The 141,916-nt window shown below is 47.3% G+C and overlaps 9 protein-coding genes and 1 pseudogene across 12 annotated transcripts; 5 read left to right on the top strand and 5 right to left on the bottom strand.

Moving 5' to 3' along the window:
* Positions 1 to 16,060: 16,060 nt before the first annotated feature.
* On the bottom strand, positions 16,061 to 19,820 carry LOC120641222 (protein POLYCHOME-like). 2 transcript variants are annotated; one of them, XM_039917252.1, is made up of 4 exons: positions 19,655 to 19,820; positions 19,410 to 19,559; positions 18,899 to 19,177; positions 16,061 to 16,943 (listed from the first exon to the last, which is right to left on the bottom strand). In XM_039917252.1, the coding sequence occupies exons 3-4, from the start codon at positions 19,166 to 19,168 to the stop codon at positions 16,518 to 16,520; spliced, it is 696 nt and encodes a 231-aa protein (XP_039773186.1). In that variant the 5' UTR covers positions 19,169 to 19,177; positions 19,410 to 19,559; positions 19,655 to 19,820; the 3' UTR covers positions 16,061 to 16,517. The 2 variants fall into 2 exon arrangements, with proteins under 2 accessions (XP_039773186.1, XP_039773185.1); XM_039917251.1 differs by having other exon boundaries at positions 19,410 to 19,811.
* Positions 19,821 to 32,140: 12,320 nt separating this feature from the next.
* On the bottom strand, positions 32,141 to 36,185 carry LOC120641220. The gene is made up of 5 exons (XM_039917250.1): positions 35,828 to 36,185; positions 34,529 to 35,114; positions 33,817 to 34,398; positions 33,105 to 33,686; positions 32,141 to 32,978 (listed from the first exon to the last, which is right to left on the bottom strand). The coding sequence occupies exons 1-5, from the start codon at positions 36,151 to 36,153 to the stop codon at positions 32,349 to 32,351; spliced, it is 2,706 nt and encodes a 901-aa protein (XP_039773184.1). The 5' UTR covers positions 36,154 to 36,185; the 3' UTR covers positions 32,141 to 32,348.
* A 1,642-nt stretch (positions 36,186 to 37,827) lies between these two features.
* Positions 37,828 to 39,789, top strand: LOC120641219. The gene has a single exon (XM_039917249.1). It carries the CDS (start codon positions 37,938 to 37,940, stop codon positions 39,432 to 39,434), a length of 1,497 nt encoding a protein of 498 aa, XP_039773183.1. The 5' UTR covers positions 37,828 to 37,937; the 3' UTR covers positions 39,435 to 39,789.
* Positions 39,790 to 39,796: 7 nt separating this feature from the next.
* LOC120641218 (probably inactive leucine-rich repeat receptor-like protein kinase At5g06940) lies at positions 39,797 to 42,997 on the bottom strand. Its single transcript, XM_039917248.1, has 2 exons — positions 40,570 to 42,997; positions 39,797 to 40,361 (listed from the first exon to the last, which is right to left on the bottom strand). Exons 1-2 carry the CDS (start codon positions 42,800 to 42,802, stop codon positions 40,000 to 40,002), a joined length of 2,595 nt encoding a protein of 864 aa, XP_039773182.1. The 5' UTR covers positions 42,803 to 42,997; the 3' UTR covers positions 39,797 to 39,999.
* A 2,924-nt stretch (positions 42,998 to 45,921) lies between these two features.
* Positions 45,922 to 52,091, bottom strand: LOC120641217. Of its 2 annotated transcripts, XM_039917247.1 has the most exons (10): positions 51,745 to 52,091; positions 51,090 to 51,190; positions 50,595 to 50,994; positions 49,001 to 49,489; positions 48,668 to 48,922; positions 48,168 to 48,219; positions 47,270 to 47,337; positions 47,086 to 47,192; positions 46,903 to 46,990; positions 45,929 to 46,552 (listed from the first exon to the last, which is right to left on the bottom strand). In XM_039917247.1, exons 1-10 carry the CDS (start codon positions 51,868 to 51,870, stop codon positions 46,235 to 46,237), a joined length of 2,004 nt encoding a protein of 667 aa, XP_039773181.1. In that variant the 5' UTR covers positions 51,871 to 52,091; the 3' UTR covers positions 45,929 to 46,234. The 2 variants fall into 2 exon arrangements, with proteins under 2 accessions (XP_039773180.1, XP_039773181.1); XM_039917246.1 differs by having other exon boundaries at positions 45,922 to 46,552; positions 48,668 to 49,489.
* A 19,882-nt stretch (positions 52,092 to 71,973) lies between these two features.
* LOC120641216 lies at positions 71,974 to 73,307 on the top strand. The gene has a single exon (XM_039917245.1). It carries the CDS (start codon positions 72,295 to 72,297, stop codon positions 72,565 to 72,567), a length of 273 nt encoding a protein of 90 aa, XP_039773179.1. The 5' UTR covers positions 71,974 to 72,294; the 3' UTR covers positions 72,568 to 73,307.
* An 11,415-nt stretch (positions 73,308 to 84,722) lies between these two features.
* LOC120641215 (glycerophosphodiester phosphodiesterase GDPDL3-like) lies at positions 84,723 to 90,786 on the bottom strand. Of its 2 annotated transcripts, none has more exons than XM_039917243.1 (9): positions 90,432 to 90,786; positions 89,672 to 89,965; positions 89,330 to 89,445; positions 88,742 to 89,240; positions 87,868 to 87,906; positions 86,475 to 86,783; positions 86,116 to 86,255; positions 85,402 to 85,885; positions 84,723 to 85,273 (listed from the first exon to the last, which is right to left on the bottom strand). In XM_039917243.1, the coding sequence occupies exons 1-9, from the start codon at positions 90,529 to 90,531 to the stop codon at positions 84,990 to 84,992; spliced, it is 2,265 nt and encodes a 754-aa protein (XP_039773177.1). In that variant the 5' UTR covers positions 90,532 to 90,786; the 3' UTR covers positions 84,723 to 84,989. The 2 variants fall into 2 exon arrangements, with proteins under 2 accessions (XP_039773177.1, XP_039773178.1); XM_039917244.1 differs by having other exon boundaries at positions 84,830 to 85,273; positions 86,475 to 86,762; positions 90,432 to 90,785.
* Positions 90,787 to 93,491: 2,705 nt separating this feature from the next.
* Positions 93,492 to 98,623, top strand: LOC120640187 (glycerophosphodiester phosphodiesterase GDPDL4-like). Its single transcript, XM_039916051.1, has 9 exons — positions 93,492 to 93,591; positions 94,000 to 94,296; positions 94,698 to 94,810; positions 94,909 to 95,410; positions 96,942 to 96,980; positions 97,067 to 97,360; positions 97,515 to 97,654; positions 97,752 to 98,238; positions 98,355 to 98,623. Exons 1-9 carry the CDS (start codon positions 93,492 to 93,494, stop codon positions 98,621 to 98,623), a joined length of 2,241 nt encoding a protein of 746 aa, XP_039771985.1.
* Positions 98,624 to 127,568: 28,945 nt separating this feature from the next.
* Positions 127,569 to 129,058, top strand: LOC120643057 (annotated as a pseudogene).
* Positions 129,059 to 129,335: 277 nt separating this feature from the next.
* LOC120640186 (fasciclin-like arabinogalactan protein 7) lies at positions 129,336 to 132,341 on the top strand. The gene is made up of 2 exons (XM_039916050.1): positions 129,336 to 129,674; positions 132,000 to 132,341. Exons 1-2 carry the CDS (start codon positions 129,336 to 129,338, stop codon positions 132,339 to 132,341), a joined length of 681 nt encoding a protein of 226 aa, XP_039771984.1.
* The last annotated feature ends 9,575 nt before the right edge of the window (positions 132,342 to 141,916 follow it).

The raw sequence follows: 141,916 nt of genomic DNA, 5'->3' as shown, positions 1-141,916 counted from the left end.
GTGTCCTACCAGAGGACTAGAGTGTCTTTTAGAACAGAACTGTTAGGTACGAACCCCGTCGGGTTGCCCAAGACGTAAATGCCCAAAAAGCACTCAAGTATGAACCATAAAAACTGCTCGATAGCTGCTCAAGCCGAGCAAGGCTTTCGAGATGGGGTACTGGTCCTGTGAGCGAGAGCCAAGTAGTCGATATATGAAAAATCAACTTTGTTTGGATTTGTCGAAATTACGATAGTTGTAAAGTGACAGACTCAGACTCTTAAGACCTACCCCTTGCTCGTTAGACGTGAGCAATGGTTTACATGACTGGATAAAATTTATTCGAAGAAGGAACTTAGTCGATATAATGGTCGACTAAATTCGAGGTAGAACTAGTCGATGCAGAGGTCGACTAGATTTATCGGTGGTGTCTCCTTCAGGAGAAGTGGCCCAAGGGCCTTGCGGAGTGAGTCACACTGGAAGATCGTGTGAGAGCTCTTTGGGTGGATAAAGCACTTGCATAGCAGTACTTTGTTGATCCTGTTTCTGCTCTTAGGCGATTCACCTTGATGTTGGGTGCGTGGTTTACCCTGAGGGCGGGTACTGATGATTGCCGGCTTGTGCTTCTTGAAGGGAGCGGAAGCCCTTGGCGGAATGCGGTAGTTGGAAGAAGGGCTATATGCCTCGACTTCCTCCAGTTCCTTTCTCCTTGAGATGATGATGTTGCACGCGTCACGCCCAACGTTGTTCACACTGCAGAGGTCGCAATTGGAGTAGTCGTAGTTGTCGCCTTGCTGTTCTTGTAGGGTGTTAGCAAGGCGTTGACTCCTGAACGCCCTTTTCTGGTTGAGGTGGTGACAACGTTCGTAGAGGTCTTCTGCTGGATTCTGCTCGTCTAGTTGGACGGTGACGGTCACCGCTAGAGGAAGAGGGGGAGCAGGTGGATCCTTATTGGTGGTAGCTTGGGCTTCTGTGATTGTAGGAGTAGTAGTTTCCATATTGTCGGAAAGGTACTCATCGAAATCATCAGAATTGTAGTCGTCAAGGTTAAGACGCTGTGTGGGATCACCCTCAGGTTCTTCGGCGATACGAATGGTGAGGATTTCATGGCAAAGATCTTGAATTTCTTGGTCTTGTTTGCCTGAGGACGGGTCTAGAGGAGTGCTCTGTTGGTAGGGCAGATCCGCTGGCTGTGAGCCGGAGGCGTTGGGATCTTGTGCTTTCCTGAGATGCACTGTCCGTCCTTGCGGCATTGCATATATAATCAGGTTAGGGAGGGAGTCCTGATCGGACTTGAGGTTCTTAGCTGAGTTGGACTCGACTTGTTTACTATACTGGATTAGGTCGTCCAGTTGTTCCTCTGGGTCGGAGGAGTACTCGGATTCGGAGTCGGTTAGCCGACCGATTTTTGAGTATTTATGCTTTGGGTGAGCGAGAAGCGGTATGCCCAACTCTACATGGAGGGCGTTCTCGTTCATCCATTGTAGCCATGATTGAGTACGAGTTAGCCCCTCAGACTCCTTAATCCAGGGTTTATCATAGATTGAGTCGCTGGATTGTTCTGGGGCCTTGACTTTTCCTTTTTTAAGCTTGGCCAGTTCCCAAAGAGCATCGGCATGCTCGGTTGGTTTGGCCATGGAGTCCATAAATAGCTCGATATTGTCTGACCACTCTTCAAGGTTGTCAAATGGTTCAAAGTTCTCGAGACCATTCATGAAACGATCAAAGTCTTGATCGAACTTGGACTCGACTGGTTTCGGAGTCTGAGTGTGAGCAGGTTTCGGTGAAGGGCTCTAAGGTATCCTGGAGATAGACGGTCCCATCCGAACAAGCCGGGGGTTTGTCTCACCAGCTCCCCCACAGATTCCTCCTCCCGATTTCTGCTCTTTGTCTTGCAGAGTGATTTCAGCCACCTTAATGCACTTAGCAAGCTTTGAATTTATCCGATCAATCCCTGAGAGCATGTCGCCCGACCTCTTCTGCGGTGGGTTTAGTGCGTTAGGGTTCTGCTGTAGCGCAGATGGGCTAAGAGTGGTTTCTGCAAGTTTGATGCAGCCCTCTATCGATCGTGAAACTTCATCCACTCCGGCAGTAGTTCTGAGTTTTTGATCTTAGGGCGTTTCATTGTCTTTAGATGAGCCAGGTATTTTCCAAGAGTTTTGGAAAAGTAAGGCTTTTCGGAATAAGAATTTGTGTCGAACTCGACCAAACCAAAAGTTCGGTTTTGAGTTGTCACGTTTCCTGGGTTGTCCGAGTCGAGTTTGGGTGGAGCTCTTTTCTCGTCGAGATCCGCAGACTCGCGGATGCCGGCGAGTTGGGAGCGGGTTTTCGATTTAGGCGAGTTAGGCGTGACAAGGCGGCTGGAAAAGCCTCCCATTCCATCAGCCGTGCAAGCCCAGTAACCGAAAACGAAAGTCGTGCCTTCTGACACGCTGTTGGCGTTGCTTGATCCGGCCATCGAATTCGTTGGTGAACTCGCCGAATCCCCTACCTGGCGCGCCAGCTGTCGGTGTTTACCGCCAAACCTACTCAGGGATACCCTTAGCAGTAGGGTTTGTAGGTAGGGATCGACTGCTTTGGAACTCAATGGTACAAGGAACACAAAGATTCGGGCCGCGAATTTGCATAATACCCTACGTCCAGTGTGGTTTGTATTGCCTTAGGTGTTGATGATTGTTTGGAGGGGGTCCCTGCCCGCCCTTATATATCCGGGGGGACAGGGTTACATGGAAAGTCCTAGCCGAGTACAGTTGGAGTCCTACTACAACACAATCGGGTAGTTTTCTTTGTACGGCAGCTAGTTCTAAGCCTATTCGAGTAGTTACAAAAGAGGTTAGGTACATCCATGAGCTATCCCTTACTCTAAAACATTCTATGTCTATAAGCAGTCCCACTGCCCCGGGTCTGACATGTTGCTTGTTGGACCAACTGGTTTGCCACAGAAGATGAATTTCTTGAGCCACATGTTGAGGAAGGCAGTATGCTCTCTGACAGATACTAAACCGGTGTTCATATTATTGCTGATGTACCCTTTCCATCCGCCGATGCTTTTTTTCGATCTTAAACGAAGCTTTCTCTAATAGATGGAAGGATCTATCAGAGGTGTGAATGTTTAAGCCAGTAAGCATCACGACATCCATCAGAGTCGGTGTCATTGGCCCATGGTTGAACACGAAAGCATTCATGGCATCAGACCAAAATTAAGAAGCCGATATGAGCATCGGCTCATTCCTAATCATCTCCGATAAAAATAAATTTAGGCATTGGCCGATGTCATAATGTTTCCATTTAGTTCTCTGAACGTTGGCTACCCTGCGGAACCAATTTCTCCATCTAGGGGTAACACTCGGCCAAGATCTAAAGGCTTGAGACCAAACCAGGTTCATATCGGAAGATTTCAGAGGGATTCTGTTGGTTTCTAGGTTGATCATGCTAGTTGGATCTGGGTTTCCCATGGGGCCTAGGCAGATCATGCTGGGTTGATTCTCTATCGGAATGATTGCATTACTCCTAAGGTTCTGAAAATAAAAGGCAGAAGTAAGAAATGCGACTAAAGGAATTGGAAAGGGAATGGGGAGTAAAGATGCAGATGAGGAAAAAGGACGTACCTCTGGGATCTCGGAGATGGACGCCATTGTCGGAAGAGTGGTTCTTGGACTTGGATCCTTGAAACCCTAGGAGGCTGCGATGGCGGCGGCGGAGCAAATGTGTTCTTGAGCGAAGGAGAAAGCAGAGATGCTACAGAGAAGACGCCAGCAGAGAGGAAGACGGAGATATTTATAACCTTTGCCCAAGGGCAAGATGGGAATTAGGTGTGCCATCTGTTTGGAAGATGAAGGTCTATTTGAATGTTGGCGATAATGATTAACGTTAATTTCGGAACAAAATAAATTATTCTGAAACTAGGGGGCATGTGTTGACATCATTTTTTGACACGTGTCAAGGAAGGTGATTCTTGTGAAGGGAAGATGGCCGATTTAGAAGAAACCGAAAGATGCACAGAGTCAGAATCGGCCGATGGAATCCGTCCGATGGACCAGAAGAATATACTGTGAAGTTGCTGATTTGTCCGTTCTGCTGCTCGGCCGATGGAGACTTGCCGATGAAGTCAAAGAAGGAGAAGAGGTCCGGACTCTATGAGAATCTTGATGATTCGGTTGTAGTATTTAAAGTAGTTTATCTTTAGTTAGTCTTTTCTTTTAAGTCAAGAAATATTTGACGTAATCGGGTAGGACTCGGTAGCGCTAGGCTATAAATATCAGTTGTAAGGGACCGGAAAAATTTGATACACATCCAATACAACAACAATAAAAAAAGTGCAAAGGAATTGTAAATTGTTGTTGTATTGGATATGTATCAAGTTTTTCTGGTCCCTTACAATTGATATTTATAGCCTAGTGCTACCGAGTCCTAGCCGATTACGGCAAACATTACTTGACTATAAAGAAAAAGATTTACTAAAGATAAACTACTTTAAATATTACAACCGAATCGTCAAGATTTTCTTAGAGTCCGGATCCTCTTCTCCTTCCCCGACTTCATCGGAAACTCCCCATCGACTGAGCACCAGAGCGGGCGAATCAGCATCTTCAAGGCATATTCCTCTGGTCCATCGGACGATTCCAACCCTGTTCATCTTTTGGTTTCTTCCAAATCGGACGCCTTCTCTTCATCAAAATCACCCTTCTTGACACGTGTCAAAAAACGGTGTCAACATGTGCCCCCCCCCCCCAGTTTCGGAGTAATAGACCAATTGCTCCGAAATTATCATTAATCATTATCGGCTTGGTTCAAATAAATCCTCATCTTCCAAATAGCGTATCAAATTCCCATTTTTTCCCTTAGGCAAAGGTTATAAATATCTCTGTCTTCCTTTCCGCTGGCACATTTCCTGTAGCATCTTTACCTCCCTTCTTGCTCAAGAACAAATCTGTTCCGCCGCCGCCATCGCAGCCGAACCACCCTCCTAGGGTTTCAAGGATTCAAGCTCAAGAACCATCCCTCCAGCAATGGTGTCCATCTCCGAGATCCCAGAGGTACATTTCCCTTTCCGATCTACATTTTTGCCTTCTACTCTCCTTCCGATTTCTTCAATCGCACTCTTATCTCCGCCTTTATTTTCATAATCTTAGGGGTAATGTAATCATCCCGCTAGAGAATCAACCCGGCATTATTTGCTTAGGTCCAATGGGAAATCCAAACCCAACCAGCATAATTAATCTATAAACTAATAGGATCCCTCTGAAGTCTTCTGATATGAATCTAGATTGGTCTCAGGCCTTTAGATCTTGGCTGAGCGTCACCCCTCGATGGAGGAATTGGTTCCGCGGGATAGCCAATGTTCAGAGAACCAATTGGGAAAAATACGACATTAGTCAATGCCTAAATCTGTCTTTATCGGAGATGATTAGGAATGAGCCGATGCTCATATTAGCTTCTTACTTTTGGTCCGATGCCATCAATGCATTTATATTCAATCATGGGCCGATGACACCTACTCTAATGGATGTCGTAATGCTTACTGGCCTGAATGTCCATGCCCCTGATAGATCCTTCCATCTGCTAGAAAAAACTTCCTTTAAAATTGAAACAAAGAGTATCGGCAGATGGAAAGGGTATATCGTCAAGAACATAAACGCCGGATCTGTGTCTGTCAGAGATCACATCGCCTTTCTCAATATGTGGCTTGAGAAATTTATCTTCTGTGGCAAAGCAGTCGGCCCAACAAACAATAATATCAAACTGGCAGAAATTCTGGCCACTGGCAACTTTGTCCCTCTTGGCAAACATCTTTTGGGGTTAGTTTACCATCTACTCCATCAAGTATCAGTTAGACTCAGAAAGAACCAGCCGATCACTAACTTGGGAGGTCCTTGGTGGTTCATCCAGCTGTGGCTGCATATGTATATGCACAAAACCATGGTGGTTGAGTTGTCAGAGATGGAGTTCCCATCAGAGAGCTTCTTTGAAGAAGAAGAAACAATCACTCGCCGATGCACATCATTCGGTGAAGCAGTCATCATGATTGCTAATGACCCCAACACCCTCGGCATTACCGACTTCTTCAAGAGCTTCTACAATGGCTTTCTAGAAACTTCCACTATCTGGTTTGCATATCAAGATGAGAAGGTTATTTATGAAAATCCTTTCAAATTCCAACTTGATTCCTGGAAAACTGATGAAGAAGCTACCAAGATCATAAAGGAGATAATCTCCCCAAGAATTCTGCCAGCCAATTTCACATTTGGCAATGAAATTCCTAGTTATGAGTTCTATAATCCATCAGTAGCAGCCAGACAATTGAGATTCGGCCAAGTGCCCCCATCTCCCTTCTTTGTTGGCAAAGTCCAATTCAGAGGAGTTCTCAACAGTGCCCTCTCCTATGGTCGGCTGAAAGACCTGGAGCTTGATGTAGACATGGCACTTCTGGCCGATTGGCATATCACTCCCTTTGTCACCACTTCTTTCATTCAATGGTGGTCTGAATGGCAAGAGCACATATTCTGCAGGACTGTCAACCTCTACTGTCTCGCTCTGAAAATTACCAGGCAGCCGATAACGAGGTACAAAGCCAAATCCACTTCTCATACTACATTATAACGCTCTTTACTTGTATCTAACAATCTTCTGCATAGGGTGATGGTACCGATCCTCCAACCATCAGCAGAAGCGGTCAGCCGATCTACTATGCATTGCCAGCCAATAAGCCCAATATCGGCTATGATGCTCCAACTCTGACAGATGTGGCTACCAGGAAGAAACGCAAGCTACCAATCACCAAGGTAACAAGTCGCAAGAAGAAGAAATCCCCAGGCCAATCTTTGGCAGCAGCAGCAGCATCTCTGGCAAATCTTCCTTCTCCACCTTCAGAAGGTAACATCCTGAGCCCCTCTTGTGATCTTACTTTGTCTGAACACTGATCATATCTTTGTTTTGTAATCAAGACACCCCCGAACACCAATCTAGATGAGAAAAAGAAGATTTTCAGAGCACACCTCCTCCTCCATCACCCACGATTCCGGTATGATTCTGCCTATTCAGCAAGTACTTAAATTCTCCCATGATCTTGAATTCGGCATTATTTCCTTTTGTTTTTTTCAGGTACAACATTCACCTTTGGCTCCCATAAAACCTAGAGCAGACTCTCCGCTGAAACAGGTATGATCTCAAACTTTGTTCACAAATTCACCCTGCATATTTCTGACAATTATCCTTCAGCTTGCCGACCATGCATTATCTGAATTATCTGGCCAGCCAAACGTCGCAATTCCGAGTTCTTCATCACAACCCTCCATTCCCGTTGGCTCCAATTTAGAGGAAATACACTTGAAGCAAGTAAGTGTTCTTCCTCTGGCCGGTTTCAACATTCCTTTGTTTCTATCGGCCATCCTAATTCCATCTCCCTTTCAGGCACAAGATTCTCCAGACAATAGTCTGTTTTCTTTTCAAATCGGAGCTACCTCTCAGGAAAAAGGAGAAGAAGCAACATCGGCCGATTCAATCGTACTATCAGATGAAATCAAGGCCAAACTCCAACAATCCCTCCAGTTTCTGAACCAAGACATCGGCCAATGAGTCAAGAATGCACAGCCGATCCGTGCCATCTTGGAAGAATTGGAGGGCAAGCTTCCAGAATCAATTGAAGATGCACTGACTCTTGCAGCCTTCATCGAAAGTCATCATGCACAATTCCACAAGGCTCAAAAACAACTCGCCGATCGTCTTCAGCAGGAGGAAATCATCAAACAAAGGGACGATTTCAAAGCTTTAGCAGAATCGGCTGTTGGCGAAATCAAATCTCTGAATGACACCCAAGCCAGCATTATGAGAAACAAGGCCGCGCTGGAAACTGAACGTGATCATCTTCTGAAAGAGCTCAACCGGGTAAACCAAGCAATAGATATTGCAGTTCATGATCTTTCCCAAATTCCAACGGCCATTGCCAAACTCGAGGAAGATAAGCAGAAACATGCTCGTCAAGCATATCAACTTCACAAGAGCTTGCGGCCGATTTCTGGCTCATCAGCAGATAACAATCAAGTGATTTAGAACATTGATCAAATTCACCTGCGTGAGATAAAAGTAATCCGGGAAGCCCTAGGATTACTGTAAGATCATTCCAAACACTGTAATTTTCAAAACTGGCAAACAACTTGATATTGTCCAGAAACTTGTTTTTATGATTTATTGCTCTAAGGACGACTCATACCATGTCGGCCATGTTACAACCGATGCACCCAAACTGCAAATCGATTTTTACATATTTTTTGCACTAAAGGCAATACCTCCTAGCATTGGCTATAACTTAAGAAATTCAGCCGATACTACAATCGACCATACCCTTCATTGATCAAGACTCATCCGAAGAATCTCCCGCCTTTGCTAACGTGACATCATAATCAGCCATCCGAAAGAAATCTTTCTCCCATGTTTGACCAGAAAGACAATTCATCCGATCATAACTCACTATATGGGCTTCAGTCGATGCCACGCTGAATGACGAATCGGCCGATACTATTTCAACAGTATCGTCAACCCACTGAATCAAACATTAATGCATAGTAGATGGAATGCAATAATTGGCATGTATCCAATCTCGACCCAGCAGCAAACTGTATGAACCTTTACCATTAATAACGAAAAAAGTAGTAGGAAGGGTCTTACTGCCAATTGTGAGATCAAAGCATAATGCCCCCAAAGCAGGAGATACAACTCCTTCGAAGTCCTTGAGCATCATATCAGTCTTTGTTAGATCATCCTGGCTCTTCCCAAGTTTGCGTAGCATAACATAGGGCATTATATTCATAGTTGCACCTCCATCAACCAACATCTTTGTAACCGGCTTGCCATCAACAAATCCTTTTAAGAATAGTGCCTTAAGATGTTGTCTCTTCTCATCTTCCGGCTTTTCAAATGTTGCTGGCAGTGGTTCCAAATTCAACTGAGCCATAGCTTCTTCTAATTCCGGCTCACGACTTTCATCACATGGTACCATAAATTCCTTTGGCATTATGAAAACCATGTTAATTGGTGCAGTCGATGACCCAGAATCTTGATCCTCATCGGCTCTCGATTTAGCACGCCAAACTTGTGATTTGACTCCTTTCCTGCTCATAGTCTGTTTTTGCTCATCCTCTATGATCTCTAGTTGACGTAGCCTCTGAACGTGTCGCTTCTGAGACCTGGTCAAACCTCCTGAACACCATTGAGATTGACCCGTACGATCCGGTTCACGTTCTGGATCTCTCCGCATTGACTGATCATCTTGCACCCTGTTATCGGCCATCTGTTCTAGTCGATCGTGTGAGGGCACTCTTCTTCCAGCATGATCACGTAGCATTGCCCTGCCCCCCCAGTCGATCATGCACCAATACCTTTTTTTCCTAGCCGATCATGCACGGGAGTGTGCTCACGTCGATAGGGTTCATCAACACGATGCGGTCTCTTATATGATCGGCTACCTTGACCATTGCATTCGAGACAATCATATGCAGATTGCAATGTCAACCCTTCTTCCCAGCAGTAGACAAAGAAAGGACACCTCCAATGATCTTTCTCACGATATTCTTTCTCTTCTTTGTGCTGCTGCCTTTCACGATCACGCTGAAACTTGTTCAATAGCATTTGAGACGTGACACATCTATGTGGCGCCAATGAACGCCCAGCATCCTCTTGTAAACCCTTCCCTTTGACCTCATCGGCCGCTATCTGTGCTTTGGGATCAACAGCTCCAGATTTCTTGGTCAATGATGATGTCAGAATCTTGGCTTGAGAAGGACCTTCGTCTCTAGCCACATCAACCATATTTGTAGCGAAAGGATGCCCATCAATCTTCATCGTTTTCTTGGGAGTCTCAAATTTCAACCTCCCTTGCTCGAAAGCCATTTGAATTTGGTGCCAGAAGACCTTGCATTCATTTGTATCATGCGACGTAGCATTGTGCCACTTGCAATACTTCATGTTCTTGAGCTCGTCCTCCGACGGGATCTTGTGATATGGCTTCAGTTTGATCAACACTTTCGATAATAACAAGTCGAAGATATTGTTAGCCTTGGTGATATCAAACCCATATGGCTCAGGCTCTTTCTTCCCAAATGGACACGTCACCGGCTTCTTACTGTTTTGAATCCACTCAGCCGATGTGACCATTTCTTGCTCCTCTTCAGACTCATTATTAGCAGAATATTCTACATAGTTTATCTTCTTCTGAAAAGGTTTCTCTTGGACTCGTAGGATCGAGTTTCTCCTGTCATCCGACTTGCGATCTGGCTAATGCTTTCAAACTCCTGCGACGCATATTTGTCTTTAATGTGTGGCAAAAGCCCATTAAATGCTGCATCGGCTAATTGCTGATCGGACAGAACCAGACTGTAGCATCGGTACTTGACATCTCTGAACCTTTGGATGAAAGCAGCAACCGATTCATTGTTCCTCTATCTCAAACCGGTCAAATCGGTCAACTTTAATTCAGTAACTCCAGAGAAGAAGAACTAATGAAATTATCTTTCTAGATCGGCCCAATATAATATGGAGTTTGCTAGCAAAGTGGTGAACCAAGCAAAGGCTGATCCAGACAAAGACAAGGAGAACAAACGGACTCTGAGTGCATCATGATTGCCCGCTTCTCCCAACTGCAGAAGGAACCTGTTAACATGTTCCATTGTAGACACTTCTCCCTGCCCCGAGAACTTTGTGAAGTCGGGCATCTTGTACTTGTGTGGGAGAGGAATCTGATTATAAGCCGAAGGATAAGGAGTCTTGTACATGACAGATTGTTGCTTCGGCCTTAAGGCAAACTGCTCCCTCATCACTTCAGCTATCTTTGCATTCCAATCAACTTGCTGATCAACTGCTAGTATTCGCTGAGGAGAAGCCATGCTCGTTGTATTCGTCATCATTGCAAGTTACTGAGTTATATGATTCATCGGCTGTTCAGCCGACTGCATCTGATGTGTTTGTTGAGCCACCTGATTGGGTGTCTGCTGAGTCATCGTCGGCTGTGGAGCCGATGAACTAGCCGGTTGCTGACCAGTAGTATTCATGTATGGCACATTGACATATCGCAATTGTCCAGTCGCCTGATCATGGAAAACCTAGTTGACTCCTTTCTGTTGAGGGGATTGTGAAAGCAGAATCTCTGTAGGAGACTGGAGTTGGAGCATGATTGCGAGACGCTGCTGCAGAGTCATCGGAGGTGGCGCTGATGCATTGGATTGTGCAGCCATCTGTGGACTCCATGTGCTCTGTGCATTCGGGTGTGCTGCCGATGTATTCTGTTGAGATCCCATCGGCTGGGTAGCCGATGGATCAGGTTGAGAGGTCATCGGCTAAGAAGCCGATGCATTAAATTGTGCCTTGACTGGTGCGGTAAAGAAATCTGGATGCATACCATATCCAGTCATCGGATTCCATCCTTTACGAAAGACGGATGCAGACCCATCTTGCACAGATGTGGTGATAGGCGGAGTAGTTGAGTAGACAGGATATGTTGTAGCCGCAGATGCTGCAGTAGTAACTTGTGGCAGTGTTTGACTGTTACTTGCTCCTGCCTGGCTATTTGGAGCCGACAAGGCTGCTGCCATAGACACTTCTATAGGAATATATTGCATCTGATCTGGCAGTATATAGCAAGGACCCATACACCCTGGAAAAGTGCCTTCAGCAAAAGTCTTGACTACTGCGTTGTGTGCCATGTTGCCCATAACTGTTGCACTCTTGATGAAAGCCTGTGCTACAGCTTGACCAACCGCGTCAATCATCTTGTTTTCACGTTGAGCCTCCGTCAATGGCTGGAAAGATGGAAGATTAAACTTCTTGATCACCTCGCTAGACCTAGAGATGTTGTACGACTTGAGGCATTCACATTTAAACTTCTCCACAAGCTCTTCATATTCCTTCTTTTGTTCTCCATTGAGCTTGTCTTCAGGAACAGGGACATAGTTTTCCCCATTGACCTCAGATTTATCAGTAATATCCACCATGTTGAAGCTTTCGGTCCCACCGAGCGTGCCAAAAGATGTGTTGATCCAAAAATCAAAACACTGGAATGCGATGGCAAGTGTTCGCCAAGCTCCGGAAAGTCAACCAAGCGTGCCAGTCAATTTGACCTGAAATTGACAAGGGAGAAAACAAAGTCAAATTCGAGAGCGTATCGGCTGGGATTCCGAATATCTCTCACACAGGCGTATCGGCAAGCTCTGCCGATACAGTAGGCGACAAAAAGATTAAATGCGAGCGTATGATAAACGAACGCGTCGGCAGGATCAGCCGATACACTAAACGACAAAACCGGCTTGAGATAGCCGATTGTACGTATATAACAAAATCTAAGCTACGAATGTGCAACTTAGATTATGTAAACTAAAAACAAATCCAAAAACAAATCTAAACCTAAAGCCGATCTAATATGTTTTTAGCGGATAGATCTGATAATGGCCAAAAAGCATAGAAAAATCTATAAATCTAGCCAATATCAATAATTTGTGAATAAATCTAGACAAGATGACAGCGACACGCCCAGAAGTCAAAGCCTAGATCAACTCGATAACTTTTGAATAGATTTGAACGAAGCCACAGCGATGCGCCCGGTAGCTAAAGCTCAAATATACTCGGTAAAATGAAAACTCACCAGCAAACCAAGTCGCTCGAATGTGAGGCATCCTTGATCAACTTGAAAAAACTCGTCGAAAAAGAAAAGAAAAAGGCGAAGTCGCCGAAAAAGTGCAAAGGAATTGTAAATTGTTGTTGTATTGGATGTGTATCAAGTTTTTCCGGTCCCTTACAACTGATATTTATAGCCTAGTGCTATCGAATCCTAGCCGATTACGGCAAACATTACTTGACTATAAAGAAAAAGATTTACTAAAAATAAACTACTTTAAATATTACAACCGAATCGTCAAGATTTTCGTAGAGTCCGGATCCTCTTCTCCTTCCCCGACTTCATCGGCGACTCCCCATCGGCTGAGCACTAGAGCGGGTGAATCAGCATCTTCAAGGCATATTCCACTAGTCCATCGGATGGGCTCCATCGGCCGATTCCAACCCTGTTCATCTTTTAGTTTCTTCCAAATCGGCCACCTTCTCTTCATCGAAATCACCCATCTTGACACGTGTCAAAAAATGGTGTCAACGAAATGATCATGGAATTTTTGTTCTAATTCGTTCCAAGATTGGACCGAATTTGGAGGCAATGAAGCAAACCAAGAAAAAGCCGTCCCAGTTAAGGATAACGAAAACAATTGTACTCGCAAAGAATTACTAGAACTAGCCTCACCGAGCTAAGCCACATATTGACTAATATGTTCCCAAGTTGACCGATTATCATCCCCGCTAAACTTAATAAAATTGGGAACCCTCCACCCCGAAGGATAAGGGACTAAATCAAAAGCATCAGGATACAGTCGCTGATATAAGCGGCTTTTACTAAGAGCTAACCCTACTTGACTCAGCTGGCTTCTAAAAAGTTGGCTCAGATCTTCTTTTATTTTAATTAGATCAGCCTTATAATTCTCAGCGTTTGATGTTTGAGCACCAGAACTTAGACGATTCACTGCTGGAGCAGTATCACTCATCGTCTGTATGGCATTGTGAGGGCTATTTTTAGTCAAATCGTCCCAAACATATTGTGGCATAGCGGGTGGAAAAGGTGGCTCGCCAATGATTTGGTGGTATATGGCGGAACAAAGCCCTCCAATTCATCAGTTCCGCCAGCAGCAGCCGAACTTGGAATTGGCGCGAGTGAGGGAGCGGACGTTGAGGCCAGCATTATAGCGCCGGTCTGACCGGTCTGAGAGACCGGTCTGACCGGACCTGCCGCCGAGGCAACGGTCTGACTGGTCGATGCGACCGGCCTGACCGGTTCGGCCGTGGTTGGCCGAACGGTGCCTGGTGGTGATGACTGCCCAGCGAAATAATTCGGTGGCATACCATACTGCACATTAACATTAGAAGCAGGCGCTGCCGAATTCTGAGCAATATCCTTAGTGGAGTAAGATGTATCTATAGATTTGCCCTTTTCCATCTTATCATGCATGTCAAACAAAAGATTTTGCGTGACAGTTTGTGACTTCTCAAATTTATCCACAAATTCCCTCAAGAAGTGAACAAGAGGGTCTTTAGGAGTACTTACATCGGTCGTAAGAGAAGTCGACGTAGTAGTGGAAGGAGCAGGCGGTGTAGCAGATTGGGTCCCCGGCATGACGAACTTTTCCTTCTCGATCACACCTTGCCGGGTCTTCCCGTAACATGCAAGCATCTTCACCCTGTTCTCCTCGTTTTGCCGCTTCAAATCGGCTTCGAACTTCAGGCGCTGCTCCTCAGATAGATCTTCATAAGTGATGTTTTTAGCATTCAACGAATCTACCTTGGACGCATCTCCTAATTCACCGGTCATTGTAACCGATGCAGATTGCTTCTTCTTCCCCAGCGGAGTCGCCAAAAAGTATGTTGACGCTAATCTGGTCAACACACCGGTGCGCTAGTACGTGCGGATCGCAACGATCAATCACCAGCGGGCTTCAGACGGCGACCAGTCAGACCGGCTGCTCCAACCGGTCAGACCGGTTGAAGACAGAAACATGCGAAAACCTAGAACCTCGAGCTCGGGAGGGACCCCGTCGGAGCTTGAAGATCTAGGGTTGCCTTGAGGTCAGCAGGCCACTCAAGACGCCCTTGAACGCTGTAGAGATGAGCAAAGAATAGCAAAGGGGTTGGAAAAGATTAGGGTTTGAGATATTGAGTAAAGAGAATAGTTTTGATTTGATTGTGGTTAGAAAACCCTCAATCGGCTGCAGCCTTTATATTTATAGGCCGGGGAGGACGTACCCCTTCAAAATCGGGTTACAATAGGACTCTCAACATGAAACCCTAACCCTACTCAGATTACAGGCCCAGACCGGTCTGACCGGTCGGCCTCGGTTATTGCCAATTTTGGCCTCCAACACAATTTTATCCTTTTAGGGAAAGCCATAGTTTTATACAGAGCACGATGATGCTTTCCTTGAATCTTTTTTTCAGGTTTTCTCTGAAAACGTGGGAAAGAAGTCCGAACCACAGGTTACAGTTTGCCTGCAGGGTGTGAATTGGACAAGGGTCGCCTTCAAACCTGACCTTGCCAAGTTCAACATGACCCATCTAGATGATCATGTGGCAGCCCTCATGAGGAAAAAAAATGTGCAGGTTTTGCGTTTAGGCCCCGTTTAGTTCTCAAAATTTTTCCTACAGTACCCGTCACATCGAATCTTTCGACACATGCATAAAGCATTAAATGTAGTTGAAAAAAATAACTAATTACACAGTCTAACTGATTAGTACGAGATGAATCTTTTAAGCCCAATTAGTTCATAATTGGACATTATTTGTCAAATAACAACGAAACGTGCTACAGTACTTTTCGCCAACTTTTTGCGAACTAAACGGGGCCTTAATGCCGACGGTTGCAGTTCCTGGACTTGCCACACTATGTCAATCAGTATCTCTGAACCGCTTGCATGTCCGCTTCCAGGGACAGAAAATAAACAATCCAGAGGTTATATGATAGTTTCAGACAAACATCAGTTTACAAATTACAAATACCAGTTTAAGTGTGATATCTAGCCATTACAAATTGTGCTTGGAATCATTCAAACCTACTTGCTTTTTTTTTTGCCTTAGCCGTTATGCAGCTTTTTTGTGATTAAAATCTGTTTCTACGACTACTTGACAAAATAAAGAGGTTGCATAAAAGCTTTGTAAATTACATGGATGTAACAGGAAGGCTGCACAAGAACACACGGCTAGATCAAAGTGACCTGGGCTGCTATGGTTTCTTATCAGGTGCACAACAGCCACAGCCAGGGAGAATTGCTCAGTATTCTTCAGTCCTCGCTTGTGGCATTGAGTTCAGGAGGGCTACCAGCCTACCACCGACTGCAGGAAAAACAGAAAATAAAAGAAGGCCAAAGGGGAAAAAATGAAAAGAATCGGATTAATGTCAAAGGGGAAAAAACATAATAACGGGATCTTAACTGGGAACCAAGTGTTTGTAGAATTGTTATGGGTCTTAGCCTCTTGGGCCTGAAGAACATGGATATAGAAACCATGGTTATAGAAAGATTTGACACTGCTATATTTTTCATGGTACTTACACAACATAAACTCCATACAAGCAGCCACAGCAGAAAACATTCAGACACTACGGGGAGGGGCTATGGTAATATTGCAGAACAGACGAAAACTCAAGATTCATCTGTTCAACCACCCACTGGGATACACAGAAAAGTAAACATAATTATACAACAGTAGCATGGACCACATGACACCTCACACTAGCAGCTGCAAACCCTAGAATCTCAAACAAAGAGCCAATAGACACATTTTCTTTGGTCCTCTGAGAAGAAAACCAGGAAGGCTCCTTGGCACCATGTTGGAAGAAGAGCAGCAGTGACAGCATATTGGCAGGTTAAACTAGCAGCTATGGAAGCAGCAGACAAGGGGAAGGAGGAGAAGCCTGAGGTGGACTTTCACCTCTCCCCCCACCATGGATTACAGCAGCCAATTCATCGCATGGACATCAGATTGCGCCTCCGGTTGGCCTTCCTTGAGGCCTGAGCAGCCTTTGGTGTTCGCTTCAGGTTTCTCCTCACCAACTTCTCTATCTTCTCTATTGAGCTGGACAGTTTCTTCTCAACAATGCCAGCAAGGGCAGGATCCATTGGTTTGGATGGAGTCTCCAATGAGCTTTCCACTGGTGAGGAATGCACCCTGAGATTGTCACCAGCCAAGGTAGTTGCAGGGCTTGCTACAGTTTCTCTTTCAGTTGAGCCAGAACCAGAGGCAACTGCCAGGGAAGCATCAGCGCTGTGAGGTGCGTTCTGCTCTGCTTGTCCTGGAGTAGTAGTCATGTTTACAGATTGCGGAGACTGCTCAGGCCTTTGACTTTGCTGCTGTGCAGCAGCAATCCTTAAACGGCTTCTCTGAATAGCCTGCAAGAAAAGTCATAGTAAGAATAGGGTGGCAGACAGGCAGCTATCAATTCAAAGGGTAAAGACATATGCTGAATGCATAGTTCAGCATCTTGTAATGAACTAATGATGTAGGAATAAATGCTTTAAAAATAAACCGGAATATTGAGAAATAGTAACAGCAGCTAAGTGAATAATTGAACTTTCTTGTTCAGTGTTGACACATAGATAAACTCGATGCAAAAAAGGTAAGTGTAGCAGAGGAATCTCTACACACAGATGACATATTTACCTAAAATGCAGATCCACCAACAAACATACTAGTATACTCGCACTGATTGTACATAACATGGTGGACATGAGCACAAACATTAAAAGATTACCTATCCAACTAGCAAATAGACATTCAGAATGTAGTTGAAGTCCAGCTTATTATGTCGGCAATATTTCATAAACATTTTAACTTTGGCCATATAATTGTACATTTCACAGTAATAAGATAGGAGGCAGAAGATTGTGAAGTATAGCTTGTACTTCATTTTGAACGTTGCCAGTTTAGTCAGCTTATTGAGTCAAAGTTTCTCGCTAGATATCCAAAAAGAAATTGAGGACACCACAAAGTAGGAAACTGTACTGCAGATTATCATTTCTCATTCAATAATTGCTACTGACAGTACTATATGGTTTTACAATTTACAACATAAAAAAACAAAGTAATGTTTTCAAAAGGAAGAATGCAACATCCAGGACCAGAAAGTCCCTAAATCAGACTGCGTCAAGCATAATAACTCTGAATTATGAAACCACTAGCATCCTTTTTACTCTATATATCTGGCACTAAACATCGGTGGTGGCTCTGGAACTCTGGATATGTAGAAGTTAGCAGGGGACTAATATGATAAAATTCAAAAGTAACCGGAGCACAACTAGCTAGTAAAAGCACAGTTGAAATCCCGCAGCTCATTTTGGTGACAATTGTACTTTGACTAGAATCGGTAGACAACAGGTCGACTACAATTGCAGATCTTGGCAAAATTTGCCGTGGGACACCATTAAAAGATGGAGTTTGCTGGAGACCACTAAAAAAGTGTATATATGCTGGAAGACATCGTTAAATCGAATCCATTTGCTGAAAGACACGGCTAGTAATATTGTAATTGATTGGCACAGAAAATGACAATCGTACCCCAGCTGCCATATCTTCTCCCACTGGTCATCCGTTGGCTCTCCACCTCCTCCTTGTTCTTCACCGCTCTTGCCCTTCGTCGCTTCCTCCTCGGCCCTGGCGCCATTGCCGTAGCCTCCTCCTGACCGACGCTTGCCCCAGACTCCACCGGCGGCACGGCGTCGGCCGGGATGTTACCGGCCCGGCTCTTGAAACTCATGCAGCAGCATCGACGATGAGTCGGATGAGCATGCGCCACTCAATTCCACCGCCCCCTCCGCTCCCCAAAAGAGGCCATTCCAAGGCCCTCTGCCATGGCGCCACACCCCAAGCGATGGTGCTGCCTTGCTGCTGGGGCTGGGACAGCACCACGGCCTCCAATGCCATGCCTCCAAATCCATAGGTAACCTCTCGAGGAACCGCACCATGCAGGGCACACAAGAATCCGAGGAAAGCTAGATCCTTCCGGCGGGCTGGCTGGGGAATTGATTGGAGCTGTCTGAGCGGGCCGACGAGGCTGCTGCAGGGAGCGGGCAATGGTTTTGCTGGGGAGGAAGGAACCGTGGAAGAAGATAAGGCTGTGGGGGGCATAATTGTCATTTTTTGTTAGCTCTGCAATTAAATTGATTACAATACTGGTGGCAGTATCTTTCAGCAAATGGATGAGATTTAACGGTGTCTTCCAACATACATGTAATTTTTTAGTGGTCTGGGGCAAACTGCGCCTTTTAACGGTGTCTCAGGACAAATTTTGCCAATCTTCAAACAGTTCAATTTTTCACATCACAGCAAATGGGATACTGTCCATTACCCTTGCAATTGCCGTGATGTCACGGAGCGGCGTCCTGGGATACCATTCGGGAAGCGGGCTCCTCCTCTTCATCGGCGTGGCCCAAACCGGCAGCAGGTTCTCCTTGTTCCTCGAAGGCGAAATATACCGCCGCGCCAGCGGCTTACGGATGCCCCTCGCCGCCAGTGCTCCCGGCGAGGCCACCCTCCTGATGAAGAACCCTCCGCCCCCAATCCCGCCGGAGAGGTCGGCGAGAGCCGCCCTCCTGCCGTCCCTGGACTCGTCAGGCATCTCGGGGCCCTGCAAGGCGCACACAGCGGGGGGGAGAGACATATTGGTGAGTTCAGAAGCAAGTAAATGCATCAAACGAATGGAGAAGGGGGGCGACGGCGAGTCGCGGCCGCTGGGACGAGGATGCGGGCGGAGGCGGAGGCGCGGCGGCGGGTGGTGGACCGAGGCCGGCAACAGCGATGAGGTCGGGAGGCCGCGGGATGGGAGTAAGAGACGGGCGCTTGTGACGGCGCGGACTGACCTGACGGCGGCCGGTGGGCGACCGAAGCCCCCGCGCGGCGGCGCCGCTCCCTCCCTCCGGCGACCACGGCAGCAGCCCCAAAATCTGCTGGTAGCAACGCGTTCCTCACTTGCCTGGCCCAAATCCCTGCTCCTGCTCCGGCGGCTGATCCTAGAGCTCCACCATTGCGAGAAAAAGAACCCTTAATCGCATCAGAACACCAAGAAATGGGTAGGAAAGGGGGCGGAAATCCCGAAATTTCTCACAGTTTGCTCTGTCTGGAATCCAATCTGGGCGCCTGGTGGAAGAATGGTTCAGCCCGCGGCGGCGGCGGCTCTAGTTCATAAGGGGAAGAAAGCCGAATCGAAACTGGGAGGTGGGCGGGACGCTGAAATTTTTCGAGCCGGAGCTCGAAATTTTCGAGGCACACGCGGGTTGGCGGCCCTGAGTGTTTTCGATTTGAAATTTTGAAACGCTGGCATTTTGCGCCGGCACTGGCTGCACATGCACCACGTGCACCTGGGCCCCACCCTCTCTCTCTGTGAGACGAACCCCGTGGCTCTGTGCCAAAACGAAAACGAATTTTCTATTAACAAATTTGGCGTAAGTTTTGTTCGAGCTGGAGCATGTGAGCACCCTTTGTTTCAAAATATTTATTGTCTTAGTTTAATACTAAGCCAAACTTTATAATACCAAATAAATATATTATCAGGATATATATATATATATATATATCACAATTGATTTAATGAAACTGATGTTGTAGACGTTGGTATGTTTTCTTAATAAACTCTGACAGAATTAGAGGAGTTTTAATTACATCAAAACTATTGTTTTATGTTTTGAAGGAAACGAAACACTATTCAACATTATGTTGCATTATCGGAGACATAAAAAATATAGAGTAAATCACACCCATTATACCAACTTGCATGGTTAGACCACTTCGGTCCAACAAATTGCAAAACATGTAAATGGACCTGTAAACTTGTTAAATGTGTGTGTAAAAAACTAATGTTTAAAGTTAAAATAGTAATACGAATACTCATGCTACTTTTTAACGTATATTTGATGTTTATATAACGAAGGAATATTATTATAATGTTTTCTTCAAACCTTTTTTATCTTTTGACCAATAATCATTCCCTCTTATCCAAATTATGAGTATTTTTATTTTTATCCTAAGCTAAATTTTTGGAACTTTAGCAAAGTTTATAGAAAATTATATAAATTTTCTCAATACAAAACAAATGCACTACCAATACATAATCCATGGTGGATTTAATGACACTGTTTGATGGTACCGTTTTCTATAAATTTGGTCAAAGTTATACAAGTTCAACTTAGTACAAATCTAAAGCAACCAATAATCTGTGGTGGCATGAGTAGTAATAAATTTTTCATGTGATGCTAATTTTATGGTGTTGCGATATTAAATATAAGAGTCAAATGTGATAATAAAAAGAAAGGAGCAAGCTGTAAGTTACATAATTCTTTTTTTGTGGGTAAATTACATAATTCTTTTCAGGGAGTGCTAACATAATTTAGCATGACTTTCACTGTCATTGACTCATTAGATAAATATATTTCATGAGTGTTAAACTAAATAACTTGTATTCTCATTGCATATGTGCGTAAGGCACGGATGGTATCTACTCCTTTCGTCCCAAAAAGACAAATCATCTTGTCATATTTAGAAAGTGCATTGCATGCAAGAATCAATTAGTGGCAAATATGGATAATAAATAGAGGTAAATATGATAATTTTACATTCTTGTTAATCTGTCCTAGAATTTCTACGATGACTTGTTTTTTAGAACGAAGGGAGTAATCCTGTACATCTCAAACATTTGACAAACTTATTTAGTAGAGATTTTTTATCAAACAATTCTTTTCCTAGCTGTCAATAAAAACCTAGTTTCCATAGTTTTTTTTAAGTAGGCGCAGTGTATTTTACTGTGACACTGTGCAGCACTCCAAATTTTCCCCTTCTCACCGGGTCCTACTTCGGCAAAGAAGAACAAGATGTATGTGGAACCACCAAATGCCCTAAATGAGACTGGATCCCTGAGCACATGCTAATTGAGAACACATCTGATTGTAGCAAAGAAAAAAGCTTAGACAAATATATGATTAGGAGTGGTTTGTAATCAGAAGCATAAAGACTGCATTCATCCTCCAATCCTGTGCCACTTTTTGACTACGCATCGCACTAGCATTTTGCACATTATTTAATTACTAGGAGGATGTGGATCTTGCCTTTGAGGAAAGTTTACAAAACTACATTAGATTCCAGGCAACGTCGTGTCACAACGCCCGATGAAGCCAAGAAGGGCAGTGACAGCAAAAAGTCAGGTCGACTGTTCCCCATTGCAAGTCCCTTGCGGCCTTGTACTGTTCCTCTAGTCGCGTTTGTGCATGCGATCTGCTTGCCCCTCTGTACTGTACTACTGTTCATAGTCGCGTTTCGTTCATGCGATCAGGAGGCAGGAACAGAGTTGAACTCGGAATTGGAGAATTGGGATTAGGTCAGGCCAAATGTGGCTGTTGGGACGCTCCTGGAATCAGAATTGGAATTCAACCCCGTTTCCAGCTGAATTGGGTTACACCTGGGTCTGGGAGATGGCCTCCACGATCAAGACCCATGGTCCTCTGATTTGCAACACGCGATTCAACCTAGCAACCTAGCGAGTTCGTCAATCGTGACCAACGTCGGTCGGACTTTGCCGTCAACCGTCGCCGGCGCCGGACTCCGACGGCGAGGGTAGGAACGGCCGTGCTCAAGCAATTGCTGCTCCTTGTCCTACGTTGATAGGCTGCTAGCATTTTTACAGTCCCACATGGTCTACCGCCTCCTGATGCTTCTCATTGTTGAATTTTAATTCCCTGAAGTTGGCAACCAGACAGTCCAAAGGAATTGATGTGATCTCATCTCCATTACCACAATTCTTTTGATAGCCAAACAAATCAATTCATTAGAACGCATCTTCTGTGTTCCATCTGAATCTGAATTGGTTCTTTTCCATTACCACTTATATATCCTTCTCGAAGCCTTCTGGGTCTTCTTTCGATCCACGTACCTTCAGGGAGATATCTTGCCGATAACACATGAAAAAACCGCAATAGCAAATTGCATAAAAGGATCAGAAAGCTCACACCTTGATCCAAGCTCCCAAAGCTCCGATCCCCTGAGGTGAGGTCAAGCTTCCTTGGTCAGTGAATCGAAAACCGGCTTCTCCATGAACACGTCAGGGGATCCCATAAATGCCTCTTAACTTCATGCTCTTCGAAATGGAAGTCCCTTGCTACATACTAAATCCATAACACGAGCTGCTATCTGGCTTGACAGTTGACGCATCATAATTCAGCTGTTGCAAATTTGTTCAGGAAGCTGACCTGCAAGCTGCAACACAAGAGTTATGAAACTGTGTAAGATGCAACTGTAAACACATCATATTCATTACTCATAAGATGCTACTTGCTCATAAATCTAGCCAACATTTATCTGCTGGAAATTAAAATTCCTTCACTTTGAGTCACACACACCTCCCACTGATTCTTCTCTGTCCCTAGAAGCAGTGCTAGGCTGCTAGCTTGCTTCGGCGGGGTTTGTGTGTGTTCAGATGGTTTGGGCTACTACCTATCATGTGTGCAAGACGTGCATTGTGTGCATGAGCGGTGTGTGTTCAAAGTACGTGTCTTCAATGTATTTCAAAAAAGAGTGAAACAGAACAAACACGCAAAACAAACTTTCCTCCATCCACATGTACTTTCATATTATCAGCTAAAAATGCTAGATTGAAGTTGCATAGAAACCAAACATGCCGATAGCCATATAATTTTGCTTCATTTATAAGCTCATCCTCTGTTCCGGTTGCATGAAAAACGCCGAATTCTTCGGTGGATGGCAAAATCAAAACAACTGAACATTATTAGCACCGTGATTTGCAGTGCTAGTGCCCCTCAATGGCTGCTGATCTTGTCGTTCAAGAAGAACCAGCAGAGTGGTCGTCGTTCCGGACCCGGTGGTGCTTCGGCGTCAAAGGGATGCGGCGTGGATATTCAGGTGGCCATGTCGAACACCATGGGCTGAAACCCCGACCGCTCGTCGATCCAGTACACGCAGTTGGGCCTCACCCCTGAGGCGTCCTGTGGCCGCAGCACCAAGGGTTTGTTCTTGCCGAGGAACACCGAGCGGCCTTCCAGATCGGCCACCGCGTCCCAGCACGGCCGGCGCTCGGGGTCGTACTTGAGCACGACGATCTCGTCCTTCGCCATGCTGAACCGGCCGCCACCCGGCGTCATGGCAGAGAAGGCGATGGTGGTGTTCCGCCACGCCTGGTGCAGGCCGCCGCCGGAGAGGAAGATGCTCTTGGCGCCCGTGAGGAGCTTGGACGCGGTGTCGTAGGGCGGGGCGAAGAGGCCGCCGCCGCCGGCGCGGCTGGCGTGTAAGGGCGCGACTCTGGGCCGCCGCCGCTGGCAGCCGGGGACGTGGAACACGTGCACGTCTCCGTGCGCGGTGACGCAGTAGACCTTGCCCTTGCCGCCGCCGGCGTCGTAGACCAGGTCGGCGAGCCTGTCGCCCTGCTCGGCCATGGCGACGTCCATGACCGTCCACCTCATGTCCCGTGCCCTGGCGTAGGCTAGCCGGCGCGGGCCGCAGATCGCCACGGAGGTGTAGTCGGCGGCCGTGGGGTTGGGCGCGAACACGACCTTGAGCACCGGCTCGTCGTCGCCGTCCCCCAGCGGGAAGAGATGGAACCCCCTGCCTTCCCCAGAGACAGGGTTCAGGAGGAAGATCCCCGGCCAGATGGGGTCGACGGCTATCTAGCCGTTGCTGGAGCCGACGAGTTCGCCGCCTGTGGGGAGCTCGGAGAGGCGGAACGAGCGGCCCGCCGCGAGGAACGAGGCGGACACGACCTGGCCGGGCTCGATCTGGCGGTGGCGAAGAGCGTCGAAACCAGAAACGGTGAGGAGCAGAGGGGCTGCCGCCGGGAGGGCGGAGCGCCAGGCGGTGCAGACGCCGCGGATGGAGGAGTAGGACTCCAACGGGAGGCCGAAGCCATCGCTGATGAAGCGTAGGAGATCCGGTGGAAGAACCGCCCAAAGCCCCATCGACTCCATGACTCCATGTCCATGGCGGCGTGATGTCTTATATATCTTGAGTGATCTTCCTGAGACGATGGATATAGAATTTGCAGCACGGCCCATATATAGCCTCCCCGAGCCACGTCCCGTCTTTTACCCAGACTCTCCATCGCCATTGGGAAATTCAAATTCCCCAAATCCCACCTGCCGAAACCCTAGCTAACCACCGCACGTCGCGCCGCAATGGAGCACTCGCCGCAGTCGAGCTCCGCCCACGACTCCGCCGCTGGCCGGGGCGGCAAGAAGCTGCTCGATCACGTCCTTGGGTACCCGGATGCCTACCTCGGCTCGGTGGAGAAAGGCACGCGAACGCTGTGGGTCTACGACGAGCGCGGCACCGTGGCGCACCGCGCGGTCACCTACGCCCCAGGCCTCCACAAGATCTTCGACGAGGTCCTCGTCAACGCCGCCGACAACAAGCGGCGCGCCCCGGCGGCGATGGACGCTCTTCGCGTCGAGATCGACGTCGCGGAGTGATCACTTCACAGAAATTGAGAAGAGAAGTTGGGGGCGTGGGGTGGGGCTGTGCGGGCCCGGAATGGCTTAAGTTGTACCCACGAGTAGTACCTTTCCTATGAACTCTTGATTTATAAGAACACAAGATTCGTTAAGAAAATAAGCCCACTAAAACTTCTAATTTGTTCGAAGTGTTGAAGATGTCAATACTTTCAGAACCATTATATTACTGGAGCATTTGAAGGGCAGGAACTCAGAAAAAATTGTCTCGCCTTGCTATGTTTGCTTGTCAAGATTTTTTTTGTTGGACTCCAAAAACTTGGCAGGCTGCTTATGATGTGGTCAGGAAAATTTCAGTTCACCATCACCTATGCGACGTCCAAGTTATGGCTACTGATTACTTTTTTTCTTCTGCAGTTTTATATGGACCTTGATCCTAAATATAAGAGATGGTTCCCCCGTGTCTTAAAGAAAGTACTGATCGCTTACTACAGCTCAATAACCGAACTTCTACATTTTTATTATTTAGCTTGTGTTTTTTCCTGGTGTATGTGAACAATGTACCGTTTTATGCATAATTGACAACAGTCTCCATCGTGCAGTTTCTTCGTGTCATTGAGTTGGGAAAGGCAAAAACTTTGAATGCCAATGAACCAAATGCTGATCTAATTGACTCACATGTGAAGCTTCGTAAATCTGTTGATGAATTGATTCGTGATGTTTCAGCGTGAGTTTTTAGTTGTCTGCTCAACTAGCTCTTTATTTATGCAAAAGGTATCCCTTTATGTAGCGCATTTAAGTGAAAAATAGTTATCCTCCTTTGTAGGCTAGCGCGAGCTCTTCTCAAGCGACCACCTGTTATTCCAGAGTATGGACACATAAGGGTAAGTCTGAAAACTTAAGGACAGTGATATCATTCATAACTCTTATTAGCATTGGTATTTATAGGATTAATTTTGGGTTTTGATTTTGTTGACAATAAAAATTGGCAGCAGACTGGACCAACTAGTCTGACCGGTCTGACCAAGCGGTCTGACCGGTCTAGGTGCTGTAGCTAGTCTAGCACGACCGACCGGTCTGACTGGTTGAAGCAGAGTCCGGGTACAACTGTAGATTGTTATAGATTTATATTTGTAAACATGATTTCTTGCAGGATAAGTCCACTCACCCTATAAATATAAAGGGTCACGGCCGATTGAGGACATCTAATCGATCAAAAACAAATCAATATATTACTTTTCTTTATGTTTATTGCCTTGACTTTTATCTCCAAACCCTAGCTCTTCCGACCCTTTTATGTTGTTCATCTTTTGTCTCCGCGGCGTCTGAAGGCGTTCTAGGTGGCCTGCCGATCCTAGAACAACCTACATGCGCCTACCCGGACGGGGTCCCTCCCGGGTGAGCGTTCATCGGATTTCGCCGCTCTTCACCGACGAACCGGTCTGATCGGTTACCCCGACCAGTCTGACCGGTCTAAGCATCGGCCCTGCAAACTGTGCCGTCGCTCGCTGCGCGATCTAGCGCGTTCATGTGTTGGTCCTAAATTTGCACCAACAAATTTATTTCAAAATGTCTTAGCAGTTAGACCTTCCCATTGATGTCATCAGAGAGAAGATTTTACTGTATTCTGCCAGCATATGTTGATCAACAAGAATTGGCACATGGCATACACTTCTGGTTATCTGGGTCAAATGCAGTCTGCCTGTGGGGAAGCATCCCACTTAGATTCTTATTGGCTACTTATAAACTTCAGCGACGTGCTGCTACCGGTTTGATAATGCGACGCCATTTTAAGGGGCTTGAAGAGAAATTTATTGCCCGATATGCCCGAATAATTGCTTCAAGCTGTGGGCTGCACCTAATCCTGATGAGATGGTCCATATATACCAATCCGGCTATGGGTTAGAGCCAGACAGTCCACCCTCTAGTGAGTGTTGAGGATTTCATATGTACTGGAATGGCTGTCTCTTTTGCAGATTGACGGAAGGTAGCAATGATATTGTGTCGTGGTACCATACTGTCCCCACCAGTGTTTAAAATAGTGGTCTAAGATATTTAGTGTCTGGTATTTGTAGAGGCTAAGAAAGACTATAGCGAGCTATAACCTAGCTAACCCATTTAGTGGTTCTGTAAATACCATTTGTGGAGAAATTGACGACTTTAACCAACTCTATATGAGAACTCAACTCTTTTATTCACCAAAACTTAATACAACACATGACTCTTTCACTCTTTATGCAGCTACCATACTATGATACTATTACATTACATGGCAATTATCATCTCCTACTTGAAACCTCTTATGTCATGGTATGACAAGAGGGGAGGGAAGCACCCCTATTTATAGGACTCCATAGATTATATGGTCTTCCCATGTGTTCATCTTCTACATACTTTTTTTACAAAATATCTAATTTTAGAATTTTCCTCATGCTTATCTAACCATATAAATATCTAATTTCTAGAGTATTTCATATTTCACTATGAAGCATGGTAACCATAGTTCATGTATACTCTCTAATCTTCTTGAAGCTTCTAACAATTTTGCATTTCTACTTCAATGCCATGCATAAATCTGTGAGTAATTTTGCATATAAACATGTGGCGGTGGTTGAGTACCGCTAGCAGGGATTTGTGGGAACTCCTATTTAGAGATTCAGCCAGGGGTGTAACACGCAGTGAGATCTTCCCCGGGGCAAGCGGTGAGATGGTGATCTTTAGATAGGTTCAGGCCGTCCGGAGGCGTAATACCCTACGTCCTGTGAGCTTGTAGCTAATTGTTATCTTTGTGTTCAGCGTATCCGATCCCTTTACATGTCCTGGGACCTTGCTATTTATAGACTACAAACATTTCTACGAATATTCCCTTTCTGGTGGGAACGCCCCCCTTCGGGTGCGGGTGCCGTCGACAACTTGTCCTGCTTCTTGTCAGCCGTGCAATCATTGGGTCGGGCCCACCATGATGCGCCCGCGACGGGCCTCGGGGCACCCTGAGATAACCGCAGCACCCCGGGCGGTCCCGAGGTGCGTCCCGGGGCGTTGCGGGGTGCTCTAGGGCGGTCGTGTGCACCCTGGGGGCCCACGCTTCTTCCCAGGGTGACCTCGGTCAACCCCGAGAAGGCGGCCCGGGTCAAGCCAGAGTTACCACGATGGGACGGGTAGTAAATAGGGGCGGGCACCAGCCTCCGTCCATTTACCATCTGATGGAACGCGGCTCAGGGATAAGCCTCCCTAGACGGCTCTCCGCCGCCTGAGCGCACGACTCTTCCGTAATTATGATGTTTTTACGGGGAAGCCACGCCCTTTCTTTGGCCCCGCGCCGGCTCCGGCGGTGCGGCGCGATAATCTTTGGGATCACCTGCTCGGTAAAGATCTTTTTACCGGGCGGGTGTCTTCGATGAGAAGGAAAGGAACCTCCACGGGCTGCTCACAATGGCCCGAGCCCGGCCCGGCCCATCCCGGGCGGTGCGGGGTCCAAGGCCCGGGTGGAAGTGGTGGATCATGTTCCTGTCATCAACTTCCATAATTGTGTTATGGTTAGCGAAGTACCTCTTGATGTAATCGCGCAGAGACTCAGTAGGCTGCTGAGTGACGCTGGTCAGATCCCATCTAGTCTTGGGGCTCGGGCATGCTGCCTGGTAGTACTAGACGAAGGTGGTGCAAAGGCCCTGCCAGCTGTTGACCGAGCCGGCAAGGAGGGCTTCCAACCAATTGAGGGCCTGGCGACTCATCATGACCGGGAAGTAGGCCGCCATGATGTTGTTGTTGCCGTTAGCAGCTCGAACGGCGATGGAGTAGGTGCGCAACCATGTCTTCGGGTTGAATTCGCCGTCGAACTTCGCGATGCCGACCAGCTTGAAGGTCCCGGGCCACTAGATGGCTCGCAACCTGTTGGAGAAAGCGGAGAAGCCGTCGAGGTCGTTGGCCGGGTCTTAGTTGTTCGCTCGAGGTTGGTGGTCACGGTTGTTGCGGTTGACGCCGGGTGCACCGCACTCTTCGTCGTAGCGACGACGTCATTCCCGCTCGGCCGCATCTCGTTCGCGGTGTCAGTTGTTGAAGCGGGGCCGTAGATCGCGGCGGTCGAGGTTGGCGCGGAGATCCAGGTGATCGACCTCTTCATCCCGGCAGTGAGGGCGTACCGAGCGGTTGGAACTCGATTGTGCTCGGTACTCGGAGTACTGCCTCCTAAATCCCTGAGTTTGGGCTGCTGCAACATGTAGACAGCACGGGCTTTTGCAATTTTAGGAGTCTGAGGAAGGTTCTCGAATACCTGGAATATGACGGCCATATTAGCAGATGGTGTAGCGAAGACTTCATGACCGTCGTAGTCTAGGACGAACTCATTCTCGAGGTTCCTGGGTCTTGGTGGAGAGCCGCATGGTCGTGCAACCCTAGGGTTGCGACGTTCCTCAGCGTCGAGGTCCTCTTCGGCTCGGAGAATGACCTCGTCGTTCGCCCGACGTTCAGTGCGGAGGGTGTTGTGGTGGAAGCGCTCCACTCGGTGTTCCTCATCCTCGCCATCGAAGGAGTCAGAGTCCCGGGAGATGACGGAGATTTGGCGCCGGCCGTCGAGGTTGTTGCGGTTGGGCGGGAGGGTGAAGACGGCAACCTGATACTCAGCCTCTGACTGTGCGGCCGGATCAGATTGAATCTGATCCAAGTCAGACTGGATCAGGTCAGATATGCGCAAATTCCCCATCTGTATACGCCATCGAGTTGTTGCAGAGCCGTAGAGCGTCGAGGCCGAGTTGCCTGGGCGACCCAGAACATTCTCCCTGAGTTGGATGCACTCGGCGATGCATCTGACGACACGATCTATCCCGGAGATAAGATCATCGGTGGTTATGACAGGGCGACGGATCACCATGGGATGAAGAATCGGAGGGTCGTTGATATCGAGTTCGGAAACTCGCCGGGTGGTGGAGCTCTGAGCAGTCAGATCGGATCTAACGCTAGAAGAGTTGCCGTTGTCGGTGCTCGAGGGGCTGGTGGGTGGGTTCCTAGGAACCGTAGTTTCTGGGAAACTACCGAAGGTGAAGGAGAAGCCGGCGACGGCTAGATGCTGATGCTAGCAGAGAAGAAGACGCCGGATCTTGATGCAATCAAACTTGCTGCAAGGACTCCTGAGAAATCTCCCCTACCTGGCGCGCCAACTGTCGGATTGCTTATCCGGCAAGTCCACCAGGGGTATGCCCTGCGGTAGATTTGTAGGTGTAGAGGGGATTCCGGAGCCAAGAGTCGGATGGTTACGTCATGACACAAGGGTTTGACAGGTTCGGGCCGCTCGGAGGCGTAATAACCTACGTTCTGTGTTCTGTGTATTAGGGCTAATGCTAGAAATGCTGAATGAGCTGCGTGGAGTTGAGTTGTTTCCTATGGATCCCCTCACGGTCCCTTTATAGACCAAGTGCCATGGGTTACAAGTCAAGAATGATATATACTCGGGTTGTTACATGGAATCAGGTCAGTTAAGATCCCTAAATATCCGGGAGTCTACTTCGAGCCTTGATCCTAATCCTCGGAGGAACCTTCCAGTGTCCAACCGAGCACCTGTCCGCCGGGTAGTTGTGCAGAGTAGTTCGGCAGAGTAGGCACCCGGGTATGGGATAACTACTTGGTCTGCCGGGCCGTCGCCGGGGGCGGATGGGCTGCTCGTCGCCCTCCGCACCTTTATCCAAGGGAGTGGGGGCCCGTCCCCACTACGCTGACAACATGAAATCAAGAAAATTTCGTATACTGAATTACGTCTTGGGCTTCATTCTCTTGTTACATCATTGACGAAATACTAAATTTGTAAATGACGAAGTTCAATACTAAACTAACAATAAATAGAGATTAATTATATGGTTTAGCCAGCTAAATAAACCTTAATTTAGCGGCTATAGCGGGAGTATCAGCTCTCCAAAAGTGTGTCGTGGCTATGCACATTCTTGCTTACGGAGTCCCGATGGATGCTGTTGACGAGTACGTGCGTATTGGTGAGTCAACTGCTAGAAAAGCTTTGCATCATTTCTATCGGCTGTCATTGAAGTTTTTGGCAAGTATTACCTATGGGCACCCAATGCAGCCAATGTAGCTAGGCTTCTTCAAGAGGGGGAGAATCATGGGTCCCCGAGGATGCTAGGAAGCATTGATTGCACGCACCGGGAGTGGAGGAATTGCCCCATAGTGTGGAAGGGTCAGTTCATGGGCAGAGGGAAGCATCCCTCTATGATCTTAGAAGATGTTGCATCACATGACCTATGCATATGTCATGCTTACTTTGGCATGCCTAGAAGTAACAACGACATTAACGTTCTTCATGATCCCATGTATTCCCTGGTTACCTGAGGGGACGTTCAACCCTGTGTCGTTTGCGGTCAATGGAAGGACATATAACATGGTCTACTACCTTGTCGTTGGAATTAACCCTGAGTGGGCAGCCTTTGTTAAGACTATTCATTACCCCATGGAGCAGAAGACGCAACACTATTGCCACTCAACAGGAAAGTGCATGCAAGGATATAGAGTGTGCATTTGGTGTCCTGCAAACTCGGTTTGTGGTGATCAGAGGACCCGCGTATGGTTGGGACCGTAGGCACATTAATGATATAATGATGACTTGCAGTATTTTCCATAACATGATTGTTGATGATGAACAAGACAATGCTCATAATACTGATTTCTTGGACATCAAAGAACTAGCTGTTCCGTACCGCAACAATCCAAACAGGGAGGCATTTGTCGCTACACACCATAGGCTTAATGATCAAAACAGGCACTTTCAGCTACAATATGATCTCATGGAGCACCGGTGGATGAGGCTGAGATCTCTTCAGCACTAGATAAATTATTGTTAGGAGTTTAAATATCATGTGGTATCGTCATATTATGTGATCAATCATGTAATAATAGCTAAGATTTGTACGCACCCATATCGACATGTAGTGTATGCTAGCAGGTCGTTTGTGGTTAGGCATTTTCGATTAATATCACGTGTTTGGGAAATTTTGGCCGCCACAGATGATTGTAATGAGTATATGAAGCTGAAGCAGTCATAAAAGATGCCTAGGAAACTCACGTGCAGACATGTACAGGGTGTTTGTCGTGTTGACAACATCAATTAGCCCACACCTCGGTCCCAATCTTGGATATAGCAAACATGGAGATGCCACGGTGGGGGGAAAATTCAATAAATCCTCTACAATACGGTGAGGGACAGATCGCCATCTCGCTCGACAATGTGATGGGGGCCAATAAATTTACAATCAACAAATAATAGTTCCAAGTCCACACTCAACAACTAACACAATTACACACTCAACTAAGGTTACATTGGTTGATATAATAAATAAGGTTTCAAGTCCCATGCATGGTTCATGGCCCCCGTCTCTTCCTGCGCCTAGCTGCAATCTTTTCCAGAATTTCTTCCTGAAGAGTTTCGTAATATACTCGCTGAGCTGATGTGCAAGCATCAAGATCAATCCCAAGGATCCTTTCATCCTCTTTCTTCTCCTTCTCTACCTTGTCCATGTCATGCTTCTCACGCATGAGCTGAATCTTCTCTTGCTCAATGAGTAACAGTGATTGATTGTAGCTTCGCATTGCCTCAAAGCGCTTCTCATCTATACAGGCAAGTTGCTGGAAATGATCATTTTTACGCACAGATTCTTCTTGCAGGATAGAAATCTTTTGCGAAGATAGATCTTGCATCCTCGAAGCATACTCCGAAGATGATGCTGAACCCGCAGAAGAATTTGCTTTCTTCTTGGCAGCTTTAGATGAATCCCTGCCCATAGGCCTCTTCTCAGCTGATCCAGTAGGGCTAGAATTGTCATTTACAAGGTTGATGGTGTCCTCTCCAAAACCATCACCTCCAGCTGATTTTGCAAATGCTCTGGCCTTTCGATCCTGCCATTTGGGCTCATCCTTCATGATCTCCCAGCAATGCAGGTACCCAAAGTTGTGTTTGAGTACACCAGCAAAAATAGATGCTGCATGGGTAGTCTACAGCAGGAAATAATTGTTGTTAAATTTACAAAATGCATAGACATATAACATGCAGGTAGTGTCTGCTAGTAAATTAGAGAGATACACCAGCATAGAAATAAAATGGGTCAACAAATCGCAAACCTTATCGGCATCCGACATCCCGCTAGGATTCTCTCGATTAACATCAGCATAGAATGATGAGAACTTCCCCACTTGAGCCTTGATAGTGTCCCAACGGCTCTGGAGAGACCTCACAATCCTTTCTGGGCATGATCCCCTCCTCAAGTTGTACCGTTCCAGAATTCTTAACCACATGCCATCTTTTTTTTGTCCTGTACTTGTAATTGGGTCACAGCTTATTTCAAGCCATGACTTCACAATGTTTACATCTTCTTCTGGGATGAAATTGCTTAACTTGGTCCTGCTGACCACCTTTGTCCTCTTTTCTTTTCCTGTAGATGCTGCTGAGACGGGCCGTTCCTCCGCATCTTCCTCATCGTTTTGCGCAGATGCATTTGCGTTTTCAGCTGATCCAATAGGGCTAGAATTGTCATTTACAAGGTTGATGGTGTCCTCTCCAAAACCATCACCTCCAGCTGACTTTGCAAATGCTCTGGCCTTTCGATCTTGCCATTCGGGCTCATCCTTCATGATCTCCCAACAATGCAGGTACCCAAAGTTGCGTTTGAGTACACCAGCAAAATTAGATGCTGCATGGGTGGTCTACAGCAGGAAATAATTGTTGTTAAATTTACAACAAAATGCATAGATATATAACATGCAGGTAGTTGGTGGCTAGTAAATTAGAGAGATACACCAGCATAGAAATAAAATGGGTCAACAAATCGCAAACCTTATCAGCATCTGACATCCCGGTAGGATTCTCTCGATTGACATCAACATAGAATGATGAGAACTCCCCCACTTGAGCCTTGATAGTGTCCCAACGGCACTGTAGAGACCTCACACTCCTTTCTGGGCATGATCCCCTCCTAAAGTTGTACCGTTCCAGAATTCTTAACCACATGCGATCTTTTTTTTGTCCTGTACTTATAATTGGGTCACACCTTATTTCAAGCCATGACTTCACAATGTTTACATCTTCTTCTGGGATGAAATTGCTTAACTTGGTCCTACTGACCACCTTTGTCCTCTTTTCTTTTCCTGTAGGTGCTGCTGAGACGGGCCGTTCCTCCGCATCTTCCTCATAGTTTTGCGCAGATGCATTTGCGTTTTCAGCTGATCCAGTAGGGCTATAATTGTCATTTACAAGGTTGATGGTGTCCTCTCCAGAACCATCACATCCAGCTGACTTCGCAAATGCTCTGGCCTTTCGATCCTGCCATTTGGGCTCATCCTTCATGATCTCCCAACAATGCAGGTACCCAAAGTTGTGTTTGAGTACACCAGCAAAAATAGATGCTGCATGAGTGGTCTGCAGTAGAAAATAATAGTTGTTAAATTTACAACAAAATGCATAGATATATAACATGCAGGTAGTTGGCTGCTAGTAAATTAGAGAGATACACCAGCATAGAAATTAAATGGGTCAACAAATCGCAAACCTTATCGGCATCCGACATCCCGCTAGGATTCTCTCGATTGACATCAGCATAGAATGATGAGAACTTCACCACTTGAGCCTTGATAATGTCCCAACGGCTCTGTAGAGACCTCACACTCCTTTCTGGGTATGATCCCCTCCTCAAGTTGTACCGTTCCAGAATCCTTAACCACATGCTATCTTTTTTTTGTCCTGTACTTGTAATTGGATCACAGCTTATTTCAAGCCATGACTTCACAATGTTTACATCTTCGTCTGGGCTGAAATTGCTTAACTTGATCCTACTGACCACCTTTGCCCTCTTTTCTTTCCCTGTAGGTGCTTCTGAGACGGGCCGTTCCTCCGCATCTTCCTCATCGTTTTGCGCAGATGCATTTGCATTTTCAGCCGGATGAAACACTTGTGGACCACTGCTACTTGGATGCATCATTGACGCATTGGGTGGAAGCTGCGGCAATCCTTGAGGGAACCAAGATGGAGGACCTTGGTAGCCATACATGTATGGGATCCAGGTGTAGGGAAAATTGTTGCCACCAGGAGAAGGGTCCTGTGATCCATCACCAACATTGGACTGCTTAGGTTCCATCCTGAAATCACAGGTAGCGAACAAATGGGTTCACTAAAAGCATGATTACTATTGCATTAACAAAGAGCCTGGCATAAAACAATTTGCAATCATGGCAAACTCGAATTAATATGATCACAGGTAGGTAGGGAGAGAGAAAAAAATAGAAACACATGCCTTCGATCCTCAAGCAGACAACATGATAGAAGATTTGTTTAGTTTGTAGTCCTAGAACTGCTTGCCTCCCCTGAGTATGTAACTGGTTCATTTATTGCAAAATGGATGCCATATCTGTGATTCTTAATTTCTTATTACTAAGATTTGTTGTGACTTACAAATTATTAAATTAACATGCTCAAGCATTGTTATGGCCAAAGAGATTATCATACAGCAAGAGAATCCCACAAGTAAAGGTCTAGCGAAGTTACAGCTGCTTAAAGTAAACCAAAGCTGTAGTAAACCAAATGATTGATACCATGGAGGGTTCAATTTAGTTTAGTTTCTCTAAAAGCTACAAGTGTTATCTGATTCCACATGCACAGCAGCACAGAGGTTCATTTCATTGACAATTTCAGTCTTGGAAATGCACAGATGTTCATTTCATTGGCGATTTCAGTCTTGGAAATGCACAGAGGTTCATTCCATTGACAATTTCAGTCTTGAACGCGAACTTGCAAAAATAGGTTGACACCAATCAACCTGAACTTGCAGGGGTAGCAAGGGTGGACATACTACCTGAGTTGGGCAAGACGCCGGCTGGAGCGCGCGGTGGAGCTCTCCTCAGACTCAGATGTTGCCGCCTCAATCGGAACCGGCGAACCCCGACGCCGCCGCTTTGCGCGGAACCTTTCCGCTACAGAGGCCGCCGGGTCGGGCCTCCTCCTTGGCTCCCCCACGTCCGAGGCCCCCGGATCTAGCGGGAGAACCGCTTCTCCAGGATGGCCCTCTTGTCCCGCGCCGGAGCCGCCCCTCACCGTCGCGGTGCGGAGCCGGGCCGAGCTGGGGCCAGGCCGCTCTCGTCGACGCGCGGACGAGGGAGGGGCGGGGCTGGTCGCGCTCATCGATCTCCATTGAGTTACTCATCCCCATTCACTCGGAGAAGACCCGGCCGTCGGATGAGCTCAAGGGCGGTCGCGAGGAAACGGGCCGAAAGCAGAGGAGCGGAGCTGAGGCCCGAGGCCCTTGTTGGGCCCCCTTGTTCGGCGTCATCTCGCGGAAAGGAAAAAGCCTTTTTTTTTTCCTCTCTAAACTTTGGACCGAATCTGTTTTTCCTCGCTGAACTTTAAAACCGAACGACCAGCCTTCTTAGACTCCCAAAATTAGTCGCAGGACCTCTTTGAGCGGGTTTGAGGGCGGTGCACTATTTTTCTTTCATGATTATTTTAATTGGATTTTTAAAAAATTATAGTAAATTAAAAAATCATAAAATAGACAATCCAATTTTGTTGGATTTCACATGAGTAGATATACGCAGTAAATATATTATATAATATACTTTAGTACAATTTTTTGTTATATCTTTAGATATATATTTTTTTGTAATTAATTTATAGCTTTAGTTTTCGTCGTCCAACTATGGTGAAATTTTTATGGCGGACATATCATTATTTGATTGAGCTGTAGTAAAAAATTTATAATTATTAGATAATGTTTGACTGATCTATAGATTTATCTATATAAACTAGATAAATCTATAGAAAAATCTAGACGAATCTATAGATAAACCTAGATAAATCTATAACTCAGTCATATATGATTCAATAATCATAAAATTTTTATTACAGCTCAATCATATAATAATTAGCCCACCATAAAAATTTCACAATAATTGGATGACGAAAATTGTAGCTATAAATTAATTACAGAAAAATATATATCTAAAGATATAGCAAAAAAAATTACTAAAATATAGAATATAATATGTTCACTGCGTATACCTACTCATGTGGAGTCCAACAAAATTAAATTTTTTATTTTATGATTTTTTTGTGATTTACTATGATTTTTCAAAAATTCAGTTAAAATAAACATAAAAGAAAAATAGTAAAACTGTCCTTAAACCCGCTCAAGGAGGTCCTGCAACCGGTTTCGAGAATTCGAGGAGGCTGGTGGACCGGTTTCAAATTTCAGAGAGGAAAAGCGGAGCCAAAAACTACTTTTTTTTCTCGCGGAAAAGCCGCGAGCCCGGCGGGCCGCGCTAGCCGTTTACCACGCGTCGTCTGCAAACGTCACGCAACGCCCACCTGACCCACCACACTGCAGTGCTGCCTCACGCAGTCAAGGGTGTGTTTAGATGCTAAAAACCCATCCAAAATCCAAACTTTCCATCATATCGAAATATTAAATATAGTAAATGATTCATACATGGAGTACTAAATGTAGGTAAATAAAAAAACTAATTGCATAGTTTTGATGTACGTTGTGAGACAAATCTTTTGAGTCTAGTTAGATCATGGTAGGACAATATTTACCATAAACAAATAAAAAATACTACAGTACACTACAGTGTCCGATGTGACTTTTTCTTGAAGTATCTAAACACAACTCACGCCGCCACGCCGGCCACCGGGGTGGCGGCCTGCGCCGCGCGGGCGGCCCGCAGCCATGCTCACGCGGGCGGCGACGGCGGCGGCCGCGGCATCGGACCGGGACGTGGACCGTTTCGCGAAGGCGTCGTAATCCCGAGGGGCTCCCCCGTAAAACCACCCCCCCACCCGGAGAAGAGAATGGATCATAAAATTCCCCACGGGGAGGGGGGGGGGGGGGGGATCGCCCGCATCCGCATCCGCCCCCGCCCCCGCCCTCCTCGCCCCCAAACCCTAGCGGCGCGAATCCGGCCGTCGCCATGGCGCCGTTCCGGCGCTGGGCGGACCTGCCGCCGGATCTGCTCTGCCGCATCGGCGACCGCCTCGACCTCAAGTGGTACGCCAGCGCGCGGGGCGCCTGCACGGCCTGGCGCTGCGCGCTCGCGCCGCCCTCCCCCGCGCTCCTCGTCGTCGCCGACGACGCCCGCTGGTGCCCCCGCGCCGCCTCCCTCCCCACCCGGAGGTCCTTCGAGCTCACCGCCATCGTGTCGGGCAGCCGCTGCGTCGGCTCCAGCAACGGCTGGCTCGCGCTCTCCGTCGCCCTCTTCACCGGCCAGACCGTCTTCGTGCTCCTCAACCCCATCGCCGCCGTCGAGATCCTCCTCCCGCCCCTGATCTACGAGAGCCGCTGGGTCTCCAAGGTCGTCTTCACCCCGAGGCCCGCCAAGGACGACTTCGCCGCAGCCGCCATCTGCGACATCGACAGGATCGCCTACGTCACCGCCGGGGCCAGGAGGTGGGCCGTCATGGAACCCGTCCGCCTCACCAGCGGCGACCAGCTCACCGACGTCGTCTCCACCGACAAAGGTAAGGTTTACTGCCTCACCAAGTGCGGGGACGTCCACGTGCTCCGCCTCCCCGAGCGCCGCCGCCGCAAGCCCGCCAACACCGACGAGGCGGGCCCCTCCGAGCCGGAGTTCTCTGTGCTCCAACGGCCTGCCGAACGCACCATCAATTTCCGCCCCCTGAGGTGCCAACAGCAGCGCAGCTTTCGCATGATGCGATACGAACAGGGCCGAATATGTAATCAGCTGGAACCCATCCCACTGAGGCTCACACTCTGTGCCCAGGCATCCATCCCGTATAAGAGAGTTCCACCTGAATCTCAAGGTCCGGACCTCAACGCGCCGGCCACAGTTGAGCCCCTCCTGTCCGATGCCAACCTCCCATTCAACCCTGCCACTGTCTTTGCACCACCATATGACACCGTGTCTGCGTTCACCAGTGCCAAGAACTTGGTGTTCTGTGAGGGTAATCTGTACCAGGTTTGGAGGAACGCGAGTTGCACTGTTACTCTGCAGCTGCCTGGAGGGGGTCAGCGCCGCGTCTCAGAAAATGAGATATTGGTTCTGAGGTACTATCCCCGGCGCCAGCCTTGCTGGGATGTGGTGAAGGACTTGGGAGGTTACTCGCTCTTTGTGGGAAGGAACAATGCAGTGTCGATGTATGCAGAGGGTGTGCCAGGACTAAGGGGCAACTGTGTATACTGGATTGGTGGGCGTGGCAGGGATCAGGGCATGGTCTTTGACATGGAATCCGGGAGGTCCACTCCATGCCGGGCTCCTCAGGTTGGCTTTTTACCTGGGCATCCTCATAGCACAATCTGCTGGTACTTCTTGAGCGATGTAGTGAGCAACAACAACAGCTGGATCAGCAGCAGCAGTAGCAGCAACACCACCACCACTAGAGGAGGAAGAAAGGTTTATCAGACCCGAGCAAGGGCCCGGGCAGATCTTGCACAAGATATGGAAGATTGAAGCGTTGCCACACTGATTGGCAACATAGTGAGCACCACCAAGGTACACCTTGGTGGGAATTGAGTTTATTTCCAGGCTCTCTGCAAACCGCTTGCGGTCTTGAGAGGCAGAGCTCCATCTCAACGTGAAGCAAAAATCTGGCGGAGATGCGATGAGGAACCACATCGTGTGTGTAGCTGTTAGTACATTTTAATTCCTGTTTCCTATAATAATGTTCAGTTTGTTTGCCCGTCTGTAGCCTCTGCATATTTGTATGTTCATGTCATGTAACCGAATAATAATTCCTTTTTTGTATGCATGATGTCGTGTTGAAATAATTCAATAGATTGTGTAGTATATCTGGGTGTTGGTAGTAGTATCAGTTTCTGTGATGCCTGCTGTTTCCTTCTGGTCTAAATCTGGCTCAAGAGGTTACAGAATAAGCTTTGTGATCACGCTGATCCCTTCTCATTATTCTGTTTGTCATGCTATATACAAATACAACAAGTAAGGGCTATGCAGTGATACATACTCTTTGAACTCTTGAGCTACCATGGGCAGAAGCAAGCTCAACGTGCTTCTGCATTCAAGGCTCCAGAACGATTTCAGCGGTCAGCGGTGTCTGCGGATGAACGCTGAAGCACAGCGGCTGGAGCAACCGGACGACCTCATCCATGGCCGGTCTCTGGTCGGGCATCACCGACGTGCAGCGCAGGGCGAGCTCGAGGGCAGCCTGCATCCCCTGCCGCGCAGTGCGGGAGATGCAGGGATCGAGTATCTGCGACGCTCCGTCGGTCACGTTGATCCGCCGGCGCACCCACCTGACGATGTCGACGGAGTCGTCGGACGCCGGCTGCTCCGCCGGCTTCCCGGTGACCAGCTCCAGGAGGATGACCCCGAAGCTGTACACGTCCATGAGGTGCGTCGGATTCTTGGCGCGGCTTTGCTCTGGTTTCAGAAACAACAACCAGAACAGCATCAGTGAATTGTATTGCCGTCAGTTCTCTTTAGTACTGATATTCAGACTGTGCGAAAAGAATGAGATGGAACACACAAGATATTATGCCTACTGTGCAAAATGCCTCCGATTGCTGAACTGCTCATTTTTTTCAAGATTTGCAATCTGGGTGCATTCTGAAGTGCAAAAAATTCTTACCTGGTGCGACATAGCACATGTAGTTCAGATCCGAAGCCATGGAAGTCTGGTACGCCATTTCTCCGACAACACGATCAACTCCAAATCCGGTAATCCTAGGCTCAAATTCGTCATCGAGTAGCACGTTGCTCGCCTTCAGATCTCTGTGCAGCACCTGGGGAGTATGGTCACGGTGAAGGTGCGCCAACCCCAGGGCTACACCCATTGCGATCCTCACCCGGTCCTTCCACGCCATGGTGAATTTCGGAGCGCAGATCAGATCCTGCAAGCTTCCCATCTGCAGGTAGTCGTATATGACGCTGACCTCGCCGTCGGAGTAGCAGAACCCCAGCATCTTGGCGATGTTCTTGTGCCGGACCTTCGCCAGCGCCTTCATCTCATTCTTCACCGCTCTGAACGTCAGCTTGCCTGAATTCACCAGCCGCTTCACCGCAATGTTCTGCCCGTCTTGGAGCTCGATCAGGTAAACTTTCCCGAACGCGCCCCTGCCGATGATGCTCCTGTCGTGAAATCCGGCGAGCAGCTCCTCTCCGGTGACCTTGACAGGGTGAAACAGCACGAGCTTCCAAGGGGAGGGCTCCCCGCCGTGCAGCCTCTTGCAAACTGCAAATGCTCCCGCAGCGAGCAGCGCCGCGCCGGCGAGGAATGACGCCACGGTCGCGGCGAGCGCTAGCCCCCGACGCTTCCTCGACGGCGCGTCGACGCAATCGTTCGGCAACCCGGGGCCGCACAGCCCAGGGTTCCCCTGGAGGAACACGGCCGGAAGCTCGGAGATCAGAGACGGCGGCACGCGGCCGGAGAGGTCGTTGTACGAGACATTCAGCAGCGCGAGCTTGAGGTTCTGGAGCTCCGTCGGAACGCCGCCGGTGAGGCCGTTGCTCGACAGGTCGATGTACGTCAGCACCGGCAAGTCCCCGAGGGATGCCGGTAGCGGCCCGGTGAGGCCGTTGCCGGCCAGGTAGAGCGACACCAGCCTCCTGCAGCTCCTGAACTCCGGGATCGCGCCGGAGAGCGAGTTGCGGGAGATGTTGATGATGCTCATCGCCGGGGAGTCGCAGAAGTTGTCCGGCAAGCTGCCGTCGAGCTCGTTCAGGGACGCGGAGAACCGGTACAGGGTGCGGACCTGGCCGATGCTCTGAGGTATCCCGCCGGAGAAGCTGTTGTTGTCAAGCTGCACCTGTTCGAGCCGAGACTGCCCGCCGGGGAACTCGGGCAACCGGCCGGTGAACAGGTTGTTCTGGGCCCGGATCACGCGCAGGTCCGGCAGCGACCAGAGCCCGCCGGGGAGCTCCCCGGTGAAGGCGTTGTCGTGCACCTCGAATCTCTGGAGCATCAAACACTTGCCGATCTCCTCCGGGAACGGCCCGGAGAGTCCGTTCTGCGACAGGTCCAGGGCCATGAGCTTCTGAAGCCTGAGGCCGAACCCGGGAGGCACGGCTCCGGTCAGGCTGTTCATGGAGAGATCAAGAACCTGCAGCTGCTCCAGCCCGCGGAAGGACTCGGGGATCGCGCCGGTGAACGCTGACCCCTGCAGGTACAGCCACCTGAGGCTGCGCATCCCGCCGATCTCCGGCGGCAGCTCGGACTCGAGGAACTGGTTCCCGGACAGGTCCAGCAGGTGCAGGCCGGTGAGGTTGCGGAGCAGCGCCGGGTGGAGCACGCCGGAGAGGCGGTTGCCCCCGAGGTCGAGCACCTCGAGGCGCCCCAGCGCGGCGAGGCCAGCGGGCACCTGCCCCTCGATGCTGTTGCCGCTGAGGTCGAGCGAGACGAGGTCGGGGAGCGCGGCGAGCTGCTCGGGGAGCGGGCCCCAGAAGGCGCCGGCGCTGAGGTTGAGGGAGGCGAGCGAGGCGCAGCGCGCGAGGTCCAGCGGGATGGTCTGGTTGAAGGCGTTGGACGCGAGGCTGAGCGCGACGAGCCCCGGCACGCGGCAGAGCGAGGCGGCCGAGAGCTCGCCGGAGAGGCCCAGGCCCTGGAGCGAGAGCGAGACGGAGACGGCGGCGTTGGCGGCGGCGGCGCTGGTGCAGGTGACGTGCGGCCAGTTGCAGTAGGGCGCGGAGCGCGACCAGCCGGAGAGCGCGCCCGACGGGTCCCGCAGGGACGCCTTGAAGTCGAGCAGGAGGTCTTGCGGCGCCCGCGCCTCCGCTGCTGCTGCCGATGACGGCGAGGCTGAGGCGGCGATCAACGTCGAGACGAGGAAGAGGAAGAGAGGGAGCCCGGCGGCGGCGGATGCCATGGACGACGGAGCTGGTGAGCGTGGCGGCGCACGGAGAGCTGAGCCGGAGCTGGGACTGGACTAGCGGAGTGCCGGAGTGTCGACTACCGAGTGTGCCGTGCGCGCGGCAGCAGCTGCCATCTGTTTGGTGGTAAACCTCTGCAGGTGCAGGACCGATCGTGTCATTGGCCAGGTCGCGTCGGGCCCTGCCATTGATCACTCGCTCACTAATCGCCAGCGGCTCGTCTGGTCTAATCCTCTCCAGAAAAAGGATTAGATCGTCTGGTCATTACTACTATCTAATGCTATCTACTACTAGGTGATTACGTAGCAGCGGAGTAACATATCGCCTGCAGGGATGGCAGTACATTCTGCCGGCCGAGTCATGCCTGACGCCCTTGCCTTGCCCTTTTGCAATTGTTTCGTTTGGACTCTGGGACGGTGACGCGCTGGCACTGGCACTGGCGCCGGCGCTTTTGGACTTTGGAGTGGCGCCTTTGTCCCGGACGCGATGTGACGTTCAGGGGGAGTACTGGTGCTGGCCACCGTGGCAACGGCATGGGCTCGGCTGGGCGTGGCTGCAGCAGAAACAGCAGCTCTGCGCTCTGCATCAGAACAGGGCGTCCTTGTTTTTAATCCCGGAAACGTAACATATTTTACTTTATAGTAAATTTAAGTACTCCCTCCGTCCCAAAAAAACCGTAATTCTTTGACTCTTAGAAACTGCGTTTGACTAATCATCTTATTCAACTTTTTTTACAAATATTATCACTTTTGTTATGACTTATTATAGCACTAATGATATTTTAATAATATTTTATTTGTCTTATAATATACATAAAAAATTTGAATAAGACGAGCGGTCAAACGCAATTTCTAAGAGTCAAAGAATTACAGTCTTTTTGGGACGGAGGGAGTAGTTTGAGTTTGACAAAATTTATATACAAAAATATTAGCATCCAACACATCAAATAAGAAAATTATGAAAATCTATTTCAAATCTAATTAGTCTCATTTGATATTCAAAATATTATTATTATTTTCTTTAAATTTGGTCAAACTTAAAACAGTGCCTCTCATTTTAGGATGGAGGGATCAATTCTTATGGCTTGGTAATAATGATATAAAGATCGGAAGAATCCTACTCGTACGTCCACCATAGTCCACAACATATGCCGTTAAGGTGAAAACAACCTGATTTTAATGGGAAGATTGGAGAGCTTTTAATCTCGAGTTGCAGTTAGCTAAATGAAACAGGTCGATCGGGGAACTTTTAATCTCGAGTTGCCGTTAGTTAAATGAAACAGGTCGCCTTCAATCACGGACTCGGATTAGTGGAAAAGTGCAAGGACAGAACAACTCCTCTGATATTTTAATTCTTTTCTTTGATGAGACTGATATTTTTATATTTTAAACCTTGGCAGCGCACGTCACGGGCGTTGCAGGGCGGACCCAGCAAAGGTATTCAGCGGAATACCTATTATTTTTAGCAAAAAAATTATATATATAGGTATTTCCCTAAATATATAGAAAAACAAAAAAACTGTGTAATAAACATAAATGGACTCAAATATACAAACAGCCACGACCGTCGAAGCCCCCACCGAAGCCCACGACCCCTCCGGCTCACCTCATGCGCGACAGGCCCAGTCCGCTCGGCTGCTCTCTTGTCTCATTGTCCAGCCACCGAGCCTCCCTTCCATCGATCTCCCAAGTCCCAAATCCTAATCCTAGCGGCAACCCTAGCGGCGGCGGTCTCCCAGCTCCTGAGCGGCGGGCTCGTCGGCCCCGCCGGCCGTCGCCTTGAGCACCCAGCTGCCAACGGCCAGCGCCCGGCCGCTCGGCGCTCGTCGCCTGCGCCCCCGCGCGCAGGCCACGTCGCGCTCGCGGCTCAAGCACGCGCAAGGGCCAGACTTTGGCCGCCTGCCGCGCGCGCCGAGCAAGCACAGCCGCGCAGGGCCGCAGGGGACAGGGTTGCCGTGTTGCACAGGGCTGCCGCGCACGTGCACTCGCACACAAGGCAGAGCAAGAAGCCAGCCTAAGAAGTGAACCAAGGTGATTTAGGTGAAAATATGTCATTGTAATTTGTGATTACATATTACTTTGCGAAAAATTAGCAGCAATGCAGTGAGGAATTTTTTTTTCTGAAACTTGAATACTTGTTCGATTTCAAGTAATGAACAATTGATGTTGTTGGTACTCAATTATATTTATGTGCAATAAATATGTACTTTAGGCTGTAAATTTTTTTACACCATATGAAATTTTGAATACCCAGCTCTGAGATCCTGGGCCCGCCACTTGCACCACCTACAAATCCAACCAAAACTAGTAAAGGAATACTCGAGGCAGCAGCTTGAGGGAGACAGTAATTAGAGGGTTACGACAAAGGTAGTTCCGTAGTGGCCCCTTCCAGTCACCTGACTTTCACGACTCGGTGGTCAATACGAACAGACCTTGGATTTCAGCTACCCGTGAGTTTCGCTGATTCCAAGATAAAATGCACTCTTCTCTGACGAAGCATGTACAGCTCAGCAGACGCCCAGATTTTAGCCGTGCTGAAGACAGAGCTACTATGTACAAAATGATAGACTATAGGAAAAGGAAAGACAAAGAAGTTGAAATACGTATAAGCATGTACAGTTGGCAACCAGATCCCATATGCACCCCATGGTTTATACATTTATTTACAAAAACTGACCCAAGAAAGCTGAAAAGAAAATATAGGGCGCGTTTAGTTCGCAAAAATTTTCACCTCGAAATTTGCGCCTCTCTTTGACACGTGTATGGAGTACTAAATGTAGTTAAACAACAAAACTAATTGCACAGTTTGGATGTACACGGCGAGATGAATTTTTTGAGCCTAATTAGTGCATGATTAACCATAAGTACTATGGTAACCCACTTGTGCTAATGATGCGGTCAAAGGCCTCAAAAGATTCGTCTCGCGGTTTCCAGGTGAGTTCTGAAATTAGTTTTTTAATTAGTGTCCGAAAAACCCTCCCGACATCTGGTCAAACTGTTGATTTGACAACAAAAAAATTTTTGGTTTGGGAACTAAACGCACCTGTAGATGTAAGATGAAGCACGTTTACTGAAACTACAGGTTTGGACATGATCATCATTCGACATGGAAACCGTGGAGGCTTAATAATCAATTGTTCCAGCGTTCCTGTCGCATTCGTCTTTTCCTTTACTATTTTTTTATATAGATTTTACTCCCCCACAAACCCACAGCCAACCAGCACGTGTGCCGATGGGAAAAAACGGAACGCCGCTCATAGAATATGGCTCAAAGTTTTGACGTGCACAAAAAAAAACAGCCTGCTACAAACTAAGATCTGCAGCTACTTAAATATGTACCAAAAGTGGCTGAATGAACTACGACAGCCATCAATCAAGAGCTCCTTCTGCGAGGTTCATCAGGAACAGTGGCATGCTGCGCCTTGCCAGTCACGCCATCGCACCGTCATTTGGTTTCGGCTCAGTGCGTGTGTAGGTGAAGCTTCGTGTGGTTGGGGTGACCAACTGATTCCCAGGAGCTGCAGGTGTAGTTTGACTAGGTTTTCCAGCATCGACGGAATCAGATGCGCCACGCTTCCACTGTAAACTGCGGGCACCACCTCTGAGTGGCAGTCGCCCGCGGGTAGCACCAGGGAAGGTAGGCCTTGGGTACGCAGTTCTAATGAGCCTTGAAGCAAAGGGTGATCCCCGAGAAGCACGGGGTAGGCCAGGAAACTGGGTTGCTTCAGTGGAGGATTTCCGAACAACCTGCAGCGCAACATGATTTGAGTTACTTCTAAGACCTTGATGCTGGGAATAGTTTGGCAATAATGCTCAAAGCACAATATCAACTGCAACAGCCGGAGTATAACTTCTCGTCATAAATTACCAATATGGAAAACACTAATAAAGATACTGACAAAAGTTATGGCATATATTGTGCTGCCCTTGCATGGATTGAGAAAAATTCAACTTGAAACTAAATGTATATATATGCACATTGGAGAATTACACTAGCAAATCTTACTAAAGCAGCTAGAGGTCATGTAGCAATCCATATTGTCACTAGAAAAAAACGAACTGTACAAGTAAACATGGAGTTTGGTCGAGGTTTTTACCTTCAAAATGCGTGACATAAAAGATGTGCCATTTAGGGTTAATGCCTGCTCTGCCGATTCTTTATGCAAAAACTCAATATATGCTGAGCTGATAAGTCAAAAGGAGAAAAAGAAAATGTCTTAGGATACTGCCTAACAAAGCTGATTTTTTCAGAATTACATATAAGACTTAAGAGTTCATACCCAGTTGGCTGACCAGTGATGCCATCAGTTACCATAAGGGTCTTTAGGACAGCCCCAAACTTATTGAAGTGTCGAGTAAGAGCATCTTTCGATGCACCAAAATGTACCTAAAAGGAAACAAAACTAGTAATGAGTGCAAGTCTTCAGCTACATGACCATAAGGAAAAAGCCGCAGAATACTTACATTGTTAACAAAGACAGTTCTAGAATCAGGGCCACCTTCAGGTTGACCTGTAGTATTTGGCCCAACAGCTGAAGGGGGGAAAGAACAGAAACTTTTAGTCACCAAGGCAAGAGGAATTGAAAAAACAAAGAGAGAACATGAAAAATGTACTGCCTACAATCACCAATATAAGCAGTTTTAGGACCTGGACATGGTCTACAAAGTGACTTCGACTATCAATTTCAATAAAAATAAATTGTTGATTTGTTTCAAAAAGAAAATGTTTTATCTTATGAAATTACTTTTCATGATTAATCTAATAGCCTCAAGCTTATATTGAAAAACTATGTGGATGTTTAGCTATTGATTGTTAAAGTTAAAAAAGAGTTAGACTTAGGACAAACCTCAAACTACTAATATTTGTGATCAGAGGGAGTAGTAATTTAACAGGGTTAAAAAAGGTCAATGGGCAAAACAAAAGGTTAATATTAAGTGATGATAAAATAAATATCTTTTAAAGAAAAAAATTAACTTGGTGCTCGTATCAAAGCTTAATACACCACAAAAGTAAGCAGATGTCAAACCCATGCATATTTTTGTTATAATCTAGTATTAAAAAAGATTGTTTATAAAAAAAGCAGCTCCCTAGTGAAATCAATTGTAGGTCAGTTCAGAGATAAGAACTAAGTCAGTCAATAGCAGTCCTAATGATATCATAACTCGTAACTAGCCTTTCCAAATCCCTAATAGAACAGTTCTTTGTTTACTTGATATATCAACCACAACAGGAAATGCCAATTAAAGCATAGCTCCAATAGGAATAAAAGAATGTTTTCCACATAAATATCTCCCTAAGGTTACCAATTAAAGCACTGCAGTAGTCGCTTCAAAAAAGCGAGCACCAAGCAGCTTTACATACCAGGTGATGAAGCCTTCTGCACCTCCAACATAGAACCCGAATGTACAAAATCCTGGAATGTATTTCAAGAAATTAGAATAGAATGAGGCATCAGAAATGATCCAGAAAATACAATGCATCATGAATCGTCACAAAATAAACATGTAGGCAGGAAACATGAAAGAAAACAAATGAGAAACAAATAAACAATAGTTGAAAATCTATTGTATTCCTTGCCACATTTTTTAAACCAACTTATCGAGCTACATGAGTTTTATTTGGACTCTCTCTTCACTCCAAGGTCTTTTGATGATTTTGGTGTCAAATAGCATGGCATGGTTTGCCCTAAGGATATGCGAAAGCATTCTGCTCTGAATGCTTTGACTTGAAATATTAAATTTAGATAAGATTATACCTCTAAACCTCAAAGCACCAAACATGCGAGGAACTCAAATGTTGGTTAACTTTATGGTAAATCACATATATAATTTAAGGGGGGAAAAGAACAGACAAGAACTTACTTTGGACTTATCAGTCATGACCATATCATTAGCATGTGCAGTTTTCGCATTTGACTTCCTCGCATCAGCAACCTTCTCCACTGGCACTTGAGGGTCAAATACAACAGCATCCCTGGTTTCATGAGTTGGAAGCTTCCGCATACTAATGTTAGCAGAAATATTTAAGTCATTTTCAGATGGTCTTGGTCCTGAACCAGCATGCGCGCCCTGAGCTATCAATCTTCTGTTTCTTACTTCAGCAGCTCCCCTTACATAGCCTAATACTAATGACTCTTTGCCACCACTAGAAGGGAATGTACTTCGGCGAGAACCCAATCCATTATACCTATCATACTCATCAATATTGGGAGCAGAACCTGTAGCTTCCTCTGATTCCTGGTCATGCATGTAAGCATCACTGCCACCATACTGATTTCTTTCATAAAATTCAACTTGATTTTCTGCTCGTATGTTATCTATATTCTCATATTCTTCACCTTCTGGATCCTGATCTCTAGTTTCGGTATGATTTATTGTGGGCATCCTCCCCAATCTATTAAAAACACTCCCCGAAAAGCTGCCCTTGATAGCATCCTCAGCCGCCTCAGCCGCAGCCCTTAGTGCTGCTGTGGCACCTGGTATTCTCCCATCTGAATTTGTTCTCTGTAACCTAATATGAGTAATATCAAGTGTGGAATCTGACGCCAATGTAGACACCACAGAACGAAGTCGCTTGGAAGCTGATTCTGATCTAGGAGTCACTGGCTGCACAGTTCTGACAGCATCACGAACAGCAAACTGGAGAAGTCGGCGTGGTGCACCAATAACTGGGTGGGATGCCCTCTGAAAAGATGTTAAAAGTATTATCTCAAAGAACAAATAGCGGGGATAGTTTACATCAGTTATCGGTAATAATGGTATAATAAACAAGAAAACAAGATAAAGCACACAACATATTATGAGCACTCCAGGGCATCAATTCAAGTTGAGCAGTATAGGCTCTTTTGTAGATCTAATATCATTTATCTTTGCTCATACCAAAATAGGAAAATATTCACATTGCCCATACTCACATCCTATGAACATCTCACCCCTACATGACTGCGTACCATGGAATAAGTTCTCAAAATGAGGTTATGTGACTACAAATCTAGAATACCATTTGTGTAACCATCAGGGTAGCTGTTAATCCAGATACATCTGCTTGCATAGTTTACATGGTTCCAAAATACATGCTATAAAATAGAGCAGAGGATACACACTTCTGGTCGCTGCAACTAAGACAAGATAACAACCAGAGGTTCCCACAATGCGAATCCTATAACAGGATTAAACATAGGCAGGGTTATACACTACTTATACAATTGTAAAGAAAAGGGTTTGCCCATCCTGACGTCCTATTGAAGGTGGTACACAATCAGATTTCACTGTTCAAATTACAAGCATAGGCCCAACAAAAAAGAAGCCATGTTTTGTAGAATTTTATACAGAGCAACAAAACAAACCAGGGGAACATTCAAATTATCATGGGAGTATGGGACAGACACAGAAAGAGGGGAGTGCAGATAGTGCTACCTTCAATTAATAAATGCAAATGACTTACCTAGTTTGCCCAGGGTTTTACTTATGCTTTCACCAGGGGTGAAGACAATAGTAATGTTCTAGTTATAAAATCAAAACAGACTACATGTGGTGTGAACTGGGAAAGGTACTCCATTCTACCATCTAGGAAGTAATATCGAGAGTCGCGACAGAAAATAAAACACTGCTATACTATTAGCACTTTCATTTAGCAGATTTTGAGGACTATAAGAAGCATGTACCTAACATATTCATCTATTTCACATGATAAATTAGCAAATGGATATATAAAGAAAGAAAAAAGATGTTGCCAATATTGCTAAGCTTTGCAAAACAACAAGCATAAATTGAAGAGGATTAAAAAAACCTTGGTAGATCGTGCATCTGCATCTCTGCTCCTCTTTCTGTGGTTATGCATGTCTGGAGAGCGGGTTCGTCTTCCAGCATGTGATTTATGAAAATCCCTTTCATCTGCATGTGATTCATGAAACTCATCTTCCTCTGCATGAGAAACATTGGCTACAACACTTCGAAGAGGAACTGCTTCTGACTGTTCTCGAACAGTTCTTCCCCAATCTCTTCTCTGATGAGTTTTCATTGTCTTCTGGTTTTCAGCTTCAGGTTCACAATTAATTTGTACGCTGCTAGTCACACTGCGAGCAGGCAATCCTCTACCGGCACTGCGAGTGCTTTTAGGTTCATCACTAGAAGCGGCAGCTTTAGGTTGAACATAGAGGTGCAAATTTGAGGAGAGGTGATCCCATAACCTGCACAATCATAGACAGATCCATGATATTGTCAAAGGAAATACATGGTAAATGAAAAAAATGAATTAAGAAAGGTTCGGTTGCAAGAAGATAACCAGGATACAAATGCATCATTGTCATCGCCCAAAAAAACCTGCAGCTCCTTTGCAGCCTCATCCTTGCGCCTCCCATTCCTTAGCAACACTACAACATACTCCTGAGCAACAATGCGAAGAAATTGATTGATCAGCAATCTTAATGGATTATGGATTTGCCTCTTCGATAGAAGCACACACTTAATATCAATCACACAAATTGTGCCCACTGCATAATGTTCGGCAGGAAAACTGAGAGAGCTCAGCCTTATGCTTTAACCTCCTCCACTACACCAGACCCGCTGGAGTTTGTTCTTCAAAAAATAACGTATAACTGGTTCCATATGCGGCTAAATGCCATGTATCCCAAAACAAAATCCAAATTCTAAAACGCGCGGAGGCAATCGCACGCCACCAATCCTCAAAAGCACACGAACCACACTAATAAACCCCAATGCGGACAACGAAAACGCCAAAGCGCCCGGCCCTAAAGGGAAGGCAATCAGACAGCCGCGATTCCGCGAAATCCAAACGGCCGCGCGCCGCCCGCTACGGAGCCGCACTCCGTGGAGCGGCACGCGAGACGCTAGGGTTTAAGCAGCGGGATCGGGGGATCGCGCCGCGCCGCGCCGCGGCGCTGGAGGGGGGAGTGGGGGGCGGGAGGAGGGCAGCTCACCGCGAGCGTGTCGTCGGAGTAGTCGCCCATGAGCTCCCTGAGCTTCTCCTTGACGCGGTCCTGCAGCATCTTCACCCCCTCGCCGGTGAAGTTGGCCTTGAACGTCCGACCCTCGCCGCCGTCCATGGAGAGAGGGGAACCCTAGCCGGGCTCGGTGCCGCCGCCTCTGCCGCTGCGCCCCACCCCCCGGAAGTTCAGGCGGCCGACGCAGCCGCGTCCTACGGGGTTATGGCACAAGGTGGGGTATACGGGGCGGAGGCGGCGGGGTTGGAGCCTCCTGGACCGTCGCGGGGGACGGACGCTTTGCGTGCTACGGTGCGGGGAGTGGGGGGAGGAGAGAGGCCGAGAGGGGGTAGGTTTGCTGCTTTCCGGGGCGGTTTTTTTTTTATTTTTTATTTTCGTTTTTTATAAAAATATATTTATGTTTTCAAAATTTACAGTAATATACCCAGGTCGCCCTGTTGCGGGGCGGCTGGGGCTTTCTGCAAAAAATTTACGAAAATTTTTATAGAAAAGCCCCTGGAAGACCGGCCCCGGCCGCCCGGCAGCGGGGCGGCCGCCTCCTAGATACCGCCGACCCTCATTTGCTTTACCAAAAATTCAGAAAAAAAATTCTCGGTTTGTCGTAATACTATTCATATAAAAGACAATAAAAAGAATGTGCCTTTGGTTTGTAAACAATGACGGTTCCCGTACTTGCAGCATTCTGAATTCATAATTCGAACTAATTAGTGTAGTCTCATGCATTTAGAAGATCAACGACTACACCTTGGCAGCAGAAGGCCTTCTTTATGCCATAGAGTCGATCTCGTGGATAGGCGGGTTATATTTCTTTATGCTATTTGTACCCGTCACCGGTTTATGGATGAGTGCTATTGGCGTAGTGCTATTGGCATAGTTGGCCTGGCCCTGAACCTACGTGCCTATGACTTCGTTTCCCAGGAAATCCGTAGGTCAAAGCCGTAGCGCACGCCCTGTAGTTTTGAAGCAGGGCGAGACAATTTTAGCTAGGAGCCTCTTTTCCTTCTGCCCAGCTCCCCGAAAACAACGTTAAAAAAGGGCTTCATTTCGATTTTCCAATTTGGAAAATCACATATTCGTTTCCTTCGTATGAACATAAAAATACAATGACTCAAAGAAGTTCCTACCACGAACTTTGTGCCGCACGGATTACTTAGAACTCGGTTTATCGTAATACAATTTATATAACATATAATGGTCTAACAGTTCATTGGTACTGCAAAAGTGTCCTTGCATTGCAAGGTAGCATAAACAAAGTTTGAGTACAAAATATGAAAACCAAGACGACATATCCATAATAACAATAGAGAAACAAGTGGCAACAACAAACCACCCCTACCGTGCCGACCTCTCTTACGTTGTGCGTGTACGTGATCTGTAGGGTAGCTATGACGGTCCAGTGGCCTCACGTCTCTGACAGGACGGCATAACTGAGCCAGAGGTGTATGCAAACTGGGATTATCGTCCTGGGCAGGCGTAGCAAACAACCGTGTAAAGTCGTCGAAGGAGACCTCGTCGTTGTCTTGAGACCACCCTACGGATCACAAAAAACTTTTTTTTAAAGCAATGTTAAATAGGTGAATGTAGTTCCGTACAAATAATTATGCGTACCTTGTGTTGGAGGTGGTGGTGGATAGGAATAAACTCCTTGGTATCCTCCTGGTGGCGGCATAGGGTGATACGAAGAAGGCCCCGCTCCGGTGAACTGTTGTGATCCTGAGTGTAAATAGTAAACCATAAAACATAGGCAAATAAAATTATGCACCACATATTTATCTAAAGTCCCTGCAGCTAATGTCATAGAGGTAAACTGAGTTCCTTGAAACGGAGCCCCATGCGAGGCACCTGACCCTCCATAGGGCTGAGAACCGGGGTACCCGTATCCTGTGTGGAGTCGTACTTAAATATTACCTACAAACATACGGATTGGTAAATATCACACCATACCTGTGGCAGAACCGCCTAAATTATCCCGGCTCAAGTGCGCAAGCCATCACCATAAAAGCAACATTAGCTCAAACACACTTCAAACGGAATAATTCTGGGTCTGTCGGGTAACGTCCCGATACAACCACCGGTTCTCGGATCGAACAAGCATACCCCGCACGAAGGCGAGTCCAGAGATATTACAACCAAAATTTTACAACACAGGCATAGTAATGATTACAAACCAGTTAAAAACTATTATTACAAAGCCAATTTAAGTAAAATAGTTATACAAACCAAAAGTGTAAAGATTTAGGGTTTAAACAGCGGAAGATGAAACACGACGACTACAACACGTCGCAAAATGGCACCAAGCTAGCCCAAGCAAGGTATCACTCGTCATGGTCATTGCCGGCCGAAGACGTATCCCACTCTACGGACCAGCCAGGAGGCAAAGAGCAGGGATAGGTCAAACTAGCGACCTGGCCCTCAAGACTCATACCTGAAAAAGGGTTTCAACAGCAAGGCTGAGTATTCTAATACTCAGCAAGACTTAATCGTCAACGGGTATAAGTAGCCCACTATAGCTAGACTATGCAAGGTTTGTGAGGCTCTGGTTTTCCTTTTGCTGAAAAGCAATAAAGAGTAGATCCTTACTTTCAAGTTTTAGCTTTCAAGATTCTAGTAGATTAACCATTCTATGTAAGCCACTACTATCCAATCATGGTAGAAATCTAAGCAAACATCAAGATTGATTAAAGTATTGTTGCTCTTCTTACTCTGTGTGGCAAAGGGATCAAGCAGTCTCATTTCATCGTGAGAGGCGGACGATTCTGAATCGAAATTCAACCTTGCAAGGATAACCTAGCACACACGTCTGGAACACCGTCGGGTCATTCCCAAACAACCGTTGACCTTTCTTTCCGGCTTGTGGATAGGGTCACTCTCCCCGACTACAGGGCTCCAAGGTCCACCCGTGCCCGGTCCACCCTTGTCCCTTGAAGTCGTAGTGTTGATCAACAATAACATTTAAAAACCTATCTCTAAAGAGAGAGTGAAAGGTATATCCACTCCCCGGTCCAATCGGTTACTAGGCTTACCGCGTACCATATTTACGGCATGTGGCTAGTACTTTCAAAAACTTAACCACCGCTACCACACACCGCGACCTTAGCAAGTTCATCAACACAGACGGGGTCTCACATAAAGTCATGATATCGATCACAACCCCGTCCGTCGTCCTTATATTGATAACAGAAGTAAACAAACAATTCCTATAAAGCTCGCGAGTGACAGACAATCACTCGACTTTTACCGGTCCTATAAGCTTAGCAAGTAGTCGATCTCGCGTCTAGTGTTCAGTACATAGGTTCCTAGGATCATGCATCTAGGGTTTCAATTCAAATCCTAAGAACTGTAAATACACAAGTAAATAATAACAGTAAATGATAATAATTTGAAATATAGGTTATGTCCGGGGCTTGCCTTCTCGGTAGTTGCTAACTATTTCAGCTCTAGGCTCTTCCGAACTTTGGTTCGGGGCTTCAGTTAGTTCAGCTGCATTCACCTGGACTTCTGGATCACCTCTGTCAGACTTCGGGATCAACTCGTACGTCCCGTCCGATAAGGCAGTCGTATCTATATGAAATGCAAGAGGTGACATTATAAATACACTCAGATCATGGTAAAGTTGTAGGCTAACAACTGGCAAACAAACATAACACATGGGCAATCGTTTATAGAGTAGTTAACTAACAAATCTAACTACACAAGGCATCATGATCAACAGCACAACTGAAGTGAACTACTCCATAAACAAGTGGGGGTGGTTTTCTATAACAAACAAAACATAGTTTGCTAATAAATCAACTACTCAGAGTAAAAACAGTAATAAATTCTGCAAAAATTACACTAAACAGAACATGAACAAAGTAATCTACCCTGTAAAAATCATGCCATAACATCTAACCATTTATTTATTCAGAATAATTCATTCACTCAGATAATATCTAGAACAAGCATGAATTACACAGGTCAAACTGAAGCAGAGCAGAAGCTCAAAATTTAACAGGAGGTTGAAACAGAGACGAGCAGCTACTGTGAATTTTTCATGATTTTATATACACAGAATTAATTCTGATAAAATAAACAAAATAGACATCAGTTTAGCAAGATTCAATTTTAGCTCCTTTTCTAGTCATGAACTGAGGCTCAAACTTCCTGGACAAGCTAAGCTACTTAAAAAGAACATGCAGAAACAAATTCATGATTTATTACGAACAGAAACTATTTACCATAATTAAAGTCTACTAAACAAGGATTAAATCAAATAAAAAGCTACACCAAAGAACTGATCATGAAATTTTTATAGAAAATCAAGTGTTACAAGAGTGAACTACCATAAAAGTTTCACTGCAAGACAAGCTTTTAATCATCAGATAAGAAAAAGATAAAACATTTAGTATTTATTTACCTAGTGACACAAAACCATTTATACAGCAAAAACTTTCAACAAAAGCCTAACATATTATGATTCTACTGCATAGAGCTAAACACAAGGATTCCAAAACATCAAAGTTTATATTTTTCTGAATTTTCTACGAATTGATCTAGAATTTCAAAGTTTGCAGCAAACTATTACAAACAAGTCCCTGAAGGCACTATTCATATGTGTCTTGGGTTTGCAGACAGCCCCCTGGGCTTCTTCGAATTCCAACCCGAGGCCCTTAGCAAAGGTCAGAGAGGGGGAGCGACGTTGACCGGCCAAAACCGACGACGGCGATCGCCGGCGGCGAGGGTGGGGTTGGGGAAAATGGAGAGCAGGCCAAGGCGGACCTCCGGGTGTACTTTGCGCGTCAGAAGAGGGTCGGAGGAGGGCGGTTGGCGGTGGACGGCGGTCCGGCGGCGGTCTGCAAAGGCGGGGACGGCGCTCCGGTGGACAACAGCGGAGGAAATCGGGCCGATGAGGACCAGTGAAGCAAGCTTAAGGTGTTGGTGGGGTCTATTTGGGTCGAGCCGTGGCGGAGGAGTGGCTCCGCGTGCGAGCAGGGCGGCGGCGGTGCTCGGGCTACGGCGGCGGGGTGATCCAGTGCGAATTGGGCGAGGAGGAGAGGTGGGTGAGCTTCGCGGGGCCAAGGCGGAGCTGCTGGCGGGGTTAATTTGGGCGGAGCGGCTGTGGAGGTGCGGCTCGACGGCGGCTTGAGGCTCGCCGGCGTTCGGTAGAGCGGCGGTGGCATCTGGGCAGGGAAAGAGCGAGAGAGTGAGGGGAAAAGATCCAGGAGAGCCCCCTGGTTCTGGTGCGCGAGAGAGAAAGGAGCAGCGGGCTCTATCCTGGCCGGGCCACGGCGGCGGCGAGGTGGCAGCCGCGAGGAGCTTCTGGGCGGCGTGGCGAAGGGAGGGAGCTCCAGCGCGTGGGGAGCTGGGTCCAGAAGCTCGTGGGGGCGCCACGTGAAGCGGAGGCGAATTGGGATTTGGCCGGGGGCGTCCCAGCGCGGCGGGCGGGCGGCGCACGGCACCGGCGGCGAGAGAGAGCAGAGAGGGAAGCTGGGGAAGAAGACAGGGACCTAAACGCCATTTCCAAAATTTCAGGGACCTATCTGAAAAACATGGATAACTATTAATCTAGGGCTCAAATGAAAAAGTGCCCAACATGAAAGTTGTTCAGTTTTTCAAGACCTACAACTTTGATGTTGACCAAAAATTTATTTGATCAAAGATTCAAGAGCTAATTTTTAAAACATGGAGAGGATTTTGAATTCCAGGAATTTTGTCTTTTTCAAAACAATTTCACTTTAAACTTAGACTTAAAAGCAAAATTTGCTGCCATGTAATAAATGCTCTGAATTTTGCAAAAACACCCTCCACAAAAGTTATAAATGCATACTCTATTCAATATAACTGCAGAGAGGACCTTGCATAAAATCATAATTACACATAGAACCTTTTTATATTTACAAAAAGATCCTTTTTCAAGCAATTCAAGCATATGATGCATGATTTGGTTCTAATTACCCTAAATTGGCTATTTAAAAACCTGGGCCGTTACAGCCTACCCCCCTTAAAAAGAATCTCGTCCCGAGATTCCGAACGAAAAACTCTCAAGGGAAGAGGAGTAGACTAACCATCAAAGCTAACAGAACTAAGTCACAATAGAGAAGGTTGATGTTGACGATATGATCTTTTGTAGATAAGGATTGAGAACTTAGAGAAAGTTCAAGAAACAAGGTATGATATTATGAGCGAGAGGAATTACTGTGCGATTGTGTGAACTAATCAATTGTTTTTCCACACTAAAGGCTCTAGGATTTCATTCTTTGCAGCAAGAGTCGGTGGATAAAACATGAGATCACAATCACCATCAAAGTCGGCTGGAAAAGACCGGTGGATTATTCTAGTACTAACATATAGTAGGATTTTGCAAAGAAGAGAGTACCTAAGTTCTGGGAGAGTCAAGGTCTCAACCTGGTGGTGAATCTAATTGAAAAGATAACAAGGTGAGTTTTTGCTCAAGGACATTCTTGCTCAAACTGTTGATTAAATTAAACAATATGATGCGAGATGCATATGCTCGATGACCATGAGAAAGATGCATCCTCAAGATGTATGATTGCAATGCTGGTTAGTGACCCAGAAGGATATACCAAAACTCACGGTTAGTGTCCTCGGCCAACTGCTCGTCTGCATTATCCCACGCAGCCACCCACGGTTGTAACCTAGTGACCCACATGGTGGAGAAAGGATGTCCAGCTCTTGACAAACTGCACGTTAAATAGAAATTAGTGACACGTTATTAGTACATGGGGACTTAAATATTTTTGTTACCTATGATCATGGCGCTGAACACGATCCAACGCTGAACGCACAGGGAAAGACTGACGTTGACCAAACTGCCTCATGACTCTGTCCGGGCAGTGGGCCTCAACTGCAACGTCGTACACCAAAGCTGCAGTAGTGAAGCGTCCCCTCATAAGAGAAGACTTAAATGTGATACAAATCATCAGTCCCAGGAGGCTGATGCCACATTTATTACATCAGATGGTTCAAAACCTTACAAACCTTGGCGGACACTCGATACAGATGATAATAATTATTAACCAAGCTACAACATAACACCAGACCGCAAACCACATAGGGTCTACTACGGGCTCAGAGTACTGCGACAGCGGAGGCATCTCGACAGGGCCGGTTCCACAGGCAAGGTTGGGTGTAGAACGATAACCCTACTCGGCGTCGTCTGGAACGAAGTCCGGGTCTTCTTCTGTAAAAAGTGAGAATGGGGTGAGTACAAACGTACTCAGCAAGTCCAACCACACCCACGGAGGGGTTAAAACAGGATAATATGCATAGGTAAATCAAGGGTAAGGTTATGGTTTAATTTGCTAGAAAAACGATATTTTAAGCAGGGTTGATTTTAAAGAAAATCCTTTTAGAAAACCGGTTTTTGTAGCGACACGGAATTCACATCTTAAATCTGCCACCGGACTCCCCGTCCGTCGTAGCACACGGCACAACGGCCGGACACAAATCCAAAACAACTCACACCAGCCCATCCCAACGAAACACTAGTTATGTGACCACACCGTAACTCGCCCAATACCGTGGGCACGGACTATTCGAATAGATTCATAGCTCTGCAGAGGTGTGCAACTTTGCCCACAAGTAGGATACCACAACTCGAACACCGTCGTGTCGGTGTAGATCCCAACATAGCCATTACCCACCATAGCTAAGCCTGACTAGCCATCACGGGATGCACCAAGGGGTCATCGACCGTTCACTCAGGTATAACCGGGCATAAGTCGCTCAGGGCTTATCCCTTTCCTTAGTCACCCGTTGCTCTCAGCTCTCCTGATGGCTACCACACCAACTAGTGGGATTTATGCTACGCCGTTGCCCATACAACGGTCGAGTGGTTTGCACGATAGTGGAGTTAGGTGAGATGACACACCAACTCGGTCCTTAGACGCGACAAGATGGATATCTCCCTTCTTTGCCTTGCCACACAGGCACAAGCACACCAATCGGCAAATCACGCAGAAATGCCGTCCATCTCGCCCATACTCATTTTTTGAAAATCCACATTTTATTCCCTTCCCACACGCACACATTTTCTTTATCAAATAAATTATATTATGAGTAGAGTCCTAAGCGTTCTAATATCGATTAACGTCCAAGCAAAATCAGACATTAATCTAGGTGGTCAAGGAATGGTCAACACAAATCAAGGGGTGGCTATCCAACCGTGTTTTCATGCAAGTAAAACATATGCAACTTTATAAAACAGGCCATTGGGTTGTGTTCATAGAAACTAGGACAGAAACATGCATCAAAGGATGGGATTGGACTTGCCGTCTTCGAAGCCTTCGGGGAAGTCCTGTCCTTCGGGCTCGGGGTCGCGGAACTGGTCCTCGTTCTCTTGCTCACAGTACTGCTCGTTGACGGGCTCTCCTTCGTTCACTCCGTGGTCTACGACGCAAACAAACAAACATACAATCAAGAAACAGGAAAAACAAGTTTTATCATTGAGCTCGAAACGGAGAAACATAAAATATAGAAATAGAAGTAACATCTATGAGTGGTTTGCTAAAGGCACGGTCCAAAATTATGTTAGAAATGGTATGATAAATTTTGGGGTCAATCGAGGTTGTTTTGGCGCATGAAATGATAGGTTTTGTGAGGGTTCAGGGGCTAGATTAGGAATCGGGGACCTAGTGGTAATTATTTCTTGAGAAGGCAGGGGCCTATTTGAAATTTCTAGAAACCTTCGGACTAAACTGGAAAGGTCAAGGGTATACTTGGAATTATGTTTTTATGTGAAAGGGTTTACTTGAAATTAGAACAAAGGGCAGGGTTCTTTTTGAAAAAGGGTTATAAGGGGAAAGGGTTCCTTAATAGAATGGGAGGAGAGGGAGGGCCTAGACGCAAAACGGCCACTCATCCCCTTCCTCCCGACGCCGAACAGAGGAGGCGGCTTAGGGCGTCGGCGGCGGTCAATCCGGCCGCTCCGGGCCTCGGGGGCGGCCGGGACCGGGGGGAAAAGGGAGAGAGGGTTTCGACGGATCGATCCCCATCCTCACCTCTAGCTGGGGTGCTGCGCAGAGGCGGCTCGGCGGGAGCGGGCGGCACTGGGCGGAGCGGTTCGCGGTGGTGGCGCGGCTGCGGCTTGGGAGGAGGCGGGCGGCGGCTGTGACGACTTGGTGTGTGGAGGAGCGGTGCCGGCGCCCTCTTTTATAGGCGTGCTAGGTCGGCGAGGCGGAGCGGGGTAGGTGAGGGTGGGTGAGGCAGCCGGCGAGCGGCACGGGTCGGAGTAATGGTGCTCCGGCCGCGTCCGTTCGTCGTGGAGCGGCGTGCGGCGGTAGCACAGGCGACGAGGCGGCGAGCAGTGGCGCACTGTGCGGCCGGACAGGGTAGCGGCGGGCGTCGCGCGGCGTGGTGCAGGTGCGGGAGGGAGGTGAGGCGCGCGCGGGGTTGGTGGACCGGGGCTGGGAGCGGCTCAGGCGCGCGTCGGGGAAGAAGGAGAGAGGAGAAGGAAGAAAGAAAAGAAAGAAAAGAAGGGGGTGAGGAAAAAGAAAATAGGAAAAAGGAATAAAGAAAAAAAAATGGGGGAAAGGGGAAAAAGAGAAAGGACAAAGGGGGGGGGCGGTGCGCGCCAGCGGCGACCGCGGCTGCGGTCGGCCACGCGTGGCGTCGCCACGCGGGTGCGGGCCACGGGGAACGGGGCACGCGGCCAGGGGGAAAGGAGGAAAGAGAGGGAGCGGGATTCGCGGCGGTCGGTCGCGACGCGTCGCGTTGGATGGGAAGAGATGGGACACGAAATGAATTCGGGTGTCGGTCGTTCAGGAGAAAATCTAGGGTTCAGGGTTTAAGAGAGAGTCGAGCTCAACGAAAAACAACTTAGCGCATGATTTGTTTAGTGAATTTTCAGGATGTCACAAGTAGTCATCCATAGGCCCTGGTCCTGTGTGCAAACCGAAGATATCCCAAGCGGTGCACGTGTGGCTATAGCCGAAGGTCTGTATAGCTCCCACACAATATCTTCTGGGGGTCAATCGATCAAATGCCGCAACAAACTCAGGATAAGACCACTGGGTCTGTACATGTGCCATGTTTTCTGCAAAAATAAAAATTATGTGTCCATAACGAATGTATTGAGGAACAATGTATGACCATAGTATGCATAGAATACAAACTTTTATCGGGTCCATACCTGTCGAGAGTACCAGAGAGTCCCTATGGTAGGCCTGTCGTCCTCCGTGTCACCGTACATATCCGGCTTGTATAGTGACTGGTCAATCATGGGACGATCGATAGCAATCCTCTCGTAAGATCAAAGCTGTAGTAGAATTGGGTACCCCGTTAGGACAGTATTGCTATCATTCTGCCGTGATGCCTTGCAGAGTCCACGATATGTGCATGCAAGAACCGCTGAACCCCAACTATATAAGGGTATGGCATCCTCATCTGCATCGGCGATCTCCTGTGCGTAGGACACAAGCACCCTATCCACACAGTGGCCGTGTGAGTTGTTGAACATGATGTACCCAAACAACCACAACAGGTATGCCTCGAGTGATCTAGTCATGCTGTAGTCATCAGCATCGGCTGCCAACAGGTACGGCTGCAATAAAGTACGAACATTGAGAATAAGAAACACATGAGGTATTTCAAAGCTATAAAATGCATCAACACATCGTTTTGTAGGAAGTTGTACCTGAAACTGTAGGAGCCATGACTTCGAAGGGCCTTTCGACTGTGGGTGCTCATTGAAGTCTTCAGGATCAATCGTGGTGGCAACACCTGCAAAACATTGCACAAGATCCTTCAGCCACGTAGAAGGTACCACGCGGGGCCCGACAGCGTCCCCGGTGATAGGAAGGCCAAGCAGCATCGCAACGTCCTGCAGGGTCGGTGCCATCTCCCCACAAGGGAGATGAAACGTGCGTGTCTCAGGTCTCCATCTGTCAACGAGAGCTGAAAGTATAGACCTGTCTAGCTTCATCAAGGCACTCTTAGCAAGACGAGCCACAGTAAGAAGACCTGCCTCGCTCAGCTTGCATCGTATAGTGCATAAACGTTAGTACATTATATAACGGACAAAAACAGAAAATAGACGACATATCACCTGGGCAGCCATCGTGGGTCTACAGGAATCAACTCTGTAGGTGGACGTGGACGCAGCACGTTGAGTTGTTGGTGCTGAACCACAGTAAGAAAGGACCGGTGACCCGAGTCTATTGTTGGGTCCAACAACGCAGGAGTAACCCCGGCCATACCTACCATGTAAGATCAAAACAATGCAATACAATCACACACATCTAAATTAAATAGTACCATCGTACAACACTATATGTCTATACATAATGAAATTATATTGTTACATGCTACCATCTGGTTCAACTACACATACATACGTAATAAAATTATATTGTTATATGCTACCATCTGGTTCAAATACATATCCATACATAACCGAACCTAAATCTTTAATCTAACACTAATCACTACTAACATTAATTAAAATATTTGTTAATGTACCACTAATCACTCCTAACAATAATTAAACTGATTGCTAATCTATTGTGTCAATAAAAATAATTATAACATAATCTATTTATAAAGTGTAGAAAATTCTGGTTACGTGCAGTCGCCGACTTAAAAATCCGACAGGATTTCGCCGCCTTGCCTCTCCCTCACCTCTCCTCTCCCTCCCTCTCTTTTCTTTTTTCCTGGATTTTTAGTGAGGCAAATGAGGGGGTGTGGGGCAACCAATCCCTTATATAGGGGGGTGAGGCGGCCGCCCCGCTGTCGGGCGACCGGTCCTCCTCCGGGGGGTGCTCGCGTGTTTTGGGCCCAGAACAACTGTTGCGGTCGGATTGGGTTGGGTTGGGTCGTGTGGTTGTGCGTTACGCTGTAGCAAAACAAGATTCTCCGGCCCAATTCATAGGTTCCAGGGTTGGGTTTTGCTTAGCTTCGTGGGCCGTTAAAGTGGGGACACAGTTTTTTTTCCTTTTTTTTTTTGCGGAACGCAAACGCAGTTTGGTTGGGTTTGCTTCTAGAAACTGCTCTGGAATTATGTTCTTTGTCAACATAATAGCGTCCAAATATTCCATGTAAATTCGCATAGTTAGCACGTAACATGTGAAAGTTACTGTAAAAGTTTCGACATCAATATCGAGTGCCCTTTGTTGAGAGCAGCAATAATTCTCGAGGAACGTGCTTGGTAATTTTCGAATGAGATAAAGAACTAAGGCCCCGTTTAGTTCCCAAAAATTTTCACCCAAAAATTTTCACCTCCCCTTTGAACGCATGTATGAAGCACTAAATGTAATTAAATAACAAAACTAATTACACAGTTTGGATGTACACGACGAGACGAATCTTTTGAGCCTAATTAGTGCATGATTAGCCATAAGTGCTACAGTAACCCACATGTGCTAATGATGCGGTCAAAGGCCTCAAAAGATTCGTCTCGCGGTTTCCAAGTGAGTTCTGAAATTAGTTTTTTAATTAGTGTCCGAAAACCCTCCCGACATCTGGTCAAAATCCAAAATTTTTCACCCACGGAACTAAACGGCCCCTAAGGGTTCCCAAGAACTAAACCACGAGTCTAGAACCACCAACAGCATGCCAACCTAGCTATCTACACCTTTCGAGCCATGCCTGTCTGAGTTGCCATGCATCTATCCACATTTCCAGACACAGTCAGTGCGTGCGTGCCACAACTGGCCTAGCTGCTGGCCGGCCTCTCCGGCCAAGTGCCGCCGCCCCTACTATCTGGTGGCGGTTCAAGTTGCAAGTGGGGCGTTCCCAAAAAAAAAAAGTTGCAAGTGGGGCGGCGAACGGGTACCCACTACGTACCCATCCGCATAGCCCGCTAGCTTTCTGCGGGCTTATGCGGCTGCCCACCAGACGCCGCGTGCTGGTTGCGGGCTCATGCGGCAGCCCGCACGCGGCATGAATGCGTGTGCATGAGACGCACGCACACCGCCTCCATAAGTGCCCCTTAACAGCTTAAGCAATACGCATGTGTGGCCTCGTGTCCTTGCGCGACCACCTCCCGGCGAGCCCATCGAGCTACCAGCTCTCTGCTCTTCAAGTTTCCCTCACCCGCTCGGCTCTCCCATGGCGCCCGCACTGCACGCACGCTCTCGCGCTCGCCCTCCTCCTCCCGCTACCACTGGCCGCCGTGGACGACGATGGACCCATCGTGAAGCAGTTCTACTTCTACTGTACTGCTCCCTGCCACCGCCGTCCACATCCCCGGGTGTCAGGGCCCGCTGTGCAACTACGAGAAGCCACCGCCGGGGGCGAGACCTGCGCACCGCAGGGGTAGGGGCAGCAGTATGCGCTTCTATCCGGATCGTCTCGGTCGCTGGCGCTCCGGCTGCCGTCGGGAGCTGGGAGGTCCCGGTCCTCGGCGGCGGTGCTCCGTGTGCCGCGATGAGTCAGGGTTTAACTTTTCGGTGGAATTTCGTCGAAATTTCGGTTTTTTTTTCCGTTTCCGCTAGTTACCGGGAAAAGAAATTTCAGTATTTTTCGGTATATTTCGTTTTTAAAATTTAAATTCAACAAATTTCGTCCGAAATTTACCGAGTTCCGAAATTTCGTTTCCGCTAAACACCGGGATTTCATCGGAAAACGAAATGGTTAACCCTGCGACGAGCTGGGAGGGCGTGGGTTACCCGCATATGACCCGTTCACCAAAGTGGGTTGGGATGTAGGAGTACGTGGGCTCACGGCGCTATATCCGGTCCGGCGGGTATGTCGAGTAGCCCGCGCGCGCTTGCATCATGAGTGGCGGTACCTCTCCGAGTCCATCCGCACGTACCAACATCTCACCAGCGTCCACAGATTTTGGAACCCACTTTCCAAAAGCGCGCGACCGAGATCATGCGGCCGTGAACGGCCTAGTTCCTTCCTAGAGATTGCACGAATCGATCCTGCATGACCGCAGCAGTAATGAACGGTTCAGTTCGCCGTGTGCCCGTGTCCATACACGCAAAAAGGCGCCGGCCTTTCCACGAGCCTTTTACCAAACGTTGCCACTGGCACGCCCGCAATCTCGGAACTGTGCACTAGCTAACTTGTCCATTTGGACGTATATTATTTTCTGGGCCAGGTTTTTTACAAAAAAATATCTGAATCAGCTAATTAATTATGATAGTATGCTATTTTAGTTCATTTTTTCTCTTAAATTATTTACTAAGAATACCATTTTAGTTTATTTAATCAAATTTTCAGATCAACCTAATGACCCGAAACGCATATAACTCGCATCCCTAGACTCGCGGGTACCCAATGCAAGCCGGCCATATTCGGGCTGCCCATGTCAAATCCTCGGCGAGCTACCACTACCAGATAAGCTAGCAGCAGCTGCTGGGGCTACTAGCTAGCTATACTGGAACTCTGGAGTCTGGAAGCTAGCCCGGCCGGCCAAACGATGGCAGTGCAGCCGTGCAGGAGGAGAAGCCTGAAAAATCCGGGGTTCCCACGTCTGGCCAGTGTACACCTACCGGCTGGGTTGCTAGGATCTGCAGAATGAAGATTACTAGTACTTGGGTACCACGGTAGCCGGTATCTGTACCGTCGATATATGCTCCGAGATTTGTGCGTATGTCAGGAATTGATCTGGTCGGCTGCGTTGGGTCAGAAAGAGAACAGGGGTGGGTGCAGATACGTATTTTATACGATGTGACATTCATCCAATGGGATGCGGGTGTTTATGGGGACGCTCCGTTCTGTACTCCATTATTAAATTAATCCGCGGCTAGTTGATTCAAAATTCGAAATCTGAACGCGCAAAAGAAAACAATTAAGAAATGGCAGGTAGCCTTACTACGGTGAGCCATTCGCATTCCGGGTTTAGCTCTGTCGTTGTGGTCGACGGAGGCGATAGCGGCCGCTGACCGGCAGCTTCGTTTTCTGTACAGCTTCACCACAGCATCGACGTCTCGGCGACTCTGCTCGTCGGAGCAGCGACTCCATCCTCTCCCTTGCCCGCACCGTCGAAGCCCAGATCGCTGGCCTGCAAGGCCGGATCCGGCGGTTCCCGTGGCCGGCGGCGCTTGCCTCCCGGGCCCAGATCCGGCGCCGGCGAGGCCGGATCTGGTGGTTTCCGTGGCCGGCGGAGCGAAGGCGAGGCGAGATCCGCTCTCAAGCTGCGGCGGCGCGGGTGGCCCAGCTCCCTGGCGCGGCTGTCGCCGTGCGGCGCGATAGCCCGGCATCACGGAGAGCGAGTGCCCTTGAGGCGGCCTGTTCCGAGGCTTGGGCGAGGTCGACGCGGCGGTCAGCGTGCGGCGCGGGTGGCCCGGCCGCATGGAGGCGGGGAGCGACACGGCAGTCTGGGCGAGGTGACGCCCTTCCCCTCTGACACGCTCCACCTTGCGTCGCCGAGGTGGATCAGTTCGAGGCTGCCGTCGGGAACTTGTTCTCGCAGATCCGGTCCGCGTACGACCGCTGGCTCGCCGCCAAGATGGATGAGCCCTGCGCCGACCCCCGCTGGCGCCGGGCACTAGCGCCGCGTGGCTCGGGCGCGCGCTCGGCCTCGCCGCCGCCGCGCAGAGGCGCCTCGTTGCGTCCGCGTCGGAACGGCCGCCGACATCGACCGAGGACCATCGACGAGTGCATTGAGGACACCGCGGAGCTGCTCGATGCCTGTACCAGCTTCGGAGGCGGCGGTGGCCACGCGGCGTTCTCGGGGTGCGAGGCCGGGAGCGGCGGTGCGGCGCCGAGGTCGTCAAGTACGGCTCCAACCTTTGTAAGCGCACCAGGACGGCGCTCTGGCGCCGCTCGCCGTCGGCACGCTGGGTGCAGCGATAGTGTTCCGCCCGCGCAGATGACGACCTGGCCCCCCGGGTCACCGCACCGCCGGAGCTGTGCGGCCACGCAGGAGGCGGCGCAGTCGTCCCCATGCGAGAGCTCCCTGAACTACGCCTCCGCGGCCTTCGTCGAGGCCCACAGCTCGCGCAGCAGCCTGTTGCTGCTGTTGCCACACAGGGCGCGGTGAAGGGCAGGGACGGCGACGTCCAGCTGTGGCCCGAGGCGGCCTGCTCCCTGGCTTGCGCGAGGTCGACACGGCGGTCAGCTCCGCCAGCCGAGACCCTCGCCTGCGGTGGTCGCTGCTTGCAGCGCGATGGGCTTACCAGGACGACGGCGGATCTGGGTGCCCACCTCGGCTTCCACCACGTGCTGCTAGCGACCAGCGGCCTGCAGGTCTCCACTCCGCCCTCTCCTGTTCTTTCCTCTCCAGCCCTTTTTGTTTCTTAGTTTGCCTTTTGTTTTGTTGCAAAAAGAGGAGCTTTCTTCAACCGGTGCTGCTTGCTTGTACTGGCTTGAAACGACAGTTCTATGTGTGAGAAGAAAGAGAATGAGCTTTTGGTCATGAATCGATTTCCTTTCCACCACCTTGTACCTGACCTGTACCCAAGCTACTAATCGGTTGAATGCTAGATGATGATGCTAGACCCCGGACACATTATAGGAGAAGTTGAGTGTATCACAATCCGTAGCACGTTGCACACAAATATATCACATTTCTATTCTCATGTATATTAAAGGGCTTGTGTTTGAGAATAATATAATTTACAAATTATACAAGATTACATGCAGTACACCTGCAGAGCAGATATATTACGTGATGTATGTTTGAATGGTACATGTCTCATACAATATACTCAAGGTAAATTCTCTTTATTGATCTGGGTGCATTACAATAGCAATATTTTGGTTCTTCAGGTTGGTCAGAATGTAGTTGAGTTTTGGTCTGAAATTCGTACTTTTAGCTCTGAGAATGGTTGTGCATATTGCTACATGCACATTTGTTTTGCTTAATCATTCAAGAGAAAAAATCTGATTCAAGCTTATTTTGACCATAATTGCATTATTGTTGTCTTCTTGTACAATCTCATTTGTGAATTCATGTAGTAGTACATGCTAATCTTTATGTTTAAATAAAGTGGTACACATGTATTGCGTTTCTTTTATATTTATCTTTACTCTTGAGTTTTAAAGATATTTTTGGTTTATAGTAGGTACATTGGGCAACCGGCAATGGGGGTAGCGTTGGGCGGTATGCGCACGTGTCATCAGTACCACATCCGCGTCTCCCTCCGCGAGCAGCAGTTGATAGGTACTTCCACGAGCAACCTTCTCTTTGTTCTTGCCCCGGGGGTAGTGTTTTATTTTGTACACTATATTACTAGCTAAATCAATACTTGGTATAAGCTGGTATCAAGACCGCATCTTGTGCTATGTTCCTTGCCTATGCAATATGGTGATCCATTTTTTCTTGTCATTTGCTTTTATTGAGTGGAGAGATACTAATTTTTGTTGTAATATGTGTGCAGCTGGGCAAACCTCTCAAAATTTGACACTATCTGCTCTGTTTCCCGCCGTCCTCACTTCTTTGATCAATGGCAGTTCCTTATATTCTTGATGATGCGGCGAAGAGGAATGAGATGGCGGCGGTGGCAAGCAGTATGCGGACTGATGCGCCAATCGGTGGTTCCTCCCACGGTCCTCGATGGCCGGGTGCCATAGGATCTGTTGTCATCTGAAGATGTGGTCTTCGATGATATGAACTCTGGTGAGTTGATATTCACGGCACTGTTCTGTTCCATTGGTTCACAACAATTTAGGCTAAAGATGAAGTAGCTGTTCATTACTACCATGAAATATCTAGATGTCCAATTTAGCAAATGTAGGCTACAATTATATTACTAGGATGAAGTTATTACAAGTTTCCTACCTGTACCAGTACTTAAAACTCTGAATATATGTTCCAAGGTTTCTTAATTGTGCTGCTGTGTGCTTCAGTTTTGCCTAGATTCAGCCGCATGTATGCTTCAGTATGGTTGTTAATTCAGTCAACTACATGCTTCAGTCACATACCAATTCAATCATATACATGGCTCTGATATGTTCATGTTTCAGTTGTCCCTAAATTCAGTTCAGATGAAGCTGTTTAGGCATAGTCCAAAAATTTCAGACATGGTGGATTAGTAATTGTTGTAGTATAATGGGCCTTTTTTTATGGGAGAATTAGTTCAGATGAATCTATTTGGCATAGAAAAAAATTTGGACCTGGCATAAGCTTTTTTGAATCTGTTTGACATGCTTATTCAGAGTCTTGTTCAAGTGCTCTCATTTTGCTTGGCCATCGGTTGGTGCTCTCCATTTACTTTCAGAGTCATGTTCAAGTGCTCTCCATTTGTATGAATGAATAGGACTGTCGGTTGGTGCCTATGTTCATTCAGTAGGCTGTTGTGCAAGTCAGTGCTTTAAGAATCTTTCCATTTGTCTGAATGTATAGGACTGTCGGTTGGTGCTTGGTGGTGGTGGCTAGGGCGCTGCTGCTGCCACGGCCATCGGCGTCTTTGGTGAAAGGTGTATGCGCTTCATTTGTGGTTGGTTAATTGGCTGCATAAATGTAGCTGCTAATTCAGCTTTTTGCTTCATATTCAACATCTCTTCCTGCGTATATTGCCTAAATGCACTTTCTAACTATTCAACATCTCTTTCATGCACGCATTGCTTCACGTGGTACTATGATTAAGGCATGCTATTGTATAACTAGATAATCTGCTCATTTGAGATGAATTTTTATTGTTGTTTTTAGTAATTCAATGTTTATATCGCTGCTCAGGTGTGCTATGAGGGATGAGGCAGTACTACCAGGGTTTGCATTCATGTAGTAGTACATGCTAATCTTTATGTTTAAATAAAATGGTACTGACTTTCTCCTATATTTATCTTTACTCTTGAGTTGAGATTTGGGGAAAACAGATCGCAGAGCGAGAAGTGCTCCTACCTGCAATGATTGATGTGTGATTATTGTGAGAGATATGCTTGCTTAGATCGGGCTGTGATTTTTCTTTTATTTTGTAGAGTACTACTAGTTAAATTGATACTTGGTATAAGCTGATGTCAAGATTACACCTTGTGTGATGCTTCCTTGTGTGTGCAATATGCTGATCCATTTTTTTTGTCAATTGCTTCTATGGAGCGGAGAGATCTTAATTTTTATTCTGATGTGTGTGCAGCTAGTACCATGTGGTATAATGTAAAATTGGTCAGGGTTCAACACCTAGAACTTCATCTTAAGTTGGTATCCCGTACCAGTTGCTCGGTTCGAGCCGCTTAGATGACTCTGCTAAGAGGTTGTATATGATAAATAATTGAAATATCAATTACAACATTATACACTCAAGTTGGTTCTCAAAGAGTTCGTTTGTAAAGGGTGTATATATGATATTTTTTGAAGAAATATGTATATATGATATCACAAGATAGAATATGTAATAGGTTTTATGCTTGTACAGAACAAAAATGTGTATGTTGTCCTAGGTAGGAGGTTGTATGGAGTAGTAGTAAGGCGGAAGAGAAATGTATATGGTAAAATAATTGAAATATTAAATAAAATATTATAAACTCAAGTTGGTTCTCAAACAGATTGTCAGTACAAGGGTGTATATATGATATCACAAGTGAGGATATGTAATAGATTTTATGCTTATTGGGAGAAGAATATGTGTATGGTGATAATTTAAATAATAATTAAAACACTATAAAAATGAGTTTATTCTGTATTGGGATTGTCTCGATATTACATGTGAGAATACGTAGCAGGTTCTACTAGACATATGCCAATTAAATATGGTATCAATATTTATTAGATGTTCACATTCAGCAGCTGGGAAATAAATTTACGAATGATCAGCAATGTCTGGTCAAACACGGACCAACAATGTTCCCACGAACATAAGACATAATAGAAGCTGTGCTAGGAGATAAAAAAGGAAGGTAAACCATGTACTTTGCAGTACCAATACTCCGGCCGGGTGTACCCGGAGGTGCCTGGAGCCTATCCACCTTAATTACCTTTTGTCACCGACAAACCTTTTGTCATCGACAAAACAAAACAAATGTCCTGGACCACATGTTTTTTTTTACAAAACAGACACTTATTAAAATAATAGGACGGAGGACATGTCGGCGACTCCAACGGGCAAAAACAAGACAGAGCCCATCAGCTGTCTCTCGATCCTCGTGAACTTTATGTGACTTCACCTGTGCCTCACGCAGAGCACAGACAAAAATACATGAGTAGAGAAAATGAAATACAAGTGAATACATCTAAAGAGGACGAAAGAGCACATATCTCGGAGCAGAAAGTTCGGCCTGGATAACGACTACCGCGATAGCCGGATCCACAATAGTGTTTTCGGGATCTGCAGAGATAGCTGCTGATCAGCGAGCGGTTGTTTTCTGCCGCGATGACCAGCCCTCCACTAACCCCGTGCGCGATCTTTCCAGCTTTCGCGAGTGCTCGTCCCTCCATTCAGCCCCACCGGTCCACTCCACCACCACGCCTAGCTAGCCTTTTCGCCTTTCGAGAAAAGACTCCTGTCCAAGTCCTCTTAGCCTTAAGCTGCCCTGCCATGGGTGTTTGATCGGCACTAGTACTAGTAGCTCGCAAGCTAGCGAGAAGGCCGGCCATGTGTGTATATAAGAGAGGCATGGCTTCGATGATGGAGCTCTCCAAGGAGTAGTGGAGGAGACCGACGATCTGTAGTAGTGTTCAGTTCTCCTGGGCGGTCCCGAGCTATGTGGGCGGGCGTGCTGTGGCTCGTGCGGCAGGGCCTGCGGCGGCGGCGGACCGCGCGGGTTGCGGACGAGAGCGCCGCTGCCGCCGAGGGCGGCCGCGGCGACGTGGCGGCGGCGCGCGGCGCCGTCGGCCTGGGCGACGGCGAGGGCGAGGGCGGCGCCGGCGCGGAGGAGGCCTGGGCGGCGGCGAGCGGGTGGCGCCCCGCGCGCGCGGCCGACGAGGTCGGGCACCTCACGGTGCGCGAGAGCTTGCGCTACGTCATCTACGCCTGACGCCCGCGCGCCGTGCGCGCGCAGGGGCACAAGACAGATACATGTAACCATTGCTTGCCCGTGTCCTAATTCCTAACCAACCGAGAGATCGTATGTATGCTCCTGTAATAATCTACAGACACTAGATAGCGGTTAAGCTGCTGCTCTTGCTCGACGATTAGTTCTTCCCTTAGTTCTTGTTCGTGCCTGGATGCCGCGTGGCATCACAAAACTGATCAAAAACTGTGGAGACTTGGAGAGGGCAACGGCTTCGAACAATCGTCCGGCAACGTTGGCAACCGTGCGAGTGAAGCAGCGAACTGGCCAAGCCAGCAGGGGGAACCGGACCAGGAAACGCTGGCCACGCCGAGCCCGAGCGAGCAGGGGATCACCGTGCGTCGGTGCGCTTGACTTTGCGCAGACCGCAGAGATCAGACGCAGCGGCCACTAGCTAGGCCCTGGCCGACGAAAAGGTTGCCGGGAATTCCTCGGCGCCTCTTCCAAAGGATGACAAGGGAACGGTGACCCGTGGCTCAACCTTTCAGCCACAAGATAAGCCATGGCAATGGGCATGTTGCTCAACCTTTGAGGCGGAACCGAGAAGAAGATGAAGCCGGGGTTCACACGAGCGAGAAGGATCAGTTTTTTTTTCTATATAACTGACGTCAACACATGCAACAAATTTTGAAATTTTTAAAAAGTTGCAGTTCTTGAACCGGGCATCAAACTCAAATTATGGTGGCACGATTGTGTTTCTTTCAGCAACACCTTGAAAAGAAGATCCTACTCCTATATGTTTCGATAATATTTTGTAAAAAAAATATAACTTGCTTATGTCGAATATAAAAGTGTCAAACTAAACAAGTTAAAATGCTACATTGATTTCCAAAATAACCTATCGGTAAACATGCATGGAACATCCCCCTACCATAACACAATTGTTTACCCTCTTTTCTCATCCAATCTATTTTCACAATATAAACATAAATATCTGTTTATTAATTCAATTAAGGTGACTAAAGCAATCTTTTGTAAAGTCATCAGCAACTTTTCAAAAGTAGTAAGCAAATTATAATACTCTGAAAAGTATTTTCTCACACTAGAAAAAAATCACTAAAATATATTTTGATGTGAGATCTCGTTTTGAAGCTTTTATTCAAACTGTGCAATGGCGCAACCAGTTTTTGATTTGGATGCTCCATAAAAGTATGACTTTTTAATTTTCCGCGTGACAACTTGACATCATTGGTCCATTTTCTCCCATGCATGCATATGCTTCTTTTCCATTCACCGGAAAAAATAGCTGGGACCACACACACCATAAAAACAGCTTTAGCAATTTTTGCGAGAAAACAGAAACGTGCTACCATCGTAGTGGGCTACGTGCCTACGTGGGTTTGGCAACCTTCATAGCAGACCGAGAGAATGACGGCGGCCTACCAAGTCAGAGGAACAACTGCAAACCTGGTCAGGGACTACCGGAGCCGCGCCCGGCGATCACCGTGCTGTTTCCAACCAGAGCTGTTGCTCCCTCACCGGCAACTCGCCTGTGTTTGCGCGCGCCGTGCGAATCGTTTCAAAGTCCTGGTCACGGCCGACTCCAGCCGACGAAGAAGTGGCCGGAACATCTCGTTGCGTCGAATGGGAGACAAGGAGGGGCCTTGGCAGAATTAATGGCCAAGTCGCTGATCTTTTCAGAGGTAAAGAAATACGGATCCGGAACAAGAGTGATACGCAGCTGTTGGGTGCATGTACCACTCTTTATACTTGTCAGTAACAATTGTATACGCAGCCGTAATAATCATGGATTCTTTCAGCAGCTGGTATGATCAGCGCCTGAACAGCAACAACTCGCGATCAGACATGAACCGAACATTTCTTTATCATGTGCATGTGGCTGTCAATCGCAGTGCTTATCACGAACAGGGCTGGCGACGAGATAAGAACAGGATTTGCAGGTCGTTATCGGCATCACGCGTCAGATTTGGCGCAGAGGTGCCATCCGTCCACCCACCCCGCGCTCTTCGTGCTTGCGTGGTCATCTTCTTGGATGGATCATGAATGGACTAGTTGCCGATACGATCGAGGTCCTGGGCAGGCCTCGGAATGGTATTTGGTTTCTGTCAGGTTTCTGGCACCGGGTAAACGAGCTGGATGAAGGCAATGCTGTCATTTCAGGGTTTCAGACTTCAGAGAAAAGAGCGGTAACATTCAACGCAAAAACTAGCACCTGCATACGACTGCGGTGCGATGCAAAATTCACCGTGCGCAGGGTACAAGAGCATGAAAGAACACACCAATTGCGAGTAGATCAGAGAACACACATGCAAGTCATCCGGAAAACCATCCATCTCATTCACATGTGAGGAATGTGGAGTACTCTATCCTGTTTGTGATGAGTGAATTGTCAACCGTGCGGTGTGATCGTACACTTGGTCTTTGGTTGCAGGTACACGGACGTCAAGTGTCGACGGAGAGCTGCTGTGGAGGTGCTGTGGCCGATGGACCGTGCGGTCGACGGCGGTGAAGGGCAGCCGGGACCGGAGCTCTTGCCGGGCGGCAGCTGTGGCGTCCACTCCTGGATCGAGGGCGCAAGCGGCGACGGAATGCGGGTTTCTTGGTTTGCGCCACAAAACCAAAGAGGCGGACGGCGGTTGAAGACGCCAAGTCGTGGAGGCACGGGCGTCGGTCTCGGGACTGATGGAGGTGACGGGCGTCGACGGCGTCTAGGGCCTCGCTGCGGGCGAGGAGGTGACGGGCGTCGGGCGGCGTCTAGGGCCGTCAGAAGGCTGAGGCAGGAACGGCGTCTAGGGCCACGACGTGGAGGCGGGAATCTTCCCGCGCGTGGAGTTTTGGCGGGTTTCTTAAAACCGGCCAAAACCAGCCACCTACCCGGGTTTCGCGAACCCCCTAAAACCACGAACCGGATCTTCATCGACATGACGGCATCGCGGAGAAGGCTTCGAGTCGAAGAAAGAAACTCCGCCGTCGGATGAGATCGTGTACATATTTCCGGTTTTGCCCCTACGGGCGTTTTAGTGTCTAGTTTGAGTCGAGGGTATTTTGGACCCCTGCGTGGGCACCTTAAATACCCCTCTCCCTCTCCTCTCTCTCGCTCTCGCCAGCCAAGACCAGCACGCCGCTCTCATGAATGATCTTGTTGCTCTCTGTGCGAAGCATGATGAGAACGTCGCGAACTTAGATGTTGCTAAGACCTCGCTTGCTGACGTGTCTCACGAGCTAGCCAAGGCCAAGCATGAGCTTGAACTGGTCAAGGACGCTCCCATAGTTAGTGATGTGCTTGAATGTGATGAGTGTCCTATCTTTAAGTCTGATCTAGCCGCTTTGCAATCCAAATTTACTACTGTTGTGTGCGAGCTAGAGGAGATGAAGTCTAGGCCAGTTTTGCTTGGTGCGTGTAAGCTTTGTCCCACGCTTAGGTCGGAGCTAGATGAGAAAAATGTCTTGATTAAGTCTTTAGGGAAGACTAAGGTCGGGGAGTCTAGCCCACCTATTGATTGTCATGTTTACCCTGGTCTGATTTCTGATTTGGATAATCTTGCGGTAGAGAAAGCCAACTTGGAGAATGAGAACACATATCTTAGGGCGATTCTGAGTTGGGTTTCTAGCAGTGAGCCGCAGTTGGGCATGATGATCAAGCAGTTTAAGCGTGGTGATGGTTTTGGAGTCGATTACACATACACGAAGTCAGACTTTGACAAGCTGTATGGTAAGATCGGCAAGGCTACTGGAGCTCCAAGTGCTCTAAACACTGCTAGCACGAGCACGCAGCCTTCGCTTGTTGACCCCGTAGATGGTGTGCTGGAAGAACCACAAAAAACACCTCCACAGAAGCAGGTTTGGGTTCCAAAGTCCAATGAGCTGAGGAATCCCCTCGATACGCTCCCTGCTGCCATAGCCCAGGTTGCCCAGAAGAAGGGGGCTGCTCCTCCCCGTCCGCAGGCGAGGCCTCCACCTCCCAAGAGCGATGTGAGGTACCACTGCGAGTACTGTGACAGAGAGGGTCACCTGGAGGAGTTTTGCTTCAGGAGGAAGCGGGCTGTGAGGCGTGAGCAGGAGAGACGCAACCCGGACATGTACTCTGCTCGGGTGCATGGTCCTCCTCGGAGTGGTGTTAGGCAAGATGCTAGGGCGCGCCGTGTAGGTGGAGGACAGAGAGACGGTGGTGGTTACCATGCTCCAGCGGGTGGTCGCTTTGCCGGTCGTGCTCCTGGTCATCCTCAGTACGGCTATGGACCACGAGACCGAGGCTTTGGAGGAGGTTACGATGCACCACGCTTTCCTCGCGGTGGTGGTCGTCAGCCTCGCGGTAGACGGGACAGGGGATACGTTTTGCCTGAGTTTGCTAACCCTTCTGTAGAGCAAATGGCTCGACACTGGTTTGCTTCACACTTTGCTAACCCCAGTGTTGAGACATTTGCTCACCCTTGTAGCGAAAATAGCCTCTCATGCCATATTTCAATATAATGTTTTGGCGATTGATGATACACACAACACTTGGACTAATATGATTGTTAAGATGAACATTCTTAGGCTTTTAGGTTCAAGTGATGACAAAGAGAAGATAGGCGTAGCAAGGCCCGAAGGGACAAGAATTGAAGAGGCCGTGAAGAAATCCAAGTCGAAAAGATCAAGACGAAGCAAATTTGCTATCACCGGTTAAACCGATGATGAGCAAATTTGTACTAATCGGTGCAATGAACTTGGCACCGAATTAACCGACGTTGGGTGTTTTACACTCATCGGCTAGTTTGGGGTGTGAGGGCTATATATATGCCACCCCACGACTCATTTGATTGTGCTGGAGACCAAGGAAGCATACAAGAGTTCAAGATCATCTCCAACCACCATAGAGCTTCATTGTACATCATATAGGTTTAAGCACACTTGTGAGAGTGCTTAGTGCTTGTTTAGGCTTAGTTCTTGAGAGAACTAGCTTGAGTGAAAGCCTTGCTGCGGCAAGCATCTTGTGATCCGTCGTGTGACCCTCCGACTTGGTGTGGAGAGGCAACGACACTTTGTGCGGGGGAAGAGGAGACCCCCTCCTTGGTGGAGAAGCTCCGTAGTTGATTTCGGCAGGGTGACCGAGAGAGACGGTGGCGGTGCACGAGACTCGGTGTCTTGTGGGCACTCGCCTTTACTTGCCGGCAACGCCTTGGTGGTGTAGTGAAAGACGGTGATCGGAAGAGCCTCGGTGTCCCGTGGACGTAGGCGTTTGTGCCGAACCACGTTACATGACCGTGTCTACTCGGGAGTTTGCATTCCTCTTGCACTTACCTCTTTACTTACCGTATTACATTTCCGCATTTGCTCTTACTTGTTTGCCTTTACTTTCCTAGTTAGTTTGATTAGGATTGGCTAGATTGCAAGTCTTTTAGGGGTAAATAGAGAGTAGCATAGATAAACTTTAGTCATAACTAGCATGTGTAGGACGTATTAGGTTTATCTTATGCAAATAGTTTGAGCCCTAGGTTAAAAAGCGATTAGCGACCCTATTCACCCCCTCACCCTCTAGGGTCGGACACCCCGGTGATCCTTACAACCCTTTGTCTCACTACTGATGTGCAGGTCGGAGGCTTGGAGAACAGGTGGATCATGGACTACGGTTGTTCGCGCCATATGACCGGGAATGACAAATGGTTCTCCAGCCTCACCCCAACGCGCCACCACATAGAATACATCATATTTGGGGATAATGGTAAGGGCAAGGTACGTGGTGTTGGTGCTGTTAGAGTTTCTGATCGATTCACTCTGAGAGAGGTTGCTTTGGTTTCGAATCTTGGTTTTAACTTGCTCTCTGTTTCGCAACTTCTTGATGAGTGGTTTGAAGTTCGCTTCAAGGAGGGTTGTTCTCGTGTTTTGGATTCTAGAGGAGATTTGGTTTGCCGGATTTTACCTCGCGATCGAGTTTTCTTGGTTGACTTCTCTGGAACTTCTCTTGGCCCTTCTCGTTGTTTGTTGGCTGGTCCTTCTTCTGATATGTGGAAGTGGCATTGGAGACTTCGACATTTGAGCTTTGACTTGTTGTCTAGACTTAGCTCACTTGGCCTAATCCGAGGATTGCCCAAATTGAAATTTGAAAAGGATCTTGTTTGCTACCCGTGTCGCCATGCGAAGATGATTTCCACTTCTCATCCGCTTGTTAATCAGGTGATGACCAGTCACACTGGAGAGTTGCTACACATGGACACAGTTGGTCCTTCTCGGGTGATGTCGGTTGGTGGGAAGTGGTACGTTCTTGTGATCGTGGACGATTTTTCTCGCTATTGTTGGGTCTTTTTCATGAGAACCAAGGATGAGGCTTTTGAGTTTGTTCGAGACTTGATCTTGAGGTTGAAAAATGAGCTACCCCAGGCCATGTGGGCGATTCGCAGTGATAATGGCATAGAATTCAAAAACGCTCGTTTTGACACTTTTTGCAGCGATCAAGGGCTTGAACACTAGTGTTCTTCTCCCTACACTCCACAGCAGAATGGAGTTGTAGAACGGAAGAATCGAACGCTGGTTGAGATGGCGAGGACGATGCTCGACGAGCATAGGACTCCTCGAAAGTACTGGGCTGAGGCGGTTAATACCGCTTGTTATGTGTCCAACCGCATTTTCTTGCGTGTTTTCATGCACAAGACTTCTTGTGAGTTGCGATTTGGACGCCACCCCCGTGTTGACCATCTCAGAGTTTTCGGTTGTCGGTGTTTTGTGCTGAAAGAAGGAAATCTTGATAAGTTTGAGTCTCGCTCGTCTGATGGAATTTTTCTCAGTTATGCATCCCAATCCAGAGCATACCGTGTGTTGATTATTGATACTAACATCGTCAGAGAGACTTGTGAAGTCACTTTGGACGAGACTGCACCGTGCAATGCTTCCGTCTTTGAAGTTGCAGGAGATGATGAGCTCGGAACCTCCATCTTTGAAGATGAGGAGGAAGAAGCTGCGGAGGGTGATGCTGAGGCTACCACGCATGCTGTGGACCCAGTCGCCTCCGCCACAAGCTCGGTCGATGATGACGGCCCCGACCCTACTACGTCTACTTCCCGGGGGCCGATCGAGCAGGTGACTCAGTCTTCACCAGCTGTACCTGAAGAGGCACCAGCTTTGGTTGAGGAGGAGGTGACTTCGACAAGGGAAGCACCGTGACACATTCAGCATCGTCACCCACCTCAACAGATGCTAGGTGACCTCAACGAGAGAGTCACACGGTCCAAGGTAACAAGTATCGCTGGCTTTGCTCATTTAGCGTTTGTTGCCTCTTTTGAGCCCAAAGATATTGGACACACTCTTTCTGATTCTAATTGGGTCAATGCCATGCATGAAGAACTCGAAAATTTTGAAAGAAATCAAGTTTGGGTTTTAGTCGAGCCTCCACCTGCTTGTAATCCCATCGGAACGAAGTGAGTTTTCAAAAACAAGCAGGGTGAGGATGTGTTGGTTGTTCGAAACAAGGCTCGTCTTGTTGCCCAGGGGTTTTGCCAAAAAGGAGGAATTGATTTTGAGGAAACTTTTGCCCCTGTTGCTCGTTTGGAAGTGATTCGGATTTTTCTTGCATTTGCTGCTTCTAAGGGTTTTAAAGTTTTTCAAATGGACGTTAAATCTGACTTCTTAAATGATTTTATCGAAGAAGAGGTTTATGTGAAACAACCCCCTGGTTTCGAAAATCCCAAATTTCCAAACCGTGTTTATAAACTTCAGAAAGCACTTTATGGTTTGAAACATGCACCTAGAGCTTGGTATGATAGACTGAAAACATTTTTGCTGGCTCAGGGTTTTAAAAAGGGATGTGTGGATAAAACTTTATTCCTCATGCGGTCTGGCACTGATTTTCTATTGGTTCAGATATACGTGGATGATATTATCTTTGCTGGCTCTTCTCACGCTCTTGTCTCCAAGTTTTCTGAGCAGATGTCCAGGGAGTTCGAGATGAGAATGATGGGTGAGCTGCTGTTCTTCCTTGGGCTGCAGATAAAGCAAACTCCTCAGGGCACGTTCATCCATCAAGCCAAGTACACCAGGGACTTGCTGCGGAAGTTCGACATGAGTGACTTGTCACCTCAGCCGACTCTGATCAGCACTTCGACGGCGCTTGATGAGGACTTGGACGGTGAGGCGGTGGACCAGAAGGAGTACAGAAGCATGATCGGCTCTCTCCTGTACCTGACGGCGACGCGGCCGGACATTCAGTTCGGCGTCGGCCTCTGTGCGCGGTATCAGGCTTCGCCGCGGACCTCCCACAGGCAGGTGGTGAAACGCATCTTCAGGTATCTGAAATTCACCCCTGAGTTTGGTCTCTGGTACTCTGCGGATTCTTCTCTGGTTTTGGTGAGCTTTTCTGATGCCGATTTCGGTGGGTGTCGGTTGGATCGCAAGTCGACATCCGGCACTTGTCAATTTCTCAGTACATCTTTGGTGTCTTGGTCCTCTCGCAAGCAGGCTAGCGTAGCGCTTTCTTCCACAGAAGCTGAGTATGTTGCTGCTGCTAGCTGTTGCTCCTAGATACATTGGATGAAACAAACCTTGCAGGATTATGGACTGAGTTTTGATAGGGTTCTCATCTTTGTAGACAATATGTCCGCTATTAGCATTGCAAAGAACCCTGTCCTACACTCCAGAACCAAACACATAGATATCTGGTTCCACTTCCTGCGAGACAATCATGAGAGAGGCCACATAGACTTGATCAATGTCCCTTCAGAGAGGCAAACCGCAGATATCCTAACCAAACCTCTTGAGCGTGACACCTTTACTCGCTTGCGAGGGGAGCTTGGGGTTTGTTACCCCTTTTGATCGCTGACTTTTCTTTGGTTAGCTTTGTAGGTATTGTTTGTTTTTCTCTTTGTTTTCTAAGTTTGGTAGTTGCATTGTGCATATGCATTGTACATTTATGCATTTTGCATTGCCTCACTTGCACTAGTATTCTTGTATACATTACTATGATCTCCTAGTGCTTGCTAGTGTAAGTTTATAAACGTGATCATGAATAGCTTGCTCCCCTGTGTATATGACATCATCTGAGTTAAGCTATTTTGATTTGAAAATTTAAAAACATGGTCACCCTGTCTTGGCTACTAGCATGTTAGGGCGTGTTGATATACTTTGCTATCTCATTCATGCTAGTGTAGCCTTTCGTTCAGCAATTCATAGTTGACATGATCTAAAATTGATAAAATTGCTTGAATTGTACTTGAAATGGAATGGAAAGATCCAGGTGGGATTGCTTGTCGCACTGATCGAGCTTTCGGGACGGCTCACTTTGCACTTGTGAGAACCCGGGCAAGGCTGTGCATGACTAAAACGAGTGCCTTAAGCTTCTGATTGCCTTGGGCATAGGCTTGGTCTCGTTGCTAAGTAAAGCATGACAAGCTTTCAACCCCTGGCATTAAATTGCTTGATATAATGAGATTGCAAAATCAATGTTTACAACATGCTTTGGATGTTTTTGGCTCACCTGTATGAGTTTGATTAGCACTGTCTTTCATTCCCTACTTGCTAGTGCTAGATCAAGGGTGATGCTTTTATTTCTCCTAAACTGGAACTTGCCTAGCTCTAGACTGATTTGATATACCATGTTGAGCTAGATGCATGTCTTGTTTATGGATGCACATGTGCTTGTGACTAGTTGTTGCTCATATCATTGTATCCCTGAATGCTTTCACTTACACCTCCTGCATTGCATTCATTGCATAGCATATGTTCAGGGGGAGTCTCAGTTTCATGGGGAGCTTTAGGTCTAAGCCTTGATGTGTGCATATGCCAACAAGGGGGAGAAGTTGATCGAACAAGGGGGAGTATTGTTGGTAATGGGGAAATGCTTTCAGTGGGAGTTTCTGCTTTGTTTAGCTCCTGGTTTTCCCTCCGCTTCTGGCATGACAGTGTCGAGCCCTGTCATGCTTGTGTTTGATCAATTGCGTCGAGCCGTTGCCCTTATCTGAGGGAATCGATCTTTACTTGGTCAAGTGACTTATTCTTGCTTCTTCCGAGCTTTTGTCACTTGTTCAAGTTCTCTCTTGCTTCTTTGTTCTTCACTGTTTTTATTTCAATCTTGGTTCATTTGTGGTGTGTTGACAATGCACTCATCAAGGGGGAGATTGAGGAATGTGGAGTACTCTATCCTGCTTGTGATGAGTGAATTGTCAACCGTGCGGTGTGATCGTGCACTTGGTCTTTTGTTGCAGGTACACGGGCGTCAAGTGTCGACGGAGAGCTGCTGTGGAGGTGCTGTGGCCGATGGACCTTGCGGTCGACGGCGGTGAAGAGCAGCCGGGACCGGAGCTCTTGCCGGGCGGCAGCTGTGGCGTCCACTCCTGGATCGAGGGCGCAAGCGGCGACGGAATGCGGGTTTCTTGGTTTGCGCCACAAAACCAAGGAGGCGGACGGCGGTTGAAGACGCCAAGTCGTGGAGGCACGGGCGTCGGTCTCGGGACTGATGGAGGTGACGGGCGTCTAGGGCCTCGCTGCGGGCGAGGAGGTGACGGGCGTCGGGCGGCGTCTAGGGCCGTCAAAAGGCTGAGGCAGGAACGGCGTCTAGGGCCATGGCGTGGAGGCGGGAATCTTCCCGCGCGTGGAGTTTTGGCGGTTTTCTCAAAACCGGCCACCTACCCGGGTTTCGCGGACCCCCTAAAACCACGAACCGGATCTTCATCGACATGGCGGCATCTCGGAGAAGGCTTCGAGTCGAAGAAAGAAACTCCGCCGTCGGATGAGATCGTGTACATATTTCCGGTTTTGCCCCTACGGGCGTTTTAGTGTCTAGTTTGAGTCGAGGGTATTTTGGACCCCTGCGTGGGCACCTTAAATACCCCTCTCCCTCTCCTCTCTCTCTCTCGCGGCAGCCAAGACCAGTACGCCGCTCTCATCTCACCTCCCTGGCGCCTCCCTCTCTCTCGGTCTTCTCCCTCTCCTCTCTTCTTCTCTAGGATTAGAGGTTTGGATAGTTGAGATTTTTGTACTGAGATTGTGTGGGAAAGGAGGCACAATCCTCCTTTTGCCCTCCGGGGTTTTGAATTCATTTCAATCTCGTACGATTTGTGCTTTGTTTTGGATGAATTCGATTTTCCTTCATCGATTCTTGAGCACGAGTTGATGGGCTGTTTTTTGATGACTTCGTGACTCCTTGAAGTGGTTCTAATCCATCTAGCCTAGTGCTAAACCCCCCGGAATCACGAGTCCCCTCGAATCGAAGTTTTTGCGTTTTTGAGAAAACCCCGTTCTTGCTCGGGAATTCTTCGATTCCTCCCAAACCATGGAGTGATTAGTCGATTCCTTCCGTGGACATGTTCACAAGTCCTTTTTGATCATGCCTGCAAAATCTGAGCTCCTTTGGACTTGATTTGATCCTCTAATCATCGAAGTTTCCAAAGGTCGCGGGCTGGAAAAACGTTTCTGGACTCTGTTTTTCCTATCACCAGATGAACTGACGCTCTGAAGTTGTATGCGTCGGATCAACCGGTGAGTAGGCTTTTCGCACGTTAGGGTTTTCTGCTCTTCGCTTGGTTGCACCGGTGCATTAGCTCCACGTACATCGGATCAACAGGTGTTACTTATTTGCGGTGCCACTTTGAGCGTTTAACCGGCGTATTGGAGTTTCTTAACGTCGGTTCAACCGGTGCTCTGCTGGGTCCTTTTTGATGCCTCTCTGGACAACTGCATCGGCGTTTTAGATATGCTTACGTCGGTTTAACCGGTGCATGTGCAGTCCATTTTGGTGTTTCTCTGGACAACTACACCGACGTTGAGCTCCGATTTTGTCGGATCATCCGGTGTGTAACACCGGTTGAACCGACGCTTTTCAAACTCTTCTGTCGGATCAACCGGTGCTCACTTTTCTCTCTGCTGCCGGCTCTGCTCATCGGTTGAACCGACGCTGTTCAAATCTGTGCGTCAGATCAACCGGTGAGTTATACCGTGCTATTTCTCGCGCTGCTTTTCGGTGATTGCTTCCGCGTTGTATCTTGTTTGTTCCTAGAGCTTTTGTGTTAGTGTAGCTCATCCATAGCTACTCCACACTGTGCCTAGGACTCTAGGGTTGTGTGTGTACTTCGGAACTAAGCCGATCTTTCCGATTGCAAAAAATTTTAATCGGCTCCCATTCACCCCCCTCTGGTCGCCCTTTCGGTCCCTCAACATGTGCAACGCCACCATAATTCAAGGATGGTTGTCGCAAATTTCAGCCTTTCAGAACAGAACAGTCATGGCTCATAGGCTCAGATTGTAAACTAAAGAACTATGCCATCTGAGTGGCTTACACTACACCATTGCTCAGAACCTTGAGAAGAAATGGATAATATATTTATTACCCATCACACATATATATGTACTGAAACGATTCCGATTTCTGAACCTAATCTGCTACAGGTGGTGAAGAATATTTGATTAGTACTAGATCGGTGGGGTGTCCAGCTCGAACGACGAACATGACTTGCATCGCAAGCTCAGACCAGGGAACACCAAGCAAAAAGCATTGGCAGTATGACAAGGACCAGGATATGAGAAGCATGAACATGCATCCTGGTTGCGCCCGAGTGTGTCGGCGGTGTGTTGCTGTTTGATTTGGCAGGAGGCAGGGGCGGCTCTGCCACGTCCGAGTCTGTCAGGAGCGGCATGGGAGCCAATGCTGGTGGCCGCGCAGATTTGACGATGGTTAGCATGAGATCGCCAGCACGAGCAGGGTCCATGAAAACCGGCGTGCTGTTCCCCATGTTAATGCAATTGTTCACTGCAAAATAGATCGCATTGTGTGAGTGTGCTACAGATTGATAGCAGCAGGTATTGTGGGTGCTTTGTCAACTGAACGCGGCGCTAACTAGACGCAAGACAGACAACAAGGCTAACTGAGCAGCTTACACTTGTATCTTCTAGCTGTGGCAGGGAACTCAGTGATCAGGCCGTCCACTCCCGCGGCTGTAACATACCAATTGATTTGCACTGTTGGATCTGAGAAGAAATCGTATGCTTGAGACGCAAACTCATTCATGAGCGTGTAAACATAGACTGAGAGACCCGCGTTCTGCAGTGTCTGGACAAGATTGGTCTTGTACATTGTGAAATGGTGGGATTCAGGGAAAACAGAGCCAGTATCAACAGAGACGGCACTGGCGAACTTTTTTATGTCCGTGAGGGAGGAAGGTGCAGCATCCCTGACTTCTTCGTTGATCATGTACACAAGATCGTACTTCGTTTGCTGCTTGAACTTCTCCAGAACTGAACTATTCGTCGACTGAATCATAACTTTCTGGGCAGTTTGATTGTTGTAACCAGCATCGCCAAGGGTTTTGATAACTGTATCTACCATGTCAAATCCAAGTTCCTCTACCACGAAAGCAGCATGCTGCAAAATATGAACAGCAAGTTAATTGAGGGCATAATCTATAACTGGAAGTCTTTACATTTTTATGGGTTTTGTCTTCATCGATATGACAAACTCTAGTACTAAAATATGATGACAGAACGAACTAATGAATCAACAAAGAAATAGTGGCAGCCAATATGATTACAGTAAATAAATGAATGTGGTTCTTTTCACTCACTTAAAAACTCAATATTAGTATAAATTCTCACCTCTATACTGATCATGATTCCTGATAAATCCTTATCTTTTGTGAAGTCCAAAAAGTCTGATAGTCTCATGAAATTTCCTGCATTCCTGTATCTCGGATTTCTATCAAGTCTGTAGGTGGTAAATGGGGTAGATATTTTGGCTGTAAGGATGGAGAAAAGTTAATCTCAGAATGCAGAGCAGAGCAATAACGCTACATAGCTGGTCAACAAAATATATAAGTAGTCAATAAAAGCTGATCCAGATCAGATAGCAGGTGACTTAGGGTCTAGGAAAATAGTTTCTCCTGATTTACATAACAAGTAAAATATAAAATTTTGCACTTTGTTTCAATAGCAGAAAATATTTCAATTCAACTTACGTCTCAGATTCTTTACAATGTCATCCCATGTGAGGTTGAACGTAAAGACTCCTCGCACATTCTGAATATCTTTTATCACTGCTGTCTGAGAGGCAAACTGTGATCTTGCTACAGTAGTACCATCCATTAGGTTAACAGAACTCATGCATACTAGCACGCCATCTTTGGTCACTTGAACAGGGCAGTCAATGACATCTGCGCCATCGTCAACTGCTTTTTGATAAGCTAGATCAGTGCACCCAGGGTAGTCCCCACTAGCACCGTTGTGGGAAATAATAAGAGGCTTTCCTACATTCCAAAAGTGAGAAACTGGTTACCAGCAATAGATAAACACTCTGTTACGTGGATACGCCTGGGAAGTGGCGTATCCGTATCCGACACGTATCGGATACAGATACGCCTTGGATACGCCTCGGATACGTTTTCAGCCGTATCCCAAAAATATGGATACGTATTGGCTTAGATACGGGTATCCGACACGTATTCGAGAGGGTGGAGCTCACGGCGGAGAGGAGGAACTGAGGAAGGAGGGCCTCCACGGCCCGCGCGCCCCACCCCGGCCAGATCCGCCTGAGCTCGGCGCGGCGGAGCTCGAGGTCGGCGAGCTCGACGCCGCCGAGCTCGCGGCGAAGGCGTGCGCGGTCCCCGCGAAGGGGTGCGTCGAGGAGAGGGGCCCGCGAGGCGGAGGCGTGCCCAGATTCGCTCCGCCTCCTCCCTCCCCTGCTCCAGGGCCGGCGGCCGCGAGCTCCAGGGGGCGGTGGCGAGCGCGGGGTCCGCGAGCTCCAGGGGCGGCGGCGGTGGAGGCCGCGAGCTACAGGAGGGGCGGAGGCGAGGAGCGGCGGCGGCCTCGCATGCGCGCGCTCCCGCCGCGGCCGGCCTTGCGAGGCGGGGAGGTGCTGGCGGAGGAGGGGCGGGCGGAGAGGAGCAGGCGGAGGAGGGGCGGGCGCTTCTTGCGCCGGCGCAGTGGAGGAGAAAGGGGAGGCGGAGGAGCAGAGGAGGTAGGGTTACTTCTTTATTGATTTCACTTCTTCCGTCTTTTTTTTTTATGGGAACTTCTTCTGTCTTTAGTGTGGCTCTGCTTCACGTGATGTGGGGACAGGTGGTTCTCCAGAGAGTCCAGATGCACTTATTCTCTCCGGTTGAGTAGGACTCTAGCTACTGCAATACTACTAGTTTCATGTAAATGCTACTCTCATGACTAATGAGTGTGATATTTTATGTAAAAATTATTAATATTAAATTATTCTAGCCGTATCCCCGTATCGGTGTTTTTTGAGGAAGTGCGTATCCGCGTATCCGATACGTATCGTATCCGATACCCGTACCGGTATCCGAGTAACATAGATAAACATGAAGCAAGAAAAAAAACAATGAACAAAGGATCTCGACGTACCATGATCTGTGTTGCTTTTGTTCAAATTGGCAAAACACCCTGCATAAATAAGATATGAAACACTGTGGATGAGAAGCTATAACCCATCTGAATCTTCAGGTAAATTGTATGAACACAGACTATAGAAACAAGTTACCTGCATGTATCTATCCTAATGATTCACCTAACTTGTCAGGATAACGTGAAATATGTTTAGAGGTAATATTCCTTAAGGCAATTAAGCTACACATTAATCTCTTTCAATTACTTAGTTTTCCTGGATATCAAGTTAGTAATACGATTTTATAGTTACGTACTGTATCTATCCTAATGATTTGTTTAATTTGCTTGCATATCAAGTTACAGATATTTAGAGATAAGATTTATTAGGGCAATCCAGCTGGATCTGTTGAGAACCTCTTGGCTTCAGCTGGAGGAAATCCAGCAAAAAGGCAATTTCACAGCCATCCAAACCTTTGAAACCAGTATAAAAGTACATGCCGCATAGCAGAAAGCATGGAATATTTGAAAAGATCCACTATACAGCATATTTTGAACAGTGGTTGAAGCAAGCATGAAAAGGAGAATATCAAGATTATCCCATGCTGTGTGCTAAGAAAATAGCAAAATTAGGCAGCTTGTAGATTTTGTCGGTGAATTACTTCCTTCAGTAACAGAGAACCACTTTCTCAATTAGAAATTAGAGTTCTAAATATCAATAGCTATAAAAATCTATTAGACAAAACCAAGTTTGTGTCAAAAAATTTATGGCAAATTAATTGAGTTAGAAGCCTGATCCACTGCTTTCTTCCCTCATAAAAGAAAATGGTAGAAAAATCGAAGAACAAAATTGTGTTAATATAAAATAAAAAATGTAGAAAGAATTAGGACTCACCAATTGCTTCTGATGGTGTAACAGGGAAATCAGACAGTACGCCATCAACAGAGAACACACCATTATCGATGAATGAAAGATATTCTGCTAAGGGATCGTAACTATGGTTGTAACTGAGCATAAAGTCATTTGCAAAATCAGCAGCATAAATTTCTAACCCAGCTTTATGAGCATCATCGACAACTGAAGTATACAGTTGTAGATAATTATCTGATGAAGTAGGCCAAATATAGCTCTTTGGGACCAGTATCCCGGATGCAAATGTCTTGACAAATGTAAGGTTCTTCAAGATGGAAGCATAAGTCTTGTTCATAGATGGTTCAAGAGTGCTCTCATCAAGAAAGCGGAACACAAGTTTCGTCTTGTTGCTAACTCTTCCATGTAGGCTTGAGAGGAAGGTCACTTCAGGTGACGAGATATAATTGACAACAACACGCTTAGATACAGAAATGATATAATTCCTCATACTTAGATTGAACTGGTTGTAGAACCTGTCATGCTGCAAATAACATTAATACGAGGTTACAGCATGAGAACAGAAAATAGTCCAGTGTGATCTACTAAATAGAATGGTATTCTCATTTGTACCTGAACATTAAGCCAAATTCCAGGAGGTTTGAATTTGGACTGCACATCTTCAACAGCAAGTATTGCATTGAAATTTGAATCAAATCTGGGCGTTCGAGAACTGATTGACCTCATGACTGCTTGATATATACATCACGATGAGTAAGATAAGTAAACAAACCATGTTGCTGAAATCATAAAAAGTTCACAGCAAGAGGCATTTCCCCTGTGCCTAGGCACGTTTTTCATTAAGAGGGGAAGAGGCATTTCCCTTTTCTTCGTGATCCAATACTAACCTGGTTGCTGGCATAAACAACATCCAATATTTAATGAGATAACTTAGAAAAGTATCATAGCACTTACGAGGGACTTGTCCAAGCTCAGTGAGATTGTAGTCGACGGAGAACCATCCTGAGGTAGGCACACCATTGACAAGGTAGGTCTTCTGACCCTGTGGATAGATATCTGCAATATCTGTGCAGTTGTCCATCTTTATGTCCGGCAGGCAAATGCCAAACTTATCCTTGGTCAGCCTCACATCGCAGTATAGTATTGTAGCGGGCGAGCTAGCATACTGCACAAATCCATAAGCATCTTCGCTTGAATCAGGGAACACTCCCGAAAATCCACCCTTTGCTACAATTGCTGGCGCATTGCCTGGAAAAACAGGCGTATCTGTTAGCCTACAGTTTGCATGAAATGGGTGAATCCTAACTCTGATCCGAAATGCATCCAAGAAGCAGGGTTTCTTGTGCAAAAAGGGACATGCAGGTATGATAAAACCTCAAGGAGACCACGCTATATTTCTCCGTAACAATAAGAAACGTAAAGTGTACAGAGATACTAGCAGCACAAAGCATGTACCAAAATTCCATCTCAAAAACTTCATCTAAATAAACAAGTAATAACTTCACCATCAGCTGAACCCCTGACCCAAAATCTAAAATCCGTAGCTGATTGTACGAATTTCCGGCGATGCTCGAATGGATGAAAATCGAACAAGGCTAAAAAACAAAATAGATGTGCACAAAAGTGGGTCTTTTTGAGCAAACATGAACTGGCGGCATCCCAAAGGCTCGGCGGCCCTGGAAGAAAAGGAAGAGGACCATGGGAGGACGCGTACCGCTCAATGTCTTCCAAGAAGAGGCCTCCTGCGCGGCGGCGACGCCCAGCCACAGCAGCATGAGCGATGCGAGGACGGAGCAGACATGGCCGGCCCTCATCGCCTCCGGCGGAGAGCGCCGCCCTCGGCGCAAGGACACAGCTCCGTGAACGGCGGTCTGGACCGAAAATGCCGCCCCCCAGAAGGCCGAGAAGGCAGCGAGAACCGAGAAATCCCCTTGACCTTGAGCCGCCGCAATGGCTACTAGAGACGGAGGAGTGGAGACTAGGAGGTGAAGTAGTGCCGAGCTGCGTCGGGGGACGCGAGGGGGAGAGCAGGCAGGAGTACTGGCAGCGGGGGAAAGGTGGTGCGGCACACGGAGTCGCAGGAAGTACCAGTGGTGGTCAAGTAATGGGACAGCTGCCTCCAGCGGTCCAGCCTCGATTGATGCCTTGACGAGGACTGCTCGACTGATTTGGGGCTGTGTTTACAGCTAGGCACAACTGCAGTATCTGAAAATAGATGTACGTGCATACAGCTCATTATACACGTACTTGCGTACGTCTCTATACACGCATGTAAAACTCACAAACGGTTGTACCTTTTGATTTGGGCTCGGCTGGCAATGAGCGCGTCCTTATCCTTCACGTGTTGATAATGGTAGAACCTACTAAGACTGACTAAACGACAAACGCATCACCATTCTACGCTGTGATTTGATTTCACGCGTGGGCCAGCAGATTTATTTTGGCAAGTACTGGTTGGTGCGACATCTACATCAACGTAACTCAAATGATCTCTCCCTACCCTACGGCCTTTCGTTCTCGCTCGTTACTACCACAGCCATCTCCTCGTCGTTTGGTCAGCAAAGTAGGATCTCTCCGTCTCTAGTACTCCAATCGCCACCGCTGGGTAGTTACCCTTTTCGGTAATGCTGGTGTTTATTGTGCTGGCCGAAAGGAACACGAGTCATGACGCGGAGTGTGAAGCTGTTCGGGTGGTTGATCAGTCATGGCCGAACCAATCTTGCTACAGGTACTGAGAAACCTCGCCCTTGTTCCAGCAAAAGCGCCGTGGAACTGTTTGAGCTAATTAACTTTGACCGCTAATTAGAGATATTAAATTAAGACAATTTACAAAACCAACTCCACAACCTCTGTGCTAGGAGCTTTAAAGAATCTAATAAGGTTTTTGATCGTGTAATTAGAAGATAATATCTGAGTTTTCGGTGTTAAATGAGCAAATCTTATTTTTCCAGTGCCAAATACGCAATTCTCTCCCCCAAAGAACTGGCTGGCACCGGCGGGTCGCCGTCAGCCCGTCACCGATGATGACATGAGCAGCGCCCACCGCGGCGACCCTCGGGACGGATCGCGACGGGATCTCATCTGGTCTGGTTCGCGCGGAGGGTGATCGATATCCATTGGTGCGGTTCGTCGGCCGGCGGCACGTCCACGATCGCGATTGGCGAGCAGCGGCGATGCTCGCTGCGCGGTGCGGTGCCCTCTCGCGCCCGCTGCCGCGAATCAGGCGCCGCGGCGGCGCGCGCAGGTTGGCAGGAATCCCCTGATGAACGGCGCAGACTCCCAAGCTCCCAACGGCTACCCAAGTTCCAGGAGCGACGCCCGCTGGATTCAAAGTTTCCTGGCCCAGTCCTGGCTCCTATTAAAAGACAAACGCATCACCATTCTACTGTGATTTCATTTCACGCGTGGTGAACAGATTTGTTTTGGACATCTACATCAACCTAACTCAAATGACCTCTCAGGTCTTTCGTTCTCGTTCGTTACTAGAGTCGCTAACTAGTAGGGACGAAATGACCTCTCCGTACCCTAAGCATTCCTCGTCATCTGGTCAGCAAAGTAGGACCTCCGTCTCGAGTACTCCAATCGGCACCGTTGGGTAGTTACACTTTTCGGTAATGCTGGTGTTTATATGCTAGCCGAAAGGAAACACGAGTCGTGAGCAATGTTATCAAGCCGTCCGAATAATCACAATCAGTACGTCGCGACTAATCATCTTTATTGGCTCTTTGGTATTGATTATACCCACCGACTCGATTAGCTAGACTAGATTGCAATAGTGAAAAAAAGAGAGTGCAAGTTGTCTGATTAGTCATCGACTAATCATGATTAGCAATCCGATTAGATATATAACGACTAACATCTTATTCATAATACACACTCCTTCAGATTTGTAATCCGCTACTAATCTCTCGTAACTATAGCTTAGCATTCGACAATTTGCTTAGGGATACTTGCTGAGTGAGATATTTATAGGGACCACCATGGTTGAATCTTAATCTTTATTATTTGACTAGCTTCGACTAATCATCCTGATCAACGACTAATTACGATTAGTTATCTTATCGGTGCTCTTGCTACTAGGTTTGATAATACGATATGAAAACATTGGTCGTGAGTCGTGATGCTGAGGGTAGAGTTGTTTGCATTGGGTGGTTAAGATGAGTCATGGCCGAACCAATCTTGCTACAGGTACTGAGAAACCTCACCCGTGTTCCAGCAAAAGCGCCGTGGAACCAGCACTGTGTGAGGCGTGAGCTTGCTCCTGAGACTTCCTTCGGTTGCATCTGTTTGAGCCTGATGAGATGGCGTAGGAGTAGCAAGCAGAACACTGCAGCAGCAACAGTGAAAGGACCTGGACAGGATGGCTGGCGCAGGGTCCCCGCGGAATAAACGCTGGAGTAGGTGCAGCAGTGCAGGTGGACCCGACCCACAGGCGCCCATCGCAGGTCGGTCGCACCAAGCTGACTGGCAGGCAGGCCGGTGGCATCCCGATCGGTGCGCCGCGCCCGCGCGCCCGCAACCGCATGGCTCAACCCGGGGCGAGACGGCTCCGCCGCGGCTGGCGTTTTCCAGCGGAAAAGGACACTTGGGCTGGCACCGGCGGCTCAACGTCGTCAACACCCGGCGTCGATGACATGAGCGGCGTCCACCGCGCGGCGACGTACCTCGGGCCGGATCGCGTCGTCACTAACCCCCTCGGACCTCTATATAAACGAAGGCCCTCACGAGTGCTTCCTCTAACGACCCTCTCCACCGAGCTCGGAGCTCCGGACTGATGGCCACAACTACGTCTGCTGCTCGGTCTTTTGTACTGCTTCTGTCGTGGCTTGCAGTCTCCGCTGCGCAGAAGCCGTCGGGTTGGAACACCCTAAATGGTAAGTCACGTTTCACCCTCAATACTTTGGTTACGGTTGCTTTTTTTTTTTGCTATTTAAGTTCTACTGCTGATCAAAAGTACAACTATATTTGTTACTAATTAGAGTTGCCCAATTGATGGCCGGATGTTTCTGATTTTTGAGAGAATTTGTAAAATTTCTCTATTTTTTTAGACTGTCCATCTAGGATCCTAGGTGGCTTCACCTGGAGGCTTCAAAAAGAGCCTCCAATTAGTAATAGTAAGATATTTTCAAAATAAGTTTAAGTTACCTTCAATCCCACAAGCTTTTTTCATTTATACATAAGCTTGCGCCTTTTTTTCAAAACAATATTTCAAGGAAGGTCTTCTTTTGAGAAAAATAAAAAGTTGGGCCTTGAGTTTTCTTACATTTAGTCATTGTTTTCAGGCAACCCTCCGGTTATCATAGCCAAGGGTGGCTTTTCAGGGTTATTCCCTGATTCAAGCCAGTTCGCCTACGAGTTCGCTGTGACTCAGAGCTCACAGCGTTATACCGTCCTTTATTGCGACGTTCAGCTAACGAAAGATAGAGTTGGTATCTGCCTACCCAACATATCAATGGAAAATGGCACTACTATCTCTGATGTTTTTCCCCAAGAGAAGAAAAGCTACCTCGTCAATGGGGTACCTTCGTGGGGATGGTTCTCCGTCGACTACACTTTCTTTCAGCTTAAACCTGTTTATCGTAAGCACTATATCACACCTCTCTTAATTTTCTAAGATATTACCTGATAATATTGACCTAATGTTTTTTTCATACATTTATTGATGTATATTATCTTGAAAAAATAAGGGCCATCAAATAAAATCCTTTCTTCTTTTGGGCCTCGAAATCAGCTCGTTGTATAAAAGGAAAAAAACAGCCACACGTAGTAGCATTGATACCACAAAGGCCTATCTTCACTGCCTCAAAGGAAAACAAAACGAAATGACGCCTGTAGTTGCATGCATGTCTTGCCCCGCGATCTGCAGAAAATAGGAAAAATATATATCTAGCTTAAAACATTTACTGGCTTACTGCATTTTATTGATAAATGTTGTGGATTTGGTTGCACTCTTGACTTATGCGACGTACATTTTGAGCAGTCCAACGCTCAATCTTTTCTCGAACGTCATGGTTTGATGGAACGCTTCCAATACTCACTGTTGAAGACATGCTAAACAATTTCAATCCTTCAGGAACTTGGCTCAATATTCAGGTAGCACAAGAATAGCTATCCTGGCAGCTCCAGGTAGCAGTAGATTATTCCGGGCGCGTTTTGTTATGACTATAACCTCCTCTTCGTGACGTTTTCAGCATGACAGTTTCTACAGGAAGTTCAATCTAAGCATGACGAGTTACATAATTTCTGTGTCAAGGCGTGAAAAAGTCAACTACATCTCATCACCTGAAGTTAGCTTCCTCACCAGCTTGCTTGGAAGAGTCCACCCCAGAACAAAGCTCGTGTTCCGCTTTCTGGACGCGCCTAGTGTCGAATCATCAATGAACGTGACATATCATTCGCTACTACTGAATAATCTTACCTTTATCAAGACATTTGCATCTGGGATAATTGTCCCCAAGCACTTCATTTGGCCTGTTTCAGATGACAACTATCTCGAAGAATGCAGTTCAGTCGTCCGTGATGCTCACGATTTAGGGTTGGAGATTTATGCTGATGATTTTGCAAATGATCTTGTGCTCGGTTACAACTACAGCTATGATCCGTTGGCAGAATATCTCTCATTTATCGATAATGACGCCTTTTCGGTTGATGGTGTATTGACCGATCACCCTATCACAGCTTCGGAGGCCATTGGTGAGCCCTTATTCTTTGCACTTTCAAATTCCCTGTCAGAGTACTACTGTGTTATGACTAATTGGGCAATAATGACGGGCATTAAACAACTGTTTAGAGGGCTTCTCTTCTTAATACGTACTCCGGCTAGCACCCTTAATTATTTACCTGATAGGACACAGATCCGACTAGTATCAACTTTATTTGACTATTATTGGGCATATATAGCTGGCGAAGTACAAACCTACCTACACCTACAACATCATGAGCCAAGACTCAATTGGTACTGATATATATTGTTGTACTAGTATTTTTGTAAAAGAAGAAGCACAATGTTTGACACAAACAGTATGCCTCTCAACTATTTTCATGTTTTTGTAGAGGAACAAGTCCAATTTACCCCCCTGAACTTGTCAATAAGTCTAAAATACCCCCCTGAACTACAAAACCAGACATATTGCCCCCCTCAACTTATAAAACCGGGTAAATCACCCCCTGACTGGTTTTCATGGTGGTTTTGCTGACGTCAGCATGCGGGTCCCACACGTCAGTCCCTCTCCTCTTTCCCCTCTCCTCTCCGATCACCTCTCCACCGCCGCCGGCGCTCGCCACCCTCCATCTCTCCCTACCGGGCGCCGCTAGTGCCGCCGCCGCCTGGCCGCCGCGAGCCTCCGCCCCCGCGCATGGCCGCCACTGCGCGTCTCGTCCTCGCCCTGGTGAAGCTCCGTGCGCCCCTCCGTGTGGCAATAGGCGACGGCAGTGGGCCGGATCTGGAGGCGTAGGCCGGAGGGCGCCGCGAGCCTGCCTGGCCGGCGGCCGGAGCTCCGCCGCCGGGACGCAGGGACGCCGCCCCTGCTTGGGCCCTTCCTGGGGGTGGGTCCGGAGCCTGGCCGGCCGGAGGCCGGAGTTCCGCCACCGGGAGGCAGGGGCATCGCCCCGCCGCCCCACCTCGGCCCTGTCTGCAGGGGGCATGGCCGGAGCCTGCCCGGTCTGCCACCGGGGGGTATGGGCGTCGCCCCGCCGCCCCCCTGGGCCCTACCAGGGGGCGTGGCCGGAGCTCCGCCGCCGGGAGGCGGGGGCGCCGCCTCCGCCTGGGCCCTGCCTGGGGGCGTGGCCGGAGCTCCACCGCCGGTAGGCGGGGGCGCCGCCCCGCCTGGGCCCTGCGAAGAAGATGAGAGGAGAGAGCCAGGGGGAAAGGGAAAAGAGAAAAGAAAGAGAAAAGAGAGAAAAAGAAAAAAGAAGAAGAAAAAGGAAAAAGAGGAGAGGGGAGAGAGGCTGATGGGTGGGACCCACATGCTGACATCATCGAAAACCACTGTAAAAACCAGCAAGTGGGGTGATTTGCACGGTTTTAAGAGTTGAGGGGGGCAATATGTCTGGTTTTGTTGTTCAGGGGGGGTATTTTAGACTTCTTCACAAATTCAGGGGGGTAAATTGGACTTATTCCTTTTGTAGACCGTTTGAATAGGTAAACAGTGTCTCTTGTACATGCAGTATACATAAGTCATTTTGCACTGGTTTATACTTTATAAGATTGTTTTTGTCTGTGCAGGTTGTTTTACGAATTTAAACAAAAGCAATTCTGATCATGGTATGTGTGTAGCAATTCTGATCATGATATGGTTAGTTGATAGTTGGTTAATTGCTGACCACCACTAAACCTTATTTGGAATCCAGGAAAGCCACTGATAATTTCTCATAATGGTGCGAGTGGGGACTACCCAGGCTGCACTGATCTTGCTTATCAGAAAGCCGTTGAGGATGGCGCAGATGTCATTGATTGCCCTGTGCAATTGACAAAAGATGGAATACCGATATGCATGAGTTTCAGCAACTTACTGGAGGCATGCTATGTTCCAGGAGTAGTGCATTTGGGCTCTGATGAAACAGCAGGGGTTAAAGATATTTACAGCGTGCCAGGATTCTTCACTTACAACTTTACTTGGCATGACATCGTAACGAACCTCCAACGTAAGTTCAAGTGACTCTGAATGCTGCCCAATAATGGACTGACGAAAAATGCACTACCCAGGCTGCATTGATCTTATAACAAAAAATGTTACTGAATGGATACCAAATAGATTGCAAAAGTAAGTGTTTTAATCCCTTTTCTGCGTCCTTGCAGCCAAAATTTCAACCCCATTTAGCACCTCGACGTTGCAGAGGAACCCCAGATATGCGACCGCAGGAAATTTTACAAGATTATCGGATTTCCTTACCTTTGCAAAAGATAAGGATTTATTTGGAATCATGATCACTATACAGGTAGAAAGAATCCATTGCTTTTCAATATTTAATTAGTAGCTTACTTCATTACTTGCGTGCTCTAAAAACACTTTTCCATGCACCTGTGTTTTGGCAGCCCGTTTTTGGTACGCCCGAGCAAATCCAACTTGACATGCTAGACTCAATCATCGAAGCCCTCGACGATGCTGGCTACAGCAATGAGACCGCCCGGCAGAAAGTTTTGGTTTATTCCTATAGCAGTTCTGTCTTGGCGAAATTTAAAGAGGAGACAGACTACGAGCTGGTGTACGATATCAATGGAGCCTACGGAGAGGTAGCACCGTCCGGCCTCGCGGAGCTTCAAAAGTTTGCTAGCGCTGTCGCGGTCCCTAGGCTATCTGTCATCGATGAAGATGACGGTTTCACAATTTCCCAGACGGAAATGGTCCGGTCCCTTCAGGCCGCCGGCTATCCGGTGTACGTGTACAACCTCGGAAACGAGTACGTTTCGCTGCCCTTCGACTTCTTCTTAGATGCCACAGTGCAGATGAACACGTACGTTGAGGGTGCTGGGGTGGACGGACTGATCACTGATTTCCCTGCCACAGCTCGCAGATACAAGGGTATAACACTAGTCTTAGAGACTCTCAGTTAGCTAGCTAGCCTTTCAAATAGTTGATAGTATGATGCAAAGTGCGTTTAAATTATCTAGCTAATCTGTTCCTTTTTCGTTTTGCAGCGAATACCTGCAGGAATCTGGGGAATAACGTGCCACGGTTCATGGCGCCTGTTCGTCCAGGTGCTCTCCTAAAAAGCTACTCCAGCAAGCCTGGGCAGAAGAAACCAGAGGCCCGAAGACTGCCACCTTTGACAGATGATGACGTCGCCGAGCCACCCCTGCCTCAAGCCGCCGGATCGCCTTCAACTTCAATCGCAATGAGGACCCAAACACGCATTCCAGTTCTCGTAACACTTGTTTCACTCGTAATGGTGTTCTCCGTTATATGACTCGGAGTTGGATTAGTATATATAATATAATATATAGCTCAAATACTTGCATTGAGATCAATAGTTTGTAGCTCAAGTAACATTTGTTGAAAAAAAAATAAGCATCAACCTTTGTGAGATCCGTATAGCTAGCTAGCTATCAATTTTTTTGAGGCGAAAAGCTAGCAATCAATCAAATAGCATTCTGTCTAACGTTGTAAAGAACTTTCTCGGCATGGCGGTCTAATCTTTGGATTGTATTTGTTAGTCATCGGAGTGCCTTTTTTTTTCTCTTGTAACACTGTGTGTCTTTACGACAGAGGCTGGGTTTCTTTTCAGGTTCAGTTATATCACCTTGATGTAACGTTTTGTCAGAAAAAAACATGAGGACCACGAGGATATCATTCCACCAATTGTGCTTAGATCTTGGTGTCCACAAATTACACATAGGAGTAGTGCTCACTACTACAAATTAAATTAGACCTTTTTGTCACGGTTCCAAATTGACTTTTGTTCCGGTTTTGGAACCGGGACTGAGCTTAGGATTTAGTCCCGGATGGTAGAACCGGAACCAAATGTCTCTGACGCTAAAAATTTTTTTACGCCCTGCGGGATTTGGTCCCACGATCTCTGGCCTCGCGCACAATTATCTTGTCAACCCACCAACGCAATACATGTGACTCAGTATAGGATGTCTTTTTTTGAACTATCACGTGGAAGGGCCTTTTATCCGGGGTGGTGCCACCAACCTAGTAGTCCCGATTGGAGCCACCAACCCGGACTGAAGATGAACTTTTAGTCCGGGTTGGTGGCTCCAACCGGGACTAAATAGCCCTTTTGTCCCCTAGCTTTTGGAATCAGGACTAAAGGGCTCTTTAGTCCCGGGTCCAATATTTGCTTGGACAAATGTAAAGGATCAAAGCCTCTTTCTGTAGTAGTGGCTTATAGCAATATTATGGGGTGTTTGGATGGGGTGACTAAAACCCCTCTTTTAGTTACTTTTAGTCAACTATTTCCCAAACAGGGGTGACTAAAAGGAACTAAAACTTCTCTAGTCCATTAGAACAAGGCTAATAATACAGCCAGTTGTTGGCTGTAAGAATTCTTATAGCCTACCTCTCAGCCAAGTAGTATAGTAGTTTAGTCCTTCATTATTAATATAAGCCCCACATGTCCCTCTCGTAAGGTTTCTTGATTCTTGTATCCAAGCTGGCTGCAGGCTTGCAGCCCACCTCTCCTCTTCTCTCTCTTCCACATCAGTATTTAGCCTTTTTGCGGCTTGCTATAATACTTGCTCTTAGTGGATTGCAAAAAGTGACTAAAGTTGTCTCTCTTCCTTGGACCACGTGCCTGCTCTATCTCTCTTCTCTCTCCTCTCTCTTTATTTAGTCTCCTTTTAGTCCCTCTATTCAAAAGGGGCAGACTAAAATTCAGTCACCTGACTAAATGTTTTAGTCAGCCGACTAATATATCCAAACAGGCTCTTATTTATAGGCGTGCGATAGGAGTCGCACTCACGGGTATACAAATGTGGGGCATGTCTACGTGTTCCTCTTACAGTAAGAGAAAAAACTAGCATCCCCTTCGAGTTTGCAACTATTTTAGGATCTGAATAGCTTGTGCGGGTTCAAATAATCACCCAAAGGTAAGCAGGATCGCCATGAGCTGCGTTCCCCCTTCCCCTCGTTCCCCCAGCCCGCCGGGCGGCCGCTCCGGCCACCAGCCCCAGCTTCCCCGGCCACTCCGCACACCCCAACTGCCCCTCTCGAGTCTCGATCTCGTCGACTTCTCCTTCTCCCCTAGCTCAGATTCCAACAGGAATCTCGGTAACGTCAAGGGAGATCCTGGGCCTCTACCGGAGGCGACCAAGCCGATGCGGTCGTTCAAGGAGGTCCTCCTCTCTCCCTGCTATGCCACTACCCAGGCACCCGTGAACCTCCGCCAAGATGGCAAGCTGCCCTGCCACCAGCAACCTGCAATGCGCCGCCCCACCGCCATGGCACCGGAAGAAGGAGGCACCTCGGGCCACCCGCGCACGCGGAGGTCTGGACAAGCGGGGGAGGTTCCTCCCCGAGCAAAGCCAAAACTGGGCCGATTTCCGGCAAGCTCGTCCTCCCGTCCTCCCATGTTGCCTGGCCGCCATGGCTGGCACACGGTTCAGAGCAAGCGCAGCCGACGACGTGCAGCGCATAAACCCATCATCCACTCTCGCATATCTTACCCACGCCTCCCAGTTCATCAGTGCCTCGGCCCTCTTCATCACAACTACCCCTCCACTGATTCCTCCTCCATTTTCCATGAGAAAACCGCTGGTCGCTGCTTCCGTTGCCTCGCCTCCGACCACAAAGTTTCCCAATGCTGTGACCCCCCCAAGTGCTTCCTTTGCCTCAAGTCCGGCCACCGTGCTCGGTCCTGTTGGACACGCTCACCCACCCACGACCCGCCGCCGCAAACCTCTCCACCAACCCTCAATCCAGCAAACTTCCCACCTCTGCCCGCCGCCACCTGCAATCCACCTGCCCCGCCGCCCGGAATGGAGTTGCCTGGTTCTCCTTGCGCTTGCCCTGACCTCATCATCGCCACTGCGCCATACACTATCGAGATGGCCACGAGGTCGGCCACCCTCATGGACAAGGCGGTGATCGCGGTGGCTGTCGGCTCTGGTGCAAGGCCGTCCTGTGATCAGGTCGCTCGGGCGTACGACAAGTCCCTATGCCTGGATCCCAGCACCATCGACGTCTCCCTGTATCCACCGGAGGGCTACCTTGTGGTGTTCAACATCCCTGGTTAGGTGCTCCACTCCGAGCATGCCACACGGGTCGGGAGCTTCTCCCTCTGGCCCATCCCCTGGTCCCCTTTGTCACACGTCGCTGACACAGTGCCACCCGACGTCTGCTTCAAGGTGCGCTTGTGCATCGAGGGCGTTCCTGCCCACGCTCGTCAGTTCAGCACCGTGGCCAACATTTTGCAGCGGGGCACCCTGCTGGAGAGCGTGGACACTACGCTGCGGCGCCCCTGCGACTCGGCTTGCCTCAACCTCTGGGTCTGGGTGGCTGACCCGGCAGCGTTCGCTAGGGCGGGCATGGTTAGGATGGAGACCTTGCCCGGCCGGCGTGAGACGTACTGGCGGTTCGGCCGACACCGACGCCTTTTGGAGCGCCGCCCTCGTTGCGGACCGGTAAAGTTCATGGGCTACAATGTTCTTGTTCATGTTGACCAGGTCGTTAACTACCGGCCGCCGTCCACCAACACCGGCGACTCAGCGGTGGGGGTCGAGGTTGACTGGCCCTTGACCTTCACCTGGGACTGGTTCCTGGGACTGCGCGACGGTGAAGCTCCTCCGCTGTCCGAGCCACATGCTCCACACTGAAAGCGAGACCGGTCCCCTCCGGGAGAACCGGATGGAAGCGAGGAGGACACGGCGACCTCTGCTAGACGGCCAGATTACTGTGACCTCGGGGGTGGCTCTTCCAACCATGGCGGCGGCGGCGGCCCCGTGCCTGGTGGTGGTGGTGGCGGTGGCGGTGGCGGCGCCCGCCACGTGGGCTACGGCTCCTCCAACCAATACGGCGGCAGCAACCACATGGCTGGTGGTGGCGGTGGCGGCGCAGACGGCGCCCGTGTCACACCGATTTATGAAGGCAAACCGAATACATCTCATATATGCGCCAGGATCAGTTTACACACATATGATTGACCATAAAGCGAATATCACAATGAGTGTAAGCATAAAGAGAGTATTAAAGACTTTATTACAAAACCGAATGTCTTAAGCGAATAAATAAACGTCTATAGAGTAGCAGCGGAATCTTCTTTAGCACAGGCAGATGACTGGGAGACATACGCCTAGAAATCCTCGAAGTCTTCTGGATACTCCGGACAATTGTTATTGTGGTCTGAGCAGCAATTATGCAAGGGTGAATACTCTTATGGTTGGTACTCAACAAGTGGTAGGGAAACAACTATAATACATGCAAGGCTAATTCAAGGAATAACTGACACGGTTTAACTGCACTCAGCACTTTTAATTGATCATGTTTTATTAGCAAGCATTAACTAGATATAAGTATATACCGTTAAACCCACAAGATAAGCATATATGAAATAAACAACATAACCATAAGTAAAAGCATCGATTTAGATCAACTTTAAGTTCACTTATCATGTAAGGGTCCAAGCCGCTCGTGACCGTGAGCACGGCTGATATATCAGTTTTACACTCTGCAGAGGTTGTACACTTTACCCACAACTCGTGTTTCCCATGTCGACCGGGTTTGCAAAGCCATTAAACACTTCCTTTGGTGAGTGGCTAGAGATTCACTACGAGGTTTTTTCAAAGAATCACTATATGTATGCACTGGTCCCTTGCTTTCTGCGGTACCTCAGAAGACGAAGCTTCCTTCACCCGCTCCTCAAAGCTCGACAACCCAAAAATCCACCAATCAAACGCCCCAGGCACGACATATAGATCATCTAGTTACTTAGCCAAGACCTGAGCCATATGGTATTGTGGTTGCACTATCTTCTTGGGTGGTTCTCCATATTCCAATTAAAATCATGTATACTCTTGATTAACGATAATTAAGCCATCATGAACATTAAGTAAAACAAGTATAATATTTGTACCATCATTAACCAATCATAACCAAAGTATAACAACTAGCGCAGCTACCCAATATGAAATTAACCCAAGTTGATCAAGGATAAAGGTAAACAAAGCTAGTCATGCCCTTATTTCAGGTCCCATCATATTATAGACACATGCATGTACATAAAGAGTAAATGTGATTGATTTGGTGTTTCATGGGTCAAAAGCATGATCAAGGGTCCACTTGTCTTCCTCAAACTGCGGCTGGTCCGGTCCTCCGAAGTCTTGATCTTGCTGCTGCTTCTCGAACTGCGGATCATCTATCGCACCAAACACGCACATACAAGCAAACAAGTGCAAAAGATAAGAAACAGTACATTAAACAACATAAACAGAACAAAACAAAGGTTACTAAATTATTGCACACGTTGCAAGAATCACGTGAGCGCAAGAATCGTCGAAAACGGATCTAAAACGAGAAAAGTTAAAGCTAAAACAAGTTCTAAGGGCTAAAACATAATTAAACCTTATACTCAGGGGCAAAAACATAAAAGCAGGGGCTATTTTGTAAATATTTTTCAACGGCAGAGGACGGCGGGTTCTATTAGGGAAAACCTAGTGGTTTCTTTGCAAAAATAGCACGGTTGACCGGTACTTGACTAGGTTGACTCGGATTGGATGGGATCTAGGCCGTTGATCTCAGATCTGACGGCCAGGGCAGTTCGGGGCGAGCTGGCGGCGGCACGAGACACCGGCAAGCGGCGGCGCGCGGCAGCGGGTCGCCAGAGTTGACGATTTGGCGCTCCGGGGCTCGGTTCCACTCGGGATTGGGTCGGGGAGCTCGAGCGCGATGCGGCGAAGCCATCTAGAGGCGCTGCGCGGGGCTAAGCGGAGGTAGAGAGCAAGCGCGGCGGCGAAGCGGCAGAGCAAAGCTTCGGCGAGCAAAATCGGGCGGAGCAGAGCGAGAGAGAGGGAGAGAAACGGCCGTAGAGAACCCCCACCTTGTTGCGAAGCTTTGGGGCGGCATGAGTTCAACGGAAACCACATAGAACAGTGGTGCGGCTTGGAGCTCCAAGCTCCAACAATGGCCGCGGCGCGGAAGCTAGGGTTTGCGAGGGCGGAAGCGACGGCTGTGGGTTTAGGGTTCCAGGGGGGCACGACGTTGATTTTATAGGGGCAGACAGGGTCCCCTTGGCGTGCGGGCCACGAAGGCCGCAGCGGGGCGCGGGCGGCGCTCGGACTCGGGGAGAGTCCCGGCCCGTCCCGAGCTCGGGGATGACGGGCGGGTCCCCCGTGTCAGGGAGAGAAGGAGGGGAGGGGAGGTGAAGCGGGTCGGGCTGGGGAAAAGAAAAGGAAAACGGGCCGGTGGGGCTTCCTGGGTCGCGAGAGAAAAAGAAAAGGAGAGAGCTGGGCTGGGCTGAAAGAGAGGGAGGAAGAGAAAAGCTTTTGCATTTTTCTAAAATGGTTCAAACTCTTTCAATTTAAATTCAAGCATAAGGATTCAAATTTAAATTGAACGCTAAATAAATAAAAGATGCAAAGCAACATGAGATGCACAAACCTATTTTCCTTATATTTATTTTATGGCTAAGTATTTTATTTAATTTCCAATAAGTGCTCTAAAATCAAGAGAAATTAAATAAAATCTTATCAAACCTATAACAAATCTAATTAAATTTATTTAGGTTCCTAATTTGAAATTGCTGGTGTTACAGCCCGCCACGTGGACTACCCGTCAAATGAAGACAACACTGGTGGGGCAGGACCTCAACTCCTGTACCACCCGACAACTGCCGCTACAGGCCACCCTTCTGCTCCGACAACGGCTGCTGCTCTGGAGGCGCTAGGGGTTCAGCCTGTACCGGCTCCTGTCCTGTTGATGGAGCAGCTGGGAAGTTTGAACATCCACGGCGCGGCCGTTGGGTCTTCCTCGACACATGGGCCGGGCCGCCTCCAGCCGGTCCTTGGTTCCCCTTTCTTCGACCCCAACAACTGCTGGGCCACCCGGCCTACTTTCCTAGCTACTGGACCAACTCCCTCCCAGCCTCCTGACTATCTTACGGGAGAGCCTTCTCCTTGGCGGTTTTTTTTTATTTTTTTGTTTTTTACAAAAATATATTTTCGATTTGGAAATTTACAGGAATATACCCCGGCCGCCCAGCTAAGGGCGGCCGCGACCTGACCTCCCTGCAGCGGGGCGGCAGTGGCATTTCTGAAAAAAATTTCACGGAGAAAATTGCGCGCAGGTTCCTGGGGGCTGGTCGCCCGGCAGCAGGGCGGCCAGCCCCCCAGGCCGCCCGGCAGCGGGGCGGCCGGCCCTGGCTGCCCGGCTGCAGGGCGACCGGCTCTCCCACCTTTATATAAGGGTTGGCTGGTCCCCCACCCCTCATTTGCATCACTAAAATTCCAGAAACCAAGATAAAAGAGGGAGGGAATAGATAAACCCTTAGAGAGGAGTTTTGGTTCCATACGCAAATGGCTTCACGAGATATTCAATGTGAATCCAAAGACTCATTTCCTAACCGTTCAGACTGTGACGAATTGGGGAACTGAAGGGGATTTCTGGGAGTTGATGCTTATAGCAAACACCGAAGAATGGCGGACTTACATGCAAGCAGCTCTTGACCGCGGGTGGCCTCTTGCAATGCTAATTCAGATTCACCAGAAGGCAGCCTATTTCGGTGAAGGGTCAACAAGTACATCATCTCATATGAACCAAGCAGTGGAACAAGAAAATGAAGATCAGAACATGCATGTCACAGAACCTGAGCCGCAAGGTATAACTGATCAGGTAGGAGAAAAAGAAGATCAGAACGTGCATGTCATTCAACCTGAGCCGCAAGGTTTAGCTGATGAGTGGGAGCGGATACCTGGAATAGTGGAAGCTGTATAGAATGAAGACCAAGAAGCTCGAATGATGGAAGAATGTGGGGACTCATCAGACGATGAGGACTACCCATAGCTAGGTGAATGGCGAGACAAGGGTTTTGGAAATCCAGTGATACAGGATATTAGAAGTAATGAGTACGAATACAGAGAGAATGAGGTTGTGCAGGGGCAAAGTATTCTAGCATTGGAGCTGTGAAAGATGCTATGAAGCTTTGGGCTATATCGTTGAGGAAGGAATTCAGAGTTGTGAAGTCTAGCAGCAAAGAATATGAGGTGGAGTGTGTCAATAGCGATTGTACATGGCAAGTACATGCCTACAAGGGCAAGTACAAGACACACTGGGAATGTTCAATTGTTACACCACATACATATAGATTAACTGCTGTTGCGCAAACTCACCGTAACATCACATCCACTTTCGTGGCCAAGAAGATGTATGGGGTGATTCTGGACAAAATTGATTATGAGCCAAAATTGATAATTAGGGACATCGACGACCGTTTTCAATACAAAATCAGCTATGCAAAGGTTTGGCGGGCAAAACAAAAAGTGTTTGAGATGAGATTCGGCACATATGAGACATCATATGATAACCTGCCTCACATGCTGTCAGCAATTGTGCAGAGAAATTCTGGAAGCGATGCTGATACCTACATTGTACCGAGTTTAGATGGAGGACCTGTGTTTCTGCTTCATGCTTTCTTCTGCCTTGGTGCATGTGTGAGGGTATTTATGTATTGTCATTCTGTTCTATTTATTGACGGCACATTCTTGACAGGAAGATATAAGGGGACAATACTGACAGCGATTGGAGTTGATTGCAACAAGCAGGTGGTTCCCATCACCTTTATTTTTGTTGAGAATGAGAACACAGAGAGATGGTACTGGTTCCTTGAACGTGTAAAGATTCACGTTGTTGCTGGAAGGCTTGATGTTTGCCTCATCAGTGACAAACATGCAGGTCTTCTAGCAGCAATAAGGCAACTACATGAAGGAAGTCGAGGACAACCTACTCTATGGCCAGATGTTGTGAGTAGGTGGTGCATAAGACATATGGGTGCAAACTTTTATGAGCGCTTCAAGAATAAGGAACTTATGAATTTGTTTAAGAGGTTGTGCACTCAGAATCAGCAGCGGAAGTTTGATGCATTGTGGCAGGTGCTAGATAACATATGCGCTAAGCTGCTAAAGGAACATGCCTCAACCTCCAGTCGGAGACGTTCCGACGGTGGACCTTTCACACAGTGGATTAAGGATGCACCTAAGGAGAAGTGGTCCATTCTATACGACACTGGTGGTCGTCGATATGGGATCGAGACAACCAACCACGCAGAGTGTTACAATATGGTAATGCGTCATGTTCGTGGATTTCCTCTTGTTGTCATAGTTGAGTTCATCATGTACGGATGCACAAGGTACTTCAGAGAGCGGTACTAGGCAGCTGCTGTCTTACTTAATGATCCAGGAGTGATTTTTTTGTAATAGGGTCACTAACTACATGAAAGAAAAGATTGAAAAGGCTAAATATCACAGAGTAGTCTTCATGGGCATAAAGGATCAAAGATTTGAGGTTTCATGCAAGGACAGGACAAGGCAGGGTGTCCGCAGACAAAGGATCGTTCATGATTGCTTGACAACGCCGGAAGGTAAGGTTTTTTGCAGATGCAAGAAGCCACAGCTTCTTCACTTACCATGCTCCCATGTCATTGCGGCATGTTCAGAATCTGGGTTGAATCCTGGAGTTTTTGTTTCAGAATATTACAGAAAAGAAACCGCTGTGCACACTTGGGGCCATGAGATATATGGCATAGGCAGTCTGGGATCATTCACTACACCAAATATCTCTCCAATGTACATTCCCAATCCAGATGCTAGGAGAGGGGTAGGTCGACGGTAGACACTTCGTATCCGTAACGGAATGGATAAGTCTGAGGCAGGAAAGAAGAAAAAACGATGCAACCTGTGTGGAGCAGATGATCACACGTACAAGAAGTGCCCTAAAATGCAAGAAGATAATGCTGGTGCTGAGGTTGGACCTTCTGGAAATCCCACCGATGGATTGCCTCCGAATTTTGGAGCCCGTCGCATCTAGATTTCGTTATGTGTGCATATGTATTTGAACTAGATGTATGGATATGTATTCCGACCTGTATGTGATAATTACATTTCGTTATGTATGGATATGTATTTGCACCAGATTGTAGCATGTAATATTACGAAGGTATTTGTGTAGTAAGATTTTTTGGTTGCAATTCTAAATGTGTATGTTGGTTCAATTAGATTGCTCACTGAATGTAGTGTACTAAAAATAGAAGGGTAGTTACGAATCATAAATTTTCGGTTTGCAATACAGTTTTGTAAACAATGCTACGATTACAAAGCAGATGCCTAAGGCGTTCGTACTACTAGGTACTTGAACAATGAAAAGCATGGCATGTGAAACACGATAACCTCGTGTTGTGAGTAAATCTAACATGCCTTAGGAAATGTAAAATGCCAGGATTACATGGTGGTGCTTTACTGAGTGCGCCGGGGATATTTTCCTTTTCTAATAGCTTCAGACCCTACTTCCTTAGCATGGCGGGCCCTCTCTCGCTTCCTCTCCCTATCAGCTTCACGTTCCTCTGCCTTCTGACATTCCACTTCTGCAATCCTCTTCTGAATCTCTTCTTGGTTTTTCTTGCGCTTCTCCTCCATCTGTTCTTCATGCAGCATTCGTTGCCACCTTTGTGCAGCCCACCTTGCTTGACGCTCCACGTGGTCCTTATCCTGCTGAGATTGCTCGGTGTCTAACCACTGCATGAAATCACATAGAGGCGGTGAAGTCTTTCCCCAAATCATGTTAACAGCCATTACTAGATCTGAAAGTGACAAACTCTGATAGTGTTTTGTAGTATCTTTGCTCGGTCCTTGCCGTAATGCTTTGGCGGGTCGTACTTGTAATTCTCGCACATGAAGAACTTCTTGCCAAAGTCGTTCCCCCAAACCCTTGATTTCATTAGTTTGCATAAGGATCCGCAAAAACACATAGGCACCTGGACTCCTTGGGGGACTGTTTCCGTCACCTTACTCCATGGAATGTAGGTGGATACTGAGGATGCCATGATGTTGAGCCCTGGCAATCACAAGTGAGCAATCAGATTGCTAATGTGCTATATCAACACTAATCATTATCAGTAACTACACCTAAATGTACCACTAATCACTCCTAATAATAATTAAACTGATTGCTAAACTACTGTTTCAACAAAATACTTTCAACATAATCTATTTGTAAAGCGTAGAAGAATTTTGGTTACCTGCAGTCGCCGGCTCGAAAATCCGGTAGGACTTCGCCTCTCTCCCTTCCTCCCTCTTTTTTTGGTTTCTGGAATTTTAGTGATGCAAATGAGGGGTGGGGGACCAGCCAACTCTTATATAAAGGTGGGAGAGCCGGTCGGCCGCCCCGCTGCCGGGCGGCCTGGGGGCCGGCCGCCCCGCTGCCGGGCGACCGGGCCCCAGGGACCTGCGCGCAATTTTCTCCGTAAATTTTTTTTCAGAAATACCCCTGCCGCCTTATTTTTGTAAAAAACGAAAATATAAAATATAAAAAAACCGCCTTCTCCTTGGACCTGGGAGCGCCTCCGCAAATGGCTGCCAATACAGTGCCAATCTGGGCCGGGCGAGCCTACCACTGAAACCTTTCGACCAGCACTCGACTCTCCTCCGCTCTCTCGGCAGCCTGACCTGATCCAACTGTTGCCGGTTCTTCCAGTTCAGTCTGCCACTCCCACTGCGCCGAGCCCTGCTTCCATGCCGCCTCCACCTGATGTTGTTCCCCCGCCGCAGGCCCCAGCTCTAGAAATTCCTGCTGCTCCAGCTAACCTCGTCCTTCATCCAGATCCACAAATCTCTGCGGCTCCCGCTGGCGGTCTTGCTGATTTTGTCCATGCGGTGATTGTCCCCCCTGAACCACCTATACTAGCAGATCCACCGCTGATTGATGGGCAGGATCTTGTGCCTGCCGGCGACCCTGAGCCACAACCAAACCATGCGGAACCGCACAACAAGCCCAGGCGCAGTGACCGCCCATCCAACAAACCCACATCGATGCTACACTCGCTGACCCGTGCGCAGACTGTCCTCCTGAAGAAACTCGATCTGGAACCGGAGCAGTCCCTGCAGGAGGCGCACAAGCAGCGCCTTGTCGGGCTGTTCGATGGGCCGCTGTATGATACGGCGATTGCTGCGATGGATGATCTGCTGGATATGGGCAATGGAGTGCCGCTCGCTGAACCTGTTTAGCTCAGATCAGCAGTTCTTGTTGTTATCTGGTTCAACTATGTATGTCCCCTTTTCAATTATTGGTGGTCTCGTAGCGTACTTTGTTGTTAGGAGGCAAGATTTGGTGGTGTCCAGGATGCAATCTCTCACCTAGTTCAGGGCCAACCGGTGTACTGCTCTTGTTCAATGAATGAAAACAACTGTGTTATCCTGAATTGGAATGTCCGTGGACTAAATGGTGCTGGTCGAAGGCAGGTAGTCCGTGACCTTGTGACAGATCATCATGCGAATGTAGTGTGTTTGCAAGAAACAAAGTTACACCTTGTGGATGATCGTATCATTGCTGAAACTCTTGGTCCCCAATTTGTGGGCGCATATGCTTTCCTCCCAGCTGATGGAACTTGTGGAGGAGTCATCATTGCATTTTTAGTTGATGCCTTCTTACTAGATGATGTTACAGTGGGGCAATTCACAGTCTCCGCAAATATCAAGTGCAGAGCTGATGGGCGAATGTGGAGTCTGACAGGAGTGTATGGTCCACAAGATGATTTGGCCAAGAGGCAATTCATGGATGCAATGACTGCTATGCAACCTCACATGCTGCCAGCATGGATAATCATGGGGGATTTCAATCTCATCTACAGGGCGTGTGATAAGAGCAATAACCGCATCAATGTCAGGCTAATTAATGGGTTCAAGGCAGTCCTTGATCAGCTAGAACTGAAGGAATTACACCTCAATGGCCGACGGTTTACATGGTCAAGTGAAACTGAGTCTCCAACTTTCACTAAGATCGACCATATTTTCATCACCAAGGATTGGGAACTGCAATACCCAACCTGCTCCCTGCAAGCACTTGCTTCTTCCATGTCTGATCACTGTCCTCTACTGGTTACTCAACTACCGTCAGGTCCTAGGCGAAAACCTTTTCGCTTTGAGTCATTCTGGCCCAAACTATCGGGATTCTTGGAGGTGGTTCAGCAGAGTTGGAACAAGCCCTGCCACTCAGGAAACAAAGTTCGCCTACTACATGTCAAACTATAGCGACTAAGCAAGGCCATACGCCGCTGGAGTCGGGAACAAATCCACCCGCTGAAGCTAGCGGCAGATATTGCCGCTGAGATCGTACGGCTCCTTGATCAAGTGCAAGAAAATCGTACACTCACAGCCGCTGAGTTAGCCTTACGCAAAAAGGCTAAGGCGAGAACCTTGGGTTTTGCGACAATACGGAAGATCAAGATCAGGCAAAGAGCACGACTGACCTGGATCAAGCTGTCTGATGCTAACACAAAAAATTTTCAGCGTCGAGCTAATGGCCGAAGACGTAAGAATTTCATCTCATCGCTGCAAGGCGGTGACCGGGTGCTAACTGATCACCAAGACAAAACAGCTGCCATTTTCAACTACTTCTCGCTACTATTGGGCGCCAACACGCCTAGGACTGCCTCACTCAACTGGAGCCTGCTGGATATACCTTCTCATGACCTACAACACCTTGATGTACCAATCAACCAACAAGAGATCAAAACAACAGTATTCCAAGCACACTCTGAGAAGGCACTTGCCCCGGATGGGTACACAGGACTGTTCTACAAGTTAACTTGGGAGATCATCAAGGAAGATCTCACGTCGGCCGTCCAACAAATATTCAATCTGTGCGGAAACTCGCTGCAATTACTGAACACAGCCAACATCGTGCTCCTGCCAAAGAAGGATTCTGCACTCACGCCTGCAGATTTTAGGCCGATCAGCCTCATGCACAGTGTTGCGAAGCTGGTCACCAAATTACTGGCCAACAGATTGGCGCCAGTGCTACACCAGATAGTTTCTCCCTGCCAGTCCGCATTCATCAAAGGCCGCAGCATTCAGGATAATTTTCAGTATGTTCAAGGGGCTGTTAACCACTTTCACAATTCCAACACTCCAATGCTCTTCCTCCAGTTGGATATTCAAAAGGCATTTGACAGTGTTCGATGGGAATACATGCTAGAACTTTTACAGCATCTTGGGTTTGGTCAGCGCTGGCGAGATCTCCTATCCATCCTGTGGGGAACCACATCTTCCAGAATCTTACTCAATGGAGTGCCAGGAAGACCAATTCATCACCGTCGAGGGCTGCGACAGGGGGATCCTTTATCACCAATGTTATTCATTTTAGCCATGGATCCACTTCAGTGTCTCTTCGACAAAGCAACACAACAAGGCTTACTGTGCCCAATCTATGCAGCACGGATACGGATACGCGTATCGGTATCGGAAGGATACGGATACGCGGATACGGCAATTTCTTAAAAAATCCGATACGCGGATACGTTTTACTATTTTTTAAAATAAATAAATAATAGCACATATTAAATTTGTGAAAGTAGTAAATTACCTTACAATAGCAATTACCAGCCAAAGCAAAGACCGGAAGCATCTCCATTCTCCAACTGTGATGTCCAATTGTCCATTCTCGAGTTCTCCTTCTCCAAGTCCAGAATTTGCACACAAAAACCAACTATGAATCAATTTATTGCTCTACTAATTAAAGCATCCAAGTGCTTACGGTCTTCTAATGCCCAAGCTTTTTCCAATGCAGAAATAGGCCCCCTCTTGTTCCTCTTGTTGGTGTCAGCAATATTGCTTGAGGAAGGAGCGTCCGCCGGACAGCACACGCGAGAGCGCAGGCGGCCTTGAGGCGAGCGGCGGCGGCGGCCACCCGAGCCCCGAGCCACCGGAGGCAGGGCGCAGGGCCACACAGCGGAAGGAAGTGCCGCCTGCCCAGCGCCCAGACACCAGCGGAGGGGGCCGACCAGAGGCCGGCGGCCGGCGCCCGTGCCGAGGGAGCGGCAGCCCCCGCAACCCGAGAGCGCCCGCCAGGGGGCAGCGCATGCGAAAGCGCTGGCGGCCCCGAGGCCAGCGGCGGCGGTGGCCACCCGAGCCCCGAGCCACCGGAGGCAGGGCCACGCGCCGGCGACCCCCGAGGCGAGCGCCGAGCCCGGAGCCACCGGAGGCAGAACCACTCACGGGAGTTCGCTGGAGCCTGGATCCGCGTCGTAGGGGCGGAAACTCGTCGTTGGTGGCCGGCGAGCAGGGACGGAGGCTCGTCGCCGGCGAGTTCGCTGGAACCTGGATCCGCGTCGTTGGCGGCCGGCGAGCAAGGACGGAGGCTCGTAGCCGGCGAGCGGAGGCGGAGGCGGAGGCTCGTCGGCGGCGGCCGGCGAGCGGGGTTACGGCGTGCCGGCGTCACCAGGCAGAGATGCGGCGCGAGAGGCTTGCGTCGGGGGACGTCGGGGCGTGCGGGAGGGGACGGGGCAGATAATGTTGTGCCCAGTGGGCTGGGCCGTATCCGTCAAGCACGATACGTATTGGCCCACTTATCCAATATTTACGAAAATAATAAAAAATCGGATACTCCGAGGATACGTATCCAAGGCGTATCAGATACGTATCTCATCCGATACGTATCGGATACGCGATACGCTGGTAAACTGGCGTATCCGTGTTACAGAGTGCCCAATAGGTGCTGATCCAATCCGGATGCGCACCAGCCTCTATGCTGATGATGCTGCCTTATTTGTGAGGCCTAAGGTGGATGATCTCATCACTGTCCGACAACTCTTACAGACCTTTGGGGATGCGACAGGACTACACACCAATCTGCACAAATCCGAGATTTATCGCATCTCTTGCAATGAACTGGAGTTGGATGACATTGCAGCAACCTTTCCTGCCAACAGTGCCTCTTTTCCATGCAATTACCTTGGCCTGCCACTACACATTGGAAGGACGAGAAGAGTAGATGAACAACTTCTGATTGATAAGATTGGTGCCCGGTTACCAGGCTGGAAAGGAAGGCTTCTCACTCGTGCAGGACGGCTGACATTAATCAACTCAGTGCTCACCTCCATTCCAGTTTATCACATGACAGTTTTTCCTCTTTCCAAATGGGCAATCAAACACATAGATCGTATAAGGCGGAATTTTCTTTGGAAAGGTGCTGATGATTTCCGCCACGGGAGCTGTTTGGTAAACTGGCGACGAGTGAATCGCGCCAAAAAGTTGGGGGGTCTGGGCATCAAGGATCTGTCCTGTTTCAATCGTGCACTATGCCTCCGTTGGCCCTGGTACAAATGGACAGAACGTACCAAACCTTGGACAAGCATGCCACTGAAACTTTCGGTGGAGAAACAAGAGCTATCCAAACTTTGCACTGCAATTACTATAGGCAATGGAGCAAAAACTCAGTTTTGGAAGGACCGCTGGTTACAAGGAGAAGCACCCATGTACATTGCACAAGACTGCTATCGTCTGGCCTGGCGCAAAAACATTACTGTCCAGCAGGCGTTCATTGACCGGAAATGGATGCGAGTCCTCCGACGCATCTCCACTACTGCTGCTATCAACCAATTTGTGGACCTTTGGGGCAGATTGCAACAAATTCACCTCAGTGACTCGGAAGACACAACCACTTGGCGCCTAACTGCAGATGGTTCTTACTCAGCGGCATCCGCTTATGATGTCCAATTCGTTGGTTCCTTTGCAGACAACTGCTGGGAACAAGTTTGGCAAATGAAAGTTGAAAACAAGTGTCGTGTATTCATGTGGCTACTTCTCCAATGCAAACTACCCACAGCAAACAGGATAATCCAACGCGGCGGCACGGCTGATGCAATTTGCAAACTGTGTCATTGCCGAGAAGAGACAACCTTGCACATGGTAGCAAACTGCTCCTACGCTAAGGAGGTATGGCGTATCTTAGCACAACGAGCCTCCATCACTTTTGTGCAGATCTCCACGCCACTTTCCAATGTTAAAGATTGGTGGGAGCACCTCAACAAGGCTACTGGACTTGATTTTGTTCACCTCCGACAAGTCCTCACCTACGGCACTTGGAACATATGGAAGGAACGATGCTGGCGACTGTTTGAGAACAAGGCAATACTTGCAGATCAGTTGGCTGAAGTAATTTTGCAGGACGTCGCAGCTTACCTCCAAGCTCATGCAAATCCGGTTGTCTAGTTTAAATACGCACACACTGTGTGCAGAGTTGTAACCTTTGGCCTTTTCCTTTTAGCTACTATTTTTTCTTGTAAACTTTTTGGACTTCTCCTACTTTAATGCAAAAGCAGAGCACCTGCTATATTTCCTCAAAAAAAAAAAGCTCGTGCTGGTAACTATAAGTCCACGACCTTCATATATGAGCCACTTCACATATATGATTTTTTTCCTTTTAGAACACCGAAGTCTGCGTAAAATACATGGTTTTCCTTTATGGCAACAACATGCATAAAGAAATTACCCGTTTATTACATGCGAAACAATTTCAATTACATTCCGCGTAGGAGAGAAGCCTGCAGTATTGAGGTAAATCTTGATCAAAGTTGAACACCACAAAATTGAGGCATCTTGGTTCGTCATGTTCTTTCGCATATACAACAAGCTTATAAGTCATCTCTCCTCGCCGACTGGCACGCACCACACCAACATATTCAGCATGGTCACCCGATTGATTGGCGAACTCACTCATTGCACACTGGCCGAGGCCTTGGATATTTTGGTTATAGGTGACATTGGGGATAAGATTCCATCCATCATCTGAGGTTGCCATGGCACACATGGCAACGCCAAACACGACAAGGAGGGGGAAGGTGCCGGTCCTCATGGCAGACGAGACTTGTGGCGATCAAATGACTATCTAGGAATGGAGAAGGAGAAGCGAAGAACTAGTGGCTTTTAAGCAGGAAAATAACTCTGCAGATAGGTAGCACCAATAGGCAGGGATTAATGGCATGATTTTCCATCTTAGTGCATAGGATAGTATCAATTAATTGAGAGATCAAAAAAAAGTATCAATTAATTGAGTGCATATCTAAATAGGTTCATGCTATAACAGGGGTTTAGGATAATTATCCAATTAATGATAGCCACAGAAGATTTTATAGAAATTAAAGTAAATAATAATAAACCTGTCACATTTATTTCAACTGCATAATATAATAATTAGTTTAAAAATTTAGATGACACCTCGAGATAAGTTCGAGGACCATTCATATATTTCTCTTTGTAAAAATTGAATAAATCCACATGGGTCAGGAGAGCGTCCCATTATTAAGATAGCAATTCTACCTGTGGGTATCCAAGGTTTCGTACCCGATGGATAAGGACATGTCATATTTGCGTGAATTTCTACCTATGAGTACGGGTATTGGTATGAATGCTTACCTGCACGTAGGTCGCGGGTAAAAATTCTTGCCCCGAATAATCATTGGGTAACCCAACACAACTCAACTCATTATCAGTGAAGTATTTCATTACGCTATTTCTGGATGGGTCATGTGGATATGTGCCTATCGGCAGGAGCGAGACACCGGTAGACCTGCAGCTAGGTTGATTTGCGGCGAGCCCGACCTGCGCCCGGAGAACCCCTACCTCCCCTTCTTAGCGGCGGTGCTAAGAAATTATGGTTACAATAGTCTATTTACAATTTAACTTTTTTATATATTTTAGTTTAAAATTGTATAAGCTTCATGTCTGATCCTTTTAGAGTCTGGCACTTAGGTTATATAGATTAAATTTTAAGATCTTTAGAGCAACTCCAACGGACCCCCTCAATAAACTCTCATCTTAAATTTGGAGAGTGGGATAAAAAACCATACTTCAACAGACCCTCTACTGAAGCCTCCCACTTTAAGGGGAAAATCTTGCTCTAGAGGAAAATCTAATAAACAGTATGTTCTAGAAGGGAAAAATCTTACCCTAGAGGGGATGACCAACTCCATCAGAGATTTTAAGGGGGAGATTCCAAAGAAGATGATCAAGGGCTCAAGATTGAGTAGGGAGCTGAAAAGAATCAGTTTAAAATGACGGCTCTCTTGTGGAATATCATAGGTATGGGAAAACCAGCTAGAGTAAGGCAACTAAGGGAGTTGATGCTTGCAGAAAAAGTGGATATTGCAGGGGTGCAGAATACTATCAAACAAACCTTTACCAGACAAGAATTGGATGCTATCTTTGGGGGAGGGAATTTTACACGGAATTGGCTGCCTGCAAGAGGTCACTCAAGGGGGATTTTTGTGGGGGTGAAACTAGATGATAAAGAAGTGGAAGACTGGTTTGTGGGGGACTTTGTGATTGCAGTCACTATAAGAGAAAGGAAAACCAACTTCAGATGGGTGCTGATGGTGGTCTATGGACCGGCTCAACATGATCTCTCCACGGATTTTTTTGACTGAGATGGCAATTAGATTGAGTGGTCAGATCCTCCTAGTGGTCATTGGGGGTGATTTCAACTTAATCAGTGAACCAGATGACAAAAGTTCTATGAGAGCAGATGCTGGACTAATGGATTCTTTCAACACCTTTATAGTTTCAGTGTGAGCTTTTATAAGAGTTGTTGTGAAAGTGTTAGGAGGATGTTGTTTGAAATGGCCAACGATTTCTATCTTGGCAATTTGGACATCTCTAGGCCAAATTACGGGGTCATCACTCTGATTCCAAAAATCAAAGAGGCAAATAACATAAGGCAATTTAGATCTATTTGTCTACTAAATGTGAGCTTCAAGATCTTCTCCAAACTCCTCATGGACAAACTAACAGATGTACTAACAGATGTGGCAGGTAAAATGGTAAAAAGTAACGTCCCGCCTCTCCGAGGCCGGGCCCGCTTACATCTGGTAGTTTATCTAGGATATAGACTACCCTTGCAGACTAACACTAGTCTATTCTGCACACTTTGTCCTCACTCATGTGCACCCGGGAAGAATTTTCTGATCTGTCACCCATCCCCAAAATTTTCCATGCCAAGCACGCTTAACCTCATAGTTCTTTGGAGATCTTGCAACTGGTTGGTATGAGTATCCTATTAATCCTATTAAGCCCTGGGCTGGGATGTTACATGCTCATCCCTTTAAGAGACCGACGTCCTCGTCGGTCAATCCCAAGCCACGAACGTCCTCTCTTGGCCACGACTGTGTGCTCTAGTGCCAATCAGCGCATGTACACGTCCGTGCATCCAGTGCCAATGGCGCATCCCGGATGCGCGTGCACTGACCCATCATGCACTCGTGTACAAGCCAAGGCCGTGATTATGGCTGGGCATATTACCCGAAATTTGAACCCGAAAAATCCGAGCCCGAGCCCAAACCCGAAAAACTCGAGCCCAAAAAAACATGAACATTATTTCGGGTGTCAAATCTCAAAAACCAAAATTAATTAGGGTAATTCGGGTCTGAAATCCCAGTACGCGAACAGCCTGAATAGCCCGATTATTTAGCCCAGGACTAAATTTCAGCCCAACCCAAAAGCCACTCCCTCACATCCTATTAGTAAGTAACCCTAACTATTTAGTCAGACTCCCACTAAGCCCCCTCACATCCCCACCCTCAACCTGCAGCCACAACTCGCTTAGCCACCCGTCGAGATCTAGTGAGCCTACGCCAGACACCCGCAAGTCCCAATCTTCCCCTCATCGCCTCTCCCCTCTCCTCCTCCCTCTTCGTTCTCTAGCTCCTTAGCTGCTTTGTAGACTGCCTTGATCTCCAGCTTCCATGTTCGTCTTTGTAGGAATGAAAATGGACTACATGTATTCATTGCTCCAATTCACTCCATGTGCAGCAGGCAACGGAGGGGATCCACGCCAAGGAGTCCACAAAAGAGTCTAAGTTGCAATAAATTGCTCTACTCCACCGGCACGAGCCACAACATGTGCTGTGATCTATTTGCATAGCAGTTGGGTAGTTCGGGGTTACCCGAACCCGAACCCGAATTCTCAAGTACCCAAAATGTCGGGTTTTCTTTACTTTGGGCAAATTTCGGATACTATTTTTCAAAACCCGAAATTCTAAAAACCTGAAAACCCAATCCAAAATTTTCGGGTTATCCGAACGCTCACCCATACCTGTGATCCACATCTACCCGTAAAACCGTGAGAGTCGGCTCTGATAACATTCTGTAACATCCCGCCTCCTCAAGGTCGGGCACACTTATATCTACCAGATCTGATACCATGTTGTAACATCTTGTCTTCTCGAGGCCGGGCACGCTTACATCTGGCAGCTTATCTAGGACATAGACTATCCTCACAGATCAATACCAGTCTTTTCTACACTTGGAAAGAACTTCTCGGTTGGTCACCCATCCCTAAATTTCTAGGGCCCAAGCACACTTAATCTTGGAGTTTTCTTCCTCACCCTCTATTCCTGGAGGGTCCTCCTATCCACTAACAAATGAATCCACCTTTCTTATATTAAAACAAGATAATTAGATTTAGAGATCACTGCTAAAAATTGAGGTTAAAAAAATAGTCCTCAGAAATAGGAGAAGCCCTTAACAAGTAAAGGGTCTCAAACGATGCTTTTACCACCCCAGGTGCTGAGTCGGTGGCGATATCCAATTATGAGGCGCATTACAATTTCAAGCACGACGAGGACAAACTTAACACTAGCTCATCGAAATGTGTTACTGTACGTAATCACCTGAATCATTGTGCTCCGTCAACGGCAATTCTGATTCGTTCTACCCACTTAACAATGACAGATCAGAAGAAACGTGGAGCACCAATAAACCCTAACCCCATCTCCGCGTGTTGTCCTCTCCCTCCCTCTCCTGCTCATAGCGGCCACCCTCTCTCCCTCCCCGCCGCCGCCTCCCCTCCCCTTTCTCCCTCTCCGCCTACCTTCGTCGCCCTCCCAGTCGGCGCTCATCCGACTCTCCGCCCGCTCCCTCGGGATCCGGATTCGGTGCGGGGCGCGTCTCGGAGGGAGGAGGGCGCGTGCCGGCCGGCCGCGGAGATGGTGGCCAGGATGATGCGGTGGCCTCGGTCGGCGGTGGCGCGCAAGTTCCGTGCGTGCCTGGCGGAGCGGCGGGCAGAGGGGTTGACGCTGCCGCCCGCGCTTGCTTTCGCGCCTGCTGCGAAGTTGGCCTCGCCGTAGTGGGAGGCGGCAGGCGCCGCGCTGCCGAGTCCGTCGTTGTGAGGTGAGTTGGAAGGGGCCCAGGGCATCGGCGTCTGCATAAAATACATGGTTTTTCCTTTTTGGCAACATCATGCATAAAGAAATTGCCCGTTAATTACATGCAAAACAATTTCAATTACATTCCTCATAGGAGAGAAGCCTGCAGTATTGAGGTAAATCTTGGTCAAAGTTGAACACCACAAAATTGAAGCATCTTGGCTCCGCCCCACGTTCCTTTGCATATACAACAAGCTTATAAGTCATCTCTCCTCGCCGACTGGCGCGCACCACACCAACATATTCAGCATGTTCGCCCGATTGATTGGCAAACTCACTCATCGCACACTGGCCAAGCCCTTGGATATTTCTATTATTGGTGACATTGGGGATAAGATTCCATCCATCATCCGAGGTTGCCATGGCACACATGGCAACACCAAACACGACAAGGAGGGGGAAGGTGCCGGTCCTCATGGCAGACGAGACTTGTGGCGACCAAATGACTATCTAGGAATGGAGAAGGAGAAGCGAAGAGCTAATGGCTTTTAAGTAGGAAAATAACTCTGCAGATAGATAGCACCAATAGGCAGGGATTAATGGCATGATTTTTCATCTTAGTTCATAGGTTAGTATCAATTAATTGAGATATAAAAAAAGTATCAATTAATTGAGTGCATATCTAAATAGGTTCATGCTATAATAGGGTTTAGGATAATTCTCCAATTAATGATAGCCACAGAAGATTTTTATAGAAATTAATGGAAATAATAATAAACCTGACACATTTAATTCAACCGCATAATATAATAATTAGTTTAAAAACTTAGATGACACCTCGAGATAAGTTTGAAGACCATTCATATATTTCTCTTTCTAAAAGTTGAATAAATCCACACAGGTCAGGGGAGCATCCCATTATTAAGATAACAATTCTACCTGTGGGTATCCAAGGTTTCGGACCCGATGGATAAGGACATGTCATATTTGCGTGAATTTCTACCTGTGAGTACGGGTATTGGTATGAATGATTACCTGCACGTAGGTCGTAGGTAAAAATTCTTGCCCGCGAATAATCGTTGGGTAACCCAAATTATAAAAGGAGCAACAAATTGCATGTTTACAGCTCAGCTCATTATCAGTGAAGTATTTCATTACGCTATTTCTGGATGGGCCATGTGGATATGTGCCTGTCGGCAGGAGCGAGACACCGAGAGACCTACATGTAAGGATCGATGGACCAAGAGGGGGGTGAATTGGTCCTTTTTCAAATTTCTAAAACAAAATAAAACAACCTTAACCTATGCAATGCTAGTAAGGCTCAATTCACCAACCGGCTAACTAAGCAAACTACACAAGCTATAAAAGATACAACAAGATATGAAACTAAGCAAAGTAGAGCTAAGTTATGATCTCTAAGGTCAAGCACATGAATAATTGCATGAAAGTAAGTGCTTGAAAGTAAAGAGTGGGCAAGAGACAACCGGATTTTTTCCCGTGGTGTCGATGTGTTGGCACACACCCCTAATCCACGTTGTGACACTCACTAAGAGTCTTGTCACCTCCCAAGTCACCGAGACGAGGGCGCTCACTAAGAGTCTCCGTTCACCATCCCGGCGTGGTGGAGCTCAAGCCACGTACAAACTTCTTCGGGCTCCCACAATCAACTTGGCAAGCTCCGAAAGAAACACCTCAATCACCAAGATCGTCTAGGTGCTGCCAATCACCAAGAGTAACAAGCTAGGGCCTTCACTTGAGCAAGAACCGATCACCAAGAACGGATGCACACAAGCTTCTCTCTACTCAAGTCCTTAGTCTTGCTTCTTGAATGATTGAATGATCAAATGTGTGGAAGATGAAGCTCAAGGTGGCTCTCAACAATAGTATGAGTGTATGAATGTTGCCTGGTGTCAAGAGTCTTCAAAATGACCCATTGGAGGGGTATATATAGGCAGCTCACACAGATAGAGCCGTTGGAGAAAAGCTGCCAGAAAAGTACGCAACGCCGGTTAATCCGACGGTCCTCCAAAAGTCATCGTCGGTTTAACCGATGAATGTAAACTGCCGATTTGGAAAACTAGTCGTTACAACTCGGGCAGATTAACCGACGTATCATTGGTTTAACCGGTGAGTGTAGTTGTCCACTGATCAACTGAAAAACCAACTCTCTGGACAACTGCACCGACGTTAACTCAAATCCATCATCGGTTTAACCGGTGAGTCTAACTTCTGAAATCCCTGGAAAAACCAACTCTCTGGACAATTGCACCGACGTTAATTTCAAATATCATCGGTTTAACCGGTGAATGTAACCTTGAAACACCCTGGAAAACCAACGTTCTGGACAACTGCACCGACGTTAATTTTCAAATATCGTCGGTTTAACCGGTGTATGTACCTGTCCAGACTCTGATAACTGCGTTTAATGGACGTATAGAAAATTGGAGTCGTCAGTTAAACCGGTGTATAGACTTTTTCTGATTTTTTCCTTTTCTGATTTGAGTCTTGAATGAAATCCAAATATTCTTGAGATATAAGTTGAAAACCACTTATTTGAACTTCTAGGAACCTGAGTGACCATATTGTGCATCCATTTTTTATTGACCATATCCATGCTCAAGTTACTTGGCCTTAACCCCTCTTAATAGTGCGACCTCTACAAACCTATAAAACCTATACTAACATAAGTGTCCTTCTCAACCTTGCGACACTTAGGACTAGAAAGATCCTTAGTCTTGTTATATACTTGAGTTGAATATCGAGATCGCCTTTTTGAATAATGAAGTTGAGGGGCCTCTTTAACGTATGATCCAATGAGCGATAATATTTCATTAAGCTGCACAAACTCATTAGTCATAATAATGGTTGTCATTAATCACCAAAACATACCTAGAGGGCCATGTGGATATGTGCCTGTCGGCAGGAGCGAGACACCGAGAGACCTACAGCTAGGTTGATTTGCGACGAGCGCGACCTGCACCCGGAGAATCCCAACCTCCATCTCCGCTTCACTTCTTAGCGGCGGTGCTAAGAAATTATAGTTACAATAGTCTATTTACAATTTAACTTTTTTTATATATTTTAATTTAAAATTGTATAAGCTTCACGTCTGATTCTTTTAGAGTCTGGCTCTTAGGTTATATAGATTAAATTTTAAGATCTTTAGAGCAACTCCGAGAGACCCCCTCAATAAACTCTCATCTTAAATTTGGAGAGTGAGATAAAAAACCATACTCCAACAGACCTTCTACTGAAGCCTCCTACTTTAAGGGGAAAATCTTGACCTAAAGAAAAATCTAATAAACAGCATGTTCTAGAAGGGGAAAATCTTACCCTAGAGGGGATGACCAACTCCATCGGAGATTTTAAGGGGGATATTCCAAAGAAGAGGATCAAGGGCTCAAGATTGAGTAGGGAGCTGAAAAGAATCGGTATAAAATGACGGCTCTCTTGTGGAATATCATAGGTATGGGGAAACCAGCTAGAGTAAGGCAACTAAGAGAGTTGATGCTTGCAGAAAAAGTGGATATTGCAGGGGTGCAGAAAACTGTCAAACAAACCTTTACCAGACAAGAGTTGAATGCTATCTCTGGGGGGAATTTTACATTGAATTGGTTGCCTGCATGTGGTCATTCAGGGGGGATTTTAGTGGGGGTGAAACTAGATGATAAAGAAGAGGAAGACTGGTTTGTGGGGGACTTTCTGATTGCAGTCACTATAAGAGAAAGGAAAAATCAACTTCAGATGGGTGCTGATGGTGGTCTATGGACATGCTCAACATGATCTCTCCACGGATTTTCTAACTGAGATGGCAACTAGATTGAGTGGTCAGATCCTCCTAGTGGTCATTGGGGGTGATTTCAGCTTAATCAGAGAACCTGATGACAAAAGTTCTATGAGAGCAGATGCTGGACTGATGGATTCTTTCAACACCTTTATTGACTAGTTTGATCTAAGGGAGATTGAAAAGTCGGGTATGAAGTTCACTTGGACTAATAAACAGGAGAATTCAGTGCAAAGCAACATTAATAGGGTTTCGGTTTCTACTGATTGGGAGTTGAGATTCCCACAGTGCTCCCTTAGATCTCTGACTAGGATTGGCTCTGACCATTGCCCTCTCATCCTGAATGATGGTAGCTCCAAATGTCTGGGTTAGAGACAATTTTTCCTTTAGAAAAACTGGCTATTGCAGGATGGGTTGGCTGAGTTGGCTCAAAATAAGTGGGAGAGAGCCTCAAGCAGACACCCAGAAAAAGCATACTCTGTAGATAAATGGCATGTAAACTTATGCAGTCTAAGGCAGTTTCTAAAAAGGTGGGGTGCTAATCTGAGAGCGGATTACAAGAGAGCCAAATCCAGTTTACTCTTACAAATTGAGAAAATTGACGAGAAGATCCGACAATATAGACACCTTATTGCCGCGAAATCGCTATACTTTGGAAGAGGAACCGGAAAAGATAATGGAAATAGAAGAGCTCAATTGGCAAAGGAGGGGAGGGGGGGCTGGGTAACTAAAGGGGATGCTAACACCGGTTATTCCCATATGATAGCTAATGGGAGAAAGAGAAGGAAAAACATCTACTCTCTAGATAAATGGGGTCTAATATTACTGACAGCAAAGTGATACAAAAGAAAATTTACTCCTACTATAAATAGCTTTTCGGGAGAAGGGAGAGGAGTCGACTTCGCCTAGGGGATACAGCTTGGGGGCAGAATTTCAGACTGGCCGAAGCAGATGTTGAATGGATCACTCGACCATTCACTATAAAGGAATTGAAGAAGTCAGTTTTTGAAATGAAAGCAGACACAGCTCCAGACATTTGATGGTTTCAGTGTGAGCTTTTATAAGAGTTGTTGAGAAAGTGTTAGGAGGATGTTGTTTGAAATGGCCAACGATTTCTATCTTGGCAATTTGGACATCTCTATGCCAAATTACGGGGTTATCACTCTGATTCCAAAACTCAAAGAGGCAAATAACGTAAGGCAATTTAGATCTATTTGTCTACTAAATGTGAGCTTCAAGATCTTCTCCAAACTCCTCATGGACAGACTAACAGATGTACTAATAGATGTGGCAGGTAAAAACGTAAAATGTAACGTCCCGCCTCCCCGGGGCCAGAGCCACTTACATCTGGCAGCTTATCTAAGATATAGATTGCCCTCGCAGACCAACACCAGTCTATTCTGCACACTTTGTTTTCACTCATGTGCACTTGGGAAGAACTTTTCGGTCGGTCACCGATCACCAAATTTTTCCGGGCCAAGCATGCTTAACTTCGGAGTTCTTTAGAGATTGACTTCCGAAAAAGAAGTTGCAACTTATTGGTATGAGTATCTTATTAATCCTATTAAGCCTTGGGCTGGGATGTTACATGCTCATCTCTTTAAGAGACCGACGAGGACGTCGATCAATCCCAAGCCACGAACGTCCTCTCTTGGCCACGACTATGTGCCCTAGTGCCAATCATCATATGTACACGTCCGTGCATCCAGTGCCAATGGCACATCCCAGATGCGCGCGCACTGACCCGTCACGTGCCCGTGTACATGCCGAGGCCGTGATTATGGCTAGGCATATTACCCGAAACCCGAAATTTGAACCCGAAAAATCCGAGCCCGAGCACGAACCCGAAAGACTCGAGCCCAAAAAAACTTGAACCTTATTTCTGGTGTCAAATCTCAAAACCCGAAATTAATTAGGGTAATTCGGGTCTAAAATCCCGGTACCCGAACAACCCGAATAGCCCGATTATTTAGCCCAGGACTAAATTTCAGCCCAGCCCAAAAGCCACTCCCTCACATCCAGTTAGTAAGTAGCCACTCCCTCACATCCTGTTAGTAAGTAACCCTAACTATTTAGTCAGACTCCCAATAAACCCCCTCACATCCCCACCCTCAGCCTGCAGCCGCAACTCGGTCGGCCACCCGTCCAGATCTAGCGAGCCTACGCCAGACGCCCGCAAGTGCCAATCTTCCCCTCGTCGCCTCTCCCCTCTCCTCCTCCCTCTTCGTTCTCTAGCTCCTTTGCTGCTTTGCAGACTGTCTCGATCTCCAGCACCCATGTTTGTCTTTGCAAGATTGAAAATGGACTCCATGTATTCATTGCTCCAATTCACTCCATGTGCAACAGGCAAGGGAGGGGGGATCCACGCCAAGGAGTCCACAAAGGAGTCTAAGTTGCAATAAATTGCTCTACTCAACCGGCACGAGCCACAGCACGTGCTATGATCTACTTGTATAGCAGTTGGGTAGTTCGGAGTTATCCGAACTCGAATTGTCGAGTACCCGAAATGTCGGGTTTTCTTTACTTTGAGCAAATTTCGGGTAGTATTTTTCAAAACCCGAAATTCTAAAAACCCGAAAACTCGACCCAAAATTTTCGGGTTACCCGAACGCCCACCCATACCCGTGATCCACATCTACACGTAAAACTGTGAGAGTCATCTCTGATAACATTATGTAATATCCCGTCTCCTCGAGGTCGGGCACGCTTACTTCTGCCAGCTCTGATACCATTCTGTAACATTTCGCTTCCCTGAGACCGGGCACGCTTACATCTGGCAGCTTATCTAGGACATAGACTATCCTCACAGGCCAACACCAGTCTTTTCTACATCCTAGAAGAACTTCCCAGTTGGCCATCTATCTCTAAATTTCTAAGGGCCAAACACACTTAATCTCGGAGTTTTCTTCCTCCACCCTCTGTTCCTGGAGGGATTTGCAAAAGTGTGATTACCCAATTCAAGGGCGGGTCCAGATTATAAAATTACTCAATTCTCTATGCCCCTTGGATGTCAATCCAATAATTCAGATTGAAATTTTTATAGTTTGCACAAAGAAATTAGTTTGCACATGATATATTCTAAAAAAATAAAGGGTCTAATTTTGAGGACGGTTCTTTTACCACCCCTGGTGCTGAGTCGGTGGCGATATCCGATTATGAGGCGCATTACAATTTCAAGCACGACGAGGACAAACTTAACACTAGCTTATCGAAACGTGTTACCGTGCGTAATCACCTAAATCATTGTGCTCCGTCAACGGCAATTCTGATTCGTTCTACCCACTTAATAATGACAGATCAGAAGAAACGTGGAGCACCACCTTCTTCAGGGAAAAGAAAAACATTGGGGCCCAAATCGAACGGTCCTGGCCAATTTCTTCCGCTCCGACAGCATAATGCTGCCTACCGACACTGACAGCAAAATGCCAGCCCCTGCACTTTCACCATTTCTTATGGGCCACCGTCCACTACAAATCCTCCTCCGATCAGTTCGCAGCGTCGCCACGGCCCGAGCTTCATCTTCCTCGCACTCCTCGCAGTCAAAGGCTTGCCGCCGCTCCAGTGTTTGCCAGAAATGGAGCTCAAACCAGCCGTCCTGGCCATCGCGGTGCTGTGGCTCTGGCTGCCCCGGACTGCACTGTCCCAGAGTGCACGACCACCGCGGGCCGACACGCCGGCGCCGGCCCCGGCTCCGTCGCCGCGCCACGTCAACCTCACCGACCTGCTCTCCCTGGCTGGGCCCTACGGCACGTTCCTCGGCTACCTCGTCCGGACCGACGCGATCCGGACGCTCCAGAGCCAGGCCGACGCCACCGGCGGCCAGGGCGTCACCGTGTTCGCGCCCGAGGACTCGGCGTTCGCGGACGTCGGCGGCGGCGCCGCGCTGCCTAGCCTCGCCACGGACCAGCTCCGGGCGCTCATGCTGTGCCACGCGGCGCCCCGGTACCACCCGCTCTCGTCGTTCGCGGCGCTGGCCGCCGCGCCGGGCCCCGTGCCCACGCTCGCCGGCGCGGAGCGGTGCGCGGTGAACGTCACCTACGCCGCGGGCAGGATCCGGCTCGCGTCGGGGGGACCAGGGCGGCCAGGCTCGTCAGCAGCGTGTACTCGACACCGCCGGTCGCCGTCTACGCGCTGGACAGGGTGCTCCTGCCCCGGCAGCTGTTCCCGACCGAGCCCGTCGTGGCCAGGGTTTTTTTATCCGACCGCCGGGACCTAACCGCCGGCCACCGGTTCCGGTTTACCGGATCGGTTGGACCGGTTACCGGTTGAAACCGGTCAAACTCAAATTTGAATTCAAAATCCGCAGTTATACCGGTTTCGAACATGTAACCGGTCGGTTAGACCGGTTTACCGGTCCGGTTTGACCGGTTACCGATCGGTTTAGGCTAAATTCAAATTTTTTTCTTTTTTAGTTTAAATTCAAATGCCCGCAAAGTATACTAAATGAATGTTTGTATAATATGTTTTAGCCTAAATAAACCCTCCAACTCTTTTTTTACTACTTTTACATTGTATTTGTATACTTTTGTATGCATATTTTTTTGTTTAACTTCAAATGCTCGCAAAGTATACTAAATGAATGAATATTTAAAAAAATTTGACACCATTAGATTCGTCGCAACTTGAAGTATTTTTAAGAATTTTTTGAGATTTTTCCATTTTTTCGAATTCAAATTTAAAATTTAAATTTGGGCCGGTTTCTAACCGCCCGGAACCGGAACCGGGCCCGGGCCGGTTAGACCGGTAACCGCGGTAAACGGTCCGGTTCCGAGCGGTTTGGTGAACCCTGGTCGTGGCGCCCGTGCCCGCGCCGCTGGCGCGCGGGGGCGACGCGGCCAACGGCGCGCAGGCCGCCACCGGGCACGGAGCCAGCAAGAGCTCGTCGTGCCGGGTCGGTGCAGGTCGCGTTCTTGTTGGCTACCTGACCCTCCTGGTTTCCGTGTTTCTGATGATGTAGTAGATGCCGATTTCTTTGTGCCGCACCTTTGTTGCACGTTGCCCGTGTGTTGTTATTGCAGACGTACGTGTCGATTTGTTCTACTGGTACCGTGACTATTTCCACATGACAATTTCCGGAGACCAGAGCTGCATGTCTGAACTCTCCAGACGATTTGACACAGTCCTGTAGTGTCCTCTGAGCCGCTGGGAAAAATAGGAAACGGGGGCTCACAGCTCGCAGAAAGATCGCATCTCGGGCGTCTCCCTGTCTGTGCAGTCGCAAATAGCCGCCGCACTTGTTCATGCCGGCACCGCGAGATCGTGTTCGAGGCTTGCGACATGAGGTGCGCCGCCGCCGCCGCCGCCGTCGCGCTGCTCGCGGCCGTGATGTCCGTGTCCGTCGTCCTGCACGCCGGGGCGCGTCGGCCGCTCGCCAAGCCGCCGCGGGCGGCGGCGCTGCAGAAGACCGACACGTGGCCGCCGACGCCGCAGGCCAAGGGCGGCGCCAACCTCACGGCGATCCTCACCCTCGACGGGCCGTTGGCGTTCCGCACCTTCCTCGGGTACCTGCAGCAGACCAACCTCGTGGAGGTGTTCCAGAACCAGGCGTGCCTGACCGACCCGGGCATCACCATCTTCGTCCCCGTCGACAAGGCCTTCGCCGCCGTCAAGCCGTCGGTAAGGTCGAGAAACCTCCTGCTGTTCAGTTCGAGATGCTGCCATCCTCCCGGGGGGTCATGCTGCTGCGCTTCGTCACACATGCAGAACGTGAGATGGTGGTTGCACAACAGCCCATCATTCACGAGGGGGCACGCATGGTGCTTGAGCGCTGTGAGGAATCTCCCAACCGGTTCTACAAGAGGCCGGACTTTGTTGGCCTACCTGTCTGTGAGAGAGTTCCCGCCTGAACATTGGTGCGAGGCCCCAATCAAGAAAGCTTTCAGCTGCTTTGGCACCGTGGTGGAGATTGACCCAAGGAACCTAGCCCGGACTGACTACTCCTCACTCCGGATTGTGGTCGCGCTTGAGCAAAGCTGTGATGTCTCAGGCGATGTTTGGATACACGCAGCTGATGGTAATGGGAGCATTGTTAACGTGAGCAAACGCCGTGTCTGGCCGCTCGCGGATCAACTAGATGACAACGGTCAACTCCGCCCCTTCTTCCCACCGCTGCCACCACCACCCCCGCCACCACACATGCCGCAAGCTGCCCCTCCATCACCGCCGCCGCCCACTATGCAGCCAGATGCACCACCACACCTGCCACAGCCTCTCGGCCCTGCGCCACCACATCCACCGCCGGCACCACCTACCGCTGCTGTTGTGCCCCTCCACCCCGCATCCTTCCTTGGTGCTGCCATCCTTTGCCACGTCTTCATCAACGCCTTCCTGCTCGCCCGCCTCCCGACGTTCCCACTTGTCATCAACACACTGCTGCTGACGCCACCGCCCACCACACCACCTCACCTGGCCCCCCTCCACTGCTCTACGCCGCTGCTCACCTGGCACGCGGACGACACACCCCCACTGCCACCTCCCTCACTTGTTGCCTCCCCCGAGCACGCCAATCCAAACCCTGGGTCGTGTAGTGCTGGTTAATGCTGTGCTAGATAGCGCTCTGATCTACACCCTCTCTGCCATGCAACTCCCACAGGGCACGATTGATGCGCTTGACAAAAAACGAAGAGCCTTCCTCTGGTCCGGTGATACAACAACAAACGGTGCACGTTGCCTCGTTGTCTGGGAACAAACCTGTCTGCCAAAAGAACTGGGCGGACTCGGGATCAAAAACCTGCAAACGCTCAACCAGTGCCTTCTGCTAAAACACCTACACCGCTTACACCATCCAGGATAGTCAGCTTGGGCGAACTGGATGACCAAACAGATTGATCTTGCATCTTTGTCTGGGGACTGTGTTGGTGTGCAATGGAAAAGCCTCCAAGATTTGCTTCCAATCTACAGAGCAATCACCACCACCACCATTGGCGATGGACGCAGAACTTCCTTCTGGTTAGATCACTGGCTCCCTACAGGACAGTTAGCAGATACCTTCCCTTCACTTTTCACCCATGCTAAAGAACCTGATGCATCTGTAGCCAAAGTGTGCTCACAACCACTGAGGGGTCATTTTGCCTATAGACTCTCTCACATAGCTACTGCCGAACTTGCAATGCTGGAAGAGATAGTGGAAGAAGTGGTGCTACAAGATATGCCGGACTGCAGGAAATGTCCCCTGGCTGAGAAAGATGGTACCCTCCGCGCTGGGCTGATTTACAGAGCCAGGATGAGCCTACAGGAGAATACACCATGCCCATTTTACAAATTTGTATGGTCAAACTGTGCGCCTCCTCGTGTTCGTTTCTTTGCATGGCTCCTGGTTCAGGAAAAGATTCAGTGCAAAACCAACCTGCGGTTCAAGAACGTTGTCGATGATGCCGAATGTGAGGTGTGCAGGGTAGCTGTCGAAAGCCCTGACCACTTGATCCTCCACTGCACAATTGCCACTCAATTCTAGGCCAAGCTAGGCATCAGTGTGCATCAAGCTTCAGTATCACAACTCTGGAAGTTGGACAGGCCCCCCGGCGTGCCGGCTCAACACTACTCCACCTTTCTGCTATTGTGTGGCTGGCAACTTTGGAAGCATAGGCACGATGTTGTCTTTAGAAGCCAGGAGCCATCCCTCCTACGTCTGCTACTCAGTTGCAAAGAAGAAGCACGCCTTTGGTCATACAGACTGCCGCGACAAGACAAATAAGTTGCCGATGCCTGGTGTCATGTGTTTTGTTCCAACATGTAAACCCTAAGATCATAGTATTGTTTTTTCACTTGTAAACTGTTGCTGAACCCTCCGAATTTAATGAGCCTACAAAAGGCTCTGGCAATATATGGTGGGGACCCCCCCTCACATCAAAAAAAAAAAAAGAAACCTCCCCGGAGTATTTGTGCAGTAGAATTACAGATCAACGGATCCAGTATCGATTTGTGCGTTGATGAATAACGCAGGTGCTGTCGGGCCTGTCCAGCCTTCAGCTCAAGAACCTGATGATGTGCCACTCACTGGCCAAGCACTACGAGCTCGCGGACTTCGAGGGGCTGAGCCGGATCGGGCCGGTGACGACGTTCGCCGGCGGGCTGTACACGGTGGACGTGACGTACGACGCGGGCACCGTCCACGTGCGCTCCAGGTGGGCCGACGCCAAGATCGTGGGGAGCGTGTCCGTGGAGGCGCCCATGGCGATCTACGAGCTCGACCGGGTGCTGCTCCCGGCCGCGCTCTTCCACATCCAGCCGCCCGTCGCGGCGATCACGGACGGCGACGTGCCCGTGCCGCGGCGGCGACGATGACGACGGTGCCGCGGCGCCCGCGACGGAGCCGGATGCCGTCGCGCCAAGGCAGTATGACTCGGGCGGGAGTGGCGGACGCCCCGACCTCGGCGTGCGGAGGCGGCGACCGGGTCGCTCGCCATGCGGCCGCCGCGGCTCTCGGTGCAATGGCGATGGTCGCATTGTGATCGAGGGTGTGGTACTTTGCTGCGGCGAAAATAGCACGTGGTAGTTTTTAAATGACTGCTAGTGAATCAGTAGTGATGAGCAGGGTTTGAATATGTTTAGAGATGTACTTTTTTATAATATGGAGGAGAGAGCGAGAGAATGAGAAACTTCTTTTTTTATTTTTTGAAAAGAAGACATGAACGTTGCCAAATCATATAAGGAGGAGAGAAAATTCAGGTCTTACAAATAGACGATTACATAAAAGGATTGAATTCAGGACGCAATGTGAGAAAAAAAATCATGGAAAAAACTAAGATACAAATGGGGCACCACACGCTCAAAAGCGTAAATTGACCTCCTTCTTAACCAACTGCAACACGGTCGGTGGCTGGACTTCTTTGACTTCAAAAATTCTCCTGTTTCTTTCATTTCAAAGATTCCAAGCAGTGTACCTGATTACTGCCGCCTTAGTTCGTTGTTGATCCTTTGGCTTATTTTGCGGTGACTGAATCCACCGGTCCTCAATGATTGCATTCACTGCCGGCTTCGTAACCAAATCATGCGTCCAAACTTGAACTAGCTCCCACACCCGCTGCGCAAAAGGGCACTGCAAACATGTGTTGGGCTGTTTCAGGCGCCGCGCCGCAGAGTGGGCAAAGAGGATTGCATGGCCAACTCCGAGCCTGGAGCTTATCCATCGTAAGAATTTTTTTTCTTGCACAAGCATCCATGTGAAGAACCTGTGCTTGGGCTCAGCATGCGCTGTCCAAATCCATTTCGGTTCGAAGGAAGAATAGGACCCTCTAAATTGAAACTCATATGCAGACTTTGCCGTGTACTGCCCATCTGTTGTTAGCTTCCAAGTGATTTTGTCCTCGCCGTCATTGAGCTGCACACCCTGCACCTTGTCCCAGAGCATGACGAACTCTGCCATTTCCTCCACCATAGACATGCGCCACAATCCCCGTGTCCAACTTTGATTTTCCAATTGCTCTCGTACTTCCAGTTTCTTGCGCCAAGCCCGCAGAATGAGAAGCTTAAGGGTGATGTTTAACGAACAACGGCTCATCAGCTAAATTTTAGAAGAGACTCAATAATGCCTATAAGAGATAGAAAATAGTACAAACTCAAAATCTTCATAGATGACGGTGATCCATCCGACAAAGTTAATTGTGTACCACTTAGCTTGGAAATCAGGTTGTTTAACTCAACTGTTGATAAACAATCTAAAGAGAAAGTCCACGTCAAGGTTGCCGAACATCAAAAACACAAACATACTTTTACAATATTGGAGTTCTTAAAAAAATCAAAACTCCTTTTTCAATGGACTCAAATACCATATGTGGCTATTTTTTTCATCAATTGGAGCATCATCCTTCGCCTGTTATAGCATGGACCTATTTTGATATGCACTCAATTAATTGATACCAACCCATGCACTAAGATGGAAAATCATGTCATCAATCCCTGCCTATTGGTGCTACCTATCTGCGGAGTTATCTATTATATTATTAAAGGAGTGTTAAAAGGAGCCACCACGTTCGCCGAGAGAGCCTAGAAATTCCCACGTTAATCTAAAAAAGAGAAGAATTTACATCGTTGGATTTTATGAAGATCTAATGGTCTACATTAATCTAAAGAGTCCATATCAAATATATAGAGAAGATATTAGATAATTGATAGAAAAGAAAATGAATATATGGAAAAGAAAACCAATACATACTCTTTCCTTACTCTCATCTCATCTACGTTCTGTTTCCAAAAAACAACCACACAACGAGACGTACCAAAATAAAGTGATCAGCACCTGATTTCATTTTTTTCTTTTCAAGAAAATAATGGGGTGGCAAACTCCCCACCTTTAATTGTTTTTTTTTTTGCTGAATTGAAAATGTGTCAAAACAATAAGAAGTTTACAGAGGTTAAAATTGCAAAAGCCATCATTGGAGGTGAGAGAGGTTAAAACTAACTGATTTCGTGCACTAGGATCTGACACCAATCCAAAGTTACGCTTCTTAGAATGTGCAACCCTCACATAACTTAAACGAACTACGTTCCAACACAAATCCAAAGTCACGTTTCTTAGAATGTGCAGCCCTCATATGACTTAAACAAATATAAATCTACTTGATAACATATATTAGCTTTAAAAGTAAGAGAAATTAAAAGGGGTCAATATATATTTATGTGTTAATCAAGCCAACTATGGAGCATCCTAGATTGTTTAGTGAACCATGGCCTCCTTTAGCCTAGAATGTCTTCAGTCTGTTTACCTGATTCTTTGCTGCGAAAGAGTTTTTGGTGACATAGGACGGATGAGCAAAATTTGAATAAGGCAGGTGCAGAGTGATATGTCACAAATCCGAGATGTTGAGATGCAGAACAGCAATAGCACAAATTACAAGAGGGAGGAAAAGATTGTGGCAGTTATCCCCTGACGACTTGAAAAACATGTAGTACATGTTTATATGAAGATCTAACCGTCTAGGTTAACTTAGAGAGTCCACGTCTGAGAAAAGAAGTAAGAAATTTCCATTTTAATTAGAAAAAGATCTAACGGTCTAGGCTTAACCTAAAGAGTCCATGTTCCATAAAAAAAGTAAAAATTACCATGCTAATAGGAAAATGATACAAACAAATAGTATTAGAAAACGATATAACGGTTCACATTGACCCAATAAATTCATGACAAATATAATTAGTAAATATATAGAGAGAAAACATAGGACTCGATCACAATAGAGATTAGAGGCCAACTTGCGTGCGGCTGCAAAGCAAGCTAGCACCAGCACGCCACTTGTACATGTACCTACCTACCACCTCAGTACCACACGAACAACGATGACTGATTCATTGTTAAAAGCTGTTGTAGCGATAGTACTACACATCATTGTAGTAATCACAAGGTGGTAGTTTAGGGGCAATCGTTAATAACAACCAATTACATTCCTTCATCACTAATTAGAGTCGGCAGTAATTAATCTACACAAGCACATTCATCATCATACACACTCGCAAATCAACACTCTCTTCTGTACACCGTACCTGCAGTTACTATAACTTCCTTTATTTCTTTTTCTTACGCCAAACGTGATTCTAATCTGAACTCCAAATAGGTCATGTGAATAGTCAAACAGAATGCATTCAACGAGCTGTATATATCCATGGGCTAATTAATAGATAAAAAAATCAACTTTGCCTCTCTTATAAAGTGCCCACTCAACCTTCTAATAATTTTTTACATTTAATACCATGGTGTTAAAACAAGTCGCCACGTTTGTCAAAAGTGACTAGATTAAAATATTAATCTAGAAAAGACAAAAATACACATCATTTAGATTTTATTATCATTTAATAGTCTACAGTAACATAAAGATTTCGTCGACAAAATCAGAAATAAAATTAATAAAATTAGTAGTTGACTAAAGAGCTCATGTCAAAGAAGGTTAATACACAGAAAAATTTAAAGTATTTTAGAAGAATAAGGACATAGAAAGTTGTCCTAAGAGCTCATGATGAATGAGGTTAGTTTTTGCATTTAATACCATGATGTTAAAACAAGTCGCCGTGTTCATCAAAAGTGACTAGAGATTAAAATATTAATCTAGAAAAGAGAAAAATACACATCATTTGATTTTATTATGATCTAATAGTCTACAGTAACTTAAAGAGTTCATCAATAAATTCAGAAATTAAATTAATAAAATTGGTAATTGACTAAAAAGTTCAAATTAAAGAAGATTAACACCCATAAAAATTTAAAGTTTTTTTAGAAGAATAAGGACATAGGAAGTTGTCCTAAGAGCTCTTGATGACTGAGGTTAATAAATAGCTAAATTAAGAATTAAGAAAATAAAGAAATTTGTAATTCATTTGTATACAAATTGGGAAGAGACATAGCTGAATATAGAGTCTATGACAAATGTGATAAATAACTTATTTTTATTTAAAATATTCGATTGGTATTTGATTTCCAAAAATATTGGATAGCAAATTACTTATGGTAGAGCTTATGCAATTAAATTCATCAATAACTGTATTTTGAATTATGACTTGAAGCTACCATGCTAATCATAACTTACATAATTGATTTTGTAGGATGCTCCAATTATCTAGATTAATCCCAAGAATTCGTCTTGAGTATAACCAATAAATAGCTAAATTAAAAATTATAATCAAGGAAAGATAGTAGTATTAAATAACTATGTCGGAAAGAAAAATAATGAAAAATTGTATTTCCAAGCAAATTACTTAGATCAAAAACCCATGTAGAATGTAATTAGTCAATAGATAAATAAAAGAATCTCAATACCCAGATCTATCTACTTACATAAATTTCAACATAAAAATATTAAGCCACCATGTTAATGTTGAGGGACAAGAAATTAGCACATCAATGGTAAACCTAAGCATTTTAGGCTGTGCTCGAGCCCATTGGATCTTGCCCCGCCCACACCTTTGTAGGTTCAGGATTGGTCAGAGGAAACCAGGCTCGAGAAGTTCAGCCTCATGAGAGCATGACCTGATATTATAATTTAATTATTTTGAACCAAAAATAGTAGAAAGCTAGAGCTCGGTCCCGAAATTTTTCCATAGGACGGGACTAGGTGCCAAGTTTAGCTCAAAAATTAGTGGGGTATTTTTTTTTTGTTCGACTTGAAAAAATGCTCAGATCTAATCAGTGAAAATAGGGGGGCAAATCTATATTGTTTGTAAGCATAGATGCAAGTTATTAACCAATAGATGTATTAGAAGAATATATAAAATAGAAAATAAGGAAAACATCAGGTTTGTTGTAGTCGTATATGAATTAACTGTGACTCAGATTCTGTGTGGAAATTAAAATTCATGATGAACAGGATAGAAGGGACTCTTCATTAGTATGAAACCAAAACGAAAAAATGATATGCATCGACGATCACACGGTTATATGAGAAGGAGCTTGCATCAAGGAAGGCTTCAACTTCTATGATGTCTTCGCCCACACGGTTATATGAGAAGGAGCTTGCATCAAGGAAGGCTTCGACTTCTATGATGTCTTCGTCCACACGGTTATATGAGAAGGAGCTTGCATCAAGGAAGGCTTCAACTTCTATGATGTCTTCGCCCACATCGTTGGCCATCGCAGGAAGAGGTACCATGGATGCCACCTCTAGCCATGGCAAACGCATCCCTCATCAAGATTTATCTTTTAACGTCACATCGCCTACGCAAAAATTAAAGATCCGCCAAAATAAGATTGAACGGAGAAGTCGAATATAACTAGCCTAGCTAGACATAATAATTTGGTTGAGTGGTACATTCACCGGGTGACTACGTAGAACCACTAACACACCCATATCTTCTGACCTTAAGGATAGTTTATCACCATACCAAAAACTCTCTAACACGAATTCACATTGCAGGACCAAAAATACAATACTTTCAATGAAGACAAATATATATTTCTATATAAGGTATTATTTTTACTAAGAGTTCATCATCCACCACAAATATGATGAAAATTGTGGCTATAAGGTACTATTTTTACTAAGAGTTCATCATCCACCACAAATATGATGGATAATATGGCACCTTGGTTTGTGCTATTTGAACAAATGAATGACAATGAAACAAACAAATATTTGGACAAATATATTTTGAAATAAAAGCCTAAATGTTAAAATAAAAAGGAGCTAGCTACCCGCGCTATTTGCGCGAGCCACCTTGCTAGTTTTCCTACTTAAAAGCCCACCGTACTAGCGTAATGAAATAGCATAGTGAAATACTTCACTGATAATGAGTTGAGCTGTAAACATGCAATTTGTTGCGCCTTTTATAATTTGGGTTACCCAATGATTATTCGCGGGCAAGAATTTTTACCCGCGACCTACGTGCAGGTAAGCATTCATACCAATACCCGTACTCACAGGTAAAAATTCACGCAAATATGACATGTCCTTATCCATCGGGTACGAAACCTTGGATACCCACAGGTAGAATTGCTATCTTAATAATGGGACGCTCCCCTGACCCGTGTGGGTTTATTCAATTTTTACAAAGAGAAATATATGAATGGTCTTCGAACTTGTCTCGAGGTGTCATCTAAAGTTTTAAACTAATTATTATATTATATGCAGTTGAAATAAATGTGACAGGTTTATTATTATTTCCTTTAATTTCTATAAAATCTTCTGTGGCTATCATTAATTGGATAATTATCCTAAACCCCTGTTATAGCATGAACCTATTTAGATATGCACTCAATTAATTGAGAGATCAAAAAGTATCAATTAATTGATACTAACCCATGCACTAAGATGGAAAATCATGCCATTAATCCCTGCCTATTGGTGCTACCTATCTGCAGAGTTATTTTCCTACTTAAAAGCCACTAGTTCTTCGCTTCTCCTTCTCCATTCCTAGATAGTCATTTGATCGACACAAGTCTCGTCTGCCATGAGGACCGGCACCTTCCCCCTCCTTGTCGTGTTTGGCGTTGCCATGTGTGCCATGGCAACCTCAGATGATGGATGGAATCTTATCCCCAATGTCACTTATAACCGAAATATCCAAGGCCTCGGCTAGTGTGTGATGAGTGAGTTCGCCAATCAATCGGGTGACCATGCTGAATATGTTGGTGTGGTGCGCCAGTCGGTGAGGAGAGATGACTTATAAGCTTGTTGTATATGCAAAAGAACATGAGGAACCAAGATGCTTCAATTTTGTGGTGTTCAACTTTGATCAAGATTGGCCTCAATACTGCAGACTTCTCTCCTACGAGGAATGTCATTGAAACTATTTTGCATGTAATAAACGAGAAATGGTTTCCTTTAATTTCTATAATATCTTCCGTGGCTAGTGTTTTCATTAATTTGAGAATTATTCATAAACCCCTGTTATAGCATGAACCTGCTTACTAGATATGCACTCAATTAATTGATACTAACTCATGCACTAATAAGATGGATAATCATGCCAATAACCCCTGCCTATTGGTGCTACCTATCTGCAGAGTTATTTTCCTACTTAAGATTCCACTAGCTCTTCGCTTGTTCTTCTCCATTCCTAGATAGTCACTTGGTCGCCACAAATCTCGTCAACCATGAGGATCGGACGGGCACCTTCCCCCTCCTTGTCATGTTTGCTGTTGCTGCCATTTGTGCCATGGCAACCTCGGATGATGGATGGAATCTTATCCCCAACGTCACCAATAACCGAAATATCCAAGAGCTCAGCCAGTGTGCGATGAGCGAGTTCACCAATCAATCGGGCGAACGTGCTAAATTTGTTGTTGTGGTGTGCGCCAGTCAGCGAGGAGAGATGACTTATAAGCTTGTTATATGTGCAAAAGAACGTGAGGCGGAGCCAAGATGCTTCAATTTTGTGGTGTTCAACTTTGATCAAGATTTGCCTCAATATTGCAGACTTATCTCCTACGAGGAATGTCATTGAAACTGTTTTACATGTAATAAACGAGAAATGATTTCTTTTAATTTCTATAAATATCTTATGTGTCTAGTGTTTTCATTAATTGGAGAATTATCCCTAAACCCCTGTTATAGCATGAACATGCTTAATAGATATGCACTCAATTAATTGATACTAACCCATGCACTAAGATGGAAAATCATGCCATTAACCCCTGCCTATTGGTGCTACCTATCAGCAGAGTTATTTTCCTACTAAAAATCCCACTAGCTCTTCGCTTGTTCTTCTCCATTCCTAGATAGTCACTAGGTCGCCACAAATCTCATCAACCATGAGGATGGGCACCTTCCCTCTCCTTGTTTGCTGCTGCTGCCATTTGTGCCATGGCAACCTCGGATGATGGATGGAATCTTATCCCCAACGTCACCAATAACCGAAATATCCAAGGGCTCGGTCAGTGTGCGATGAATGAGTTCGCCAATCAGTCGGGTGACCATGCTGAATTTGTTGGTGTGGTGCGCGCCAGTCGGCGAGGAGAGATGACTTACAAGCTTGTTGTATATGCAAAAGAACACGAGGAGCCAAGATGCTTCAATTTTGTGGTGTTCAACTTTGATCAAGATTTACCTCAATACTACAGGCTTCTGTCCTACCAGGAATGTAATTGAAATTGTTTTGCATGTAATAAACAGGTAATTTCTTTATGCATGATGTTGCTAAACCTTCGGTAGTTCAAAAAAGGAAAAACCATGTATTTTACCTAGAGTTTGGTCATTCGGTGGTCTAAACGAGGCAGTTGCTAGAACTGAAAGTCCAATATACTTTGGTGGAGCATATTATTTGCCCCAACTTTGCAAAGCAACCCCGTTTGGCATAACTTCAGCTTCTCTTAAAACAGCCGGTGAAGTGAAGCTGCTTCTCTGACGAAGCTAAAACTGTTTTGAAAAACGTTTGGCAAAAAAGCTTCTTCCTGGTGAAGCTGGATGAAACCACGTTTTTATGGCTTCACCGCACCAGTGGAAGCACATGGATAGCTTCATAAATGGCTTCAAACTTGAAGCTAGTCCAAAAAAAGACTATTTAGCATATCTTTATGTGAAGCTGCTCATGAAGCTGCCCAAGAAGCTATGCCAAACAGTGCAAAATATGCTCCACAGCCACCACAGCCCACCTGACAGTACAGCTTTAGGCCCAACGGTCCAATATACCACACAGATAAAAAAAAACATGCTACAGCTCCTTCAAGCCCAACACGACTAAGAAAAAGGACCAACACAGCTGGAATCCATAGCTTACGTGGCCTAGGTTTTCCATTTTTCTTCTATACGCTTTTGCAATTTTTACTTGCACATTATTTTTGTATTTAACCCTACTAAGTTTTGTACTCTTAACTCTTCATTCAAACGTGTTCGTATTCCATTCTTCTTCAACTAAATGCGGCTAATCGTTGCATCATTGTTCCAGACCTCAGATTTGGTGCCTGATTCATTCGGTGCTGAACTGAAATTGGCCCCCGTTCTCTGCTGTTGTGTGCTTGTCTGGCACCGCGACAGTGTTTCTGAAAGGCTGGGCTTCTGTATCCCGGAAAGCGAGCGAGGGTCGGATCGCATGCATCTTCTTCTTGTTCAGAGTTCAGATTGGGGCGGGAAGTGCCGTGATCTGCCCCCGGCGGCTGCGGCACCTGGCGAGGCCGCACAGGCTCCGCCAAATGTGAGATATCGGCGTGGCCCCCGCGGAGATCACTCGCAGCCGCTGCGGCGGGCAGGGACAGGGAGGCGACGCAGGTCGCAGGGCATGGACCAGTGCGGTATACCGGTGATTTCGTGCAGTTTTCCGACGCTTAAAAAATGAATCCCCGGTGTGAAATAAAAGGAAATTTCGGCATTAGCTATGCACATTATAATGTAAATGATCCTACCAAAGTAATAATTTATAATCATGCATACAAATACAATAGTAATAAGCATGCATACAAATACGGAGTCATACACATGAAATGAAAGTTCAACGTAGGAATG

This window comes from Panicum virgatum, chromosome 7K (genome assembly GCF_016808335.1).
Source record: "Panicum virgatum strain AP13 chromosome 7K, P.virgatum_v5, whole genome shotgun sequence".
Lineage (NCBI taxonomy): Eukaryota > Viridiplantae > Streptophyta > Magnoliopsida > Poales > Poaceae > Panicum > Panicum virgatum.
Note: the sequence above shows the minus strand (reverse complement) of the source record. Positions and strands in the feature narration are given on the sequence as shown.

Excerpts from the sequence above, each read along its gene's own strand:
- LOC120640187 (XM_039916051.1), top strand. The coding sequence starts at position 93,492 with ATGGCCACAACTACGTCTGCTGCTCGGTCTTTTGTACTGCTTCTGTCG. Across the intron at positions 97,655-97,751 it reads GAATCATGATCACTATACAG|CCCGTTTTTGGTACGCCCGA; the intron begins GTAGAAAGAATC and ends GTGTTTTGGCAG. Across the intron at positions 98,239-98,354 it reads CACAGCTCGCAGATACAAGG|CGAATACCTGCAGGAATCTG; the intron begins GTATAACACTAG and ends TTCGTTTTGCAG.
- LOC120641217 (XM_039917246.1), bottom strand. The coding sequence starts at position 51,870 with ATGGACGGCGGCGAGGGTCGGACGTTCAAGGCCAACTTCACCGGCGAG. Across the intron at positions 51,191-51,744 it reads ACTCCGACGACACGCTCGCG|GAGTATGTTGTAGTGTTGCT; the intron begins GTGAGCTGCCCT and ends ATTGTTGCTCAG. Across the intron at positions 50,995-51,089 it reads AATGATGCATTTGTATCCTG|GTTATGGGATCACCTCTCCT; the intron begins GTTATCTTCTTG and ends ATGATTGTGCAG.
- LOC120641215 (XM_039917243.1), bottom strand. The coding sequence starts at position 90,531 with ATGAGGGCCGGCCATGTCTGCTCCGTCCTCGCATCGCTCATGCTGCTG. Across the intron at positions 89,241-89,329 it reads GAATTTGGCTTAATGTTCAG|CATGACAGGTTCTACAACCA; the intron begins GTACAAATGAGA and ends TGTTATTTGCAG. Across the intron at positions 86,784-87,867 it reads CAAAAGCAACACAGATCATG|TTTCTCACTTTTGGAATGTA; the intron begins GTACGTCGAGAT and ends GCTGGTAACCAG.
- LOC120641219 (XM_039917249.1), top strand. The coding sequence starts at position 37,938 with ATGGCGCCGTTCCGGCGCTGGGCGGACCTGCCGCCGGATCTGCTCTGC.
- LOC120641218 (XM_039917248.1), bottom strand. The coding sequence starts at position 42,802 with ATGGCATCCGCCGCCGCCGGGCTCCCTCTCTTCCTCTTCCTCGTCTCG. Across the intron at positions 40,362-40,569 it reads CATGTGCTATGTCGCACCAG|AGCAAAGCCGCGCCAAGAAT; the intron begins GTAAGAATTTTT and ends TTCTGAAACCAG.
- LOC120641220 (XM_039917250.1), bottom strand. The coding sequence starts at position 36,153 with ATGAGCGCGACCAGCCCCGCCCCTCCCTCGTCCGCGCGTCGACGAGAG. Across the intron at positions 34,399-34,528 it reads GGATGTCGGATGCCGATAAG|ACCACTCATGCAGCATCTAT; the intron begins GTTTGCGATTTG and ends TTTCTACTGCAG. Across the intron at positions 32,979-33,104 it reads GGATGTCGGATGCCGATAAG|ACTACCCATGCAGCATCTAT; the intron begins GTTTGCGATTTG and ends TTCCTGCTGTAG.
- LOC120641222 (XM_039917252.1), bottom strand. The coding sequence starts at position 19,168 with ATGCCTGACGAGTCCAGGGACGGCAGGAGGGCGGCTCTCGCCGACCTC. Across the intron at positions 16,944-18,898 it reads ACATCACGGCAATTGCAAGG|GCTATTCAGAGAAGCCGTTT; the intron begins GTAATGGACAGT and ends CTTTTCTTGCAG.
- LOC120641216 (XM_039917245.1), top strand. The coding sequence starts at position 72,295 with ATGTGGGCGGGCGTGCTGTGGCTCGTGCGGCAGGGCCTGCGGCGGCGG.
- LOC120640186 (XM_039916050.1), top strand. The coding sequence starts at position 129,336 with ATGAGGTGCGCCGCCGCCGCCGCCGCCGTCGCGCTGCTCGCGGCCGTG. Across the intron at positions 129,675-131,999 it reads TCGCCGCCGTCAAGCCGTCG|GTGCTGTCGGGCCTGTCCAG; the intron begins GTAAGGTCGAGA and ends TGAATAACGCAG.